General features: G+C 45.8%; 5 protein-coding genes across 5 annotated transcripts in view; 2 read left to right on the forward strand and 3 right to left on the reverse strand.

Annotated features, from left to right (window-relative positions):
* Positions 1 to 17,526, forward strand: part of LOC8030275 (transcription elongation factor B polypeptide 3) — a 23,154-nt gene extending 5,628 nt beyond the window's left edge. Inside the window, exons 4-13 of the mRNA XM_029979948.3 lie at positions 1 to 130; positions 2,649 to 3,056; positions 6,268 to 6,388; positions 9,168 to 9,257; positions 9,924 to 9,977; positions 10,075 to 10,172; positions 11,028 to 11,129; positions 11,954 to 12,032; positions 12,438 to 12,662; positions 16,219 to 17,526. The exon at positions 1 to 130 is cut by the window's left edge and continues 152 nt beyond it. Of these exons, the coding sequence (XP_029835808.2) occupies positions 1 to 130; positions 2,649 to 3,056; positions 6,268 to 6,388; positions 9,168 to 9,257; positions 9,924 to 9,977; positions 10,075 to 10,172; positions 11,028 to 11,129; positions 11,954 to 12,032; positions 12,438 to 12,662; positions 16,219 to 16,283 (1,372 nt within the window). The 3' untranslated portion in view covers positions 16,284 to 17,526. The remainder of the gene's footprint in view (positions 131 to 2,648; positions 3,057 to 6,267; positions 6,389 to 9,167; positions 9,258 to 9,923; positions 9,978 to 10,074; positions 10,173 to 11,027; positions 11,130 to 11,953; positions 12,033 to 12,437; positions 12,663 to 16,218) is intronic.
* Positions 17,527 to 23,450: 5,924 nt separating this feature from the next.
* LOC8030265 (TAF5-like RNA polymerase II p300/CBP-associated factor-associated factor 65 kDa subunit 5L) lies at positions 23,451 to 53,385 on the reverse strand. The gene is made up of 14 exons (XM_029979946.3): positions 53,154 to 53,385; positions 49,766 to 49,923; positions 48,904 to 49,022; positions 42,844 to 42,973; positions 41,994 to 42,057; positions 39,846 to 39,900; positions 37,366 to 37,588; positions 35,258 to 35,461; positions 34,016 to 34,113; positions 31,303 to 31,384; positions 29,936 to 30,047; positions 28,889 to 29,057; positions 27,690 to 27,873; positions 23,451 to 23,715 (listed from the first exon to the last, which is right to left on the reverse strand). Exons 1-14 carry the CDS (start codon positions 53,220 to 53,222, stop codon positions 23,553 to 23,555), a joined length of 1,830 nt encoding a protein of 609 aa, XP_029835806.2. The 5' UTR covers positions 53,223 to 53,385; the 3' UTR covers positions 23,451 to 23,552.
* A 1,218-nt stretch (positions 53,386 to 54,603) lies between these two features.
* On the reverse strand, positions 54,604 to 56,638 carry LOC115319910. The gene has a single exon (XM_029979945.3). The coding sequence runs from the start codon at positions 56,562 to 56,564 to the stop codon at positions 55,017 to 55,019; it is 1,548 nt and encodes a 515-aa protein (XP_029835805.2). The 5' UTR covers positions 56,565 to 56,638; the 3' UTR covers positions 54,604 to 55,016.
* A 100-nt stretch (positions 56,639 to 56,738) lies between these two features.
* Positions 56,739 to 61,663, forward strand: LOC8030267 (1,2-dihydroxy-3-keto-5-methylthiopentene dioxygenase). The gene is made up of 4 exons (XM_002399563.5): positions 56,739 to 57,088; positions 57,461 to 57,580; positions 58,734 to 58,913; positions 60,723 to 61,663. The coding sequence occupies exons 1-4, from the start codon at positions 56,795 to 56,797 to the stop codon at positions 60,846 to 60,848; spliced, it is 720 nt and encodes a 239-aa protein (XP_002399605.4). The 5' UTR covers positions 56,739 to 56,794; the 3' UTR covers positions 60,849 to 61,663.
* Positions 61,664 to 61,671: 8 nt separating this feature from the next.
* On the reverse strand, positions 61,672 to 76,021 carry LOC8030274 (extensin). The gene is made up of 6 exons (XM_029979944.3): positions 75,573 to 76,021; positions 72,606 to 72,700; positions 67,316 to 67,668; positions 65,503 to 66,121; positions 64,553 to 64,692; positions 61,672 to 64,068 (listed from the first exon to the last, which is right to left on the reverse strand). The coding sequence occupies exons 2-6, from the start codon at positions 72,619 to 72,621 to the stop codon at positions 63,958 to 63,960; spliced, it is 1,239 nt and encodes a 412-aa protein (XP_029835804.2). The 5' UTR covers positions 72,622 to 72,700; positions 75,573 to 76,021; the 3' UTR covers positions 61,672 to 63,957.
* Positions 76,022 to 144,179: the final 68,158 nt, after the last annotated feature.

Below are 144,179 nucleotides of genomic sequence, written 5' to 3' on the forward strand. Positions count from 1 at the left end.
GGGCTCTTCACCCAGTCCCACGCGCCGGGAACACAACGGAGACAAGCACGGCAGGCATCGGCCGCACCACGAACATCACGAGCATCGTCACCGAAATCATACTAGAGAGGAAGAGCCACAGAGCTCTAAGGTCAGTGGCAAAGTCAGTTGGGAGCTGCGTTCGGGAGTGTCGTGGTCTATACACGTTTGCAAGTCCGGCTTCAGGGCGCTGCCATCTTGCCTGACTGGGGTGCGCTTGGACCAGTCATAATCCGATTACGAAGCCTTGCTAAGGCGTCGCAATCGGATTATGGCCGCTCCCGAGAGCGCATCCCACTGAGGAAGATGGCGGCGCCCTGAGACCCGACTTGCAAACGTGTATAGAAGAGCCCTGGGCTAGGGAAATTTTCCCTAGCCCAGAGAAAATTTTTTTTGAAATGCGCTCGGTTGGAAGATTTGAGGTTCGCCATCCCAATGTTTATGAAGGGGTTGCAAATAGCAAGTGGCCTTAAGTTGGTGGTATTTCTGGACGATCCGCTTACGAGCCTAGCTCGTCGATGCAGACCAACAGGAGTAGGCCGCGGCATCATTTTCGTGATTCATGGACCAGGTACTTCTTTCCTCAGAGTCGGTTGTGGCATCCTACTCGTCGGACAGCGAGCTAGAGGTTTTTTTATCGACCGGTCGGAGTTTCCTATCTGTTTTCGCCAAATTCGGTGTCTTTTCTGCGCTACAGCTCAAGTGAGTCTCAGCAAACGAATCTCCTCAGGCTCCTCATAAGAGCAACTGACGCTTCCTGGCTATTCTGTCCTTCCCGCACGTTAGTTTTCCTAGTTTCCCCTAAGCCGACGGTGCTGTGGAGGCTACATGCTCGCGGAACTGACCCACCGCCTCTCTCTTATCACCCGACCCCGCTCTCTGTGCATGGGTAAGGGTGGGAGCGTCACGATGACATGGCAAAAGATGGGTCCGTCATATTGCGGGCACCTTGGCCGGGATTCGAACTCGCCACCTGGGGATCCGTAGGCCGGCGCATTGCCTCGGAGCCACCAAGGCAGCCCCAGAGTGGGGAAGATCCAAATGCTGAAAGCATGCTTGTGTTTCTTTTTTTACGGTTCGCAGTACGCATGCACCGACTGCTCTTCCAGGGCACCAGCAGCGCATTGTTCGTTCTCGTTGCCGGCAGCACTGCCGTCGTGCAGTCGCTTCCCCCCATTAAGCATGCACACACGGTGCCTACACAACACACGCCCTCACAGGCATAAGCCTTCTGTATAAACGAGCACGTGCACACGCAATATGGGAGAAGCGAATCCGCTTTCCCCAAAACAGTCATCTCGGGAAGGCGGCGGCATTCTTTTGTCCATTTTTTTTGGTGTGCACGGTGGAAGTACCTAGGCAATCTAGAACTTTTTTTGCTTTTTGTTTGAACCTTCTGCGACGCTTTCCTTCCTTCTCAACTTCCGCAAAGGGTTTTACAGCGAAGCTGTTTATGGCTAGGGTTCCGTGGATTTTTCGTGTGTGTCAACAAAAACTCGGGTCCCGAATTTGATGCAAAAACGCTTCATTCTATGCAAAAGCTTCTACGTCTTATAACTTGGATATCCATTTTTAGTAGATTAGTTATCAATAGGCACCATTTTTAAGATCAGTAGACTCTCAGGTAAATTATAAAGGTTTCTCAAAGATTTGCCGCTGTGCGACCTGTGTCGGCCATGTCCACGCTCATAACGCCCTCCTTTTGTCGTCGGTCCAAGCGCTTGCGTGCCTAGTTTCCTTCGTTTTCCCAGGGTGGCTGTCCCGTCGCGCGTGTCTAGTTTCCTTCGGCTCCTCGGGGCGGGTCTGTGTCGTCTGCTAAACAGCTTCACTGGTCAACCACCTCCACAGAGTGGAATGGCTCACGACTTTTGTTCACTGTTGCTTGCCATTTTTATTTTTCCGTCCTTTTCAATATGCGTGTCTGGTCGAAAGAAAAGACGACGGGGTTGGCCTTTCTCTTCTAATGCGCTGCCTAAACATGCAAAATGGATAAACAAAATGGACAAAATGGTTTGAGTTAAATTTAGGCATTGAAATTAAGCCGATTTTGGCTGAAATTCAGAGTATGTCTGGGGATTCATTGTTTCCAAAAGTATTAATCTGGAATCAGTCACATTATGCGAGAAGAACAAATGTAAAGGTGGCCGCAGTACAGGGCTCAAAGCTAGTCCGATAAGCATACATTCCTTATCTCAGTTTCGTTTCACATGGATTTGGCTCATTTTGATATGAAACTCCTCAAATAATTCTTAGTGCATTGACTATTGCATATTTAGTCAACTTGTGTAGCATTGGCAAATGAGCTTGGCACTCAGGGCAACTTGCGAGCTCAGCTCGACACCGGGCGAAAATGGGGTGGTCCTCGGCGGGCCCGCGAAAATTAGTCTCATACCGGGCCGGGCCAGGCCGGCCATCAGAAATAGATGGCGGGCCACCGGTGGGACAAGGCCCATTAGATGGCGGGCCGAGCTGGTCTGGACTCTTAAATATCGACCCGTGCAGACCCCTAATTATCGATCCAATGAGCACGTAGCTTGCACCACACTGTCGGCTTAAGGGTGAACTGAGCATAAAAATACCTTCTGCTTTTGTGCTTTGTTTGGACCGGCCACTCTTTGTGCCTTGTCCAGGTGGAATCCTCACCCCAGAAGAGCCCCGAAAAAAAGGTGGTCGACAAGAAGCAGATGAAGAAGCTGCTCAAGAAGGCCGGACACAGCGAGGGTGGACTGGACGGCTCCATCGCCTCCTTCGAGGCCTGCTTGGGCCTCAACGACACCGTGCCCCAACCGAAGGCCAAGAAGAAGCCCGCAGCCGTCGCGAGCCCCATCAAGAAGTCGGTAGCTAAGCCGGTCAAAGAGCCAGCCAAGGAACCGGCCAGAGAGTCGTCCAGGGAACCTACACACCACGAGTCCAAAGAACGCCACAGGACGTCACACCAGGGGGTGTCCAAACCAACCCACTCGCGGAACGGGGATGCAAGCTTGACGAAGCACTCCAGCAGCAAGAAGATTCAGAAGATGCCGGAAGCACTGCGAAAGGTGAGGGCTCATGGAGCGACTGGCCAGTGTGCTGCGGGTTTAAAGGACACTGACACCCCCCGAAATATTTTTTTAATTTTTTGCCAGGAGATTTAATATGGGTCAGAACACTCACTACTCAATCAGTATTTTGCTACAGCGTCACATATATTTTTATAAAGTAAAAAAATGCAACTGCTCGAGACTGAAACTGGACAGGGGACCAAAAAGAGATCTAAAGAAGGAGAGAGTTTCCAGAAGTCACATGGCTCCACCCGACCATGCTTTCTTTATTTTTTTTTTCCTTCGTTTTTTCCGGCTGTGCGAATCAGATGAACGCTTTGCATGTCGCTTGTCGCACAAAAATGTAAAAGTCAAGCACTTCATACTTGTTGCGCGTTTTTCAAGCTCTTACCAATTCGGGTTCGTATGACGAACAATGTCTTCAGCCAGAAGAAGGGGCGATGACTCGGCAACATCTTTGTGCGAATCGCCACGGTGGTCGGGCGTGTCTCACAGAATAAATCATAATTGTTTTGATCGTTAAACGATTTCTTTTTTGAAGCTGGACCGATCCGCCCATACCGCGATCAGCAGTTATAAAGTAAAGGTCCCAACACCCATCTTCTGCCGCCATTGCATAGTATGCTTCATTCAGCCGTCCAGCCTGTGATTCCCACGACAAAACGCTGGTTGACGCCATGTTGAGAATTATGCAGAGAATGCACAGAATGCTTCCGGTTATCTGCTTAACTTTTCTTTTTCACTCAATGTATTTGCATCTTTTTTAAAGCCACAAAAAATGGGTATCATATGTTTTTCTATCTTTAATATTGAGTCTGTTCCTTCGATGACCTAAGACTTTGACTACATTTGATGTTTGTCTAAACCATAGAAAATGGCACATGACCAAGAAGAAGAGAGTGAGCGTGACTCAAACGGGTCATTTCTCGGTCGGCGGTTTTCGGGCGGAAGGGAAACAAATTTTGAGCCGCAAATAGTGTTCTGGGTAGTTGGGCTCTCGTATGTCATGTACAAATGAAAACCTTGGCAAACATAAATACCCTGTCAGTGTCCCTTTAAGACTCGTTCATACTCTGACAACACTTTGGCCAAAATCAAACCCTCTACAGTCTGGCGTCCTGACGTAACCGACGCAACTGGCGGTGTTCGGCGCAGTCCGACTGCTCAGGCACAGAGATAGGACGTGTTCTATCTCTGAGCTGGCCACGTCGGGCCATCTGACCAGGATGCATCATGCACCTGCATTCCGTACCGGCATGAAGCCCACCAAATTGTGCGAGCACTTCTTCTAGAAGTGGACGACAGATGGCACACTTGTCGTAAAATATTCCGCGCGTGCTCCTCGGACAGCGCGCGGCACCGAACGAAGTTTGACCCCCAGAGGAGTTTGATTTCCAACCATCGTGGTATTGCCAACGTGGCGTATTTGACGGCAACCACCGTGCACCGACGCAGCAGAAATGTTGGGACTATAAATGAGCCTTTACATGTGCGGCAGGCGCTTCAAAATTGCAGCAATCATATCGGCGAGCTACAGGGCAAAAGGGAACGGGAAGAACGGTCGAGTAGAGTGAGAGGGGGCAAGAAACCCCGCGACGGATGTGATTGTGAGGGGCAACACTTTCGTCGTAGTATTTGCGTTGCTTGATTCTTGTTTTAGTTGCGTTTCTACTTGTACGCGACACCACGGGGCCAGCGAAGCAGTAGTAACAGGCACTTGTCACCACATCATGCCTTTGTGTGACTGCGGTATGGCTACTCATCCGAAAGTATACTACTGTCAAGACTATTTATAACGAAGTCAACGGGAATCAGAAATCACTTTGCTGTATCTGCTTCTTTGCTATATCTGAACTCATAAAAGTAACACACACAAAAGAAAAGATAACACAAGCCATCACAGGCACATGTTTATTATGCCGGCAGAAAACTGTTGAGTCTTCCCTGCAAGCGTCTCTGCTAGATCGAAGCCGCTTCTCGCCAACTGCGAGAAGTTTCGATCGAGAAAAGATAGTGCAAGCTACGTACAAACCGTGTTGACAGCTCTGAAGGCCGCCGCGAAAGATGCGGTGGCGGTGGAAGGCATTGTTTACGTTTATACGCACTTCGGTGAGGATGGCACGCTTTTGTTTCAAGGAGACTGCTTTCGTCTTCCCCGACGAGGTGCTAGCGGTGCCGGTACTCTCCATCGTTCAGTGCAATGATTTGCCGAATCGGTGCTTGAGCAAAAGTAGACTTTTGCGCAAGAGCAACCACACTGACCAACGACGCCGACACGGAACACGAAGCAAACAAAGAAGCGTGCACGGCATAGAGTTCACACTCGAGCTCGTTTTTTGTAAGGGGGGGGGGGGGGGGGGGGGGGCACTGCTTGATCGGGGTCACGTGGTTTGTGAGTTGCGTTAGCAAAACGAGAGCTGCAGAATGCAAGGAGTCAAAACTCAAATGCATTCACCTCCTGCAAACGTCTGCCTCTCCGCTCGGTTTCCTCGCCACACTGCCCACGCGACAACCAAATACAGGCATACTTGCACCAATCTGCCCAGAAGGCGCCTGCCATTAAATTGCAAATGCTCTCAATGGTTAGAGTTTCTCCGTCTCTTAAATCTAGGCTCTCTCCGTCATTTTCGCCGGTACGTCTTTGCTAACGCTCGGAACGCCCCTATCGGAATGCCACGATGGCTTCTTCGCGTGCGACGCGGGAAAGCCGCTTCCCAGGTAAGGAGAGGGAAGCAGATGACGATGCAGAGGCTGCCGTCGCCGGCATTTGCAGCATCGTCTGCGGCCCGTTCTGGGTGGCTGCTCAACCGCGGCAGCCAAGTGGGGCGGTCTGAGACTTAGTTAACTTTCCGAATTTTAATGTAGTTTTTAAACTTGTTTTTGCTATATTCACGGGAGTTGGTGAATTTCATTCGCTAAAAACGGATGCAAATGCATTGAAAAAAGTGCAAAGGAGAATGGGAAATCGTGATCACTTCGCCGTAGCCGCTATCTCGTTATAACTCACTTTGTTATAACTGGTCTCGACAGTAATTCATGATCATCATTCGTGGCTTGTGCCTTGGTTTATGAGCGGAGTGGGCCATAAAAAATGCTGCCTGGACAAAAAACGTGCCAAGTCCCGTCACGTCGTTAGTGCCTGTATTCGACCCTGGCGTCTAGTGGCTGCTCGACTCGCTTTCTAAATGATGGGCCCTACCTTTCGCAGCCTGACCTGGCGCCGCTGGATCGAGATGAAGTGCTGTCGACGCTGCCCGAGATTCAGCCGGTGTACAAGCCCCTGCCGCACCGGCCCTTTGACGAAGGGCCCATGAAGCCGACCAAGAAGAGTTAAGTCCGTCACCCTTGGGTCGCTCGCGAGTTTCTTCATTTGGGCGTTGCCCGAAAGCGTCCATGGCTGCATTCGCTTTCTAGTAGAATCGAGTATGGCTTGCCGTTTTCATCCCAAATGTTACCCGTGCTTCCTTGTTTGCCGGTGTCCTTCTGCGAACTGTTACGATTGGCTGCGAGCTAAGTGCGGGGAAATCAGTATGTTTTTTTTTTTGCAGGTCATTACTGGATGCTTCAGTTTGACTCCATTACCTAGTGCTGCATGCTTTCGTGCACATTGTGGGCGGGGTCAATGTTCTCCACGTTCTATCTGGGCTGGTTTCGCCATCATACAATTGCAGACGATACGAAAAAGCCCAGGCAGGCATCTGGCATTGCAGACCCTCGGTACTAATATTTAATGGAACGAAAGCTGAGGTATTGTCGAGGCCATTGTGTGCACCATCGGCATTTTGGTGACTGCGCAATTTCTGTTGTTACTTCCCACTTCATTGGCAAGCAATTGCCGAGTCGAGACAAATTTCGGCGCTGTCTTTGGATCACGCAGGCGTGCTCAGTAAAATTAAATAAAAACTGCTTATCATCCCTTATTCCGCAGACTTATTATCGGACGCCCGAAAACTGGTCGCTCAGCTTGCGACCCGGTGGTTTTAACCATGCACCGTTTCGCCTTTTGTCGCGAAATGCCTCCAGAACAGGCGCTGATATCAGCATTAACTCGGCAACAGCCGATCGAGCAGAGAGTGACGACAGAAACTGAACAGCCACTGAAGCCTTGATAACAGTCGAGAGTTCTTCTGACAGATAGTGTTCCAGGCCTTCTGAGCCACACAGTCGCCTGGACCTTTTCGTAACGTCCACGACTATACACCATGTTGCACCCAGTGTGCAGCGTTAGCAAAGGCACTGGCTGGAGAGTGTTACACTAAAACATGGATTCCCAAGCTGGATTCCCAGGAATTCATTCCGGATCCCCAAATTCCCTTCATTGTCCCCGCTCCTTAGTAAAGCTCTTCTTCAGTTTAAGCACTTTTTTTAGCAAACCCGAGTTACCCATTGATGCAGAACTACAGGCCAAACACTCTAGAGTTAAAAATTTGAACACCAACCAAGCCCTTCTGTAAGGACTTAACGTTTCAAGGCCAATTCGGCCTCTTCTTCAGAGGCGACTACGGCTATGGCCGTTGAGGAGCAGTGTCTTTTTCTTTTTCTTCTACGGCGTGTGTCTGGTCTTCTTCTTCTACGGCTGTGCCTTTTTCAATAAAGGGACGAAGCCTGTTCACATAGGCGGATGGTAAAGCTCCGAGAGATCTATTGATGTTCTGTGGCGTTGTTTGAATATGCCATGATTTGAGGAACAGTCTTTTTCGAGGATTTGTCTTAACGTCAACGATGCATGCGTTGTCGAAGTCAATGCGATGGTCCTTGACGTCGCAGTGCTCAGCGACTGCGCTACGCTCGTGATCGAACTTGCGCACATCGTTTTTATGTTATTTATTAGAATTTTTTAATATTATTTTTTGTGTTAATTACTCCCAACCAGACAGATCTCTGTCAAATGTTTACTTTTAAAACTCTATAGAGTGTGTGCATCAGTGTTTGCATTGCCTGCAGGCTTCTGCACTACACGTGGGGCTTCTTTGAGAGCAAAAAGTTTGAGAACTTCCGCTCCAAAGAATGTTTTCTTTACACGAGTGCTCGCACGGGAGAGGCAGTTTTCAAAGCCTCGAGCTTGCACTGTACTGAATTCTCTAAAGCAAAATGCAACCTAAATATTTAAAAAAAAAAAAAAGAAAAATTTAAATTCAGTGGCATACTGAGTTTTTAGCTAGCATAGGAAGGTTGCATCTATACACCAACACGCAGCCCTGATGTCGCGCCGCTGCCGTGGCACTGCTGTAGGCACGGCACGTGCGCAGACGAGTTGGGTTTGTTTCTGCGCACGTGCAGTGCCCTCACCTGGTGTGGGAAAATGCCGACTTGTTTGTAAACGGTGTGTTCGTCTATATGTAAATATTGGAATTTCCTCGGTGTCGATCGGATGCGAGGGAAAGAAGGTGCCATCTAGTACTTCTATACTGGTACTTCTATACACTTGGGAATAGAAGCTATTTCGCACGTGCATCTTGGCGCCGAGATAATGTAAAGCCGGCACTGCACGACTTGGCACTACTAAGTTTGCACTGCTGCGTAGGGTGAACAGACCTCATCCTAGGTAGCATGCCAGAGAAACGCCCAACTTGGCACAAGCTTGGCAATCCTACGGGGCCAACTGGGACCTAATACGGTTTTGCTCTGGGGCATTAGTTAGTGCCAGAGGAGTCTTCTTTGGCGTTTCTCCGGTTTTTCTCTGGCCTGCCAATGCAATTACTAAAGTGCCAGACTCTTATCGAAGATGCCACATACTAATCGAAGAACCGGTGGTGAAGCCTAAATCTGGCGCTTGTTTGGCAATTTAGGCCCAAAGATGCCAGACTACAGCTTAACTACCAGCAGCAAAGCCAGACTTTGGCACTTGTTTGGCGAATTAGGGCCAAGATACCCCGACTCTGCCTAAAGAAGGTCAAGTTTGGCTCTACTTTGGCTTCTTCGGGCATTTTAAGGCCCCATCTTTCCGGGCGAAAATGAAATTTTGGTTAAAAAAACTGCGCTACGTGGGTAACTCTTAATGCGTCCGCTCGCATTTCTCACGTGTCTCGCATGTCTGTCATGCCTCAGGCATACCCGGGGTTCCCGCGGTTAAAATTTCTCACTGTGATCTTTTTTTTTCTCGCAAAGACATGACCAACGAGGAGGCCATCAGCTTCTTGTCTTCTCGCAAGGACCGGACGGCGGTGTATTCCGGCAGGAAAAACTGTTTTCTTCCCGGTGAGTCCGCATTATTTTTCATCGCGATGTAACTCTTTGCTTCCCCCAAGCCTTTGCGACATACCCCTACTGCGGGAAGATGGCGTGACGGGTGCGAGCAAAACTTTGCGCAGTCTTTCGGTGCGACAGTTTGGACGAGAATCATCTCTCTTCCAGATGTTGTGTTCCTTGCCCCTTAAAGTGGCAAATCGGTACTTTACAATTTTTAAAAGTAGCTTAAAACGTCCCCAGTCCCCATAAAAATTTGCATTCTCTGACCGCTGCTTTGGCCCGTCTCACCGCAAACAAAGCACACATAGCGAATTTCGTCTTCGGCCGCCTTTATTTTTTGATTGAGGGTGGACTGGTCTATGGACCTCGTGTGTCTGTTATAATTATCTCAGGCGATATATTTGCGCAATGATCGAGTTCTCATCATTTCTTTTCAACCAACAAAATTTTAAGAAATTAAAGTTGCCGTGAAACATACAAGTCGTCGTGGCATTCGTTCACATTCAATCTTTTCCAGGCTCGAGACCAGCATCTATGTATACCCATTTCCTTTCCAACCACCCACTTCTACCTAAACCTCACCCACGCTTTGCGACACATAAATTTCGTCGTAGCTCCCACCCACCACCGCCTCGCACGCCGGCACGACGACCGTCTTTTTTTTCGTTTCCACAGAGGTTCCCAGTCTGCACGAGGCTTGCGTCAAGGTCCTCATCGAAAACATTGACAGTGAGTACGGTTTTTGGCGTCGGTCCCTAAATCGATAAGCGAGTCGGGCTCAATGCCCGCTTCGGAGGCTGACACGGTCGTCGTCCGTACGACGCAGGCATGGCCTACACGGGGGGCGTTCCCTACGACATCCTCAAGCCGATCCTCGAAAAGTGCACTGCCCGGCAGCTCTATTCGCTCGAGGACTACAACCCCGTGAGTAGCGCTCGGTACGCTCGTAAGTGCTCAGGACGAGATGCCACGGTTACGCCGTCTGTCCGGTGGCCCCGTTAACAACACTTTGGGTCTGCGTATATTTCCTCATTTTTTTTAACGTCATTCCTTCGCCATTCTCTAAAAATAATTCCGACAATGTTTCAGGCGATAGTCTTTGTGTGGACGGTGCGTAGATTCAATCTTGGAAGTAGTGCAAATCTCTTTAGTTGATACACGGGTCGGAAGCGTTTTCGAGGCTGCCGACAGACAGCGCTGCTGACACATTTTCACGTCGTGAGCCGTCGGAATGCAATCTGCAAGTGGGGCTAGTTGGTCCTCGTTTATGCCGAAGCTTCGCGCCGAGAAATGCGGAAACAAAAAGCAAAAGGTGATGCGGGACGAGGCGTTGGGTCTCGTACCGCGTCGCCTCACTTTTTGTTTTCGTGTTTTATGCCGTAAAACCTCGATGCGACTCAAATGTTAGTATGTGAAGTGAGGTGTCGATGCTCTCAAGGTACACAATTACGAGCTTTTACATTTAAACCTGTGCCACATTAACTGCATAACCTATACCTCGTCGTTGCTTGGGAGTCGACGACACCAAAAAGAAAGCGCAGACTTTCTGCGACTTTCTCGCAAGCCGGGTTTGGCGGATCGCGACATCCAACTCCGAAAAAGCATGATAGAACTTTGCAGAGGCCAAGTTTTCTGCAAGGTGGCTTTGGTATGCCGGTTTACACCACACGAAATGTGCAAATTAGCGAAAGATTGGGGAGTGGTCTTCGCGTTTCAAGGACGCGAACTTTGCTTTTATGGAGAGGACGAAACGATGGGACCTGGTTTTCTTTCGAACAGTACCTCCTGGAAGAGTCTGATGAACTGTGGCAGGCCCACTGCATCAAAGACTTCAAGGGCTCGGTTCCCGAAGAAGGGGAGACCTGGCGGGAGGTGTACCTGGTGAGTATCGGAGGGCCCACCGAAACCTGAGGCTCTGCTCCATTAGAGGCCCATAAACGTGAGCGTAAACAACAAAGGGCATTGACTAGGCCGGAGAAGATGTCGGACCTGTGCCCGGCGTCTACTATTTTGTGCTACATCGTCAAGGCTACAATAGCTTCCATAGTGCTCCAATGCCGTCAAATCTACTCATGCAAGAAAAAGTCATGTGCGTGTGCTCTTGCAGCAGTGAGGGGCTGCAGCAGTGTGGAAGCTACGCTAACCTTGGCAATGTAGCTCGAAATAGTCTACACAGAGTATAGTCTCTGAGGAGTTAGGCTGCCCTTGGCCGATCGGGCGTAGGTGTTGGTGTAAGCATTTGAAACTCTATCGCAGACTTTTCGCGAGTTAGTGCTGCGAGTCTCCTTCAAGCATCTTGCAATAGAAAGCTAAATTTTTTATTTTTTTTTTTGTACTTTTGAGTGAATTGTGAGCAGACCGTTTGCTTAAATTTCGAGTGTGTTGTCTTTTCCGCATCGCGGCCGTGCAAGGTGGTGAAGCCAACGTGGCAGATGCTAGTTTTAGGGTTCTATGTTGTGGGGGTTCGTTTCCAGGGAAGTTCGGTTTTCAGAAAGATGAAAATCTGAAATGAGAAACTGCAATTAGTTTCTAAACGGCGTTTGCGAGGCGCCCTCGAGCGTTTCTACGGGGGCCTAAATGGATTCCACACGCCTGGAGTAAAGAGCCAGTGGTTTCAGATCAGGTGTTCTCTGCTTGGAACCTGGACCAGTTTGCATCTGAGTCGTTGTTAGAAAATGTGACTGACATCACCGTCTCCCCCACAGAAAAAGTATGACGAGCGGGAAGAGAAGTTCAAGTCTTTGACGGCCACCATTTCCGCCTCCATGGCCAAAGCAACCCCTGGTAAGCCATTAGATGGTTGTCCGCCTCGTCCTTCAAAATACTTGGTTCCTAGAAAACGCCGACCATATATTCTTTTTTTTTTTAAGACCCGCGTTGCCCCTTAAATAAACACGCACAAAGTTACACGAGCCCGATTCAAGTGACATCTGATTTTGCTAACATCATTTTGTGGTAGTGGGCATCGAAACGAAATCAGTCTCCAAAGCTGGCTGCATTTAGTGGGCCCTCTCCTGTTGCTTCAGCTCCGGTTGTAAAATCCTCCCAACAGATGGGGTCAAGTTACTTGAGTTATTGTGTCGCCGGAAGAATTCCGGACGTTTTCTCTTTGACCGAAACGCAAACCGAAGGTCGAAGAACGACCGTGGTGCAACGAGACGCTCACGCAACCACCTGGAATGCGCGCAGTGCGGCAGACGAAGCTGGCGTACGTGGACACGGTGGCGAAGCCTCCACGCAGCGTGGCTCGGCAGCAAGCCAAGCACGGCACCGGGTTACCCGTGGCTTTCCCCATCAAGCCTGGAGAGCGGGCAGCGGTCAGGCCGGTACCGACCATGAGTGGCGCCAGTGCCACCAGCTCCAGCTCTAGCAGCAGCAGCGTTAGACCCTCGTCTACAGCGGCGTCGCTCAAAAGTGAGTGGAGAAAAGAGGAAATTCTCCGGCGACTGCTACAGCAGGATCTCTTCTGTGTAAAGTCCCTTTTAAAGCGATAGCTGTTATAGGAACTTCCCAGCTGCATTTGCGGCGGAGGCCATGTGGTGCGCTGCCCCGTGGCGATAGGCAGTGTGCACACTTGGCTCTGGTCAGGTGGCTTTGTTTCTTACGGTTCGCGGGAGGCGCCGCCTCACATTTCTCGCCGTAGAACTCAACTTAGACGCACTATCGGGTGTAAAGCGACCCACCGCTCGTAACGATGCCCGTCTCGATTTAGTTTTAGGCAGGGAAGTTGACTCGTGCATGCAGTGTATTCCATTTCCTACACCCCTGGCCCGACGGGGCATACCGTAGAATACCGCGCATCCGCCCATACCACACTAAGCGCCCATACCCAAATTTGTAAAATCTGAAAAAATACGCACAGTACATTGATATGTGAAATTGATGATCGGACAAGTGCCCATCTTCCATTTTTTTGCGATTATCCCTAAATTTTGAGTGGGCGCTTACCCAATATTTTACGGTAGGTCTTGATAGTAATGAAGACTCGTTCACCACGACCCTTTCCTACACACCTCAGTGGCCACAAGGCAACTGAGTAAATAAAGAGCAGATAGGCGTAAAAGTGGGCTCTACTACATACAAGAGCAGCTGTCGCCTCTTCGTACACTGTGGTGAAAGGCTGCAAATTGTTTATTGGGGAAAGTGTTCACTGGTCAATAAGATCTCTATGCCGGTACCTGAAATGCCCGTAGCGGTGTACTATGCGGGCATAATTTGACTTTGCCTCACTACGTTCATATCTTCGCGAGGTCCGTCTTTGCTAGAGCCACTAAACAAGCTACGCTCTTAAGTAACGACACTTCAGCCATCAGATTGACGGCTGCTAATGGCCGTACCCCTTGTAACGGGCGGTAGCTTGCGCCACCTAGTCCATCGCAGTGCTTGTAATTGCCAGTTATCTAAAGTCCTATCTGAAATCTCAGGAATTGGTTTTCTGTCCTCCAGAAACGTTAAAACGGAACAACGCAATGTCGCCCGAGCTTTCCGACACTGCTTTTTTATTGTAACGATCGCCATTCGCAAACTTTCTTTTTTTCGGTGACAAGCGTGGGAAACGTTTCTCATACGATTGAACTGTTTTTTTTTCATGGGTATGTTTATTGAAAAATAATTTCTGTCCTACTTCAAGAAACTAATTGTGCTCAGTTCACCATTCAAAGGTGATTTTTATCATAGAGTATAATTTTGCAGTTTTAAGTTTTTGGTTCACACCCGTTCTCACTTAAAAAGACGCAAATTTTGCGCACGTACGCCGCGCAACGTAGTTCTTACAAGATTTCGTTGTCGGAGGAAGAAGCAATGCTTTTGGCATGTGAAGGGTGTAAATCTTGATGAGGTATATATCATATATATATCATATATATAACATATATCTAATCTGAAATGCACCTACATGTATCTTAATTCTCCACACATTGTAGAATGCCGTCCATCTGAAAAAATATGCACAGTGCATATACATATAGACCGACACGCGGGCTTGACGTCACGGAGCTGCGGCGGCGCTGTGATCACGCCGGAGCCGGGCGGTGTGGGCAAAAGGGCGCATGTTTTGCTTGGGCATCATAGCATTTCAGAATGCCTCAAAGCTGTGTAGCCGTTAATTGCTCCGAAAGGTACAGCTAAAGTAGCGGGGCGAGTTTCTACAAGTTCCCGGCTGACTCCGAAAGGCGCAGAAGGTGGATAATATCCGTGGATAGAAAATAATGGTCGCCTCGCACAAACGACCGTTTGTGCGGCAAGCACTTTCTTGAAGGCAAGTGTGGCTTCCATTCTGATCCCCATCCTGAGGCTTGCTTATGTGCAGGAAAACCGTCGTCTGATCGAGACCATTGGGATTTTGTTCCCACGGTGTTCGAGCACAAAGCACCGGCCAAGCGCTCGTCGGTGGCTCGCTACGCCCGCGCTATCAGGCGGAAGAATATCGGCGACAGAACGTCGGTGTTGTAGGCATTACCGGAAAAAAGTAACGAGATACGTTACTCGTTACTTGCAAATAAAAGGAACGTGTTACAGACCTATGTTACCTCAAAATAAAAGCAAAGCGTTACCGTTACTGATAAACGCACGTTACTTTTGCGTTACTTTTTTTTTATTATGGTTTAACTCGTTTTACTGTTTTGACGGTACAGGTATGCATAAAATCATATATCAAGAAACATTTTGTTCATGCAGAAACTGAACATATTTACTTTATCTCTTTTTACGGTATCACCTAAATACTCACGTGAAAAAATGCAAAGAAAATGCAGAAATTCACGTGGCTTGATGCCTAAAAACAGGGAAAAAATTGAAGTGTAATTCCTTTAAGACTTGAGAAAAAAAAAAAAAAAAGAAACAAGTAACGTAACTATGTTACCCGTTACTGTTTTGAAAAAGTAACGAGTATGTTACTACGTTACTGAAAAAAGTAACGCGTTATCGGTAACGCCGTTACTTGTAACGTGTTACCGCCAATATACTGCAGAACGGACAAACCGTTACCGCTTGTCATGCCTTGAGGTCATGAGGGTAGGAAAAATAGCATACCTGGACTCTAAGACGCCGTGTGTATTTAATTAATTAATAAATACACTTCAGCAGACCCCAAGTCTGCTGATCCCGCGGGCAGTGCGGTAACCGGCTCGAAGTAATCGTAGGCCTCGAGAGACTTGTACGCCTGCACCGTGTCGGCCGTCAACTGGCTTGGCGAAAAAACTAAATAAACAACGACGTAAGCCGTCGACATCGGTGGCAGCAACTTCGCATCGGAACTGCACCAGGTCTTGTTTACGACGTACAGATCGTCGAAGGCAGCGCCGTCCATGCACAGTTTGTCTCGATACCACTGCCGTTCAGGCTCGGGTAGTGAGCTCAAATAGTTGGGCATAACGTACGACATAGTTGGCAGAAAACATGACGCACAAATAAAGCTTGAAGCGTCTCTACAACGTCAACAATGAGTGCACCCCATAGAACGCAATGGCAAAAACATGGAGAGCCTGGCCGCTTTTGCCCACATAGCTGCTGCGCATGCGCGGCCTTCTGGCCGTGCTGGTAAACAGAGCCGTGCCGCGTGTCGGTTTATATGTAAAATTGATGACCTCACATGCGCCCATCCCCTTTTTTTTCACGATTATCTTCAAATTTTGATTGGGCGCTTGCTCGGTATTTTACGGTAAAGGAAAAAGATAGTATTTGTGGGGAGCGGGACTCCTTTTACTACGGTTCCCGAGGTGAAAACGAGTATAGATCTGTGTCGTCGTTACGGTCATGGCAGTAGAGTTTGTTGCTAGGTGACAATTTATTTTCTTGCGAATCACCGCGAGCCTCTGAATTTGTGTCCGGCTCTCTGCACTGCTGTATTTTCTTCTCGGCGTTTGTTTTTATCCAGCCGCTGTTTGGGAAGGTAGTAAAGACGGGGGACTAAAGACTTGGCCAGACTCGACTTTCCCCCACGTATACAAGCTTTTGTTCTTCACTCTTGCAGAGCCAAAGCATGCCCCACTCATGCAGAAGACGCTCAAGTTCATGAAACAACGCTTCAAGAGGTAGTCGTCGTCGCTTCCCTGTCAACCAGTCCCTTTCCGGAAGTCACCCGTTCCTTTGCAGCCCCTTCTCCCCCACTGCCCCGCCCTCCCCTGTACAGAAACCATGTTTTGAGTGGTCTTGCAGTCAGCTAAGAAAGACGGCAAATGTCGGGACAGATTTTATTGTCTGTCAAGCTACCATTCTTTCAATGTTCCCCGTTAAACAGAAGGTGAACACCATGTAGAGAGAAAAAAAAAAAAGTATTTAAAGAGGTGTATTTTGCGACATACTTCTGTTCTCGACCTACATCCAAGACCTCGATTTTCTGTTGTGACCTGTAGTGCTTGTTTACCAGCACTGGATACTTGTTTGACGTTGCACTAGGTTTTTTGTTTTTTTTTTGGCCAAAGTTTTGTATTCTTTTTTAATAAATGATTTCTTTGCCTAGCCTATTCTCTAAGATGCTACCTGCAAGTACTACTGCTTTAAGAAAAATGTCCTCAATGCATTGTTATCAAACATTTTTTTTTGTTATAAAATGTACTATTACGCAAAACGTTGAGATGCAATCTTTTGGATCGAGTCGGTATGTACAAAGTGCACTGTTTCAATACAAAGAGTACAACATGAAATTGTGAAAAGAAGCCTTCGTTATGTTAAACCTAGCTTTTGTTTCATGTATGTTGAAATTCTTTTGTTTTTAATTTCTAATGTATTCCACATTAAAGAAAAAGATAAATGCAGTTATCCAATACGTTCTACGGACCGTGAACTTTTCTTGAAAGGTATGCAAATGACCCGACTCTCCTTTCATAGAAAAATGACTACACATATATGACAAAAGAGAATCTTATTGGCTCCAAGGTTGGCATATCCTATCCATCTTGAGCATCATTCGTTTACACACTACCAAATAAACCTACCTGCAACATTGGCACGTTTTGCCGCAACGAAATGAAATCCATTATCTACATAATTTAGGCAGCGTGTTGTCCACAAACTGGAGCTTGCACCACTTCTTTCTTTTGGAACTCTTTCTTAACAGGCCTTCAAAATGTGGTAAAAATGACAAGGTGTATTGCATCTTATTTGCTTTAATCTCTTTTGTGTGTCTGTGTGCATGTGTACGAAAGTGTGAATGTTTAAGTGTTCTGTTGAAATTGCGTGGCACCGAGAAATTTCTTGTTTCATACTCCTAATTTGCCGTCTTTTTTTTTTTTTTCTCGTCTAAGAGCTATGGATGTTCTTGCAAAATAAATGAATCGGGAGAAACAGTCTTTGTCGTTTCTCAGAAGCGCCTCTTTGCCGCCGAAGGGGACCATGAAACAAAAGCTGGTTTTAGGAAGCCGGATAGTCCTCTCCTATTGGCTGCAGTGCTTTTTTTTTTTTTTATATTTTGTGCTATATTTACAAGCCTGCATAGCCTCGTTCCAACAGGCATTCCACTCACCTACAGCGAGCCGGACAACAGATTGCCCGTTGCTACGAGGCGAGGTAATCTCGATTTTGCTGGCCTCAGAGCTGTTTCCAAAAATCAAGCATGTAAGTGTTGCCCATTCCTTGCCTTATGCACGTCAGGAGAGTGTTCAATGGACCTTTCTGGAAAATAGCGCGTGCCCTCGGGCAGTGCGTGAGGCATTATGGGAACTGTGAGGGTCGCTGCTCCGTCGTCTGCTGCTACCACCGTATTGCCTGCGATAACCACGTTGCCTACGTTCGCACTGGGTCCTTGTGTACGGCAGACGGCAATCTTTGCAGCGCCGTGTTGCGCTCCGTTGTCCACATGAGGTGAGAAACCCTCAACCACAGCACGTCTGTCCACTGCCCTTCTTTGGATGGGCTATCGTTCTGGATGGACCACCGATCTTTTTAAAGCCTTTACGGGCGACACATTGCAGAGGTTTCGACCATATCTCGTCTTCGCTGCTACGGAAAAACCCTTCTTTCCGCTCTTGGCGCGAGGCCAGGAAAGTCGGGTTTTCTTGTTGGCCACCCCGGCATTTTGCCAGTAATGACGCGACAAAAGGAGTCTTCCGTTTCGTCTGCTTGAAAGACTTGCTTTCAAACATTACTCGCATGCGAAATCCCACTTTGGAAGTATCCAGTTGCTACGCATAATAGTGGATGGTTTTAGAAACTTTCACCACACTTGCCCTTTTTTATGGATTACCGAGACCTGGTGGCAGTCGTCCGTGGTATCCACGACGGCTTGGAGAATTAGCGTCGCACCTCTGTCCTCAGGTATGCGAGGGCACTATTCCATCCGCATTTGCGCAACCGTACTACACCGATCGCTTTCGTTTCCTTACACCATTGCAAGCAAATAAAATTTTTTTTTTTTAAAGGCGCATTGGCTTTGCGCCAAAAAATCAATGTATTGCTTGCACATGCAGTGTTTTCTAAATTTTGCTATGGGAATCAGTTGAGCTAGTTTATTATTTTCCTTTGCGAAAAAAAAAAAAATGCAGAATCTAGTTTGTTTCAACAGCGTTCCAATACACGTTTGCAACAAAGGCTCCTGTGCGCTGGCATTTTGAGTGATGCTGGTGCTGCGTAACGGGCATAACGTTTTCTCCATGCTGGGGTGCACCAGGGGCACATCACTGGGGTGCATGATGACTAGATGGTGACGTCTGCTGCATCGTCGAAGGGCACATTAGCGACTAGGGATGTCGCGAACCGGTCGAGGTTCGACTTCTTCAAACTTTTTGTGAAAAGTTCGACAAAGGTTCTACCCAGGTTCGACTGCTCTGCGCATGCACGACGGGCTGGCCAGTTGGCTTCGGATTGGATGGTGATGGCTAAGGGATGAATTAAGGGCAGCACTGATTGTTTATTTCAGTTAATACAGTACAAAAAATTAAGTTAATAACTTCTTCAGTGATTAGTTTCTTTTAATTGGAACTGTCCATAAAATAACCCTTCGCATAAAAAATTTTTTTTCCAAACCTAGACATGTTTGTATCAAGGTCTGGCAACACTGTCCACAAAGTCGAACCGGTCAAATCTGGTGAAAAGTTTGAAGGTTGGTCGAACCCACTGATTTACCGGTTTGAACCAGTCGAACCCCGAAAGTTCGACCTAAAAATTCGGTTCGACAAAAGTTTGCGACACCCCTATTAACGACACAGTAGCTGCATTCGATTTATTTATACCTCCTGCACCAGTGCAGAAAAGTGTAGGACAGTCTACTTCCAGTATGTGTATTTAGATACGACTGGAAGTACACAGCCCTACACTTTTCTGCATTGGTGCAGGAAGCGTAAGTAAATCAAATGCGGCTACTGTTTTGGAACGCAGGAGGAGGTATCCACACAGAATTGTAGCATCAAATATTGTAGGACAGGGTGATAGCGTCTGCCACTAGCATGCAAAACCTCAACTAGTAGGCTAGACTCGGCTTGGCTAAAGGGTGCAACACCCTCACAGTTTTCATAATGCTCCGGAGCGCTCACTCGTGGCACTGGCATTTCCAGAAAGGTCCATTCTCGTCTCCGATGGGAGTCCTTCAGAACCCCAGACAGCACGAATGTCGGAAAAGTGATAAAACAGCTTCCTCCACTTCCGGAATGAGTCCACACAAACAGCGCCTCTAGCAGAGAAATGTGTGCTACAATGATGTCTCGTTAATATGAACTCTGTTCTCTCTCTCTCTACCTCCCTCCCTCCCTCCCTCCCTCCCTCCCTCCCTCGCTCAAGGAATTTCCATAGAGTTGTCTATAATAGTGAGAAAAAAAATTACAGGAGTACACTTAAAAAAACCACTGAAAAGAAAGAAAAAAAATTTTTTTTAAATGTCTGGTTGGAAATGTAAAAAAATTAATTTTACGTGAAAGCTTTTTTTTTTTTTTTTTTAGAGCAATATTGACGGCGAGAGACGCAATTCAGTTGGTAGTCACCTCCTGTCCACTCGTTTTCTCTAGGCATTTTGGGTGCATGGAGGAAAAAGAAGTTGCGGCTGTCAGGTTGTGGTCGAGAGTGTGTATGACCATCTCGTCAAGGTGGAAAGAGTGTAAAACCATTCCGTGACGTCATAGACTTTGTGTGCATAATTCAGATGCAACTAAGATATATCTCGCGCCGTCAACATTGCTTCAAAAAGTTTCTTTGCGTGAAATTCATTTTCTGACAAGCGAGTCTTAACTTTTTTTCTTTTCAGTGGCCTTTCAAGAACGCCTACGTGTACGAAGGCGAAAGCATAATAGTCACATGGAAGAAAGGTTTTTGAGTAATGTTTCGACAGAAATTAAAGCTAAGGACGACGTCGGGGACGGTGTCTAGGATGACGCTGACCTCTCAGACAATGTCTAGGACGACCTTAAAGGGACACTGACAGGGTATTTATGCTTGCCAAGGTTTTTATTTGTACATGACATATGAGAGCCCAACTAACCAGAACGCAATTTGCGGCTCGAAATTCCTTCTTTTTCCTTCTGAAAACCGCCAATCGAGAAATGGCCGGTTTGAGTCGCGCTCACTCTTTTCTTTGTGGTCACGTGCTGCTTTCTATGGTTTAGTTATAACCACCAAAAATAATCAAAGTCGTGGGTCATCGAAGGCACACAATCAATATTAAAAATAGAAAATATATACGATACCCATTTTTTGTGGCTTCTAAAAAGCCGCAAATACGTCGATTGAAGAAAGTTGCACAGCCCATGTGACTTTAGCTAACTCTCTCTTCCTCTATATTTCTTCTTCCTCCCCAGTCCAGTTTCGGTTTCAAGCAGTTGCGCTTTTTTACTTTAATACAAATATATGCGACGCCGAAGCAAAATATTGATTGGATGGTTTTCCGACACCGAAATAAATTGCCTGGCAAAAAATAAAACAAATTTTAAAAGTTGGAAGTGTCCCTTTAAAGGGATGGTGAACCGAAATTTGGATTTCAGAAAAAACAATGCAGGAGATGTAGGCCAGGACGCTACAATCCCTACAACACTACTCGTAAGGTGATATCTCGAATAAACGGCCGTATTTTGGGAAAAAGAGGTCGAGAATGAACCATACCGACGAGGCGCGTTACGTGAAGATACCTAGTTTCCTCCTCTCTTCGCTTCGCTCCCTCAAGGCCGCTAGGCAGAGAAGACGCGAGGCCGTTCCCTCTCCTTCTCGAAGAAACTTGACGTGAACATTTCTGTCGAATGCGCCTCCTCTTCTTGAAAAATACGGTCATCCATTCAAGATATCGCTGTACGAGTGATGTTTTGGTGTTTGTAGCATCCCGTTGCACGCTTTTGCCGCGTGCTTTGGGCAATCCAGATTTCAGATCAGCATCCCTTTAAAGGAGTACTCCGGCGTTTTCTTTGTAGCCCCAGATTTGCATGAAAATTTGCTAAGCACATCAACAAACATCGCTGAAAAAGTAACCCAAATATTTTGCCAAAAATATGTTTTTTCGCAAACTTGTTGAATTTACAACTTTGGTCCTCACCATGTTTTTCGAAGTGAAAAGCTCTACTGGCAACAATGAAAAAGTGACGTCAGGGAAAGGCAGGGGCTCAATCTTTGGGCTGTAGAATTTGTTCCCAATTGATTACCAACAGTTTCATGGTGTCAAATGAATGCTTTGGAAGGTCGCTCCAGCTCCTGCGCAGCAGCACTAAACAAATGCTTGGCATAGTTCATTTTTAGACTGCCCGCTTGGACCGCAAGCCTGCCTTCCCATGACGTCACGGCATTGAAAAGCGCGGGTATATTTAAATCTTGGTTTTGGCGTCATTTTCAGTGGCCGATTTTACAATTAACTATTTTGAATTTTGCAATACTAATTAGCTTACCGGAAAGAGTAAAGGACGGTGATTTCGGAAATATAGTTAGTTGGGGTAGCTCTTAAAATCACCGGAGTACCCCTTTAAGGACAACGTCGAGAACGATGCCTAGAGGACAACCTCTAGGACGACGTCAAGAGCGACTTCTAGGACGACATTGAGAAGCACAGCTTTTGCACACAATGCTCCAGCGGCGACATCACGCTGATGACGTATTTGTATGGCCATCTTTCTGGCACAACATCGCCGCCGCTTGTTTTTCATGTAATGTGACAAGCAAGGTCTTCCTAGAAGTCTAGGACGATTTCTAGGACGACCGCAAGGACAACGCCAAATTACTGGGACAAGTAGGGTCGCCCATTGATGTGCCGCTCAATCATATTTTTATCGGCTTATGCGACGCTTTTTCGCTCAATGAGACAAGTAAGGCTTTCGCCTTAATAAATGTATTTTCCAGTTCGTCTCCACAAATGCTGTCTGTGCAGCAGGGTAACTGTATTAATAGGGTTCACATTAATCAGTCCCGAGTGTATAAGAATCTTGTAATAACCTCGTGCAAAGAATGTAACCTGGAACGTCGTTACGATTTATGTATAGAAGTAGTGAAAAATGCTCCTCGTGATAGCCGCCACAATGTTTTCAGTCTTGCAGTGCCCACAGAATCGGTAGATGGCGCCTTTAGGTCTGCTGTGCGTTCTGCCGTCAGGTCTCTGCAGTCTCCCTCGAAAGAATGACAATGTCTTGTTCTATTTGTTTGATAGACATCTTGCGAAATTACCCAGGCATCAACGAGAATGCTGGGAATGTAGGTCCATGCCTCACACGCTCACCTTCCCCGTATAGAAGACTCGAGTAAATATCTAAAGGCGTTGACGAACGCGCGTGCAAGATGCCACTTGTTTTAGGCTTCTGTTTTAGAACGCTTGCTGCTGCAGACGCCAGCACGTGCGGTGCACAGACCTACATTCGCAGCATTCTCGTCAATGCCTGGGTAATTTAGCAATAGGTCTATCGATTCTGTATTACATTTAGAATAAGTGGCTGCTTTTTTGCTTCAAACGGATGGGCAACGTAAAATGTCTCCAAACACAAAAATGACAAAAGAGCCAATTTTGACTAACTTGGAACTATTTTAAAAAATTGGGTTCAATTAAAAAGGCTGTGCTCCAGCACCTTGACTATATTTGCAAATCTGTAGAGAAAAGAAATAAGAAGTATCACTAGGTAACAGGTTTCTTAAAATGCTGAAGCATGCACTCTCAGCAAGGCTCAAAGGTGTGTGTGTGTGTGTATATATATATATATATATTAAAAAAAAACCTTTAATATTTTTTTAAAAAGCTTTTTTTTTTCTTTAATTAAAGTTAAAAATACGTGGTAAATGATGCTTCGGCAAGAAAAACAATGGGGTGGAACCATCTGCACAAAAATCAGCTTTATGAGCACTTTGACCGACAAATGCAACGGCGATAATGAAACGAAGGGGCTCGCTCGAATGACTTTGCTGAAACTGAGAGGATCCTCAGGAAGAGGAGGAGGACGATGACCGGGGGGCAGAGCTTGCAGCTGGCGCAGAGCCAACCAGGGTGAGCAGGTTGTGCGACGCGTACCGCACCATGTGGAGAGCGCTCGTCGCTGTCGGGAAACTTGCCAGGTGCTCTGGAGACGTGTGACTGTCAGTGTCGCTGCAATAAAAAAAGCAAATTAAGCCCACAGCCAGTTCAAACCGCTTGCAGACAAGTGGTTTAAAATAAGATTGGCACGGGCCATACGCAAAAATCCTGCCAGCTATCATCACTGTGCCATTTGGAGCTGCCATGATGAAGGGCTTTTGCCGCCTTCCGCGGCGGACCTCAGTTTTAGAGCGCTGCTCTTAGGCGGCTGTTTCCGGCTTCAGCGGCGATGCCGTCGCCATCGGCGTAACCGCGCATTGCATTATGGGACGCTTCCCATAATGACGTCACACATGACGTCACGAGTGGCGTCGCGAGAGAGGAGGGAGAGGGGGAAGAGAAATGGAGGAGGAGGGGAAGGGGAGGAGGAGAGGGTAAGGAGGAGGAACATACCCTCCTCTCCATACCCTCCCCTCCTCCCCTTCAAGAGATGCGCTCTAATTTGGCATTACAGAAAATTGTAATTGTCTCATTTTTTCATGAATTAGGACAATGTATTTGTACATTTGGTGGGATGCTGTTTAATTTTGGTGCACCAAAAGAAAGACGGCTGCCAGATTGTGGAAAAGGAATTGCCAGCAATAAGGTTGCGAGACTCTTCACCGAAGCGGTGATCTGTCTTTAAGGAAAATGCCGTGCGAAGGGTTTGCACTGGACAGGCAGTATGTGACATACCTCGGCAAACCTCACTCATGAGGGCCCTCACTCACCCTCATCCTCACAGGTGAGGTGAGGGTGAGTGAGTTTCTGAACCAGGAAAATTCATGAGTGTGAGGGTGAGTGAGGGCCGTGAGGGCGGTGATGGCCGTGAGGACGGTGAGGGCCGTGAGGGCCGTGAGGGCGGTGATGGCCGTGAGGGCGGTGAGGGCGGTGAGTGGCGTGAGGGCTATGAGTGCGTGAGGGCCGTGAGGGCGGTGAGGGCCGTGAGGGCGGTGAGGGCAATGAGGGCCATGAGGGCGGGGAGTGCGTGAGGCCCCCTTCAGATCGAGCATCTTTCTCAGCAATTTTGGTGTTAATGGCGGGTTGTTCTCTAGCTTTCTCTAGATCGACACGAATTGCTGAGATCGGGTCCGGCTCGAAATAAGCAAGCAACTCGGAGCAATTCGAATACGTTTGAAGCGGCTCCATCCAATCAGGGACGCAATATTTTCATGTGATACCTCGTGCCGGTGATGATGACACCGAAAGACTTGGTTCTGGTTTGAAATCGATCGTTTTTTGGAAATAAACTGTTTCAGAAAGGTGCATTAGCATTCTTAACGAGGTTTAAATGCATAAAAACATGTTTATAACGCGTAATTGTGTCTAAATAGCGCAAGAAAAATAAAATTTTTATGATGACGATGGCAAATTGCAGCAATTGGTTGCTGCGTGCGACCGCGGGCGGCCCGTGTTGCTGGTGTTGCGACGTAAAGTTTCTGGGCAAAATCGCCCCATCTGAAGCTGGCCTGAGTGGCGTGAGGGTCATGAGTGCGTGAGGGGCATGAGGGGTGTGAGGGCCGCAAGGGCGGTGAGGGGCGTGAGGGCAGTGAGTGGCGTGAGGGCCGCGAGGGCGGTGAGTGGGGTGAGGGCTATGAGTGCGTGAGGGCCGTGAGGGCGGTGAGGGCTGTGAGGGCCGTGAGTGGCGTGAGGGCGGTGAGTGGCGTGAAGGCCATGAGTGAGTGAGTGGCGTGAGGGCCATGAGTGAGTGAGGGGCGTGAGGGCCGTGAGGGCGTGAGGGCCGTGAGGTTCAGTGAGGGTGAGTGAAGGGCTGAAGGTGAGTGTGACTGTGAGGGTGAGGGTGAGTGAGGGGCTGAAGGTGAGTGTAGCTGTGAGGGTGAAGGTGAGTGAGGGGCTTAGGTGAGTGTGGCTGTGAGGGTGAGGGTGAGTGAGGGCGACCTAAAATGCCGACCTCTGGTATGTGATCATATTTCAGATCCACGACTACCACTTTGCCGAGGCCAACATCTCTCAGGCGAAACTATTGGTACGGGAACCCACCAATATGGCAGAAACTTGATAATTGATCATACACACACTAGATGGCACTTTGTTTTGCACATGATCTAATGTCTTATACAAGGCATCAACTATTTCGTGCTACATTGCCAAGGCTGGCATAGCTTCTGCAGTGCTCCAGCACAATCAAAGCCAAGACGAAGCCCATACCCTTGCACCAGGGTGGGGCTGCAGCATTGTGGAAGCTACGCTGGCCTCGACAATGTAGCACTAAATAGTTAGCACCGAGTATACATAATGACGACTGTTTCAGCTCTGCTGAGAGAGAGACTGTAGGAATTGAGTATATGTCACGCTGTGCTCCTGTGTCCCTACACCATTTCGCCTTAAAATGATCCGCAGCAGACGCTTTCAGCTGTCCCAGTCGTTAATCCAGCCCTGTGAAAACGTCACGTGACTGCGCATCGCTGCACCCCTCGTGAAAGTCATGTGACGCCCACGAGGCGTTGGATTGGCCTCAATGGCAGGTAGTGCCCTCTGCGGTTCATCATAATGTGAAACGGAGTATAGCACAGCGAAGTCGGAGGACCAACTCGGAAGTAGTATACTGTCGGAGACTCCAAGAGTTGCTGCGGGTCGCTAGGGTTGTTTTACTCCTTGCAATAACACAATCAAAGTTCCTTCAAATCATGGCATTCTCGGCGTTCCAATTACGTTTTGTGGAATCTGTCACTAACTGATAAAGACATGCCACAGACAGATTATTACTTTTCAAGTATTGGAGGCCTGTCGCAATCCCACGCGACTGAGGGAGGTCCCGAGTGGGGAAGAAAAAAGCAGAATTTTGAGTTGTAAACATTTCTTTTTGATTGTGGACTCCTTAAAGGACATATGCAAAGGGAAAAAATAATTTTTTCAAACAGCCTGGATGGGAAAAGGATGTCATAAAACAAATCTACAACAAGAAAAATTTTTTAGAGCTATATTTATGGTGCGAAACGAATGTGTAGTTGGCGCCCATGGGAGCCGCCACTAGTCATGTGGTTGACCCATGCGCTGCTGTGCTGTGCCGCCGCAAGTTATGCTGGAGCCGTTCAGCGCCGTCGCTGAAGTTCCCAGAAGCCCCACGCCACCGCTGCACGTGCCACCAGCTGAACGAGTTTCTCCACGCCGCCGCCGGAACGCAACATTCTAGCATGCTTGCACACTTTTGGGAGCTTCCTATGGGCTCTAAAAGTTACTTATTAATCTTCGTATTTTTTGTTGCACTTCAAACGAATATTAATAAGTACTTAACTTTTAAAGTCCATAGAAAGCTCCCAAAAAAGTGCAAGCACCACGTGACTACAGTGGCCAGCCACGTAACTATAGCAACTACCTTTCCGTGGGCTCCCGCGGGCGCCGACCACAAATTCGTTTTGCGCCGTAGATATAGCTCTAAAAAAATCTTTTTTTTTTTTTTTTTTCATTGTAAATTTGTTTTACGACATCCTTTTCCATGCAGGCTGTTTAAAAAAAATTTTTTTTTTTTTTTCTTTGCATATGTTTTTTTAAGAGCTGCCCAAACAGGACACAATTTCTGCAGTTCACAGCATTTGCTGTACCGAAAGTGGAAATTTTCTCCATTTCAGGTCTGATTTGGCACATTTTTTTTTTCCGGACGGAAAGCTTTTTTTGCTTCCGTCCTTGGATAGAGGCTTAGGGCGTGCTCATCACGTGGGTCTGAACAGCCCGTCACATGCTCTGCTGGCTGCCATCAAGGCCTCCACTGTTGTTGTCAATCCCTGATCTCCCAAAAACAAGGAGAGGGAGAGACGACAGCTAGGACGCGAGAAGGAAGGCCGCACTGTTTGCGAGGCTGATGTCCTCATTAAAAAGGTATGCGCGCGCCGCCACTTTCATTCTTGGGAAGTACTTGTTTCTCTTCCCGTGCGCGGCATCTGCTGTGTCCCCTTTCGACAGCCCTGTACTGGCCATGCATCTATAAAAATCTAGCTGTGCATCGACACTTTGTCGGAGGTCCTTTCGCGTGGCTTCGGTGCGCTCACCTCGTGGAAGGTGCCGTGGAGCGTCTAAGGTCCCAGAGCCGCACGAGCGGCTCGGCGCCGCCGGAGGCCAGCAGCGACCCGTCGCGGTTGAAGGAGAGGTCGTACACCGCGTCCGTATGCCCACGCAGCTCCTTGAGCAGCGACGAGCTGCCCAGGTCCCACACTTTGATCCTGCGGTCTTCGCCTGCAAGACCGGCCGTATGCCGAACCGTGGCAGGAAGTTTTGAGGACGCACTTTTCAACCCCCTTAAGCGACACTCGTCCCTCTCCTGACCCGTCACACATTTGTGTTTCAGGGGCGAAGCTCTTTAGCCTTGTCCGTCCGGTGAAGCTCCTTAGCCTTGTCCGTACGGCGTCCGTGCTCACATCGATCTTACTGGTGCTCGTGCTCGTGTAAAGCAAAAAAAAAAAAAAAAAGATGAAAAAAAAAACAAGAAATGTTTGCGCAGTCGACAGGATTCGAACCTGTGCGGGGAGACCACAATGGATTTCTAGTCCATCACCTTAACCACTCGGCCACGACTGCGGGACGAGTAGGGGGCTCTGAGATGTGGTAGGAACTCAAGAGCTGGGGATGTCAGGGATGAAACGTTGCATGTAGCCACTCAACGTGTATACAGGAGAGGGTGCTGCGGTCAAATGCGTATATAATCGCGTTAAACTTTGCATGCATTGGCTCAACGTTTATAGACGAGAGGGCGCTACGGTCAAACGCTCCACTGCGTATATAACCACGATCCATACCACACATTCTCTTTATGACATGGATGAAAACGAACGAAAAGCTCGGCATGCTGCGGCTGAGCGTCTATGCAGAGAGCAAGCTGCTCCAGAGACCAGGGCGCGAGAAGCTGCTGCAAAGCGTCAAAAACGCCAAGCGGACCCGGAGTTGACAGCTCGGGAAGCGGCGGCAAAGCAAAATCAGCACCATCAGCACTACCTATGAACAAAATCAGTATCATCAGCACCACCAGAGCTGCACCCCAATCAACATCATTCACCACGTGGAAATGCGGTCATTTTTATTTTTACTCTCGGACCTAACAAGTGCCAATTCCCCGGTTTTTCAAGGTCGTCTGCAAATTTTTCGCTCGGGCGCTCGCTCGGCATTTTACACTGCGCCCTCTGGTTGAAGTGTTGCTAGTGTTTGTCCACTCTGTTTGTTCAGTTTCGTCTGTTTTTTGTGGGAGGGCCCTCACCGGCGGAGGCCAGGAGCTGTCCGTCCGGCGAGAAGGCGAGAGCAAAGATGGTTCCTCGGTGCGAGGGCAGCGTCCGCACCACCCGCCCCTCCTGGACCGACCAGAGGCGTAGGCACCGGTCGCTAGAGCCTGTCGCCAGGTAGTTGCAGTTGGGATGGAACTTGACGCACTGCGCAGCAATGCAGAGGCCAATCAATGCGCAAGTGGCTATTAATGGTAGGAAAAGTGAACACAGAAGTGGTACATGCCCATGTTACTCAAGGGGAAAACAAAGTTGTCGGTTTCTTGCTGCATCCCGCAAACGAGCTGAGGCGATGCATACTCTACTGTACACGATGTACTGCCTTAAAAAATTAATTAATTAATTAATGTGAAGCTGCACACAGAGTACACAAAATGTACTACCTTGATCAAATTAATTATGTGCAGCTGCATATAGACCACACACAATGTACTACCTTGAGGGAATTAATCTGCAGCTTCACAAAAACCACACAGAAGGTACTACACCAAGGAAATTAACTAATGATTTAAGCTGTACATGAACTACACAGAATGTACTAGCTTGAGGGAATTAATTAATGTGCAGCTTCACACAGACCCCACACAATCTAGTACTTTGAGAAAATTAATTCAGCTGCACACAGACTACAAACAATGCACTACCTTGAGGGAATTCATTCATTCATGTGGAGCTACATACAGATTACACACAATGTATCCCACCTTAAATAAATAATGAGTGAGATCATTAATGTGCATCTGCACACAAACACCTTGAGGGTATACCAAAATAAATAAATAAATAAATCCTCCTCCTCCTCCCCCACCATTCAAAATGTGGGTGCAATGTGGGTGCATTGTCACATGGCGTTACAATTCTCCTGCTAAATTTAGCGGGGAAACACCTTACGCGATGTCACAGTATCACGCGACACCGTGATTCTCACTTAATTTAGCGGACTACAACCCTATGCCATATACATCCCCGGATCCACTGCAAAACTTCACCAATCACAGCCATCAAAAAAAAACAAAAAAACTCACGTCAACATCCATGTTGTGCCCGGCCAGTATCCGCAGCGGAAACGTTCGCTCCGGGGTCCAGATCCTGGCAGTGTTGTCTTTGGAGGCTGTCGCAAAGTAGATTCCAAGCGGCCTGCACAAATCCATTCCGGCGTTACCCATTGGCAGAAGTGGCTCTCCTCAAATGTTTCATTCGCTGTCCTTGGAGTGGAAGCAAGCTGAAGCAGTGCTTCTCAAACTTCCCAACGCCAAGATTTTGTCTTTCGGCCGGCTTCGTGTAACTATCATTCTGTTCGATTGGTGCGGTTCATTCATCGGCATATTTTCGATTAGGACATCATGCTGTATACACGAGTGGGTTCTGAAACACTGAACTCTGGATCGGCGAGGGAGGGAGTATTGGATGATTACAACAACCAAAGACAAGGGAAAATGAAGAAAACTAAATGTGTGCATAGAAACTTTTAAGTTCCGAAAAATGGAGAATAATCAACCCTACTCACTCGGTGCACATACTTTGGTTTCTTTAGCTTTACGGGATAACCAGCATCATTAAACGAAAAAGCTTCATTGCTCGGCTCGATTGACGGTTGAAAGCTTTGGAAAGCCAAGGAAAGCCCTTGGGGACCCCAAAGGGTCTGGAAAACCCCGATTTGAGAACCGCTGGTATACATCGAGGAACTTACGTCGCCGTACGTCAAAGCAAGCTGAAACCGCCGATCCGGCTGAAAGCCACATGTCACGCTTAATGCTTTTAACATCTTGCAGACGAGCCCAGACAAAGTGCCTGAGCTCGTTGCAGTGCAAAGCGGAGATAGCAACATGCATCTCGGCACTTTCTCCAAGAAAGGCAGCATTAAAGATTCACTCGCAACTAGAAACCGGAAACGGCACACTGCGACTCGTGAACTCTACAATAGCTGGGAAGGTGTTCTGTCATATGATTTGAACCTTCCTCATTGCCCCAACCATCCCCGGTGGAGCAAACCACGTATCGGCTTAGGCCCCCAGGGTTCGCAGCCCACAGTTACAGAACTGCTGCACTTAGAGTAATAGCCAAACTTGCTTCCGAGATTCAACACACTGGTACACTTCATTAGAATAGATCATGTTGACATTGTTGCAGTAGCTACATTGCACCGTCGGTTGTCAAATTATAGGTTCTTCGGAACCAGGGGCTTTTTCAAATGCCAGAGTCCCTAGGTCGACCCTACCCCCCATGTAAAACGTGTTCCCAATTCAGGCACTCCGGGCCGTGGTCTACCGTGTCGGCATTGGTCAAACTGGCAGTTTGAGACGTGGCTCCTAATTTGAGTCATGCTAGTTTCTTTTGGCAGACTTCTGCGGCAATAGAAACGAACGGGGCTTCTACGGCAAGGATGGCTTACCCGACGTCCAGGGCCCACACAGGATACGAGTGTCCCCGGTAGATGGCCACATTCCTGTGCGTCTTCAGGTCCCAGGCACGAACTGGAGAGCGACGCAGGAGAGGTTGGCGGATTGACCGATCAACTCTGGCTTACTTAAACATTCAAAGACGGCCACGACAGGTTCGGGGATCTGTTGAGGCCGTACTGGTAGTGATAAATTAAGAATTCAAGCAATTATTAGCTTGTCAACTTGAATTGCCATCTTGACCGTGAGAACCCAAGATGGGGAATTGCTGTTTTTAACTAGATTAGCTGAACCAGTACTACTTGTGAAAGGTGTCTTAGCTCAATTTGGCTGGTATCTAGTACACTGAAGCAAACGAGTTACAAAGAATTCCAATTTAATAACATTGAAACAGTTTGATAGTTTGAGCTGAACGCAAGTAACGGCAAGTTTTGAGATAAAGTCTAATACAAAAATCATAGTGCTATGGTCTAAAACATTTGAATTGAGCCAAATAATTTAAAATATTTAATTGAACATTTTTCGAAAATGCAAGAGAACATTAAAAGAATGTGGCACATTCGAAAGCCACTGCCAATATCGTGAATGCTATACCTAGCCAAGGAAGATCCGAAATAAAATGTGTCGCATTCCGCATGTACACAAGTAAAGCTAACTAAAATCTATCCTATTTATGATAAATACAATAGGCATTCCGGTAGTTATTCGCAACTCCAGCGCGCCGCTCGCCCTCCCGCGGACGAACGGAGAACTAGAGGACCGGGGACGGCAGCGGCGGCGGCGGCGCGGAAACGGTGGCAGGGGCTGTCGGCCTTGATGCGCGAAGCCGTTTTAACGAACAAAAGTGAGCGCGTTAAAAAAGGAATTCTTGTGCTCCGCCTTGAAACAGCGTTGCACGAAGGACCGGGATGTCTAATTCCTTTAGGGACTTTTCGTGTATCGCATACGCTGCGGATTTCTGGTCTTGTGCATGGCCACCAGCTCAATCTGTGCTCAACGTGACGGAAGACGCTCCCGCTAATGAAGAAGAACTCTTTAGTACGGTCTACGAAAAGTCTATTGTTTGCCATAAGTAGGAGAAAACTCGTCGCGCAACGGTATGTCGAGCAACACAAATCGGGAATGGGTTCGTGTTTTAAGACCCAAGCACTTTAAAAAGGCAGAATACTCGTACTTGCTTTCAGGTAACTACAAAGCAAATAAAGAAGTGCTCGAAGCATTTTAAGTGCGTCTGTGTTAGCCAGCCATTCGTGACGAGAGCTTAGAACGCTCAGTTTTGGCCAAAGGGACCGCAATGTTGCCAATAACACGGTACAAAAAATGAACAGTATATTAAAATATTTATTGCTGATAGAGAAACAAATAAAACCCCTTACCACGCCGATTATGTTAGTAGGCAGTATTCGCATAGCGTACGACACCCCTAAACTTCAGCTGGACGTACAGCGCACTGACGTTCAACCGGCGCTACCAGCTTTCACGAGCGGCTTGATAGTCGAGTTGCCTGTGCAACTTATTAAAATAGCTTAAGTAAGTGTAAATGACTGCAAAAAAAAAAAGTAATAGTTTTTTTTTTGCCCTACTGCAGAACCTCGGTGTTTCTTTTTGTTGTTGTTGTTTTTTTGTTTTTTTTCTGTACTCTTTGATGCATACTTTAGCTGTTTAATATCTTATATCGCGCCGTCGTCAAGCCTCCCGTAAAAGTTGGGGCCGTCAGTTTGACGTCAGTGGGCTGCACGGCGACCTGAAGTTTTGAGGTGTCGAATATGTGACAAGGGGTGTAAAAACTACAACATTTTTTTCTTTTAGAGCGATGAGCACGGCAACGCTCCTGGAGCGCACTGAAAATAGTGTTTCAAAGGCGCAGCGCGAGCTTGCGGTTGTAATGGTACACCGCACGGTATACCGTGCGGTGTACCATTTTGTTACCACAGGCTATAGCCCTGCGGTAACAAACTTCCTATCAATAACCATAGAGCAGTGTGATTACGTGTTCCAATACACTAAAACCGAGACGGTGAGCAGCGAGTTGTGAGGCTGTGACACGAAAACACCAATACAGTGAACGCTGCTCTTCCGAAGCTTGACGGTCACCGTTCGCGGCTCTCCTTTTAGAGCACTAATGGCCAGGCAAAGCGCAAACATATCTTCATCACCCTCAAAAATATTCTGCCACAAACAGTAACTTGGCCGGTGCCTAAAACACGCTCGCTCACCACAAAGCTTCGCAATTTGAGGTTTCTGCAACTTTTAAATAATAACATGCTCATTTTCCTAACGTGCATTAGCATATCCGTCACCTGTAATATGATCCCTCCTTAACCGCTTCGCATTTGTGGACAAATAAAGCATTTTAAGCACGCTGAACAGCGTCAGCGCGAGCAGGCGCACGGGATATCCTGGAGAATCTATCCCCGTCTCTTCCGCCATCTTGGAACTACCGCCCCGCCACCTATAGGGCGTTGGAGTTGCGAATAAAAATAGATAAAAAAAAGCCTACAATCCACAGAGGAGATGTCATTGTAGTATCCCTATTTAATGCACATTATGACCCTTTATACTTGGGGCACAACAAAGCAGAAAAGTGTGCCCCTACTTGTACTTTCCACAGTACATTAGTCATAACAAAGCTCAGTCTGCTCTCATGCAATTCTGCATTTACAAAAAAACACACAACTGAGGAACGAGTGGGACACGATACATCACCTGTCGTGTCTTCCGAGCAGGAGAGGAGGATCTCCTTCCCAGGAAGGAAGTTGAGTCCATACACGGGTCCCCTGTGACCTCTCAGGACCTTCGTGTCACTGTGAAAAAACCATACAGTTTAAAGAGGCTACAATGTATTAGACTCATTAATTCATCAGGAAGCCACGAATTTTACTTGAATTATCAGAAATTATTATAAATATGATGCACAATAAAATTATGGCTACACATAAAAAGCTGATATTTGATTTCCTCTACACAGGCCTACTGAACTGATAAGGAGGTATGCCACAGATGAAACATTGGTGAAATTTATGAGAAGTTTATTCATTTCCAAAAATGTTGACTATCTGGGACTGTTTAGACAGCACATGATGCCTCAAAAAAAAATTAAGTTTGTTCATCCAGCAAAAAAAGTTGTCTATTGTGGACTACTAGCCCCTTTGAGTGCGCTTCTTACCGAGCACCGGTGCACTGTGGAGAAGCAACATACGCAGAAAAGGGCTCTGCAGATGTTGCTTTGCTGCAGTGCATCGGTGCTCGGTAAGAAGCGCACTCAACGGAACATTGAGAACAAAAAGCATGAATTTCACGAAAACGCCGCTCGAATTAGTGGCTTATAAATATGTTGAAAACATAGTGGGACAACCAAAATTTTAAAATTTGTTTGAATTAATTAAAAGCACGAAATATCAGAGTGACCATTGGAATTCTTCACTAATAAAATTAACAAAACCTAGAGGTGTCCAACGTCTCAAGATGGCCGTCTGGATTGACCCGATTTTGCTAATTTTTCTCAGCAAATGCACAACACTGTAGCAAATTAGACGTTTATGTTTAAACAGTGCAAGGTTTGTCTGCCTTTGAGGTATGGCGACACACGCTTACGCAGTAGATGAGAAACTTAGTCAGCGCTGCACGACCACAAGCCTGGGATCTATAATGTGCACCTCCCAGTATTGTCCCCACACCATACTTTAGCGCTTCACACTACAACCTAAATTCTTTTTTTCGGACCCTTTAAGTGGACACTGCAATTCGAACAAGTCCTTGTTATATACTGGTGTTGGGCAAACTGATTTAGGAAGCACTCTTATAATCTTTGTGCTTGTGGATCGTTGACATCCCAACATGTCATACGTCGACACAGAGTGCGATATGGTCAGTTCACCAGATAAACTGGCCAAGTACCCAGCAGATAGCAGAGTTATTGCCGTTCTCACTCCCATACCAGCAACCCACCTCGTTCGAGCAGCATCGTCGTCTTTGTCGGCGTCAGTGTCGGCGTCAGTGTCGGCGTCACAGTAGAGCCGTATCCGACGCACGTCGATTTCGGCCGGCTGCGAAGCCAGTGGCCGCGGCAGCAAACTCCAGAGCCTCACAGATGAATCTTCAAATCCACACGCCAACAGACTGTCGTCCTCCGCCTCCGCCGCCGAGCACAACCTGACGCAGTCGATGCAAAGGACAGTAAATTCTCGCTGCACAAGCCCATGCGCAATTTGACAAAAGCAAAGTACAAAGGCACAGCACCAGCCAAACAAGCAACGACTGTCATAAGACATGCGAGGCACCTGGTTTTGTACGCTGCAATTACACTGAATGGTCTTAAAAAGTTTCCATTGTCTTCTAACAGATGGCGCCACTTGGCCAAAAATGTTATCAGCCCGTGAAGCAAGTCTTGGGTCCCCATACTCTTCGACACGACTGTAAGGCATGCAAGAATATTCTACCGTAAAATCCTGTATGAATGTTCCCCCCACCGGCACCACACCTGGCAAAATGTGAAACACAATTAAGACGAGAAGCCAAGCCCGAAGATACCGCAGAATGTGTGGCCAAGTTGGCAGTGCAAGCGATTGCCACATGAATGCACAAGGTGTGAACCCTGTTATGGAGTTGCCGACGCTAGCGAGCTTCTAAGTCCAAAGCGACCGAGAACAAGCGTTTGCGCGGAGCCCGTGATCTAAACATCCGTTCCCCCGCTTCGCGCGTAACCTGAGCGCCCCGTACCAGAAACACCTTTCGTTTATTTTGTTTCATATTTAATAAACGAGACGTCAGTCTTCAGCCTGACTCCAACATGAAAGGTTGTCTGTGTGTGCCCTTCGCCAAAGAACGTAAAACGAAACAAACCCTGCCTGCTTATCTTCCTAAGGCTTCGACATCTGCGCTCGTTGCAAGTGTTATTGTGGCTCCAAGAAACTCTTCAAAAACTACCACACTGCCAGCCTGCCGCCTCGCTCCCATTGTTAGCTCCTCAAATAAACACCAAAAAATGACTGCATCTCCATGTGGTGAATGATGTTGATTGGGGCGAAGCTCTGGTGGTGCTCATGATACTGATTTTATTGTTCATAGGTAGTGCTGTGGGTGCTGATTTTTTTTTTTTATTGCTCATAGGTAGTGCTGAGTTCCGGGTTGCATTTCGACTTCATTATTACTGCTTTCTGGTCGGTGAAATGCAGAGCCAGTGGTTCTTCTAGCAAATCAGCTTGGATCCGCTAGAAGCCGTGGGAACGCATCTCCACCGCTTAAGTCAACGGTCCATGTCAGAAAGAGAATGTGTGGTATGGAACGTGGTTATATACGCATTTGAGCATTTGACCGCGGCGCCCTCTCGTCTATAAACGTTGAGCCAATGCATGCAAAGTTTAACGCGATTATATACGCATTTGACCGCAGCGCCCTCTCCTGTGCAGACGTTGAGCGGCTACATGCAACGTTTCATCCATGACAGAAACCCCCGCTCTTGACTTACTACCACACCTCAGAGCCCCCTACTCGTCCCACAGTTGCGGCCGAGTGGTTAAGGCGGTGGACTAGAAATCCATTAGGGTGTTCCCGCACAGGTTCGAACCCTGTCGACTGCGCAAACACTTTTTCTTTTTATGTGAGCACGGACGCCGACCGGACGGACAAGGCTTGACCTTAAGGAGCTTCGCCCCTAATATGTTGCAAAGAGAAAAAAAAATTGTTTTATGCGTTTTTAAATTGAACTTACTCTTTCCAGAAATAAGAGTTTGAGAGTAAACAAACTTGTTACCCTTTCTCTCATTCTGCAAGCAGAAGAGAGGAAAGAAGGCTTATTTGCATACTATACCAACTTCGGGTTAAAAGAGCAAACAGGATATGGCTGACATGTCAGCTGTCAGAGGGATCCAGTTCTGCACCCAAGTGCCCTTGAACCAGTAATCCATTTGCCCGCAGCTTCAAATAGTGCACCCCATATTGTCTCTGACGTGTTACTACTATGTTCCAAGAGACCAGGTCCAGCGCGGGCTAACAAGCAGTTCCAAAATGGCAGCAGAGCCCTTGCAAAGCAGAGAGTGAAGCGGTCAAGTGCTCACCCCGAGGTTCCATGGGCGAGCGTGTAGAGGCAGATGGAAGGGATGCACGGCGGACCCTCGCGAACCTTCTTCATGATCTGGCGCAGAGACGCCAGCGCCTCCTTGTTGTGACCCTGCTCGGCGGGGTGCGTCGTCTGCTTCGCGTCGCTTTTAGCGGACGGCGCTTGGAGCAGGGGCGCCCCCTGGGAGCCGTCTCCGTTAACCTTTTCGTGATGAACGTGCACTGCGGGACAAACTGGGGTCACCGAGTACCTCCCAAGAGCCGTAAATCTTAAACCTGAGCCTGTAAATTTAAGCCGTTACAAAAATTTTCCCTCAAACAAAGGTTTGAGTGAAAGCCAGCTTTCACTCAATGAAACTTTTCCTCGAAGAAAGCAATGGTCTCAGTGTGGCAGCTACATATTTTCAACGTCAACTTGTTTGCGCTATTTTGTCCAGACTTCAATTACAGAATGAGAATGGCAAGGAGTTTCCTTTGGGACATTTTGTCTCCAGCACGCGTTTGTTGCCTTCCAGCCTACTCTGGCTGCGCAGGCACGCTTTCCTCTCTGCCGCACGTGACGACAAAGCGTTCCTGAAGGTAAGAAACTTGCGCCGACGGCAGGACAACCGAAAGAGCTCCCTGCCGTTCCTGTCCTGTAAGTGACCATAGCTTACTGCAACCCTGCACTGCTGCATGAGCACATGACTTCGCCTTGCATCTTATTCGGGCATGCTTGTGCGAGTAGTTTTGATCGTGCTGCAGAAACTATGCCAGGCTTGACAATGTGGCACAAAAAAGTTGCTTCTGAGCATTGGTAATGCTTAGGATAAAACTTCGACATGCACAAATTAGAAAACATACATTAGGCTTGTTTCCAGCGTTGGAACTTAAAGGGGTAGGGAAACGAAATTTCAGCGCTCATTTTCTAGCTTTAATGTGTTGCCTGTTGCACCCTAACCTCAAAAACACAAGTCTTTCGTTGAAAAGCACAAGAAAACTAATTTTAAACCTAAATAAACAATCTTCAATGTGCACCTGGTGGATGCATGCGGAGCCTATTTGGGAGGTAGTCTAGCAACGTTGTGGAATCTGCTACGTAGTCGTGACGTATCAGATTCCTTCGGAGCAGCGCCGCTCTTTGGCATTTCAACGTTTTCCTTCTTAGCTTTCCTCCTGAGCTCACAAATCGCGCATTGTACCAAGCGGTCCAAGAAGACAGAACGGAAGGACTCCCCTCTTTCTCGCACCCTCGTTCGTGCAACCGGAAACAGCCATTCTCCCCCTAGAAGATTAGCCCGTCGCTCAAAACTCGAACGAAAGTTGCTTTCCCCACCTCGTTCAGCACTAAGCTGACAGTGTTGTGGAAGCTACGTGCTCCTTGGGCCAGCCACACGCTCGTCACCCCACGGGTACTTCGAATGGCTCGGTTGTAACGTGCTGACGCTATTGACACCACCGCAACGCTGACAACGCCACCAAGGGCAAAGCTCATAATCACGCCAGCCTTGCTACGTCACGAACGCGGGGTATCTTTTCTTTCTGTTTTTGTTTGCGCCGGATATCCGATGACGCATCACGCTCTCCGTTCGCTTCTCTTCGAGCGCTTGCTCGAGTGCACCGTTTGGAACGAAAAATATAGCCAGTCGTTCAAAATACAAACGTGCGATTATCATTTACGGTTATTATCCGTCATGCTTGACTCGTTTACGAACAAAATCTGAATATTTCAATTTTTGTTTCCGTACCGCTTTAAAGCTCGTAAAAAAATGTAACACTCAACTTGGTTCCTCCCACACTCGTACGCACATCAACTGGCCTAAGCCTTGCCACGTGCAACATTATTTGAATGACGAAATAAGAACTCCTTTGTTCACTTGTCATCCAAGCCAAAAAGAAGCAGTTGCAACCATTGTCAAAACCTGATAGCAGATTATGTGGCCATAAATCATTTGAACTAGAAATTTCTGGGAATGCTCATCGTTCGGTGACATGTCACAAACAACAAAATGGGCACAAAACAGCGGCCTGTTCTTTCCCAATTACATTTAACTCCCGGTAATTCTAAGCTTACGGGAACTGCGGAATACCTTGAACTAAGTGAACTTCAAATTTAAGAATAGCTCATTGAAACCCATTTCTTCTTTTTATTAGTACAGAATGAAAGTGCTTTCTCTGTCACCTCTAATAAAAAAGGCTTCGAGTGTCCATGTGACGCAAGTCCCAAGGTGCATATCATATGCTCATGTCATGACAAAAATGAAGCACCTGGCCCAAGACAACTATAGATATGTGCCTTTTGTTTCACTCTACAAAACACACTTAGAAAAGAAGAATCTGAAACCTTTCACGGTCTCTTTAGAAAGTATATTATACTGGAAAGTGTGAATAATGAGACAGCCTGCTTGTGCAGCCCGAACAACAAGATCCTATTGTCCATGGCTCTAGACAATCTAAAAAATGGCCAAATGCCGTGCTCGAAGGCAGCAGACGCTCTCACCATCGATGTCGACGTGCAAGTTGAAGATTTGGAGCAGTATGAGGTTGTCATTGTCCTGCAAGCACAAACCAAAACAGGCGGTTCACGAAAGTGTGTTTTGCAAGTCATTTCTGCGTGCCAAAAGTTCCCTAACATGCCTATAAGAAGTATATATCGCAGACAATGCAGAACAAGTTCCAACTACATTGAACAGATGATTCAATATTCTTCAATGGATTAAACAGTCGATGAGCCAATGTTTCCCTTCCTCACTTTGGCCAAGGTAAAGTGCCACACCACAAATAAAGACGTTTCGACTGAAGCATGTTTCCGTCCTAGTCAGACAGCATGAGAACTGCAGGAATGTCTTTCAGTTATACCGTCCCCAGTGCAAGCTTCCTACCTCTGACAACACTTTGGCATCTCCAGAGTCGTTCGATTCCCCGCCGGTCATAAAAGCTCGGCCGAAGTTTGCTAGAGAATCGATACCTGCCGCTAGGGGTGCCACTGCCCCGGAAGGGGCATTCTCGATTGGCCACTCCACTCTCAGAGAGTTACCCCAAATTCACGATTACAATTAATCTTTAGTACACCGAAATTTTGTTATGCCTGCATTTCGTGCGAGCACTGGTAATTCCTTATTGATCTATAATAAGATATCTCACAAACAAGCTTTCTTTGGTTGTTTTCAAAGAAAACAATGCTTTTGCAAGTGAAGAGCTTGGCAATTGAGCATATTGGCTCGCACTGCCTCTACTAGATGGCGCAAGATGCAGCGGTGAATTTTTACAGTGAGGGGGTATTGAAAGGTTATTTCGAGAAAACAAAAACTTATCTTATTCAGGAGACTGTTTTAAATACACAAGATTGAGCAACTGATTGAGTGTACAGAGCCGAAGACACTTACAATAAAGAGAAACGCTGTCAGTGCAATGACATGTTATCTCGATTTATAGGTGACTCGTTAAGAGTGGGTTCAAAATTTCAACAGACTTGCGGGTTGCCAGCCTCCTAGCAGTGCAGGCTAGCCTGGCGGCTCTTAGCCCCCTTTTCGACACTAGTGCCGCGCGTGGTAATGTACCAAGCTCTCCCATAGCGCTACAGAGAAGTTTCATGACCATTAGCGTATTGAAGGAAGCGCAGCCAAAGCCCACTGGAAAGCAACGAGCATGCTATGGAGGCCGGACATAGGGAAGGGTAGCCCTGCAATTTTTATTGTCAATGGCCATACTTATAGAGCACCATTTGTGAAAATATTATTAGTCGAAACACTCTATGAAGGTTGGGGCAGTTTGATGAGCCCCTTGAAAAGCAATAGAAAAATTGGCAGCAACCCCTTCCTTCAAAGTTCTATAGTGCATGCATTGCATTAGAGAGAATTGGCGAGGGAATAGGTGCATCACACGACGTATATTTTCCCGCTAAATGTAGCGGGGAAACGGAATGGTTGTATAGGTCACACGACGTCCATTTCACGTGCTAAATTTAGTGCGAAAACTGGATTAGTGTCTAGGTCACATGATGCGAATTTTCCCACAAAAGTTAGCAGAGAAGCTGAGGTGATGGATGGGTCACGTGCCATCAATTCCCCCAAGTTGTATAGGTCACATGATGTCAGGGGACCTATACATTTTCCCCGCTAAATTTAGCGAAAAATGCCCGGACAAAATTACGGGGTTGGGGGTCACGTTAAAAAGCATTTCATGCTTCAAAAGCCATATATTTTAAAAAACTTATGCAGCCTTTGGTGCCTATCCAAGTTCAGTCTGTGCCTCCCAGATGGCCCCCCAATGCCAGGTAAACTGGTGGATACTCTGCTTACATGGACAGCAGACTTCTTGCTGATAGAGAGAATGTGCAACCGGACCTGGATTTACCGTAAAACACCGGGCAAGCGCCCACTCAAAATTTAGAGATAATCGCGAAAAAATGAGGGATGGGTGCTTGTCCGGTCATCAATTTTACATATAAATGTACTGTGCATATTTTTTCATATCTTAAAAATTTGGATATGGGCGCTTATTGTGGAATGGGAGGATGCGCAGTATTCTACGGTATGCACAGTGTTAACAGATTATACTCTATGTCTTTGTGTGCTTTACTGTGAAGGCCTTCAAGCAGTTGCTATGCGCAATAAAAATAAACATTGATCAACTGATTAACACTCACCTTCAGGAAACTGAGCACATACTCCAGGGTGTCGCTCGATAGCTTCACAGAGTATTTGTTTTCTCTGAAAGAAAGCGAGTCGAGGCTAAGGGAACAACTCAAAAGGGAATGTCACAAACACCTCCCTGTACTAAAATTGGAAAAAAAAAAAAAATATATATATAATTCTTTATCAAATGTGCATTAAAATATTTTAGGATTTCGGAATGTCAAATTGCGGTATGAGTACTGCAAGCTTTGCACACCTTTTTTCACATCCAGAGCCGGAAAAGGCTCGCAACGTCAACACCAGTATTCAAACCAATTATAAAATTACTGATCTGGAGTATATTTTAGCAACTTAATTTCACGCAAGAGAGATATTGTGCTGTAAAATAAGCCCTCCCCCCCCAGTGAAGTAAACATTTGTCATAAAACTATAATAACGGGCACCCCAGAGCCCTCGTCCAAAAATCCCTCAGCACAAGAACGCTGTGGAACCAACAGTGCTGTAGCTTACAGCCGGTACAATAGACCCTTTTCAAAAGTTGATCAAGCAACATTGGTGGTCACCATTGCTTGCTCACGAAGTGTGTGATTGGCTCCGAGTCCTCGCCGAACGCTGACGCAGCACTCGTTTCCAATACGAGCTGAACAGAGTTCACGCTGAATGCTGACAGAGCCCTCGTGTCCAATACACGCTCAGAGTAGGTGAGCAAGCAATGGCAGATGGGCATTGGCGCGAACTCTTGAAAACTGTCTATTACGGTGCCTGCAACGAGTCTTCGATTGGCGTGTTTAGCCGACGGGAGCCGACGCGTCATGTTTGGCGCTAACTACTCGCTAACTAACAACAAGGACAGACACTAACTTGAACTCTTTGATTTGGGGATGCGACGGAACGTCCGATGCAGACGAGATGTTGGGAAGCATGTCCACGACGACGCGGAACTGGTCGGACGACTGGAACATCCCTCGATGCCGTCCGTGGAACTTCTGGGCTGTGGAGCAATTGTAAGGGCCAGCAATTGCAATTCGACACCGTCCTCTCGTCGATACTAATTCACGACAGATGGATGCGTGCCACTGAACCCTTTGAATCGGGTGGTGGCTTACGCCACCTATGGTCACCGACAGGACAAGAACAGCAGGGAGGTCTTTCAGCCTACCCTCCTCCTGTGCAAGCTTTCTACCTTCGGTAACATTCCGGCATCTCGAGAACTTCAAGCGTGCACGTGCAGTTAAAGCATGACGGACGGCAATGAGTGCATGCCGGAGGCCAGGCGTCGTAAAAAAATGCCCTGCAATCCTCGTCTTGTCAATGACTATAGCCAAATACCATATAAGCCAATACTGGCAACTCTCACGGAGCGCGGGCGAAAGTTTCCGCTAGCAGACGAATTCTCCACAACGCATTGGTTTTGCCTATCTTCGTGCAAGGTGACCAATAAAAAAAAAATGTTCACCGGTATTCACTACTTTGACTGTTAAAAAATAGGTGCAACCTCATGAGTGAAGGATATTTTCTTCGTGTGGGAAAGATGTTGGAGCTATCAGGGTGCAATTTTAGGGCTCTCCTGAAGAAAACACTGTCACTAATAACTTTCAGCCTTTCCACTCTGGTGAAGAAGGAAGACCAGTGAAGCTGTACCATATATGATGGGAACGAAGTAAAGGCCAGCCGCAAGTTGCAAGCCAGAGTGAAAAGGCTGGAAAGATTGCCGGCGTCGCTTATACATGGCGGTAGCTGTCCAGAGTTCTGTGTCGAGATTTGTTTGTCCATGGACACGATACTGGGGAACCCAGCCCTTAAAAGCTCTACTGTAACAACTTGTGTAAGCCAAGCAAAAGACTAATGTACTTTGTGCTGTTTTTTGAAGAAGGGCAATGTACCAAAATTTCAGAACATAGCTACGTTTCAACTTTACTGTTCTTATCAATCAATTTGTTTTGTTGTTGCAATTCCCATTTCTCATTAACGTCTTGCTTATAACTGTTTTGTCAAATAGGCGAGCTGGCTAATCCCGTTAAGATTGTCTCTAGATGAAGAAGCAAAAGGCAATTTCGAACCATGTACGTTGCTGCGATGTCAGTATGCTCCGGAAGAAGTGGATTGTGCACACGCAAATTTTATGCTATTCCTAAAATTAACAAAAAAGCAAAGCTACAAAAAAATCGAACTTCTCAGGTGAGCAAATGAAAAAAGAGGAGAGCGTCGTAGCACAAAAAAAGGCGATTTCGGTCACGTTAAATACGGTGTACAAATTCCAATTGTTAGCACTGGGAAGACTAGTCTTCCTCTTTCTTTTTATGTTTGAGGCGACGCTACGCAGCTGCGGTCTCTCTTCCTCCTGCTTTTATGCTGCCTTTTTCTCTTTTGTTTACTTGACATTGGAACCGTAGCATATTTTGCTTTGCCTTGTTTTGCAAGCTTTTACTCTCTTTCCTTCGCTTCGATGCCTGCTACCATTGGTTTGTCTGTTACGTTATATCCGGACATTTTGAGGGCCGCCTGCAACTTTGTTGTTGTTTTTGTTCTCTTCCACAGTCGTCTTCGATAACCTCCTATTTTCACCTTCGATTGAGTTTCAAATCCGAAACATTCATATGTGCTTTTTGATATTTAATATATATATATATTAAAAAGTGTAAGCTCATTATACATTTCTATGAGGATTTTATTTATGTACGCTGGCACATCTGCTATGGGTCATTGTTTGTTAATCAACCGGCCGCCTTTGGACATACACAAGCGCATACTTGGATGTGGCAGACATGCCATGTGCTGCCTACCACCGCAAAAACAAGTTTTTGGGATGTAGTGGAAAATCCTTTCGTTTCCCGAAGACCGAACAAACGTGAGTAATTAGGTTACTGCAGCATTCAAATGAAACTAGAAGAGCTATCCAAGTCTGGCTTCAAAATTGCCAATGATGCCTCAACAGACAATTATGACAACTCCACGGAGATTGCGGAGAGCTTCACGGACAACAGACCAGACGAAAAAATGAACACCCAACCCAGTCCTATGTAGCCGGGTGGCCAGCCAATCAAATCTATCATCATGCTTGCCAAGTCCAACTGCAATCAAAAACATGGAACACTTCGAAAAATATTTCGTTGAACAACGAGACATATACTCGCATGCGAAAATGACACCACCTTCCGACTTAGCTCGTAACATCAGCCGTGCCTTTGACACACCAGACAAGAGTTCAGCTGAAGGCGGACTTCAGGCAACTGATCGACGAAGCAAAGGCGCGGTGTGCAAAGCTTGCCTGGACACGTATGTCAACAAGTACTTGAATGTACTTTTGAACTGCTTCGTCAAGCGAGCAAACGAAAAACCTGTCAAGGTCACTGGGAAAAGAAATGCGAAAGCAAAAGGTTGCACACTGCTTGCACGTACCGGATTGCAGCGAGACTCTTATTTACTGGGCAGTGTGAGCTGGACTACGTTTTTCCTTTCCTGTTCGGTTTTTAGTTTTCACCAACAAATAAAGCAAATAAACACGTAACAAGCAGCTAGAAAAAAGTGAAGTTCTTTTCCTTTTCAATTAGTTTCGTCGTGTAGCTTCCGCTTTGTTTGTTGTGGACTCAACACCAATGGCGACCACCAGCTGCGCAACGATCGTCGCCGTTGAAGGAGTTGCTTTGCTGGGTGATTTGTATCTTTATATCAACTGATAACATCTTTGTTTTGTTGGCGACTGCTTTCCATTTATTTTTATTTTTGTCTGGGATGGAGACCCCATCTTTCCTGCAAAGTTCGGAAAGTGTTCGCACGGTAATTTTTCTCGTTAAGTTTCGTTTTTGTTATGCTGCAGCGGCTGGTGTGCCTGCTGTGGTAATCTTATAATGTGCTGTTTGCACACGTTTTAATAATCACCTATTCAGGTAAGAAATTGTAACAACTCATTTTGTAAAGGATCAACAGCAACCTCTTACAACTTAGTTTGAGTAGCTAATTGCCTTTTTTCTGCTTCCCAGACGTGCTTCAAAACGTGTGTTCCCCGAGTGGCGTTTGAGACCGCTAAATAAACTGCTCTATCTTTGTTTATGCGCACATTGTTATTTGATTGTCGTTGCAGTAGCGATCAGTGGATTCTGCTTTGCAAGCGGACTGACCGCAATGAATTGTTTCAGCTGTTGGGGTGACGAAACGGTGCTCGCAAAGCTCAAGGACGTCGCGGAGCCTATACTTTTCCATTGCGTCGTCTGCTTCCGTAGATTCCGAGTCCGCTAGAGGCGCCACAGTTGCGTTCGCTCCCGCTCCCATGGGTTTTCGGAGGAGTTTCCAGTATTGGCGAAGCTATATCGCATTTGCTATAGCCACCGTTTTTATTTCAAATGAGGTGCCGACACCTAGTGGCCAATGCATAAAGTCGAGTAATGGGGATCTCGTGCCCAAACTAGCAGCAACGCGGCTCAGACAGGTGCAGCCTTGTGGAAAAGTGCAAAATGAGTTGTGGACCGAAAAAATGGGAACACAGTTGCATGCTCTGCAATCACAGTAGCACTGCTGGGTAAAGGCTGCGGAAGTGTGGATGCTGGGCAGATAAACGCCCCTGCCACCGCAGTCAGGTGGTTCTATAGACTGTATCAGAATTAACTGCTGGGCTAGTTGGTAATGCATTATAGAAGACAAGAGCGCTTTGTCCCGTCCTGTTCTGTTCTTCTACTTGTCCGTGTCTTTTGTGCTCTTGTCCTCTACAGTGCTATACACCAACTCAACTCTCCTACGTCACGCCGCGGTGGTGGCGCGCCGGACGCACTTCCGGTCTGGGGCGGTGGGCAGAAGTCGCCGTGCCAGACATGCATTCCTGTGTTCCTTTGGAAGAAACGAGACAAAATACCTGCCTTCTCGTCAAAATGCTGCAACGGGGACTGTACCAAGAGAGTCTGTAAAGGTTTGAAGATCAGTTTTTATGTGTTTTTGCACCCTCCGTTCGTCCGAGAACGTGGATAGCAGCCGTGAAAAGGGCAAACCAGACGCTATCGAACTACGATTGCGTGTGTGGGCCACAATTGGTGGTCGCCAGATTTATTTGCTTTGTTCCAACATGAACGAGAGAAAACCCCCAAGTTGTCCGGATCACCCACGGATTCAGCGCGTCTTCAAATTCATACGGCCGCCTGATTGTTCGAACTTTCGTCTGCTCTTTCAAACTTGTCTGCTTTTTGTCGTCTGCTTGTTCAAACAAAAGCGGCCCGTAGACCAAACTTTGACCCGGTGATTGCAATAAGAAGTAATTGCAGGCCTCAAAAGACTTAAGTAGGCTCGGTGTAAACAGTAGATACAAGATGTTAATTATTGGTACCGGTGGCCATCGCCTACTTTTTACGCTTGGTCTGTTCCCGCTTCCGATTTTCAGTATCGACGTCGATCATCGCCGCTACCTTTTACACTTTTGCAGCACGAGCGACGTCGCGACCGAAAATAGCTACAAGAATCTCATCATGGTTTTGGCGTCCATTCTGCAGCGTTCATGCGAATGAATCGCCGCACGTCAAATTATTTACGGAAAGTTTAGCGGCGTAACGAGCCTCGATAATTTCGCTCAGGCGATTGAAGTGGTAAGACATTGCGATGAGGACGTAGAATTGACAACTCCAACGCGAAAAAGAGTATGCAAACTCACACAGACGCCGACAACGTGACATTCGAATGGTTTGTTGACGCGGGACGTGGTGCTTCTTGCCCGCACTCCACTGCACGTGCGTTCGAACTGTCGTCTGCTCTTTCAAACTTGGCTGCTTTTTGTCGTCAGTTCGTTCAATCGACAGCGACCCGTAAACCAAACGTTGACCCGGCAATTGCGATAAGAACTAAGTGCAGGCCTCAAAACACTTTTGAAGGTTGGTTGGGGTAAGTCGGCCAAGTGTAAACAGATACAAGAAGTTGTTGATCATTGTTACCAGTGGCCATCACCGACTTGTAATGCCCGATTCTGCTTGCGGTTTTCAGTATCGATGTCCACCATCTCAGCTACGGTCCACGCTTTTGCAGTCCGAGCGACGTCGCGACTGAAAATAGCGAGCGGAATCTCATCGTGGGAGTCGGGCTTTAGCGCCCATTCTGCGGCGTCCACGTGAAATGAATCGCCGCACGTCACATTATTCACGCAAAGTTTTACCTCGATAGTTTTGCTGAAGCCGCTCAAGTAGTCAGACATTGTTAGGAAGACGTAAAATCAACAATTCCAACGCGAAAAAGAGCACGGGGACTCCCACCGACGCCGACAACAACGCAATTCAATGGTTTGTTTATGGGCGACGGCGGGCTTCTTGCCCACCATCCACCGCGCATGCGCGGCGCCGGTGGCGTCCGCTAGGGGCGCTCCGGTTTGTTTGTAAACATGAGTTGGTGTATAGACCTTTCCAATTGTCTTCTTTGCACTGCCGTCTTTGTCTAGTGGGCGGTGGAAAGCTCTCTTCAATGAAATAGGAGACGCCGCACTTGCGCCCACGGCCCAGTGACTCTGCATTTTTCGTCCGGGTGATGAGCGCTGGAAAGGTCTATAGCCACGGAGAGGATCAGAACAGTCAGGAAGTCCTTCCGTTGTCCTGCATCCGACGCTTCGGCATCTCGAGAGCTTCAAGCAGGAAAATATAGCACAAGAGCACAAGCATGATGGAAGGCAACAAGAGGATGCTAAAGGCCGGGCATCTGAAAGGGATCCCCCGCCATCCTCATCCCATCCATGACCATACTAATAGACTAGGCAGGCATGTTAAGATGTTCTAGCTCATTCCGCCCACAACCGCATCACATATTTCCGAGTGTCGTCTCTCAGAAACATGGGCTGCCCATAATTAAAAGGTGTGTCTGAGCGCAACAGATGCGAAAGAAAGGGGCCAGCTTTCTGGCAGCTTGCTCTCTGTTCTGCCCTCCCTTTCTTACATGCAATTTATTTTAGCGAGGCCAAACCTAAAGACTTCTGCCCATTGCTGACAAGCTCCAGGTAGAGGTGAACGAAGATGGGGAACAGGACAAAGCTGAGCTCCGACTTGAACGGCTCGGAAGCTTCGGAGACAAAGTTCTTGAACCTGCGAGAGGAATGCACTGTAGCAACCATATTTTCGGCGGAACAAGTATATATGGCTAGACCTAGAGACAATAGATTAGCTACGCTTAGAGCAGTGGTTCTCAAACGGGGGTCGGCGAAGGCCTTCTAGGGGTCCGCGAAGCCCTGCTTGATCAGTCAAGCCCGGCGATAAAAGGTGTCTTTTTTTCAGGTCGAGATGAAATGTTTCAGTTTTCGGGTGGGTTTTCTCATGTGTATGTCAATAAGAGAATCTACTTTACACTAGCCCTTAGTTATATTCATTTATAAAATCATTATTATATTTAACCTATACCTTTTCTCTCCTCTCACCCCAAACAAGGTCCCCTCCACCATCTCCGCCGATCCATAAGGGGTCCGCGAAACATCAATGGTTGAGAACCACTGGCTTAGAATAACGGTCTTCCATTCCCTAATCTTGTGGGCGTTGCCATTTTTGTACTCGGCCCAGAGCAGGTGCAATTGGCAATTGTTATGATTTAACGAGGCTTCCTACAGTTTAGATACGGTGTCAAGAAGCATTGGCGATATTGTTTTGCTCTGTTGCAAACTGCTTAAAAACTTCTGGCAGGCAGAAAATTGTTCTCTGCAATTTAAGATAAAGCCAAAGACAACTGGCAACCATGATCCTAAGCACCAAGCAGGTTGAAGAGTCGTTACTGTGAAGCGTAGCTTATATAGTGGCTAGCGCCACCTATTTTCTGGTACAACAAACAGCAAACTTACTTTGTGAACTGTTGATCGATGGAAGAGGCGTCTTTGCTGATTGCGCTGAAGCTGAAGAGGTTCTTGGTGCCCGTCTCGGCGGCCACGACGCCGCTCAGGACTAGGTCGCTGACGCTCTGCTGAAGCTTCAGGTCGGTTTTCTTGAAGGAGTCACAGTCCTGTGAAAGAAAGACAGGGAAAGTTTGCTTTACTTGTCCCAGGTTGCCGGCTAAGTCGAATCTTTAAGGGTGCCAACAAAAAGCAGTTTGTTTGTTGCCAGTTGCTGAAGGGCTAATTGGTTCAGGCTGCGATTGGAGCTTGGACCTTTTGAGCGTTTGCACTGACAAAAATAAAGGACATCACAATACTTTGATACAGACTTAACTAAAGCATGTTTGGGCAGGATGAGAATGGGGTTGGCTTCAGTCTGCATGCATGAAACAGTTCCAGGCACAATTGGACAAAACAATTTTTCTTGTCTGGGGAGAGGACACGGTGAATAAAGAAACATAAACCGAGACTGTCGTTTAGCTGAACTACCAGCCATAAGCTTAAACTTGGGTTTGGGCTAGTTGGTTGTACAAAATGCCATTGACGTGCGGAAACCCATACATAATGCAGACGGGGAGGTGCTTAAATGACAGACTCAGAGAACATAAATATGCATGCGGGCAATCGCAAGCACCTGGCAACTTAGCAGCGCATTGCGCAAGACGCAGCTGCGAACCGCTATTTGGAAATACATCAGTCATGGACAGATCGAAAAATAGGAACAAGCGCGAAATCATAGAAGCCTTCCACAAGCAAGGCAGGTGTGTCAGTGATCCATCCATTGCACTGAACGAAAAGGAAATTGAACTGCTGAGACACTACACAGCATAACGAAGGGGACACCAGCTTCAAGGTCCCCTCTCACACTACAAAAACCGAACATTTATCAGAAAAGGAAAAAAACGCCATAAAAATCGAAAGTCCACACATCTTTATTAAGACATTTATCACTATTTCATAGCTTTCGTTCTTTTCCAAACTCACGCATGGGGAAACTTATGCGTTGAAAAGGAGAAAAAAGAAAAGAATAAAAAGTTGTTAGTCTGCGTCCATTCGTGTTCGTTGTGTTTCTCCTCATCTCAATGTAACTCATCCTTTTCCTTTCAATTTTTGGTCCCGCGTTTGTTCTGTAGAATTCGCAGCGCAGCACGTCTATCAATACCAGCCATACATGCATGTTATCCAAAATAAACCTGCCACAAAGCCCGCAAAATTACCATACAGGAATTATTTACACCTGGAAAATTCCTGCAGCTAAGCTGATGACAAGATGGCCAGTTGAACCGTTATGCTATGACAAACCGAGAAAAAAGTGCAAACCTTGCGAAGTCGCAAAGAATTAAAAATTTAACATCGAAGGTTGGAAAGTTCTTAGGCCCGCTTCAGATGGGGCAACTTTTCCAGCAATTTTGAGGTTGCTGGCGAGTTGTTCCCTAGCTTTCCCTCGATCGACGCGAATTGCTGAGATCGGGTCCGGCTCGAACAAGCGAGCAACTCGGAGCAATTCGAAGATGGTTGAAGCGGCTGCAGCCAATCGAAGACGCGATATTTTCACATGACACCCCTGTGGTGGTGATGATGACAGCTAAAGACTTAGTTCTGGTTTGAAATGGATCGTTTTCGGAAATAAACAATTTCAGAAAAATTATTTAGTATTCTCAACGCCGTTCAAAGATATAAGAACGCGTTTTTAGCGCGTAGCTGGGCGTCTAAATAGTGAAAGAAAAATCAAATTTAATGATGATGATGGCAAGTCGGAGCAATTCGGTTGCTGCGTGTGAACGCGGGCGGCCCGTGTTGCTGGTGTTGAGACGTCAAGTTGCTGGGTGAAATTGCTCTGTCTGAAGCGGGCCTAAGACTTTAACTCGCACAGTGCTTCTTCGTCAGAAATCCAAGCTTGAGGATGCAGGGGAACGCATTTATTTATTTATTGGATTACATAAGAAGGGGATGGCTAAAGCCGTGGTGTGGGATTAGGGTTTGAGGAGGGCGATAGAAGGTATCTGAGTATTGTGCACACTTGACAATCTCGCTAGGGTGCAGAAGGCATCTTGGTGGTCGTTCTGCTTCTCAATCTTCCTGCCGGTATGAGAATCTGCCGGTCAAGTAGTGGGAGTCACCTCACACTTCTCTCGCAAGGGCACTCTTACTACCCTATTGGGCTAGCATATATTGGCTAGGGGGGGGGGGGATGCTCGGAGGTGTGCAAGTAATGTGTCATGATCGGCATGTGGTATGTCCTTAATATCTGTCCTGCCGGTGGAGAAGCGTGGGCAGTCCCAGATAAGGTGCAGGAGATTAGCTCTGCACTGTGATCCGCAGTGAACTGGTGTGTCCGCGGCTGGGGTTACCATTTCCTGATGATATGCAGTGTGAAGGCTGCATCTGCGAATACTTTGTTTAAGAATACTTCTCGAGTGCGCGAGAGTTTTAATTGCGGATCGGCTCGGGGCGGAGGTGTTATTGTTGTAAGAAGCTGTTTACGTTCCCTGCAGTGTTTGGTTCTGATAAAGGAGAGGTACAGTCTCCGGCAATATGAAAGACCCACTGGGAGCGCGTGGCCGAGGCGGTGACTGGCGGGGGCGCTGCAAGCGCTCCGGGCAATTCAATTCTGCTTCGAGGAAAGGACGCTCACTCGGACTCAGCTAAAGCGAAACACGCTTATCAGATTGTGCTGAGCCCCGAGTGAGCGTCCTCCCCTCGAAGCAGAATGGAATTGCCCGGATCGCTCGCAGCGCCCCGCTAGCCACCGCCTCGGCCAGGCGCTCCCAGTGGGTCTTTCATATTGCCGGAGACTGTACTATCGATGTGCCGTTCTCCATGAGTCTGTGATTTATGCGTAGGGATTAAGTGGTGGGTTGAGAGGCGGGTAAGGGGCGACTGAGTCAATACTCCCTCGGGCTGCCGGGGCTGTGTTATGTGGCACTGCGTTCCCTCCTGCCAATCCGATGTGTGCTGGTGTCGTCCACTGAAGACGTAGGTCGAGGCCCACTTCTTGCAAGTCGTGCAGTCGTTTCCTTATGGCCTGAGCCGTGGCGTCGTCCGTGCTAATGTTCTCGATTTCTTCAAGCGCTTATTTGGCGTCGAACGTATTTAAGGTCATTTGGAAGGTTACAAGGGCTTGTTGAGATGTCTATCTGTGGTCCGGTCAAGTTAGACGGACAGTACCGACAGTCGACTTGAAATAAATGCGTAAATGCGAGATCACGCCAGTAAAGGCGCTTTTATGAAATACACAACAACAGATGTAGAACTCTCACAAAAAGAAACAACGTAGTTTTGAAGGAGTCCGCCAACACTACACCGAACTTTGTCAACAGTACCAAACGCAACTGTGCGGGAGGATGTCACTCCTTACCATGTATTGACGACCTTTCAGGTAGCGACCAACTGCAGCAGCTACCATCTCACTTCTGTTTTTCTTCATCGTTTGAAGGTATCGCCAATATCGCGACAACTATCACATGTTTCACGTCATTTCGCCACCATGCCAGGAAAAGAGAGTGAACACCAAGGAGGTTGAACAGGTTGAACACAAACGCGAACGGCGCGAACTACCGTCTACGCGAACGCCAGAACGCCTTCCTTTCTTCCCCCCTGGAGGTCGGGGGGTGGTCGGGGGTTACGAGCGTTATGAGTGTCAACTCTGGACGGTAAAACAGTCGTCGTTACGTCATAAAATGGACAGTCATGTGATCTTTAATTACAAAAGAAATTACTTTAGAAACATTATATATATATTTTCTCGGACCCTTGTTCGCCTTGTTTGTGTACCCCAACGTTGGTGTACCCCGACACCGTCACTCTTCCCCTAGAAGATTAGCCCGTCGCTCAAAACTAGAACAAAAGTTGCTTCTCCCACCCCGTTCACCTCAGTGCCAGTCAGTGCTGTGCAAGCTACGTGCTCGTTGGGCCAGACACGCTTTTTCCACGTGATCACGCTCCATTGAGCATGAAGAACGAGGTCAGTTGATGAAAAGGAGGCGGCTGATTGGCCTGGCAAGCGCATAGGTTCCACCGCACTGTCAGCTTAGGGGTGAAGGGAATAAGTGAGGTTCGGCGTCGTGTGACGTGCGTTTGGGTGATTTTGGCCGGGTGACGCGCTTTGGGTACCGCGGGTGTATCGCAGTGAAGGCAGAGAACTTTCGAAGGGAAGGATCGCCCGCTGTTTTCAAATTTTCGTACCGGGCTTTTGACTTTTTACCTTCTTTCTTTTGGCCCACTAAATGATATGCTATTAGTAAAATCCCAATCTAAAACAAGCTTCCTGGCACTGACCAAGAAACTCATTTGTTGTTTGGTAACATCCAGGACAGAAGCGAACGTTTTCTTTCAATCTCTCCTTCGCAAAACTTGACGTAATTGGGGGATCGCAGTATCCCCCAGTGACGATTTTTGAATGCAGCTCATAGATTATATCAGAGCATTGCATGAGTACTCAATTTGGGTTCTTGGTAATCAATATCTCCACGAACATTCGGGTAGTGGTCCGTGTCCACTCTCTGCAATGACGACAATAGCCGAACCCTAACAATGTCTGGAACTCGGTGCGTGTACTGTGCTTTGCCAATCCCAGCACGCGGCTAGGGTTAACATTGGCGGCATATAATTATCTCAAGATCACGTGGCCACTTGTTCCGGCTACGAGTTGAGAGGGTGAAAGCTGCTCGTTTTTCTTTATTTTTTCTGCAACTTCTATTGCAAATGGTGAAAAACAAATGCATGTTTCACATGTCTTTAACGTCAGGGATTGGTTCCAAGGGTATTTGCATAAAGTACAAAAATCATTGCATTGCCCCAACATGAAATCAATCAGATGATTAAGGATGTCATTGCTTTATTGGAGTTCAAAAATTCGAGGACGCTTACCCGGTACAAAAATGCAGTAGCCTTGCTGCAAAAATGAACACAGACACGTCAAGACAAGAAGATAATGATCCAGAAACGCACAAAATCTGTCGGACCAGTGGCATGTCAGCATTCACTCACTACATATGACTTTGTGAGAAAGTAATGCATAATTACACACGACATTGCATGGCTGAGCATCAAACCGGCACACCCATTAACAGTAAACTTTTACAAGTCATCAAACACCATAGCAACTCCTCCAGCCACTAAAACTTTTCACTTTTCCTCTGCTGCATAAACGGTTGAGCACAACATGACTTAAATATGCACTGAGCTACTACAAATTTTCCAAAACTATGGCTGAACTCTTTCAGCCAGTCAGATTCTTCCATAGCCTTCTCTGCAGAATAAACTCCCGTGCAAACTTTTTTGCATCGTCGCCTTCGCCGAGATGCATGAGAATGTACTCCTCAATCTCTTTCTCAGAGTCAACGTCTCTGAGGAGTTCCAAAAATGTTGGAGCATGGACGTAAGATGGCAGAGTTTTTAAAGCTTCAAAGGTCCAGCGTGTGAATTCCCTGTCAGCTGCGCAACGCCGCTCCCAAGGAAGTGACGGCCCTGGCAGGATTTCCCCCCGTGAAAGGTCTCTGGACGTTGAAGCATTCACAGACGCACCTCTGGAGGTGGCAGGAAACTCTGGTTCATTCCAGGATGTGCGAGTACTCGAGGGATTTCGATGGCCCCAAGCTGTTGTCCCCCTTGAATTGTGTGGGCGCATAGAGCTGGCAGTGTCGACGCAGGACGACAATGCAAGTGGACGCGCTTCTGGTTGTTGTTGAACCATGGCGTAGCCTCCACAAGCTCCTTCGAGAGGCTCCCTATTACTACCAAGCACAGCCGCTTTTTGAGAATCATCGTGAATGTTTGCTGACAAGTTGCACACACTTAGTGATGCTGGTTGAATGGGCTGAAAAGCTGACACCATCAAAGTTGGGTTGGACATTGACGACACCCGTCGATCTTCAAGGTCAGGCCTCATGTCCGGTGATTTAGTATTTTCATGTTCAAATGAGGTATGCGGTGGCTGGTCCTTCGAGCCCACTTCATGAACGTCTTCTCTTGCTGAAGAAGGTTGTTGCGTAGGGCTGCACGACGTTCCGCTTGCGGACCATAAATCTCGTTGGAGCAAGGGCACCGGTAGCATGGGTGGCAGGAAGGGACCATCACCAAGGTGTGATCCGTCGCTCTGGAAAGGGACCCGGCCCCAAGCCTTCATGACTTGGCCAAGCGTCTGAAACTCGGCGTCACAGGTCCGCTTGATTGGCAACGAGACCATGAGGTTCCCCGCCACGAACCAGGCAGCCATCCTACTTCCTGAGAAGGGACCGTGGACCCTTCCCTGGCTGTCCTGGTACATCCATTGGTCAGTCTGCTCGGCAACGTCACTCTGAGAAGGTGCGGCCGCTACCGTGGTCGTCTGGTGTTCGTCTTTCGGTGGAACATCGACACTTTTGTTTGTTCCCGACAGCGGAGATGTTGCTGGGCCCTGATGAACAGTCACTTTTTCTATTTCTTCGGTGATCTCTCGAATTCGAACCTCGTGGTCCCCGGATTCGTTTTTTTGCTCGGCTACATCCTCCGTTGCGGGCGTCGCCAGAATGCTTTGCCGCTGCCGTTCCATTGGTTCCATCCTAGCACGGGGTGCACGACGCAGGAAGCTTGTCAGAGCACGCGACTGAGCTGAGAAGGCTGGGTATCTCGACGGCCTGCCGTATTCCCCGTAATAGTCTGGGCCGTATGGGTCGCAGAAAACGTATACGGGCCAGAAAGGTGGCACATTTCGAGAATAGTAGATTGGAGGTGGTATCGGTGGTATTAGCGGTACTCTGAAATCCCTGAAGTACCGACGCTGGTTCATAATTTACCGCAACATTTGACAACCAGCGAACGCAGACCACATGAGCGAGCGAGTCGTGCACAGTGTTTGCAACCACTTTGCAACTTGCCAAGCGAGTGTTCTTAATACACAAGAAGAGCACGAAACAAAAACTCGATGCGAAATGTTACGAAGTAAATATATATGTATGTTAAGGTTCGCAAAATTTTGTCCGGACAAAACAAATAAGGTTTATATTAAATACGAAACTCATGGAACTTTGGCCTTGCGTCAGTGGCTCTTGTTTACTCTTCGTGGAGCAAGCTCAGCTGATCAGCAGGTGGAGGGGAAACGCTAGATTGGCCAGGTGCTGCCTTCGAGTCACGCGCACTAAAAAGTTTGCTGACCAACAGCGAGTTTCCCTTCGCGAAAAAAACAAAATGGTGCAAGCCTGGTACATGGACAGCGACACAACGACCGACCAACGCGAAGAGCATCAGCTGGACCCTCCCTTGCCGGTCTCGATAGACGAAGTTCGCGACAAGTCGGGAGTGCTCTACTGGAAGGCGAGTTCTTTCAGTTGTCTTACCACCGGCGCGTGAACTTCGAGCCTGCACGCGTGGCAGATGCACGGCGGAAGGCAACAAGCGCGTGAAACCGAGAAACTTCGCCCGGCGGCACGCTCGCGTTGCGCGCGACGCAACAGCTACTGAGCTGATGCCACGCGCAGGGCGACAGCCGCCGGGCGAAATTCGTCGATTTTTCGCAGCCTACTCGCCCCACGGAGTCCAATTAAAAGCGGTATTTAAAAGCATCTTCATAGTATATTTGCCGGTTTTTTTTTTTTTGTTTTACCAGCTCCAACACCGGGATCATTGCACAAGAACAGCTTTCAGTAACTCGTACCAAGCTGTAATGTATGTTTCGCTTTGTTGCAGCTGAACGCCGACACTTACGAGCAGGATGGGGAACTTGAAAAGATACGCAAGGACAGGGGCTACTCGTACACGGACGTGATCGAGATCTCGAGGGACAAGTTGCCAAACTATGAGGACAAGGTATACCAATTGAGCCATCTTTCTAATACAGAAAGGCGCAAACGCAAAACAACCTTTGACAAGCCAGTGGTAGGCTAGGTGGTGCTACTTAAAGTCACTGGATATCGAGAAAGTTCTCGTCATTGCCTTCCCTGCCTGCTAGCAGGTCACAAATGAACACCAGACCACCAAAATCCCGCAAGGCGATTAACTGGTCAGTCTCTGTTGCCATGGCAATCACCCCTTAGGTCCTTTCAAAGCATCGAAAGGGTGCAAGATCACTATGGAGCACCGTCGTACTGAAAGCGTTCCTTGCCAATGTGTCTTTGGCACTTGTATGCAATCAACTTACCCATGATGGTTATCTCCACTGACCTCTTCCAATGATATTGCTCCCTTTACGCCTTTCAAAACAGGAAAATGTTTTGTTAATGCCTCCAATCACTGAGCTGCATGTGGCGGTGGTTTGAAGGTGTATCCTTGTTTCACCAGTGTGGGGTAGCAAAACATCAGTATAGACAAGAAACATCTTTACAAAGCTGCCCATCACCAGCGAATTTAGATTGGTTCACCAAGAGTGGAAAGGTCAAGGACAAACCACTCATACCATGAACCAATAAGGCGATCATACAGGGCTCTCCAGGGATCCAGTGACCTCAGTGCAAGCTACTGCCCCATACAAAGGGTATATTGGTACCATCTATCCAATCATTCCGTAACCAGACATTTGTAACAAGGCACAGGAACACCAAACAAGGGCGACATAATTGCGTTGAACACTTGCGGAGACCTTTCTGTGGCTACGCAGTCCAAGGTACGGAGCGCATGCTCGAGCATCGACGAGAGCTGTGCACACGCAGTCATCTCATCTGAAATGCCGCAGAAATTTGTCCCCGAGCTTAGAAGCCGTTTTCATATTGTTTGTGCTCGTCTTTTGCTCGTCCACACCCAAGTTTTGGGTGTCGAAATGCTTCGAATCCCACTGCTTGTAGCAAGCCATACATTGTTTGGGCATTGAATTTGTTCCTTTCAGCTCTCCCCTTTGTATGGGGTGGTTGATGAATGGCTGATATTGGCTGTACCCTTTTTATCGGGCGGTAGGTTGCGCCACCTAGCCTAGAGACATTTACATCTCCGATCACAGAACTTTCGACAATGCTGCTTGCGATCGCAGATTAAGACATTCTTCCAAGAACACCTACACTCGGATGAAGAGATCCGGTTCATCTTGGCTGGGAGCGGCTACTTTGACGTGCGCGATTGCGAAGACAAGTGGATCCGGATTCAGGTGACCAGGGGAGACTTGCTCGTCTTGCCAGCCGGAATCTACCACCGGTTCACGCTGGACAAGCAGGTACTCATTTTCTTCATCTAAAGAGGCGGGTCTCGTTGACATGTCGAAGCTGCCACACAAATTACTACAGTTAACAACAATAATAAGGACTCATTATTACAATTGCTTCTTCAGTTACTACGATACCGAGGCACGTATAAGGCGATACGTAAAACGGGAGCCTGCAACCTCACCGATCCGTTTAGTCTTGAAGGCACTATGAAACAAATTGTAATCGTTGGCCAAATGCTGTGGTGCCACTTGTGTTTTGCAGTGGTTCCTCGCAAATGGCACATTGAAAGAAAAGCAACAAAAAAATTTCTAACCCCGGAAAAAATTATTAAAGTTATTTAAAATGGGGGTTCTGGAAACCCTCTCGTCCCCGATCACTAATTGACCTTTTCTGCAAGTGCGCTGCCATCTTGAATTGACGTCACTTCCGGTATGGGCGAAAACATTGTTTTGCCTTTGCCACGCCAATAAAAGGCATTTAGGAGATAAGCGTAACCGTCACACTTTCTCGTTTTGCCTTCCCTTTATTTTTTGCTATTTGAAGGTTGAAACGTTAGATTATTTTTTCGTCGCCCATACCGGATACGCCTATTAAGTGGCTGGGGACGAGAGTACACAGAAAAGGTCTATAGACCACTTCCATAAAGCCCTGCATGCAACACGGCGCGCATTGCAGTCTGGGAACTAGTTGGCCAGGGAGGAGAGTGGCATGGTTTCGGTTTCGATCGACACGTCGACAAGAGATTATACACAGAGCGTGGACTATTAATGGCTGTTATCTCATGTTTTCTGGTCCCGAGAGCGTCATTTGTGGTCTCTTAACTAACCTAAATGGCCAGACCTCGAAGCTTTAGCACAAGCCCGAGACGTATAGCGTGTCTTAACACATGCTTGTTGTATTTTTGTACTAGAGCCTTTCTGTTAGCGTTTTGAGGTATGGTGGACGAGCCAATGCTGGGAATGTCGACGAATCAACAAGCTGTATAGCAACCAACAAGTATGCATACATCGAGCTTGCGCCTTTGCATTAGTGTTGTTGATCAGGAAGTTTGTTTGTTTCGTGCGTCCATAGACTAAATATTACTTTCAACATTGTAAAACCCGAGACGTAGGACAAAAGGAGAAGAAGTTTGAGACCTGTGTCTGTGTTGTCCCCTTTTTCTTCTCCTTTTGTCCTACGTCTCGGGTTTTACAATGTTGAAAGTTCACCAGCTCGCTTGCATCTTCTCTGTAATTTAAATATTACTTTTTGCAATTAGTTTTCTTAATACGCCTGAGTACGCGAGGTGAAACTCGGAGGCGCCATTGAAAAGCCCAATTTTAACACCCTTCTTATCTCTTATCTGTACTGACCCGCAGCACTGCACGAAGCGAAGTCCCCACCCACTTGCATTTTACTAATATTCAACATCGCGTATGCGCATAACGTTATCCTGCAATCAGGCACATTTGCACATACAAACCGTTTTAAGAAAGCAAAAGTGTCAGCGTTGCCTCCATTGACCTGTTAGACAAAGAGATAGCGTTTTTGCGAGCGACGGTGAGGCCTGGGATTGGCCGAGGTGAAGCGGTGCGAGTGTATATATACAGTTGAAGTAGCGCTCCGTGTTGTCTGTCTTCCTTTTGTCCTCGTCTTAAGCGCCATCATGACGTCAAATTCCCAGTACCAACTAGTCCAACAATCTGCATTGATTATTTGGGGGAAAGGAGGCTTCTAGCCAGAAACCGTTACGTTTCAACGTGTCCCGTACACACTGCACGAGACACACTTGAAAATAAAACCGCATCGTTTCATGGTCCCCTCAATGAATGTTGCAGAACTACATCAAGGCAATGCGGCTTTTTGTTGGCGAGCCGGTGTGGACGCCCATCAACCGCCCGGCCGACGAACATCCTGCAAGGTTCCAGTATATCGAGAGCCTTCGCCAGGGCATCACGGCTTGAGGATTTTGAACGGGTGCCACTCGCAGCCATTCACGCGCAACCAGGCACACGGTCAAACCTCCGCCGCTACGTCGACCCATTCGTACGTATGTAAGCGCTCTGCCCAGAGCCCACGGAGCCGTAGACTTCCATTTCTCGTGCAAGAAATTTTTGGCAGGACCGAAGGACTTACGGGGCATTAGTGGAGAAACGGTGTGCTTAACCGTGAGAATGGCTGCACGTGTCTGAACTCGAGGCTACTTTGTGATTAAGAGGTGGTGGTAGCGGTACTCCTTTTTCCGACCTTTCTCCACACTGTTGTGTTTTGGCAGCCAGGTCTGTTGTTCCATTTCTGGCATGGTTGTGAACAGACGGTCGTGCCCATTCTTGCAGCATCGTGCTTTCACACGGAGCTGTCAGAACATGAATGCACGGTCGTTTATTTGTCGCTGCGTAAAAAGCCCACAGTGCCTGGTGACGAAATTTAAGGCGGTGGAGGCAGGTCAGAAAAAAATTTGGATGGAGGTACCGTTATGTAATCAAGAGAATTATGCAATGTTTGTTTTGCTTGTGCCGGTTTTTCTGCCAATTTACCGCAACAGTCTTCAATGCCCTTGAGGGCTCATTGTCGGCCAGGAATTGTTTATTTTTTTTTCTCTAGATATCGACTTGTTGAAAGACCTGTATTTTATCTCTATTATAGATGATCTATGTACGACTTTAAATTTTATATTGTTGTTTGAAAGGGTTTCCACCCTTTTTTATATACAATTCATGCTACTTAAAAGTTTGTTATTTTTGTGAAAAAGGAATTTCAATAAAAAATATTACTATCACCTCGTAGTTGTGGGTGAATCAAAACACACACCTTTATTCCATCATAAAATTTCTTTTTAAGTATTGAATCACTCGCAGGGAAAGACCCAGCAAGCTTGTTTTCCAGCAGAAAGAAAATATAACTTCGAAAATAAATAATTTGCATCTCTCGCCACGACTAGAAACAAAACAAGGTATTTATGTAAGGCAAAATGCACGTGGCTTGTCCGGGTCGTGGCAGATCTCGTCGGAGAGGACCCAACTCATAAATGCAATTGGACCGCACATCGGCCCGGTAAAACGTAAGGGGGAAGCAAAGCGTAGAGATTTCCAACAAAACATATTCACGTTGCATTCAGTTCTCCGGATCTGATTGAGAAATTACTTTCACACAAAAGCCTCGCCAAGTTTTGCAGCTGGAGAGGGGAAGAGACAAAGATGACCAGCCCTGCTGAGAATGCTTTGTGCTAGGGCCACTAAATAAGACGTGCATCAGAGTACCGACAATCCATTCCAAGATTGTCTCGCGGCCATCACCATCTTGTTGCCTTGTGTAGAGCGGGCGCAATTGCTGATAGTTACAATTAGAGAATGCGCCTTTCCGAGCTTTAAATAAATACAGTGCCCAGAAGCTCGAGCGATGACTTTTTTTGTTCTGTCGCGGATTGTTTTAATGTTCCTGGAGGACAGATAAGCGTTTCCTGCAATTTTCGGCAAAGCTCTAGATAACTGGCAACCATTATTTGAACAACATGATGGCCGAAGTGTCGTCTCCAAGGCGTAGCTTGTTTAGTGGTATTAGTATGCACGTTGATCCTTTATAAAAAAACAAAATGAATCGAAACTCCTTAGAGGTGCACTGCACAATCAAATTACTGCAATACTGATTTCACCGGGCTTTTCGCTGCTGCCTGACATCGCATTGTCCTCGTCCCTTGTCAGGCGGTTTAGTTGTTCTCGGGATAGTTTAATAACAATGCAGCTGAAGCATAGGCGTGTTCTTGGAAATCTTGGAAACATTTGTTCGGTTGCATCATCTCTTCCAGAGATTCAAGGAATAGTAGTCGCCATAGGGTAAACTGATTTTTCTCCAGGGGTTCATAAAGTGATTACTCTTACCCTTCTCCACCCTTGTGGGGATGAAGCAAAGCGGTAGGTGAAATCGGCATATCTCCCAAGACAACTTTCAAGCATTCGAGCCACTAAAGGACGTTCACAACCTCGTGCCAACACACATGTACACACCCAACATAAAACACAAAAGCGCCATTTCGGACGACGGTGCAATGTTTGTAAATCTAAACTTCAAAAAGGTGCGAAAAAAAGAGAAGCATCTGTCCCCAGCCGAGCCCATTTTTTACCACCGGACGAAGGACAAAAACCTCTGTGCATCTGAGTTACCGTGGTTCGACCCGTACTCGAACACCGGTGGTGGCAACAATGTGTGGACTGTACAAAGCCGTGCGGTGAACAAACGTACCGAAATATATATTAAAAGTGGCAAGATCAGGCAGTACAACTAACCTTGCGTTGTTTCTTCAGCTCCTCATACCTGTTCCTGCAGAAACAGATCTATTTTATAAACAAATTAAAAACGTGACACCGAATGTCCTCAGTGTGAGCCGTCGACAAACAATGCCATTGCGTGCTTCGGAAATAAAAACGTACCGACGACAATGCGGCAACATTGTCTGATCGCTTGGTCTGGCGTTTCTGGGCTCCATTACCTCGTTACGACGATCGGACAAAACTCTACCGTTCCTCGTCTCACGATGGGGTTACATCTATTGGTTTACCACTTCCAGAGCAGAGAGGTACCTGAAAAACGAGGTTGATTGCTCAAAGAGTTTCGTTGCATACATCTAGTGTTTGTAGTCCTTGCGATAATTGTACATTTTTCCGTATATAAACTACATCTGCACTGACTGGGCAGTTTGATATATACTAGACATGGAGTGCCACGCGTAATGGTTGTTTCGTCGCACAGTTTCAAAAGTATTGTATTCTAATCAGCTTCAAGCATAATTTTGACGAAGACTGTAGTCTAGCGTTTCGTTCGATGAAGGTCGGAGAACTTGGCCCCGCTTTAACCGCGGAGAAATTTGAGCATCGGCTTGCCGCGACCGAACAAAGTAATTGTTTCGCCCAGAAAAACCAGACCAACCGGCCGGAATAGTCAAACACAACTGTTCAAAAGTCTGCACTCCCATGACGAGTCACTCCATGAATTCGAGGTGCACGTCGGAGCATCGCGTTCGTCGCGGCCCGTGAAGCTTGTCGTATAACTGTACCCTCCGTAGCCCGTAATGGTCCCTCAGACGTTGGTGTTTTTGGTTGCGTCGGCCCAGTAGTTCTGTATGGTCACTGCTTCGAGGCTGTTGAGGAATGAATCGTTGTCCAGGGAAGTCATCTCTTCGGAGTTTTCCTGCAAGCGGTGTTTCAAGAATGAGTCGGCGCTACGACAGCCACCAAAAACCACAGTGCCAGGAAAGTGCCTTCGACCGGCGCGTTTGGCGTCCCGTACACCGCCCGCGCGTCGAAGGCGGTCTAGAAGCGGCAGCAAATAACGCCACGGAAGCCAACGCGTCGTGCCGTCGGACATCGCAATCCCGGCGGTTGGTCGTTCCGGCGAAAAAGAGGATGGAACGCGAGCGTTGCCAGCGTTGCGGCATCCCGACTCATTTCCCAGACGTCCCCACAGACCGTCAAGCCGGGAGCGAGCCGCGGCAGAAGAGACGCCTGCCGCATCTACCTCCGCCGCCGTCCCACCGCTGGGATTGAGGCAGGCAACGGCGCCAGGCTTCCGTGACGTCGTCAGGCAGACGTCGAAGGACCGCAAACGAGGATACAGTAGACGCGTGGGTCAGAGAGGCGGTTTGGGCACCGGGACGGAAACAAACGGCAGGCACCTTGGGCAGCTCGATGTGGGCGTTCATGTAGCCGCTGCGAACCGAGTCGTCGATGTAGGCCACGTTCTCGCTGGACGACTTGTCCCGCCCCCCGAGGAGCCTCAGGGACGGGTGCCGCAGGAATGCATATGTCGCCGCACCTGCAGCGGAAGAAGCGTCTCGACACACGCGAGTGTCTCCGACGTCCCGCCTTAGTTGCTCGCGGGACGAGTGTGGCAGGGGCGTCCTTTAGTCGTCCCACCTCCAGCAGGCACGACCTTCCCGTCTTCGATAATGTTTCGGCATCTAAACGTCAAGCACGGCAACCCTGGGAGCACATGCAAGTGTATCGCCCAACTCTGCAGTTATACCCTTGCCCAACTTCATAGCTACGACCATTAGGGCTCGTTATTAAAGACAGCTTTGTGCGTCGTACCCTGAAATTCGAAAGGTAAAGTGTGCCGATTGAATGTCGATATAGTCTGTATTTAACCTGCCTCAAAACGACTATGGGCTCGTTTGTTTATTAAAAGGATAGGGCAATAGCAATTGCACAAAGACATATCGGTACGACGCGTGTTCACACCAAAGCCGACGGGCTGCAACCTACCATACTCCATTCTACAGAAAAAATGCATTCATTAAAAGGAATAAAAAGACCAAAGTTGCAATCGAACGTGTGCCTTGCACAGGGGTTGCATTGACGTCGGAATGCTGATCTCTGATTGGCTTTAATGGAGGGAAAGTGGGTAGACCTCAATACTAGCTGCCTTGAGGTCTACTCGCTATCCTTCCAATCGAAACCAATCGGAGCTCGACGTTGCCGCAAACCCTGTGCAAGAAGCAGACAAACCTGTGCTCCGCATAACGTTCAATATGCGCCACAGGCTTTTGCACAACTTGCTGCCGAGCTGCAAAAAGTCCAAACACTTAAAAAAAAAAAAAGTCAAAGTGGGACGATGACAACATACCTGCCAAAAGCGCCAGCAGCGAGACAGCTCCAATCACAATCCCGGTGACAGCGCCACCCGACAACACGTAACCGGGCGACTCGATGCCGGGCATCTCGGTCCTCGTCACCTTCGGCGTCGCAGTCTCGTTGGGCGTCGCCGTCACCCCTTCCCCCACTGTCGCGCCCACCGTCGCGTCTCCGTGTCGCGAGTTGCGCTGTTCCAACACGTCGTCTGGCACTCTCAGCGGACTGGAGCTGTTTGGTGCCGCACCGTGCGTCGTCGCTGCCGGCGACACCGCATAGTGGTCCGCGGGCGTTGTGGGGTCGAACGAAACTGTCGGATCCGTGGTTCCACGAATCTGAGTCGGTTCCGTGCTCGGAAATGGGCCGGGCGTCTGCAGACGGACGTCATTCCGGTTGGTGTCGGAAGGCGCTTTCTGGGCAGGCGTTGCATCCGCGAGGTGGCGCGTCGCTCCGTCGGTGGCGGGGGGGATCGCGTTTGGGGGCGGGTACGGAGCGGGATCTCCGCCCCTCCACCTTGCGCGTGCGAAGGCTCCGACGGAGTTTGGTGGAACGTTCTGCTGCGGGGCCGGTGGGTAGGCGGGCCGACTTGCCGGAAATACAAACGTCGAGGGGCCCTGCAGAAGATCAGAGATAACCAGTGAAAAATTCGGCTAACAAAAAATGGTCTTACTCTCGGAGGAGCACCAAATTGCGACTTTTAGGGAGGGATCGACTAAATGAACCCAGATTCAGACGACTATTTCCTTTGCATATGTGTAGCTTAGAGAGGATTGACTTAGAGCTTAGCAACCCAAACGCTGCATTTGGATTTATATTGTGCATTCTTTTCACACCCTATCTAAGCGAGCATCTCTGAGGCACATGAGTCTTACACTAAAGTGTGCCAGCCAATTGTGCGACGAGTCACATTTGGCTCACAAGCTATTCTTTATACAAGGTGTCCCAGATAACTTGTACCAAACTTTACCAAAAAACGGAGCACTTTGCGAGAGTGAAACCAACAGTATGTTGTTAGAAAGCGTTTTAGAAAAATTCACAATATTTTTAAGTGCTGTTCTTTTGTGCAAAAAAAGTACACTGGGACAGGTGGAAGATGGACCCAGCACCGTCTTCCACCAATCCCCATGTACTTTTCTTTTTGGGGGCGGGGGGGGGCTGTTGTTTTTGTTTAATCTGGTGAATCGTGCAGCGGCTTGCGCTGGACCCGAGCAACTGCTACTCGCTGCAAAGGATGTCCACGCTGCACCCTCCCGCCTCATCGCGCATCGCTGCGCCGCCCCCTTTCCCCGCCTCGGCCAACCTTTTAACAATTTCTCCGACAATCCACCTTTCTTCAGAGCTAACTGGTGCCTTTATAAAGCAATTAAATGCAAAGGTGCAAGCGAGCTGGACAAAAGTGACGAAAATAATCCCTGGAGAAGGGTGCCACCCGGCAGAACATGAGGTCTGGGAGGTTCTGGTACGGAAATCGGGGAACATGTGTTCGAGAGAGCGCGGGCACTCCCTCAATTGTGGAAGCAAGATCTGGCTGGTTCTGTTGAGCTGCAGTGACCTAGATTAGGCTCCCCCAAATTCTCTTTTGTCCGCATTGTGGTTATTGCCCACCGAGTTCGCTCCAGGACCTACCTTCCTTCCCTCTACTTCCTAATCCATGCATTTTTTCGCGCATTTTCGTACCGGTGCCTCCCAAACCGGCTAGTGTCTTCCATTCCCCCCGACTCTTCCGGACGCCTCAAAATTCCCCGACGATTACAAGTTTTCCGGGTTGGAAGGGTTGCCGCAGCGGTAAGGAGAAGGGGGGTACTCACGACGCTCGTGGGAGGAGGGTACCGGGGCGGGTGGGGCTGCGAAAGCCAGCTGCCTCCTCCGGGGAGCATGGGCACCCATCCCGTGCCCTGGGGCTCGCTCAGGGGCACGGGCTGGGCCCGCACAAACACGGGGGGTGGCCTCTCGCGCTCCTCCTCCTCCTCCTCATAGGCGTGGTGCGGCGTGGGAAGGCCCACGGTGCTCGGGGCCCCACCGCGCGTGGGCTCCCAGACCCGCACGATGGGGCCCGTGACCACCACCACCGGCGCCCCCTCCCCGCCGGGCTGGTCCGGCTGCTGTGCGACCGTGCCGGGGCGGCCCACGGATACCAGGAGGATGGCCCAGGCTGTGAGCACTGCGCACGGACGTCGACGCCGGTCTCGTGACGCTTACGTGTACCATAATGTCCCAAGAGATGGCCCACCCTACATTGAAAGCAAGTCGGGTGAATCTAAGAAGTGGACCGACTTTCGGCGCGCGCGATGAAAACTAAAAAGTTGAGGAACCTGCGAAAGTTGTGATTGCAGGGAGGGTCTGTGTACTAAAGACGACTGTCCTTCCCAGTCAGCAATGTTTGTGCATCTCCCGCCGTGGCTGATTGACGCCATTTCCGCCGAGGTCACCATTGACCGGGGCCCAGCAATTACTAGATGTGGGCTATCCTTTGGCGTTTTTGAAAGAATTGCGAATCCTATCAAAAATAGGGGGCGGGTTCTCTTTTGGGGGTGGGCCATCTCTCGGGATATCACGGTATACTCATTTTAACCTCGAGAATTGTAGTAAAAAGGGGTCCAGTCCCTTGCGGAGCATTGCTAATTTCCCCCTTTATGCAGAGAATTAAGATACACGTGGGTGCATTTTAGGTTAGATACATGTTACCTTTTCAAGATGTACACGCTTCAAATGTCAAAAGCATAGCTTCTTCCTCCGACAACCAAATCTTGTAAGAACTACTTAGCGTGGCGTATGAACAATGTGCAAAACTTGCTTTTTTTCTTAAGGTGACAAGTATAGGCAGGCTGCAGGCTTTCTGGTTTTAACCAAAAAAATTTAAATCTGGGGGTTTCATGGTGCCAAACCCACTGATCTCCACTATAGGGGGCTGGATGGCGCTTAGCTGCTCTACAAGCCTGGCACAAGTGAAGCCACTGGAAGTTTGGTGCTTGTCCCGGAAGTTGGGCATGCGCTGGGCTTCTTAATGCATTCAGTCAATATTTTGGGCCATGCTTTTTTGTGTCTTTGATTGTTTGATTGGGTTATACTACTCCCGTTCTGGATTAAATCTCGAGAATGAGGCGTTTGAACTTGGGACATATTCACACTCAATCAACTAGAATCTCAAAATGTTTACATTGAATGGCTTCCCATGATACTTCGCAGATGGCTATTAAGATGACCGGAACGTCGGGGCTCAAGGTGTGATGCTTAAAAGGGCCCACTGTACTAGAAATGAAACTTATTAACACAGAGGTTCGGGCGAGTTGGTTTCTCATGATGTACAGGGGGAACAGCGCACCCGGGAAACAGTCTCTTCGACTCTTTAGGTTACCCCACCATTTACGCTGGTCCCATGAGCCTAGGGGAAAAAAAACGCTTTTACCATTCAACTCGGCCCATTTAAAACTTGTTAAAAGGAGCATTGTGCGGTTATGCCTCAAAAACTCACTCACGAAATCCTGCTCGTATTCCATTCCAACGAGCTTTGACGAACAAGTCTCAAGATTAAAGCACGCAGGATACCCAATCCCGTTAACATCAGTGGCCAAAAAGCTCATCAATGAAAACAGGCAAGACATATGCACTCAACAAAAGCAAAGAGGGAAAACAAAGAAACCCATCACTGTGCCATATATTCATAATTTTTCTCACGGACTGAAGAAAATAGCTAACAGAGTAAACTTGGAAGTCGTCATCTCAGCTCGTAACAAACTTTGCAGCTTATGCAAGAAAGTAAATACCCCACCAATTACAACTGTCGGCTGGAAAAAGAAGCATAAGAACAGCTTTGTCCCTTGTACAGAGAAGGTGGTGTACTCCTTTCCCCTTCCTTGTGGAAACATAGGTCAAACCAGAAGGTGTCATTCACCAACAAAAACTCCAGACATTTAGGCATTCACTGTCAAGACTGTAGCTGCTCAGTGCTGCTGAGTAACTGCGTCGTGCTTGGCAAGCACCACAACCAGCTCACAAGAGAAATTATGGAGGCAGAGAACATTGCAAAACATAACGGCAGATGTGTTAGTACTCCGTCTTTAACCTTGTCACAAGAAGAATTAGACTACCTAGCTTTACATTAATTTCAATTTAGTTGGCTTTTTTAAATTTAGCTTCATATTGAAAGAAAAAAGACCAGTTATTCTCCCTGGCCCTAGCTTATAATACAAATAGAAGAAGAGCAGAAAGTCTAAATATACTCGAGAGTTGTCAGTCAGGGCTGCGTAAGTGTCTCTTTCTTTTGTGTGTATGTTGATTCGAGTTACTGTTTCCCAGGGGCACTGTTCCCCCTGTACATCATGAGCGACCAACTCACCCGAACCCCTGTGTTAACAAGCACCAACAAACGTCTGCTGATTTCTCTTATAAATAAACACTGGAAAATCTACACACCCTACATACGCCGTGTTATAAATCGCTGTAAAATGAGCCGGAAAGATTGGCACTTACACATAACGAGCTCAAACTTTCAGCAAAGGTGTATCTTAGTAGTGGATTCTATCTTTTGAAATTTCGAGGCTATGCGGAGACCAAGTCGTCTGCTTCTTGCGCTGGAGTTGCGGTGACGTCAGAATGTCATCAAGCTCTGACTGGCTCTGATTGAAGGATAGTGGGCAGACCTCAAGGCAGATGGCTTTGAGGTCTACCCACTATTCTTCAATCAGAGCCAATCAGAACTTGGCGTGGTGCCATCCCTCAATAACGGCTCCAGACACATCTCATCTCCATTGGCACTCGTCGTTCAATTTATCCAAGATGCAGTTTCCACTTTTCATAAGGAAGCTACGCACTGGAACTTCAGAGGAAACATTGCACCTCTTGATATACACTCTGTATGAAAATTTTGGAGCTCTACAGGTGGGTGCTAATTTTATTTTACTGATTTTATAGCCACCCACCATACAGGTAGTTTTTTAGTCGGTACAGAATTAAAAAAGAGAACTTGGACTAGACATTTTTTTAGTCCTGAGGCTAAAAAAAATGCTGCCACTTGAAAAGAGGTAAATTATTTAATTAATTAATTAAAAAAAATTCCAGTAACCTTCAAAATTTTCATATTGTGGGCATAATGTATTTGGAGAATCAATACTCGACCTCAATATGGTTTAACTGAGTCACGAAGTTCTTACAAAAAATTTTGTAATGGGCGCCAGAGGTTGAGATAGCACCATTGTATGCGGCTTCATAACTGAAACTAAGCGAGCAAAGAGTATTAGTAATGTCTATCCCTCTATTGGCTCCACAAGCAAAGCTGGCTGCACCCACTACAAATTTTTTAGTCAAAATTTCATGACACGACTAAACCGTATTGAGGTTCATTTAGAATATGGCCCCAAAACGAAAAAGTCTGTTAATAATTTTCAGATAGATAGCCCACTAATTAATCCATTTTGCCACTTTTGTATGGATTCATAGGCATCATTTTAATAGGCATCTTTCATTAATTAAAGTGCACAGGGAAGCAGACCGAGTCCGGTGAGCTAGCATGGCGGTGGCGACACTCTAGCATTCTGCGCAGTGCACCGCATCAATGGTGGTGACCTATAGTATCGTACATTAGAATAATTTTGACAAACCTTGTAAAAAAATAGTGTCCTGGTAATATTGTCTCTAAAATGTGATTGGGTAGCTTGTTCCATTCATTCTTAATGCATATTAAAAGAACAAGAACATTTTTAGGACACATTTTTTGTGTACTACCTTTCTAATACCAGTATATTTGTAACAAATTACAACAACCTTTTTTTTAAATACACTATTGTTTATATTTGAGATGATTCTACTATATGAAGATTATATTTAAGTCAAAAACCGTACCTTCCTATACCTTTTCTTTTCTTTTTTTTTTCCTGACCATATAATTTATTTTTGTAGAGGTTCCAAGTTGCACAATCACAATCCACAAACGAAATATAAATTATGGTCATTAAAAAAAGAAATGTATGCGACAAGAGCAGGGGGGAAAGGAGAACAAAAATATCCCGGAAAAGGATACTAGCAACTGAGAAGCAATGGAGACTTGGCGTGGCACAAAATGGCTCACTTTCAAATAACCTAAGAAAGACCTCAGAGTTCACAAAACTGAACAGAAAACATTAACTATAGGTTCTATATTCCATTGCAGGTTAAGAAAAGCGGGACAAGCTCCCCATATAAAAGCCCTCCACTTTTTCCAGTTTAGCAGAGCAAACGCCGGAGAGGAGGTGAGCGGAAAGAAGGAAACCACCAATCGTGGCAAGGAGAGAGTTTTGCAAGATGGGCTTGTCCTGCTTTTCTTAAGCCTGCAACAAAATACAGCAAGAATGTATATATATAAAGAACAAAGCAAAGCGAGAAGTCTTTCCCAGCACATGTTTCTGGGGCCATATGGGGGGTGCCGTCTTCTGTTCTGTGCCCAAGATTACGAACTTCCGCAAGAGGCTTCCCCACCCCGACAGCTTGTCAGCGCACCACCTTCTGTCATTTCCTGTGAGGTGAATTATGCTTTAGCTCCCTTCTAAACTACAATCCTCCCGAACGCGGCTCACGGAATGGTGCGACAACTTGGACGTCCCAAATGGACGGTTCAAAAGAGCGTTTAGACGGCCTCGGAAAAGCAGTTGGGGGATAGCGAGCCGACCTGCCATTTCACGCCTCAATTCATATTGACCGAGAAGACAAAATGAAAGGAACCACGTTGCAGTTTACACAAAGTTACACTACAATTGGAGGCTCCAACAGCTACAACAGGGGGAGGGTAACCATCCCCCTGGAAGTGATATGGCAACAAAGAAACTATTTTGTTGTTGCCCTCATTTCTGGTCATGTTGCAACCCATCTCTGGTCTATGCTCTGCCCCTTCTTCCCGCATTGGCAGAACAGGATAAAGTGAGTCTGGTCATAGACAGCTTAAGAAATGTAAGGCACTTATTATTAATTATGTTCAGGCTCCTCTTAGTGACTCGTTTTTCAAGCTCTTTATCAGTGAATGCCACCATCTTATAAGTTGAGGAACGACAATGTGATCACCGGAACTTGGCACGCCCCCCATTTCTAAAACCGCCAGTGATCACAGTCGACTGTTGCCGATCGGCGCACCATTTGTAGGACCCATTGACGTCGTCAGCTAAGCCGGCCACATGATGTGTCCCCTGCATGGTTGCTCAGGCTGCCACCACATGTGCCCTGCCCAGCTGAAAGAAAGCAAAACAACACCCAGTAGATTAATAAAAAAAAAAAAAAAATTCAGGTAAGAACTTTGATACATACTGTAATCTGGAATGTACCAAAACAGGCATACTTATTTTATGCAACTTTAGAAGAAAAAAATTTCGCGGAGGTCAGTCAAGCTATAGTCGCTGTTTCAAGTGAAAATATTGAAGGGAGACACAAAAGACTTGCATGTTTGTGTCACGTAAAAAAATCACAGAGAAAATGCAGGAGGAAGTTGTTTTGTCTTGTCTTCGTCCTATATGTCACTCTTCTTTTTATCCCAGAAACACACAAATGCCTCCATCTCGTGTTTTTCTTGCCTACGCTTTTTCCGGTACTTCTTTCTGTAGAGAGGTAAGATCAATACTGACATTTTGACCAGCCATACATTGCTGCCGACGCTTGCATACCTTGGCTAGTGTTAAAAAAAATAAGCAAGAACAAAAGAAAAGGCTTATTCATTGTGATTTATAATGATGTTCACTGCCTGATGCAATGGTAAGAGCATGGGTGAGTTGATCAAAGTTTATAACCTGCTATGATGTTTTTCCTGAGACTGAGGAAGAGTATGATGATATTTCTTTCCTCAAACGAGTGTCATTTCTTTTATAACGAGCATTAACAAATCCACATTAATGGCTGTACTGTACTGATCACTGTTTGTTTGGCTGGTACTGCGCACTGACAGCAGTTTGCTGTCTCTGTGCAGACACAAACCGTCTACAAAAGTCTGTCAGATAGTTAAATGACGTAAGCAAATAGTTTCTGTAAGCCACACATGATGCGACAACCAGCATGCACTACATGGCAGACCAGGAGCATATAACGTCACAATCAATGCAAACTTCAGGGTGAACAAAACCATACCCAGGCAATGCAACTTCCAGAAAAGGGCCACAACGGTAAAAAAAAGAAAAGGTGCCTAGAAACCGTAACGGGAAAATGAAACGGCCACTAAACCGTAACAAACTATTCCCTCATACAGAATAGATCCCTGCAAAAGCAACCTAGAAAAAGTTAAACAAATGCAAAACAAAGTGCATACAAAACTACCTCTAGTCTCCCAAAGTGGCTTTAGAGACAAAAGTGCTATTTTGCATGTCCCCCCCCCCCTCCTCCTTTCCTTTTAAGAGAGTCAGAAAGAGGAAACCGTTTTCTAAACGGATATGTTTCCGTCCTCCACTGCCCTGTTGAGACCGAAATACCACGGCACGGTAACTTCCTTTGACTTCGGTTTCGCCCTAGCTGGTCTGATTGTGATGTAAATACGTCGGGTCACAGAGCGTGCTCTCCTTTGAGACGCTTCTGTGGGTTTCGCCTTTTCCCACACGGCTTTTGCCTCACATTTTCCTCATGCAGGCCGCAACTTGTCGACATTTATCTAACTGACGGGTGGCCTGCGGGAGGATCCATTGTGTCATTGTGTCTCTGAACCAATTAGTGCCAGCGTTGCCGCTGTACCTATTGTAGTGCCACCTTTTGGCTTGTGGAAGAGCTGCAAACGTCTTTTGCTCAAGCTTCTGTGAGACTCACCATGCAACAGTGGTATATTGTGTCATAAGAGTGCTTTTTAAAATCCTTTGTCAAAAGCTGCATTGGATTCAGCACACCCAGTCTATAGCTGGTTTTTAGGTCGACAACATAGCAATTGTATTGAATAACAGCTGGTTGTGGGGATTAACTGGAACAGTGCAGGCTGCCTCTCAAAGCTGTTTTATAACTTTCAACATTGCTGTAAGCGAACACAGCTGGCCGTCTATACTGCAAGAGATGGGTCGGTTGAAGCTGCATATCTCCATGCCTGACCGTTGTCGGGCATCGAGAACGGTTCCGATTTTATATTGCAGTAACTACCGGAAACTAAACGTAAAAGGGCCAGATATGGTGACACCGAATGACATCAAGCCGAGTGTCCAGTCACGGGAGCTGGAGACCAAGCAAAGCCATTCGTCATTTATGCTATAAATATTCAACTGAAAGTCACTACTATATTTTAGAAATTTTTACGATATGGCTGGTGCTAAAGGAAAACAGGGGGGCTATGTTCGACAAATGTTTCGTTTCTCCGAAAAAGAAACGGAAGTGACAATATCGCATCTGATTGGCTAGAGGCTCAAATGACGAAAGAGGTAACTTTCGTCATTTGAGCCTCGAACCAATCAGACGCGATATTGTCACTTCCGTTTCTTTTTAGGAGAAACGAAACATTGGCCGAACATAGCTCCCCAGGTGTCTGTTTACACCGATAAGAGAGTCGGTTTGCTCTCTAGCTGAAGGGAGTAAGTTATGAGAACCGCACGATTTGGGTAACGAACACTCATTCTATCGTAACATCGGCCGTCAAAACGAATTCCACGGTTTACATCATATATCTGTCAAACAAACTGCCACAGGAAACGAAAAAGCAGTTCCTTAGAAAAGAAACGCTGACAGCGTCTAAATCCATCCGGTGAATGCATAAAAAAAAAAAATAGTCAAGAAAACTTTTGTTAGTGTTTCGCGCATTTACCAAAAAGAAAAAAGAAGAAACGATTGCAGCAATGGCATAATTTCTGTCGTGCTGCAATTTTCGGCACACCGGATACTCCAAGGTCGCCGAAAGTACCCCAGTGCGCGCGCTTCGCGCCCATGACGCAAGCCAGGTGCTGTACTCGTTGAGCGTTTTAGTTTGGCTTCGACAGAGCAAATGCGAAATCGGACCGAAGAAAAAATAAATAACGAACACCCGCGCTAACCGTTACCTTGTCCGACTTCGCGACAACCAGCTCGACTCGGAAAAGAAATAGGAACAAGAAAGCCTTATCTCCGATCAGAGTCGCGCGGAGGAAATAGGGGAAACACAGCTCATCTCACCCAGCCTTTTTTTGTGTTACGCTCGTATTCCGAGGTTGCGATCGGTGGCTTCGGAGACGGGCTGGGCAGATCTCGCCGAAACCGTCGTCACCGGTTGTCGCTCAAACTGGACGGTATCCTCGGAGACCGCAGCATTTCCGATCGTTCTCCTGGACTGACGCATACAACGCCGCACACTGTCGCCGACGGTTTTTGTTTTTGGTGTGGACGTTTCGATCTGGCACGAGCCGTATCCGTTCGCTGGCACTTCGCTTCATATAACTTGGATTGCTACGGAACGGAGAGACTGAACATTGCAGCTCGTGAGTTCGTGACGCTTGCCGTCGATTTCCACTGGTTTCAAAGACGTCGCAAAAAAAAATCCCGCACGCATATCCTCTCCGTCCCGCTCCGATCACACGCTCGCAGCAAACTGGAGCAAGCAAGAAAGAGAGCGTACCTGGCGGCGCGTTCGAAACTCGCTCTACCGTCTAACGCTCAACGTTGGATCTGTGGTACGTGACGTCACAGCCGTAGGAATACGTGGGGGTCAGCGTGACGTAGCCGGGAAGCGTGCGTTGACGATCGCCCGAAAAATCGAACGCTTTGTGGAAAGGGCGTGCACGCGTGAGCTGGGTATACAAAGATGGCAGATATTTTGGTTTCGGTTCTTTTTTTCTTTGTTGTTGCGGTGCATTCGGGTTTCGCTTCTCCGCCGTTCTTTCTTTCCGTAATGATCTCGCTTTCTTGCGGTATCGCGGGGGAAAAAAAAAAAAAAAAAAAAAAAAGAAAGAAAAGGATATGGAAAGAAACAAAAAAAAAAAAAAAAAGAGGGACCGGGGAACGAGGTAATATCCTCGTCGACGTTACTGTGTATATTTCTGCATGTTTGGTGTAGCGTAACCGTCGCTAGCTGAGCGTGACGACTTAATGAAAGGGTTTTTAGCTTTCCCAACAGCTCATTCCAGCAGCTGTCACAGTACTGCTGCTCCGCAAATATTTGCCAAGTGAATATTACTTAGCTCATTGTTTACGCATTCCGTGAAAGGTTACTAATATTCCCCGAAGAAGAGATCTACGTATGCACTCCGTCTTGCCGCAACGTGGCTATCAGTTCATCGAACGACGTTTCATCGACAGATCGTTTCATCGACAGATTATTTTATCAACGAATCGTTTCAGCGACAACTCAGATTAGCTTTTCTCTTTAATAAGCTACATGAGGCTGTCGCCCCTAAACGGCGTGTGCGGGTCGGCCAGGTGGGTTAACATTTTTGTGATGAGACGCCGCAGGCTGTCCAGGCGCAGCAGCGTGAACGCAGGCTAAAGGGGGGTTAACGCGGACCCCAGTGATACGCGTGACGAAATGTCCCTACAGCTTGCAATTCGCAAAACAAGTGTCGATGAAACGTTCGCGTCGACGAAACGTGTGTACATGAAACGTTACTAGACGCCTCTTTTTTATTTAGTGCGTGTAAAATCAGCAGAGGCTGAGGACCGCCAATTCCACTAGTAGCTATAAAGCCCTCGACCCTTTCCACTTTAGCAAAGCGAATGCTGGAATTAGGAGGCCGGTGGGAAGGAGAAGACCACCAACCATGGCGAGCAGACAGTTTTTCAGGATGAACTTGATTCCAAAAGTTCTACTACATATTTGAATGTAAATTCATACTTCAACACGCACACGCAAAAAAAAAAAAAAAAAAAAAAAAAAAAAACACTTTAGTATATACTTTTTGACATTTGCATTACCCGCGAAAAACCATACGCAGACGATCTTTCAGAAGGACACACCGCAGAAAGGATTGATCTGATTATGGACGTCTCCTTCACACCCATGAGACATTGGGATGTCAGCGGGAAAATACGTTTATGTCGCACGGTACGCATAATCGGATGTCTCGAATCGTTTTCTGGTGTGGTCTCGGTTATATCTGGGGCAAGGTAACAAAGCCTGGGGATATTAAAGTCGACCTCGATGTTATCTGTTGGTGCTTCTTGGAATTCTTCAAACAATGCGCCATCTAACGGCAAACAGGATGCGTCTTTGAAGCCATCGTCCTTGTTTCAAAGCAAGCGGTTACGAAACTATGGCCTCGAAGACCCCATTGTTTACTTAACTGCCGCCAAAGGGTGCCGAAGAATGGACGACCAGATGTCACCGCCAGTGACGATGAAGCGTTTTGCACCTAATTAGGGAGTATTTATTCATTCTACTCCCTCACCCCCCACCCTCTCAACCTCCTCCTATTAAACGCCTTGGTCTAATTGCGCATCTAATTGTGCCTCTAAGATTTTTCTGATATATTCCCGTTTTCTTTTTATCGGCTTTGTGCCCTGTTTTCGCTAGTTGAGTTTGCTGTACGATTACCTGTTGATAAGATCTAGTAGTTCTTGGGTCAACGCAATCCAAAACAGAGCAACGTCGTAAAAACAAACAACAAAAAAAACATGTTTTTTCGTTTACAAATTTCAGTCAGAAGGTTACAAAAATCGTCGTACAACATCGTTTAGCCAAACATCCTTCTTATGTAGCCGTAATAGAGAATTCCATCGTTGAGGCTTTATATGGAAGGACTGGCGGTTTGCCTGTGTACCCATGACCTGACATTGAGCTGGATTTCGTCACGCTCATTCCGATGTGGTTAGAGATCCGTGTGGGTAGGCCGGGGAAACAAAAAAACAACATTGATGCAATTAGTTTTCCTGCACGCCGCCGCTCACAACAGGAACATAGGCGACAAGCGCAACAGCCAAGGTTGAGCGCTACTTATAACGCCCTTTTTTTCTTTTTTTTTTTTTTCTCCCCTTGGCTCGACTAAGGAAATATCCAGGTTAACTTGGCGTACAGGCGTCGTTCCAATGAAGGTCACAGCGACTCCGTACGCGAAATAGCCGCCAGCAAGGACAGTCGAGGGGCGCGGGGATTAAAAATGCTCGTCGATCCTCATTCAAAAGAAAACACAAGCAGACAAACATAAAGATAAGAAATTCCGAATGTCATCCTCGCAGTTACAAGCTATTCGTGCTAGACAATTGACACCCGCTCCCCAAGCACCGAAGCAGACGATAGAAAAAGCGCGGGAAAGTGGCTCGCACACAGCGTTGCGAGCTTTGTCTTTCGCACTGGCCTAATTACGGCGTGGGGTTACGGGTTCCACGGTCACGAAGCGGCAGTCCTGCTGCCTCACCGCACAATGGAAGTGTCTTTGTGCGTGAATATACGCTCGAGCTGATCGTCCCGCAAAGCTTTGCGTGGCGTGGCATCGTTCCATTGTTGTTCTTTCTTTGACGAGTTTTTTTTTTTTTTCTTTTTTGTCTCTTGCTTGAGAACTATTTCGTGTGAACTTTGCGTGTGGCGTAATCGTGATGGTTACCCTGGCTATTTCGTTGAATGCGAGGTGAAATATCCAGTCTGCACGCAAACCACAGACCAGCGGGCGACCGCGAATCTTCAACCGCACAGGATAGCAAATCTCTCCACAACCTCGATTTATTTTCTCGATTCCCTCTCTATCTCTCTCGCTAACAAACGGGGGGTCGCACTTTTTGGAGGCGGAATGGGGGACAGAGGGCGCTTATGGTCAAGAGGTCCAACGAGTCAAAAGGTCCAACGAGTCAAGAGGTCCAATAGCCACGTGACAGCCGAGTCAAGAGGTCCAACGAGTCAAAAGGTCCAATTCGAGTCAAGAGGTCCAACGCGTCAAGAGGTCCAACGAGTCAAAAGGTCCAATTTGTGTCTAAAGGTCCAACGCGTCAAGAGGTACAACGAGTCAAGAGGTCCAACGCGTCAAGAGGTTCATCGAGCCTTATTTTTATCTTCTCTGTTTATAATGATATTGCTATTAATTGGGGGGGGGGGGGGGGGGGCTGCTTGTGACGGTTTCTGACCGTTCGACCTATTTGAATTATTTTGGACAATACAAGTACTACATAGCCATTGGAGACGAGTAGACAGATACTATTTGCCACAAGGTATATGTATTCGAGTGTTAAATAATGGATAGTGCCTGGTGACATATTTCGGACTTGTAGAACTTAATATCTGTGTTCCAGTCTCCCTGTTCTAGGACTCAGTTATGCCATCTCTACGGAAGTCTCTCTTAAATTCCCGAGATATAAACTACAAATGTACCTCAGCCCCATCTCGCGTTTAGCCTTCCCTTTCATGTATCTCAGTATTTGTAATCGCAAACACTTCCTTGGGTAACTTTGTCCAGTCCCGGGCTCTCGTATGTTCTATTAAAAATATGATGCACTACTATTTTATGCTTTAGTTTTTATTCACTGAGTTTACCGAATCACTAAAGAGGTAAATAACACAACATAGAAAGAAGCTCAAATATCATTGGAGGGCGTCTTTAAACGAGCCCAGATTATGCCACTTGGCGTCCAATAGAGTGTTGCAAATGAATGCGAGCATTGGTCTGCTTGAAACGTTGTGACCGGTGCAAGCTATAGCGGGTTAATTTGGGCCGTTGGCTTACTCAAAAGCACGGAGCAGCCACAAATATTTATGCTAGCTATATGTAACTCCTTTACTGCTCTTTATTTTTGAGAATGCGGTGAAATAAATCATGAAACTGAACGTTTCATGATTAAGCATTCTTGACACGAATTACCGAACACTTGTCTGTCAATATCATTTATTTCTAGTTAAAATTACGCGATGTGTTAGTCGGCTGGAATTGTAAGATGGTGGGTTAGTTGCTCACTGATTTTTAGAAAATTGGATTATAAAGACTGAAGTCGATTGAACAATTGTTCGTGTCGGAAAGCACGTCGACCTTTGAAGCCAATAGATCTAGTGTGTCCAGTGCTATAGCTAAAATAGGCCACGGCGAACGGAAAAAATGAGTAACTTTACACGCCATCTGCGCCAGGCCAAACTGTCTCTCCAAGCTCCTCGAAGACCAAGGACTTCAAAATATCAATGAAGCTATTTTGACGGGACGTAAACAAATTATATTAATTACTACAACTTTTAAAAATGATGGCACAGAAATTAAGAGAAAAAAAAAAAAAAACTATGTTCATTTATCCTGACGTCAAACGCCGTAATAGTGCTTTAATGTGATGGTAGACGTCGAAATAGCAAATAACTATGGACATATATTTCGTATATGACGGAAGACGTGTTCAAAATGGTTTTACAATTATTTCGAACCCGGATGTCGAAGTATACTTCGTTTCAGCTTTGGTCCGAGCGCGGCCGATGTTATGAGCCGAAGGGCCAATCGAACGGCGAAAGAGGCACAACGTCATGGCGTGCACTCTGCAGTTGATAACACCAGTCGGTATTCGCCGTTTCTCTGTGCGTGCTAGTCCGCCGGCTAGTCCTATCAAGCATAGAGAGCTCGTCATGTAGCTACGCTTTTTGCGCTGTTTGATTGGCCCTTCGGCTCATAACATCGGCCGCGCTCGGACCGAAGCTGAAACAAAGTATATCTTCACTTCTTAAAAAAAAAAAAAAAAAAAGTTTTTTAAATTGTGAATTGCTAAGACCTTTCCGGTTGCGTTTCGATATTCGAGGGGGAGAGCAACACGGGAGATGCAGATCCCCCCCCCCCCCCCCCCCCCCCCCGGGCCCGCTCACTCCTTGCTCACGCAGTCGGTTTTGCACGAAGCACGGAGCAACGGGGGAGCGCGGACCATCTCCAACTTATGAAAATTCGGAAAAATTATTTGTGGGGTAGAAAATGCTCACATTAATAAAATATGCAATATTGCTTAATTCATGTTTATTCCATGGGATGCAGAACTTGATCTCAGATATAAAGAGAACGGCATTTCGAAACACGAAACGAAACAAAACAGGATGGCAATTTCAAAGCAAAGTATAACAAACTATTTTCACTGAAATACACAGTTCAATCAAACCAAAGCGAACATAATAATAATAATAATAATAATAATAATAATAATAATAATAATAATAATAATAATAATAATAATAATAATATTTATTTGCATACAAAAATCTGATCCTGAGTGGCGTGGACGGCTGTGCAGAAAGGTTAAAACCCGTACGCGAGTGCGCCCGCCAGCCCGCCACCGAACAAGGACACACGGTACATCGTTTCACCTGAAACGATGTACCGTGTGTTCGTTTTATACCTCGTTTCAGCTGAACTCCAGACGCAGCTGATGCTACAAGCGCAAGCTCCGGCCTTTCAGTGTCCCCGCCAAGCACGCCCGCTCTCGTGCAGTGCAAGCACTGTAGCATCGGCTGCTTCCGGACTTTAGCTGAAACGAAGTATAGACCGAGCAGTTCGAAGTGGACGCTCTCAGGTACGTTTTCAACCGTCGTAGTGAAGAGAACGAGCGCTCAGCTTTCGCTAGGATTTTGAGGAAACGATGAACGTTTGGGAATAGGGCCTCCGGACAGAGGGCGACCGCCTCTTCTCCCTCTTGCATTGGACGCCTAAAATTTCCCTATTTTTGGCCAAGTTTCCCTCACTTCGCGAAAATCGTCGCTCACGGAAGCGACGAAGTCCGTCTTGCTTTCTGCTTTGTATGTCGAGGTGGCGACCGATACAATTCCTTATTTGATGAATCTTTTCGTTGCATCAGAAACTCTGAAGAGAGAAGCCTTTATATTCTTACTACGCATAGCTGCGCAAGGGTAGTCAAGTTCCTTTCCACGTTCGGCGTGTAGTTTCTTTGTGGTGCGTCATGTCATTTCTCCGAGTGACGGAACGACGAGTTCGGACTGATGACTTCTGCTTACCCCGAGGATATGCCGCTGCTGCCTTTGGACCACGCTGCCAGATAAAGTGGCCTAGCAAAGATAAAACTCTCTTTCCTTCGGCATCTGGTTTTGTAGCACGAATTTGTTAAACTTTTAATAGATCATAGATTTTGGTATTGTGATTGCTCAGAATTACCTTCGCCTTAAATATGAGCTCCTAGTGTTTGCGCGTGGTCGGTAGCTCCAACTTTTCAGCGTCAAGATTTTTGTTTGTTTGTTTATTTATAGATTTTTTTTTTTTTGGTGAAAGTATAGCTATCTTTGTGTTTTGCCTGGCCTTCACGCGTTGGTAATGCAGTGCTACCTCAAAAAAGCGGTGGGAGTTGTGTGCTGTGAGGAAGCTTTTAAAGTTGGTGGGCCGCAAGTACGACGACGGTAGAACAGTGAGCCACCACGCCCGTATTCCTGTAAATGAAGCCTGCTCCATTTTTAAAAATGACAATGCAGCTATCCCGTTTTTTCTTAACAGCGCCTCCCTAACTGTTGCCTGGGCGTCCGAGTCGGGGTGCTCACCTTCCGTCATTGAGGGGTGGAAGGGGGGGCGGGGGGGGGGGGGGGGGAGGAGTGCAAGAGGTCCAACGAGTCAAGAGGTCCAATATTGGACCTCTTGAGCCGTTGGACCTCCTGACGCGTTGGACCTCTTGACTCGCCGTAGATCTCTTGACTCGTTGAACCTCTTGACGCGTTAGACCTCTTGACCCATATTGGATCTCTTGACTCGTGCCTCGATGTGTCAAGAGGTCCAACGCGTCAAGAGGTCCAATATTGGATAGCTTGACTCGTTTCATCTCTTGGTGTGAAATATGTACAGGCAGAAGGTGTGAAATAAGTACAAAAAAAAAAAAAAAAAACTACGGGGGCACTTAAGCTTTTTTTTATGATGTGAGAATGCGTGAGCACTATATATTTGGGCTCGTTTAAAGACGCCCTCCAACGATATTTGAGCTTCTTCCCATGTTGTGTTATTTACCTCTTTAGTGATTCTGTGAACTCAGTGAATAAAAACTAAAGCATAAAACAGTAGCGCATCATATTTTTAATAGAACATACGAGAACCCGGGACTGGACAAAGTTACCCAAGGAAGTATTTGCGATCACAAATACTGAGATGCATGAAAGGGAAGGCTAAACGCGAGATTCTGAGGTACATTTGTATTTTATATCTCGAAACTTTGAGAGACACTTCCGTAGAAATGGCATAAATGTGTCCTAGAACACAGAGACTGGAAAACAGATACTAAGTTCTATACAAATCCAAAATATGTCGCCAGGCACTATTCATTATTTAAAAGGGGGGGGGGGGGGGGTGGTGCAACGATTTTAAGATTAAAAGAATTAGCATCTCGTCATTTTTACGTTGTTTATCGTTTCCCAGAGGATAGAGAAAACATCTCCTTTATTAAGAAATGTCGCGATTTCGCTGCATAATCGCAAAGCAAAAGTCGAGCTTTTTCCCCCACCTGCAGCCGCAAGTGGCAACCGAAGGAACTACGGCGAGAAGCTTACGTGACCTCGCTCGGCTCTAAGCTGCAGCATAACGCCCGCTAATGTACGCAGGGAGAGGGAGAGGAAGCGTCCTCCGACCGAGCACACGGGAAGCTACACGGCACCCCGAGTTACGTCAGAGGGGGACCAGGTGTGACCCTGAAGGCTGGGAGTGAGTTGAGGGGTGCCAAAAATGCCAATCTTTTTTTTTTTTTTTTTTACAACATTTAGGACACGCAGGCGAAATCGGTTTTGTGTTCTTTACTTCAGAAGTGTCAGAGGGCAACTTCCCCAAATTTTTGACCGAAGTCCGGAAATCAATGCCCCCCCCCCCCCCCCCCCCCTTTTAACACTCAAATACATATACATTGTGGCAAACAGTATCTGTCTACTTTTCGAAAATAGCTATGTAGTAGTTGTATTGTCCAAAATCATTCAGATAGGTCAAACAGTAAGTAACCGTCATAAGCAGGCATTAATAGCAAGATAATTATAAACAGAGAAGATAAAAATAAGGCTCAATGGACCTCTTGACTCGTTGGACCTCTTGACTCGTTGGACCTCTTGACGCGTTGAACCTCTTGACACAAATTGGACCTTTTGCCACGTTGGACATCTTGACTCGAATTGGACCTTTTGACTCGTTGGACCTCTTGACTCGCCTGTCACGTGGCTGTTGGACCTCTTGACTCGTTGAACCTTTTGACTCGTTGGACCTCTTGATCATAAGCGGGGAAAGGGAGGGGGGGATGCCGTTGAACCCCTCCCGAAATAAAATCCTGGCTACGCCAGTAAGTGGTCTATGTAATAAATACGCTCATAATTGAGAAATCAATTTTTGATTTCTTTAATATACAATGTTCAGAGAGAGTGATGCTGTTTCTGAAAAATAGAACACTGTGGTACGATACGTTCACTTAAAAAAAAAAAAAAAGTAATGAATTTGCAGTACGTGTATGATAATGATTTTCATTCCGAATATCATTTTGAAGCTCGATTGTGCTAATTTGAAAACAGGTTCTGACGGTAGAAAGATATTGATCAGACACGTGGAATATATAGGTAGAAATCAAGATATTTTAAGAAATAGAGCTAGAAATAGATAAAGGGATTCAAAATTTGTTTAAAATTATTATCATGAAAATGTTGATATTATCCTTGAACGTGTTTCAAATTAAAAGTACCAAACCATTTTGTCCTATTAAGAGCGCTCAGAGTATTGATAAATGCACCTGGGACCATTTTGTCCGGGTTGGCACTTGGGATCATTTTGTCCGGGACCATTTTCTCCGGGACCATTTTGACCGCGCTTATGGTCAAGAGGTCCAACAAGTCAAAAGATCCAACGAGTCAAGAGGTCCAATAGCCACGTGACAGCCGAGTCAAGAGGTCCAACGAGTCAAAAGGTCCAATTCGAGTCAAGAGGTCCAACGCGTCAAGAGGTCCAACGCGTCAAAAGGTCCAATTTGTGTCAAGAGGTCCAACGCGTCAAAAGGTCCAACGAGTCAAGAGGTCCAACGAGTCGAGAGGTCCAACGCGTCAAGTGGTCTATCGAGCCTTATTTTTATCTTCTCTGTTTATAATGATATTGCTATTAATGGACTGCTTGTGACGGTTTATGAATTATTTCTTGACAATACAAGTACTACATAGCCATTGGAGACGAGTAGACAGATACTATTTGCCACAAGGTATATGTATTCGAGTGTTAAATAATGGATAGTGCCTGGTGACATATTTCGGACTTGTAGAACTTAATATCTGTGTTCCAGTCTCTCTGTTCTAGGACTCAGTTATGCCATCTCTACGGAAGTCTCTCTTAAATTCCCGAGATATAAACTACAAATGTACCTCAGCCCCATCTCGCGTTTAGCCTTCCCTTTCATGTATCTCAGTATTTGTAATCGCAAACACTTCCTTGGGTAACTTTGTCCAGTCCCGGGCTCTCGTATGTTCTATTAAAAATATGATGCACTACTATTTTATGCTTTAGTTTTTATTCACTGAGTTTACCGAATCACTAAAGAGGTAAATAACACAACATAGAAAGAAGCTCAAATATCATTGGAGGGCGTCTTTAAACGAGCCCAGATTATGCCACTTGTCGTCCAATAAAGTGTTGCAAATGAATGCGAGCATTGGTCTGCTTGAAACGTTGTGACCGGTGCAAGCTATAGCGGGTTAATTTGGGCCGTTGGCTTACTCAAAAGCACGGAGCAGCCACAAATATTTATGCTAGCTATATGTAACTCCTTTACTGCTCTTTATTTTTGAGAATGCGGTGAAATAAATCATGAAACTGAACGTTTCATGATTAAGCATTCTTGACACGAATTACCGAACACTTGTCTGTCAATATCATTTATTTTTAGTTAAAATTACGGGATGTGTTAGTCGGTTGAAATTGTAAGATGGTGGGTTAGTTGCTCAATAATATTTAGAAAATTGGATTATAAAGACTGAAGTCGATTGAAGAATTGTTCGTGTCGGAAAGCACGTCGATCTTTGAAGCCGATAGATCTAGTGTGTCCAGCGCTATTAGCCCCGAGAAGTTCGCGTGGCGCCCCCTTACGGCGAACCGGGGTGACGTCACGGCGAGGAGAGAATTTTTCCCCGACTCGCCCCGCTCGCCCTGTGGAGGCTGTGACGACGCTAGCGGTCGGCGCGCTTCTTTCTATTTAATTTTTTTTGGCATGTTTTTCGTAGGAATTGTAAATTTTTATTTGTGCCTTTATTGAGGCATGGCATGTAGCTACAGGCGAAACTTCAACCAACATTTTAAGCATGGTTGACAGGGCAGGCAGCGCATGAATCGCAGCTGGTATATGAAAATAAAGAAGTATGGCCACAATTGCAGGAGCATCATGCACTATAGATTTACATCTCGCACAATAAATTCTGCTGATAGTCTGAATGAATTGGCAGGTAATGTGTACTATTTTTTTTTGTATCTCTGCTTTTTTACACGATTGCCGAAGCAGAAAAGCTGCATGCTGCTCGAGCAACATGCTAAATACAGTCTGGACCATGGGGAGAGAATCACAACTAAGACAGCCCAAGTGCAGGAGCAAAGTAAAAAAACAAGGAACATTTATTATATACATTGCTCGCATTTGACCTTTGCTGGATTCGGATAATATTTCAATGGACTACACGACTGGTATGTGTGGACTTGTTCATATCAACCCTCAACTAATGTATAACAAACGTAAGCGAAGGTGTTTACCTCGTTATTAGTCCCTTAAGCCCTAAAATTTATATTTTAATTAAATCGAATTGTCCTGAAGCTAAAATACAAGAAGCTTTTCTCACGCAGACTGTCGCCCTTCACAGGTTCCACATTTTCTGCTACTAGTGCTGCATCTACCACTGGACAAACGTTCGAATGCTTGCTTTTAGTCCAGTTTTCCTCTGTTGTCAGAGAGTCCAGCTGTAGGGAGTTTGGAGGCTAAGGAAGCTTTTGGAGACCTGCAGCAGTGCCTCTTTTAATTGGAAATGACAATTCAGACTAAACGGTGTATTTTCCGAATACCCAAGACTGAAATAAAGAATATTGTCACGAAAAAAGCAAACACTCCGAATTAGGGCACTATTGCTGTGCATATTTTGGGCAGTTCAATACATATCATACAGGCAACTGGGGGCAATTCGGCCGTTTTTGCTGCTACGATACAAACTAATTTCCAGTAATTGTGCATCTTCTAAGAAATATGCCTGCATACGTGTATAAACTATATAATTAATTCACGAAGAAACTACATTTATGTAAAACAACCCTGTTCCACGAGCACTTCAAAGATAATCAGAAACAGGGCCTTTAAAATATCTGCGAACCAGCGCATGCAGAGTGGCAGCGCAGAGTCGGGGTCGCGAGCTAAATTGCCGACCACCCAAAGGCCGATGATATAAATGCCACTTCAAATGCCTTGAAAGCGGGATGTAATATCGTCCTAAATCATGAACATGCAAGGAACAGAATTCCAGCGTCTGAAACACTTGCGTCACCACTTCACCGACCCCTCGCAAGATTGCCTTGTGTCGTGTGGACGGGCGGGAAGGTTCATCGGCGGAATTGCCTCCGCCGATTGCTTTCGGGATTTGTAACCCAATTTTAAAAATAAAAGGGACAAGCAAACTTATAAAATGTACGGAAGCACGTCAATATCGGCCTAACTCAACGTCTTATACACCGGGTGAACGAATTCCAGCTCCTCGAAGAGCTTGCGGCACACAACGCCAAACCAGGAAACCGGTGCTGGGAAGCGAGCCGATGCAAGATCGCGGAGCGGAGTCCTCCCTCTGACGTCACGGTACACCTCACCCAATCAGGGCGCGGCGACCGCAGCGACGCTTGTGTTCGCTCTCGGGGCTAATAGTTAAAATAGGCCACAGCGAACGGAAAAAAATTAGTAACTTTACACGCCATCTGCGCCAGGCCAAACTGTCTCCTCGAAGACCAAGGACTTCAAAATATCAATGAAGCTATTTTGACGGGACGTGAACAAATTATATTAATTACTACAAATTTCAAAAATAATGATACAGAAATTAAGAAAAAAAAATGTTTATTTATCCTTACGTCAAACGCCGTAATAGTGCTTTAATGTGATGGTAGACGTCGAAATAGCAAATAACTATGGACATATTTTTCGTATGTGACGGAAGATGTGTACAAAATGGTTTTACAATTACTTCGAACCCGGATGTCGAAGTAGTCACTTCTTTAAAAAAAAGGCTTCTCAAATCGTGAAATATTAAGACCTTTCCGGTTGCGTGTTCAATATTCGAGGGGGAGAGCAACACGGGAGATGCAGATTTACGACTTTGTGGTCAGGGGTAGAAGAGCGAAGTCGCACAGGTCCCCGACAAACGAATGTTGCTATAAGCTTGACAGTTTATAACAACAATGATTTCTGGTGTTTACAAATCCAGTGCCCAGCATGCGATCCCCACAGCCCAGCGCGCGCGTATCTGTCGCTTTAGAAACCAAGCAAATCACGGGTTATACGCACGAGCACTGATTACATCACCGGCCAGAAACGATTCATCAAAGCCGTGTTCGTGACATCCCCCCTGCCGTGTGGAAGTCTTCACAGCTCAACTTTTTGCTCTTTTTCCGACATTTTTCTTCTCCGCCTTTATTGTCAGCATCTCTGTTGTCTGCTTTTTTAATGCGTGAGCATTACCTGGCTCAGTCAGCGAAAAAGCCGTCGGCAAAATCCGTCGTCCAAATCCGTGACTTGTCCAACACAATCCAACATCAAAAAAACTCTGGTTGCGTGATATCTTTGGTCACGTGATCTCCCTGGTCACGTGATTTCTCTGATCACGTGACCTATTTGGTCATGTGACCAAATAAAAACAGAAATCTGTAATTACTTTAACCAAAAAAAAAAAAACTCGGGTCACGTGACCTCCCTGGTTACGTGAGTACGAAACCATTCCTTGCCTGCTTTCAAACCTAGGCCCTCTTGATCGCGCAACTAGCGCGCTATCCGTTGCGGCAGCACAACTCGGGAAAACCTAGTGCTCGCGCATTCTCACATGTAAGAGAAAGCTTAGGTGCCCTCAAAATTTTTGTTTCTCATCTTTTGCCTGTACTTATTTCACACCCCTTGCCTGTACATATCTTACACCAAGAGACGCAACGATCGTCAAGCTATCCGATATTGGACCTCTTGACGCGTTGGACTTCTTGACACATCGAGGCACGAGTCAAGAGATCCAATATGGGTCAAGAGGTCCAACCCGTCAGGAGGTCCAACGAGTCAAGAGATCCACGGCGAGTCAAGAGGTCCAACGCGTCAGGAGGTCCAACGCGTCAAGAGGTCCAATATTGGACCTCTTGACTCGTTGGACCTCTTGGAGCGTTAGACAATACTCACGGTGGGAGAGGGTGTGCCTCCGGCACACCCTCTCCCACCGTGAGTATTTTGTTGGGAGTGGGTGTTCCTTCGTTGGCAGTAGTGCAGCCAGCCTCGCCTTCCGTTCTTGTCTTGCGAGTGCCTTTTGTTACATCGGGGTCCTCGGTGGGTATTGTGGCAGAGGAGTCCAGGAGGCCTTGGCGGAGCCGGTTGGTTGTAGCGTGCTCCGCGCGGCCTCATGGGCTTCTTCGTTTCCCGGGATATCTTGGCGTCCCGGGGTCCATGACATTTTAAAGGGGCCCTGCAACAACTTTTTGACTGGTTTTTAACTTGCAACGATCCTGAGCGCACTGAACGGAGTAACTTAATGAGACTTTTCTTTTCTCAAATTTCGCTATATTTTAAAAGTTATAGGCAAATTAGAATTACAAAAACAAGCAAAAAATAACCTCCTTCACGACGTCGTAGGTCCTGCCTTGAGTGGCCATGAACTAGAGGAGGGGTAGTGAGCTCATCGAGCGCTCACGGCTTCCGCACTCCGTGTCGACGGCTCGAGAGGGCGCCACTAAGGCACGTGTTGGATAAGCTGTATGAAGCGGGCGGCCAGGGCGGCTCGCATTGCATTTGCTGCACGATTAAAGACTAATTCGGCATAACACTTCATTGGCCACAAACGACAGCAAACACGGGGTAAATATCAGTTCAGAACGGGAGCCACTTCGCGCTGCCATACCACGAAATGGCAAAATCGCCAGCCGAGTCCGCGCCGAAAGTCTTCGGAACGCTCGGAACCGGTCGGATCCTCGAGCCGGTATACGACCGCAGCGCCGCCGCGGTCGTATACTTTTCTACGCTCGCCGTTCGTCGGCGCCCCATCCCACTAGCCCTTTCTAGTATGCGGCGTTTTTTCCGCCGCTTGGTGGCGGTTATGTCGACGGGTCATTTCTTGTTTCCGTACTTTATAAACTGCATTTGTTTCTTTTCTGATCTAAGATAGCGCGCTGCGGCTTCGATATCATTCACAGTCTTGTTACTGCTGCTGGCTTTCCTGCATTCTCCAATAGCTTCTTGGGAGTCAGTGTAAATAAAGATTTCTGTCGGGCATGGGCGTACCAACCGGAGGTGGCAAGGGCGTTTGCCCCCCCCCCCCCCCCCCCCCAGTTCTTAGACTGGAGGGGCAAGGAATGTTCCCCCCCCCCCCCCCCCCCCCCCTCTGAAACAGCCACCACTGGGCAGGGCAAACACTGGCCGGCGGCGCCCAAGGGATACCAAGGGCACTGCCCCCCGGCACTGGGGGGGGGGGGGGGGTCTGGTTTGCCCCCCCCCCTTCCCCCTCACTCAGAAACAGGTTGGTACGCCACTGCTGTCGGGTGCTGACCCTCTTGGGCGTTTTTTAGTGTCCAAAAGGTTGCTTGGAGTTTAGCGGCTTTGGCACTGAGCGTTTGTTTCGCCGGTGCGGAAGGAGTACCAAGCAATGGCTACCCTGCCGTCCTCGTTCCGCGATGCGTCTGTGTAAATGACTTTATTGTTCAGGAGATGTTCTATTTCTTTCATGTTTTTTTTAGCAAACTTTATTCTTCTCTAACAGTGCTCTTTGCTTTGATCTTGTTGTACAGGCTTGATCTCTGTTATGCACTCGTCTTCCCACGGAGGAGGAGAAGTGGATGTATAGCTGGAACTTCGAGGTCTGTTACTCCGAGGTCCAGGTGAAGTTCTTTTGAGGCGGTTTCTCCGACTGTTTTGTACTTCTCTTGCTAGTTCTTTGATTGTGTTTATTTGAGCCGCTCTCTTCAGATCGGAAATGCGGGTTATCTTGGGTAAACCCGTGATAACTCTCATGGCTGCCTTGTTAAGGGTTTCAACTTGATCTTGGTGGGTCTTGTAGTTATACCCGTAAACGGCTTTCGAGACAAGCAGTGATCGAACCATTAATCCTAAACACCCCCCCCCCCCCCCCCCTAATGCTTTGGCTGTACTCTTGATAAGGTTAAGGCCGCGTCTCCGTTGAATCTTAATTTGGTCCAGCCAGCTCCGTGTTCCCCTATCCTCGTCAAACGTGAGACCGAGGATCTTTACAGTTGATTGTCTTTGAATTTTGGTGCCGTCAACGTACATATTAATGGTGTCTCCGATGTTTTTCTTTCTAGCCCTCCTTGAGGCGACGACTGTGTAGGTGGTCTTTTCGACTGAGATTATCATATTTGTTTCCTGCATAAAGTTCTTAGTGACATCCAGTTCTTCTTGAAGTTGCCTTTCTTGAATGTTAGGTGTGCCTTTGTTGACCCATAAGGTGACGCGTCGTCAGCGTATATAGTGTAACGTACGTCTCGTACTGCCTCCAGGCGGAATGCTAGGTGAGCCATGGCCATGTTAAATAATGCTGGGGAGATGACCGCTCCTTGGGGAACTCCCACCGTGTTTCTTGTGACTCGTGGTGCCTCCAATGTGAACTTGGAAGTGCCGTCGGTGAAGGAAGGATTTAATGAAGTTTAGTATTCGTCCACGTAGGCCTCGATTTTCTGCTGCTCGAATGACTGTTTCATGTGGGATGGAGTCGAACGCTTTTTTTTTTTTAATGTCGATCGCCACTATTGTACGAGGCTGTACGGTAGGTTGAAATTTGGTGATGCCATCGTGAATCACGGCTAGACTGTCTTGTGTGGACAGGTGCGGACGGAATTCAGTTTGCATGGATCCGTCTGTTGTGTGACTCTAGGATCCAGGTTATTCCGGCCAGGACCATACGTTCCATTACTTTACATAGGTTAGAGGTTAGGGAGATGGGTCTGAGGTTCTGAACGTCATTGTTGGGTTTGCCTGATTTCGGAATGGGTATTACGGTGGATATCTTTCAGTCATCGGGGAGTCGAACGGATTCCCATATCTCGTTGTACTTGTTTAGGAGCTGACGCATTTCTTCGTCCGGAAGGTTTCGGAGTGCTGTGATGGTAATGCGGTCCGGGCCTGGAGCTGTGTTGCTTTTTGCTTTTGCTTCCAAGAACCCCCCCATGGTAAAGGGGGTGTCTTCTGGCAGCAACGCGTTGACAGGTTCAGGCGCACAGCAGGTATCCGGTGGTTCCTTGGCGGGTTGAGGGAAGAAGCTGTCTCCCGCCGCTTTTGCTAGCTCTTCTGTTATCCTTAGCCGCAATGTGAGGTTGGAACCGGTGTTTTAGGGGCGAAGCTCCTTATGGCCTTGTCACACTGCGGAAGCAGTCGGAGAACTTTGTCCTTCAACACGAGGAAAACATGTTTTCGGGGACTTTGTCACATCGCGGAAACAGCAACAGTCCGGAAACATGTTGCTGTCGTTCGAAAACCATGTATCCCAACTTGTTCTCCGACACTCGGGGAACATCCTGTCACACCGGGAAAGCGTGTCGGAAGAACACAAATTGCCTCCTCTCCTGCGCGCTGCCTCTCTCTCGCCCCTTGAATCGTTGCCATTTTGGATCGCCGTCTCATCGCCGTCGCTCTACCGTAGTCGATTCATCAGCCGCGCGAACCATCTCGTGTTGTCTGGATTTGGCGGTTGCGTTCTGCTACAGGGCTAGGCTCTTGCAGGAGCAGCAGCTTCTGCTTTGGCCGGTGCTTCTTTGTGCCATCGATTCAGATGATTCTGACGATCAGCTGCCGCCGCGCAAGAAGCCGCGTTCAAAATGGACCAGCGAGTGGCTCGCAAGAGTGCATCAACAAGGTGCCTATGAGAATTTGATGCGGGAGCTGGCTCTGGAAGATTCCGAGGCCTACCTGCGTTGGATTCGGATGGACACCGGCTGCTTAGAAATGGGGAGTTGTCAATTATTGAAGTATTCTCGTGCGACTATCTGTACTGAAAAATATAGATGTTGCCGTGTTGCTGGAAAAAAATTCGCTCGGCCACCGAAATGGGCAACACGTGTCGTCCGACACAAGTTCCGAGGTTTCCGTTGCCGAAAGCTGTCACACCGAGACAAAATTGTCCCTGTCGTCCATGTTGTGTTGCTGTTTCCTCAATGTGACAGGGCTGTCGGGCAACATAGCCGACAGCCGACATGTTTCCCGACTGTTGAGAAACATGTTTTGTTGATGTTTCCGCCGTGTTTCCTCAACGTGACAGGGCCTTTAAGGCCCTGTCACATTGAGGAAACACAGCGGAAACATGAACAAAACATGTTTCTCAACAGTCGGGAAACATGTCGGCTGTCGGCTCTGTTGCCCGACAACCCTGTCACATTGAGGAAACAGCAACACAACATGGACGACAGCGACAATGTTGTCTCGGTGTGACAGCTTTTGGCAACGGAAACCTCGACAACTTGTGTCGGACGACGTTGCCCATTTCGGTGGCTGTGCGAATTTTTTTTCCAGCAACACGGCAACATCTATATTTTTCTGTACAGATAGTCGCACGAGAATACTTCAATAATAACGTCAAGCGTGAAGGGCAATTTCGAACGCGGCTTCTTGCGCGGCGGCAGCTGATCGTCAAAATCATCTGAATCGATGGCACAAAGAAGCACCCTGTCACACTGCGGAAACAGTCGGAGAACTTTGTCCTTCAACACGAGGAAAACATGTTTTCGGGGACCCTGTCACATTGCGGAAACAGCAACAGTCCGGAAACATGTTGCTGTAGTCCGAAAACCATGTTTCCCAACTTGTTCTCCGACACTCGGGGAACATCCTGTCACACCGAGAAAGCGTGTTGGAAGAACACAAATTGCCTCCTCTCCTGCGCTCTGCCTCCCTCTCTCTCTCGCCCTCGTCTGCCCGGCCGGCTCGGCTAAGCTACAAGCGCGAGCTCCGGGCTTTCAGCATCCCTGCCAAGCACGCGCGCTCGTGCAGTGCAAGCACTGTTCTGGGCCAGATGCTCGCGCGGCCGCGTCTGGACCGAAGCTGAAACGAAGTATAGACCTTTCCAGAAAAGGGCTGCTGGCCGGTTTCATATTCAGTGTTCGTGCGTATCGCGCGTGATTTGCTCGCTTTCCGAAGCGACGCACACGCGCGTGCTGAGCTGTGGAGATCGCACGCTCAGCTGTGGATTTGTAAACATTGGAAAGGTCTATAGGCGGCCAGGCTCAGATCCGCTGGCTCCGCTCGCCCCTTGAATCGTTGCCATTTTGGATCGCCGTCTCATCGCCGTCGCTCTACCGTAGTCAATTCATCAGCCGCGCGAACCATCTCGTGTTCTCTGGATTTGGCGGTTGCGTTCTGCTACAGGGCTAGACCCTTGCAGGATGGCATACGCGCCGGCCACAGCAGCAGCTTCTGCTTTGGTGCTTCTTTGTGCCATCGATTCAGATGATTCTGACGATCAGCTGCCGCCGCGCAAGAAGCCGCGTTCAAAATGGCCCTTCACGCTTGACGTCAATTATTGAAGTATTCTCGTGCGACTATCTGTACAGAAAAATATAGATGTTGCCGTGTTGCTGGAAAAAAATTCGCTCAGCCACCGAAATGGGCAACACGTGTCGTCCGACACAAGTTGTCGAGGTTTCCGTTGCCAAAAGCTGTCACACCGAGACAACATTGTCGCTGTCGTCCATAATGTGTTGCTGTTTCCTCAATGTGACAGGGTTGTCGGGCAACAGAGCCGACAGCCGACATGTTCCCCGACTGTTGAGAAACATGTTTTGTTCATGTTTCCGCCGTGTTTCCTCAATATGAAAGGGCCTCAAAGCAGAAGCTGCTGCTGTGGCCGGCGCGTATGCCATCGTGCAAGGGTCTAGCCCTGTAGCAGAACGCAACCGCCAAATCCAGAGAACACGAGATGTATCGCGCGGCTGATGAACCGACTACGGTAGAGCGACGTCGATGAGACGGCGATCCAAAATGGCAAAGATTCAAGGGGCGAGCGGAGCCAGCGGATCTGAGCCTAGCCGCCTATACTTCGTTTCAGCTTCGGTCCAGACGCAGCCGATGCTACAAGCGCGAGCATCTGGCCCAGAACAGTGCTTGCACTGCACGGGCGCGCGTGCTTGGCAGGGATGCTGAAAGCCCGGAGCTCGCGCTTGTAGCTTAGCCGAGCCGGCCGGGCAGACGAGGGCGAGAGAGAGAGGGATGCAGCGCGCAGGAGAGGAGGCAATTTGTGTTCTTCCAACACGCTTTCTCGGTGTGACAGGATGTTCCCCGAGTGTCGGAGAACAAGTTGGGAAACATGGTTTTCGGACGACAGCAACATGTTTCCGGACTGTTGCTGTTTCCGCAATGTGACAAGGTCCCCGAAAACATGTTTTCCTCGTGTTGAAGGACAAAGTTCTCCGACTGTTTCCGCAGTGTGACAGGGCCTTTAGGGGCTAGCCATGTCCGTATGTCCGTCCGCCGTTGGGTGCACGTGCCCCTGCTCGTGAGCTCACGCGCTCACGTGCTCCCGTGCTCGTGTAGGGCAAAAAAAAAAAAAACACAAAAAAACCCGCATCTCCACGTGGTGAATGATGTTGATTGGGGCGAAGCTCTGGTGGTGCTTGTCTGCGTAGACGGTGAGCCGCAGCATGCCGAGCCTTTCGTTCGTTTTCATCCATCTCAGAAAGAGAATGTGTGGTATGGAACGTGGTTATATACGCATTTGAGCATTTGACCGCAGCGTGACATGGATTAAAACGAACGAAGGGCTCGGCATGCTGCGGCTCACCGTCTACGCAGACAAGCACCGCCAGAGCTTCGCCCCAATCAACATCATTCACTAGGTGAAGATACGTTTTCTTTTTTTGCTTTTGGTATTGCCGCTTATTCTTCGGTGTGTGCTATATACCTTCTTTAGTCCAGTCTTGTCGCCAATGGAGCTGCAGTGTGCCCACCATCTGTTTCGTCTAAGTTCGATAGTGTATCTTTTGGCCCACGCCGTGGCTAAGTTAAGTTTGGTCTGAAGTGCTCGATTTCATTTATTTCTCCGATATCTCTGGAGCGCTTGTAGGCGACTAGCCTAGAGATTGAGGAGATGAAGGTCAGGTGTAGGAAAATCTTCGTTAATCTGGTAAATTGTCTTTGCAACCTCGAGGGCCTGTTGGACACGGACGGCAAGGTTTTCTTCCTTGCTTGCGGCTATGACGGTGCGGAAGACATCCCATTTAACGAATTTCGCCTGTTGTTTGGCTTGAGTAGTTGTTTTGAGTCGAATTACTATGGATAGATTATCACTGCCCATGGGATCCGGCAAGGTATGCCAGGAGGCTTTGATGTTCTTCGTGGCCCAGGTGAAGTCCGGGGTCGTGTCGTTTTGCCTGCGGCTTGTTGCGATCCTCGTAGGGGTGTCGGGCTCGTTAAGGAGGAAGCTTCAGTTGCTTGCATTTGCTGGTTATGTTCCGTCCTCGTTTGTTAGCTTTTTTATATCCCCACTGTGGGTGTTGAGTGTTCACATCCCCAGCGATGAGCGTGGGTGTTGTGCCTTGCATTGTGGTATCGAACCAGTCTGCGAAGCGGTGCACCGCCGCCGGCACAAGGCCCGCTGTCGCCATTGCACCTCCGAAAAGTCAATTTCACGAATGGGCCAGAAATTGGCATTCTTCGTGACGCCATCTTTGAGACAGCACAGGACATTTCGAATCCCGGGCAAAAGCTCACCGGACAAAAGCTCACCCATTTTTTCACAGACCCGGACAAAAGCTCACCAGGAGAAAATTTCATGTTGGTCTGAAGACGAGTGCGGGCAATTTAGGTGCATGCCTGCGACACTAAAATGGAACGATAAATTTTATCTGACAGGCGCATGCTTTGTTGATTAAAGTAGAAACAAGTTTATCATTAATTAGAAGCAAATGCATTCCCCTACTAGCTCCAGCAGTCTAGATAAATTTCTGTGTACCTGGAACTCTTCGCAAATATTTCAGATCGATTCTGCAGGCGCAGAGTGGTTGTTCGCACCCGCTTCACTAGAGGCTCACCTCTCCGGGCTTGTGTCAATGCCGTGGAAACAAGCGCCTGATTTGGCTGTAGGCCTTCAATCAGCCTCCAGACGCTTGGATGTGCGTGGCCGACGAGCTTTGGAACCCGGAATTCCACATCCTTCACAGGTGTTGTTCGTCCGGTCTCTATCTTGAAAAGTTGCGTCGGGGGAAACTCGGTCGTCATCGGCGCACAGTCAGGCAAAGGGAAGAATTCGCTTTGGTTGCCGCCGCATAAGGAGCACAACCATAACGGAAGGGGCCGTTGACATGCGTGCCATCAAAGTAGTCCAGCAGGCCGCCGATGTCACCGATGGACTTTCCCTGATGTAGGTTAGTCCTTCGGGCATAAGCTGTGGTGGAAGGAACGCCAGCCTATCCAGAACTCTGCACAGCTTTCTAAATTGGTCATCTATATTGTACTTGTCCAAAAGACCCAACTCCCGTTCCTTCCAAATATTTTTAAAAATTCGCAACTCGATGGTTTGTATATTACAGTTTTGCTTCAGTTTCCCTTTCACATCCCCCTGAGATAATCCGTAATTTTAAATACCTTTACGACGCACAATGACGGAAAGAATTTAAATTTCTTAGCCATTCACTTCAAATATTACCCTGAACCCCAAGAAAACCCATGATGAGTAATGAAGAGACATTGTGCCTAACCTTTATGTGCGCGTTTAGCGTAACATTAGCATAATGAAGAAGAGAGTGCACCGAAGGGACGTGACTTCGCTTCTTCGGTCACTCTTCGGGTTCAAAAACTTCGGTTCACGAAGTTTCTTGGGCATGGCACAAGGGTGTTCAGCATACCTTGAGTCAAGCAAACCTTGATCCTATCAGCTCCACTCAGTTTCGGTGACCTAAATTTTGGTCCCAAATCGTTGCTTCTCTGCCTGTTATGGCTTTTGTGTCGACATCTTGCACCTAAAAATGGTGCAATGTCTATCGCGTCCGCGCGTTATCCCAGCCCGTGTATTGCCCAAATAGCAAAAAAAAAAAAAAATAATAATGGGGGCGGGGAGAAACGAGGTGAGCTTTTTTCCGGGTCTGCGAAAAAACAGGTGAGCTTTTGTCCGGTTACCGGACGTTTCAGCCACTTATTAAATATGTTATATATTTTCTGTTTTTTTCTTTTCACGTTAACTGTAAGATTGTAATCTGACTGCACATATACGGATACGCCGAGAGTATCCGTTGAAGTGAGTCTGTATCTTCCTTGTGCTCGAGTGACTGTAATCATAATGGATTTGTTTGCCAACTTTTATAAATCAGGCGTACGGAGAACATCTTAATTACAAAAGCGCAAAGGACAAGGACAGGACACAGAATGAACAGGACAAGCGCTTTTGTAAAAGCGCTTGTCCTGTTCATTCTGTGTCCTGTCGTTGTCCTTTGCGCTTTTGTAATTAAGATGTTTAACCAACTAGCCCAACAGTTAATTTTAATACGGAGAATTTCGTGATGGCCAGCAGCGAGCGTCTACTACTTGCATCCCTTATTCTCAAATTAATTCGAGATAAAAAAAAAAATCTACGGTTGACACCTATTTTATGTTCTCCGAACAAGATCTATCGTCTTTACAATTGACATCTGAACCGATGTTCATTGATCACGAATCGTTGCCTGTCGGCACCTCATGAATACAGTCGCCCTTTCTGTAAACTGTAATGCGAACGATGTCCAAACTGCAGGGTCGCCGGTCGTGGGACATGTGCCACGTCGGCACGCAACGAGCCTCTGCAACTCGAAGACGTTTTCTGATTATCGAGTTGCAGAGCTATGCAAGTTTTGTTGCAATTGCCTTTATTGAGGATATGTTATCTACTAGACATAATTAAAATAGCGCAAAATTTGACAAGGACAAAATGAAGGCACACGTAAAACAGGACTGGCGGTCCTGTTCTATGTGTGCCTTCATTTTGTCCTTGTCAAATTTTGCGCTATTTTAATCATGTCTAGTAAGAACCAACTAGCCCAAACAAAAGTCGTTTTACAACATGTTCTCTACTGCTTGTTCTCCAAGCAGGAATCACCACGGAAAGCAAAACAGCACGAAGGACGAACTGGGACAAAGTCCAGTAGAATAAGTAGACCAATGCTCCAAGGTCCATAATAGGTGTCTCTCGAGGAGGAACCTCCTGGTTAGCAGACGTTCCGGGGCGGCGCTTCTGTGCTATCAGCCGACCTTGCGTAGTGGTAGCGTTCCAGATCGAAAACCCACGAGCTGAGCAAACTGCGGAACTGAGTACGGCCTTCTTCGCCGCCACCCTACTTGTCGCGGCAGTCTTGGCGAACAAAGTCCGATTTACGCGCAAAGAAGTCCACTGACCGGAACCGGCCCGCCCGGAGGCCGCAGGGGCTCTTCTCTCGCGCCCCTCGGCATTGTCCATTGTCCGCGAGAGTGCTTCACGCCGGGACGCTTGGAAGATAGCTCTCTTGAATCACGTCACGGCATCTGAGAACCAGCGTCACTTTATTATTTATGTTGACAGGGCAGAGCGGAACCAGGACCTGGTTAGAAGAGCGAGGGTATGCGCCAAAGAAGAGGGGTAGAAAATGGGCGGACGGAACGAGAGACAGAAGTGTTCGTACACGAGAAGGGCAGATAGCCGCGGAAGATAGATACACACACTTGCGCGTCGCCATCATCGGTCGTTTGGGGTGCACGACCTACGCAGCGCGCCGTGGAAGCGTTTCTTTGTACGCTTTCTCTTGCAGGTAACGCAGGGATACCGGGAAATGAGGTGAAATAAAAAAAAGAAATTAGAATAATGTCCGAGAAGGAAAGCACAAAAGGGGGAGACCCGGAAACTGATGCAGAGATTAAACGACACTGATATGTTGGCGAAATGTTCTTCCTCTTTATTTTTTTTTTGTTTTGTTTTGTTTGCTGTTTCCCTTAGTTTTTTTTTTTTTTGTAAAGTTTTAGAATAATAGAGGCTGAACAGGCAAGTCCATCCGGTTCACCAACGTGCAAAACGGCTACAAAAGGAAAAAAAAAGTGAGATTCCGGGAAAACAATTTGTTTGTAACACTTTCCCACCGGCCTTCTTTGTTCTGCACTTGCTTCTCTTCGCTGCGTGTAAAAACACTTTCTCAGTTTTTATTTCCTTTAGATGGCGACCATGTAAATGGGAATTTTGGCGTTTATAACTTTAAGCTTCGTTCCGTCGGTATATCGTTTTTTGTTTTCTTTTCTATGCTCGCTGTGATTACCACAAGAAAAAAAAAGTTTTGAGCATTGTTCATACGCTGCGCAAAGTAGTTCTTACAAGATTGAGTGGAGTGTTGGGCATTTATGAGAACATGCTATACTTCATTATGGCTATAGTCAGTTAACAACAGTTTTCGAGGGAAAGGAAGGCTAGGGAGGGGGAAGCAGACAGAACGCTGGAGAGAGAAGGGCAATTCCTCCTCTCCTCTCCAGCCTTCTGTTTGCTTCTTCCTCCCCAGCCCTCCTTTCCATTGAACTTTGTGCTGTAGCACTGAAAGCGGGCGCAGAAGAAAATGGTCCCGGAACAACTGATCCCAAGTGCAAGGTAGTAAAAAAGATCCCACGATCGCAGTGAAAATAATGTACTCTTGGTGCGAACTTTTCGGTGCGGACTTCTCGGTGCGGACTTTTCGGTGCACGGACTTTTCGGTGTACGGACTTCTCGGGATACGGTCCATTCGTCACATGCAGACTCGTCACAGGAAGATTGGTCACAGGACGATTCGTCACACTGGAACATTCGTCATAGGATGACTCGTCACGCGGCCAACCGGTTCACATGCGCACTCGTCTCAGGACGATTGGTCACAGGACGATTCGTCACATAGGAAGATTCGTCACAGGATGACTCGTCACGCGGGCAACTGGTCACCTCGATCGGGCAGGGGACAATAGTAACTCGCAAATTTCAACAACTGCCCACATTCACTGGAAATTTATTTTTCGCATTTTATGATTTTCTAGACTTGGTCATTAATTTACGGCCACTAACTGATATACGACCTAATTGACTTTGTTAGGCGTAGTACCATCCTGCGTGAGGATTGGAGACGTTGGACGTTATGGTTCGTTGGTCGGTGTCTTTTTTCCAACGTACGGACTAGTCGCATCACATGTCTGTGGTAATTTTCAGCAATTTCAAGCTTCTTGCTGTTAGACCCTTTCCTACACAGATTACCAATAATAATGCTCACACCTTTACAGAAGGCGCCGAGAACGCCTGTGTCGACCCAAAGCGTAAACACGTTGTGAGGCGTCTAGTGTGTACGTTGGAAAAAGACACACCGGCAAACGAAAGTGCGAAAAAAATCATTTCTAGCTAAAATAGTGCGTATTTTTATTACTTAAAGAAAAACACACAAACACGATTTTGAATGACCGTGCACCGAAATGTCTGCGCACCGAAAAGTCCGTGCACCGAAACGTCCGTGCACCGAAAAGTCGGTGCACCGAAAAGACCGCAGCGAAACGCCCTTCACCGAAACGTCCTACACCGAAATGTCCGGATCCCGGCTTGGGTCGCCTTGTCGACTTGAATGCAAGGCCATTAGAAAGAGGGAGGCACTTTGAAATACTTCCACACTGCCTGTTCGCGAATCGGCATGCACTTCAGTCGTAAAAAGCGGAAAGTTTTAGGACGCGTGTGGATATAGTCGGGTTATCCCGCGACAAAGATGCCTCCTGTTAGTCCGACGTCAGTCTGAAAGCAATAGACCACCCGGCAAACACGGCTCTTAGTCGAACGCAAGCTCGGAAACTGGCTCGCAGACACATCTGGAGTGTCGCTCGCCTCAAACTTTGGCAACAAATAAAAAAAAAAATGATCTGTCTTGAAAAGGCCGTTTTTCTTTTTTCTCGCTAGGAAGGGGGAGTAGCACATTGAAGTTGCACAAAGCGGGGGCGTCTGCGATTGGGCAGAACTAAAAGGGAGTCCTCTTGGTGCGTGACAAGCCGCCTCTGGATTCGCTGAGATTTTGAAGGGGTGTAGGCCCGTTTGTCATGTGCGCATTCGTCATAGGCCAGCTGGTAATAGGCCCGTTCGTCATAGCGGAACATTCGTCACAGGGAATGTCGTCACTAGGAAAGTTTGTCACTGTGCGAACCGGATATTCAAATTTGCCCAACTTATATTCACTTGGCTTTGCATGCAATAAAGATCAGTACGTTATATCTCATTTTTACTGAAGAGAGGGAACGTCCAAACAAGTCATCATTGTACTTAGGAAATAACAGGTATATTGAGCGAAATAAACACAAATTAAAAAGCGATAATCCGAGCTGCCGCCCTCAAGGTTTCAAGACGATTGCGACCATCGTGGTGGCTCACAATGATCTGAAGACGCCGGTTACAGTCGGCGTGCTTCTTCGACACCCTCGCGCCCTCTGCTTGAGCCAGCTTCATCTCTGTCAAGGACTGCTCACTCTTGATGCAGCCCAGGAACGCCCAGATATTGGGAGAACTGCAGCCCACGTTGCTCTGGCATAATAAGAAAAAAAGAACACACACACTCGTGGAGGAAGCTTTTTGAGTGGGCACCGTACTGAAATTTTGAGCCACAAATGCAAACATGTGCAACAGAAAACTTCCAAGTTCTCACAGGATTAGGTCAGTTCTCATTTGCAGTCCCCGGTGCCACGCTTCGATGGTGTTGTTCGTCGTTGGCATTTCTGCTAATGTTGATTCTCTGACTGACCCAACCAGAGGAGGGAAGGTGGCCGACGACAAGCCGTTTCGACGGGGTCTCTTGATATACACGTTCTCGATGTAGTTCACCACGAGTGAGGCATCGGCGGGGAAAACCTCGAGAAGGTCCTGGAAGGCCTCCAGAATGTCGGCGATTGGCAAGAAGGCCAATGCTGGAAAGCATTCTCATCTGAAATTCACAAGAAATAAAGTAACGAATTGGCTTAACTGAAGAACGATAAGACATATAAATATGTCACAAACTCTGGCGCCGGCCGACTCTCCCGCAATCTTTTTTCTTTTTGATTTTGTGCTGCTCGCTGTGCCCCTTCGCCAATTTGCCTTTTCAGTGGGCCGCCCCGCGTAGCGGTGACCGCAAACGGGAAGACAAAACCCGGTTTTGTTTTTTAGAGCGCAGCTCTTAGGGGCCCGTTCCCGGCTTGAGCGGCGTCGGCGTCGCCGTCGCCATCGCCGTCGGCGTAACCAAGGTCACCCCAAGGTCACGCGACCCCCAAGGTCACGTGACCCCCGAGGTCACGTGACCCCCGAGGTCGCGTGACCCCCCAAAGTCACGTGACCTCCCCGATGACGTCATCGTCACCGATGACGTCACCGGCATCCGCATCGTCATCGTCATCATCACTGGTGACGTCATCAGTGACGTCACTGATTACCTCACCGGCATCCGCATCCTCATCGTCATCATAGCTGATGACGTCATCAGTGACGTCACTGATGACGTCACCGGCATCCGCATCTTCTTCATCATCATCACGGATGACGTCATCAGTGACGTCACTGATGACGTCACCGACATCCGCATCGTCATCGTCATTATCACTGATGACGTCATCAGTGACGTCACTGATGACGTCACCGGCATCCGCATCGTCATCATCACGGATGACGTCATCAGTGACGTCACTGATGACGTCACCGACATCCGCATCGTCATCGTCATCATCGCTGATGACGTCATCGGAGTCCGCATCGTCATCGTCACTGATGATGTCATCAGTGACGTCACTGATGACATCATCGGCATCGTCACGTGGCCCCCAAGGTCACGTGACCCCCCCAGGTCACTTCACCCCCCCAGTACCCTTCCCTCCTCCTCCTCCTCAAGAGCTGCGCTCTAATTCGGTGTTACAGGGAGTTGTAAACGGCTTTCACTTTTTAGAGCGCAGCTCTTAGGCGCCCGTTTCCGGCTTGAGCGGCGTCGCCGTCGGCGTAACCAAGGTCACCCCAAGGTCACGTGATCCCCCAAGGTCACCCCAAGGTCATGTGACCCCTCCCAACGTCACCACAAGGTCACGGGACACCCAGGTCACGTGACCCCGAGGTCACGTGACCACTCCAAGGTCATCTCAAGGTCACGTGACCCCTACATGACCCCCAAGATCACGAGCTCCCCAGGTCATGTAGCCCTCAAGGTCACGGGACTACCCGAGGTCACGTGACCCCCAAGGTGGTCCCCACGTGACCCCCATGGTCACTCCAAGGTCACGTGACCCCCCTCCCCCAAGTCACGTGACACCCCCCCCCCTCGAGGTCACGTGACCCCCTCCCCCGAGGTCGGGTGACCCCTCGGAGCATATTAAAGAATGAGGGGAGGAGGAGGGGTCTACCCTCCCCTCAGTACCCTTCCCTCCTCCTCAAGAGCTGCGCTCCAATGCGGCGTTACAGGGAGTTGTAAACGGCTTTCACTTTTTTGTTCTTTTCTTTCCCCCGGGGGTGCCTTCGTTTCCGACAAAGGCGGGAAATACGCCACCGTGGAGAGGGACGGTCGGTACGGTTTTCGTGGGGAGCCGCGGTAGTTTTTTTCGGGGAGACCTTTTTGGATCGTCAAGGGGACAAGACATTCGTGGTCGCGGGGTGAAGTCGGCGGGAATGGTGGCCCGGCAACGCGATATCTTCTCAGTCTGCTTGATCGACACCGCCGAGAGCCCGACGATGCCCCTTCGACACCAAATTTGAGTGAGACCCGTCCGTACACTTCGGACGTTATTTTCGCGGACGTTTTATTTTGACTTGCTCTCCGTCTGTGGTTTTGTTGCTTGACTCTGGGTCCGGATATTTCGTCGAACGCCGTTTCATCGAACGTCGTTTCATCGAAGCCGTTTCATCGAACACCGTTTCATCGAACGCCGTTTAATCGAACACCGTTTCATCGAAGCCGTTTCATCGAACGCCTTTTCATCGAACGCCGTCACAGCCTGCAATATTTTTGTAATTTATTTTACTTTTTATACACAACGTCATCTAATTCTCCCTTTTTTTAAATCACAGTATGCAGTGACGAGATAAGTTCCATCGTGAACATATCCTGCTTTGAGAAGAAAGCCTCCATGAAACAATGACCCCTCTCCACGTCACATGAAACAATTAAAAATGAGACAAAAAAAAAAAAACAACAGAAAGCACGACGTGCTTTCTGGGGAGCGGGTAGTGTTTTATTGTCTGACAGCGTGTACCTGTAACCGTGGGTTATGTGAGGATCCGAAAGGGTTCTGTCTTCTTGGGTGGCAGAGTACACCCAGGGCTCTGGTGCGGGTTGGCCTTCCTAAGAAAGCGTCCTGAAGATGATTCATAGGCAAAAGGGTCGGTGATAAAGTTGACAGTGAAGGTGAGGTGGTTCCAGTCCAGGTGTAGCCCGAAACCATGTTGGCTGACAATTTGTGTAGCTTTTGCCTCTGTAGCGTTTGAAAACTAAAAAAAAAAAAAAGAGCAGAAACGTTCAATCTGAGCATAAAGCTGATAATCAGAGTATCGTTATATTTTATTTCGTGTGCTCCCCTGGCAGAGTATCGTTTTATTATAAGCGTGCTGCCCTAGCAATTAAATGTTTTTCGTGAATAAACCTTCGACTAAGCGTAAGTGTGCAAACGAGCTGGTGTGAATTGCACATTACCGAAACCCCCAGACAGCCAGTAAAAAAAAAAAAAGAAAAATCGACACAGACATTTAAGAGTGTTTTAAGTGTCGGACCTTTACCTCCAGTGTCATGTTTTCTGACATGTACATGAGTAAAACTTTTCAGTAAGTCGCATACCCATTTGTTTTTATACCAATGGTTTTTATTTCTAGTAATTTGGCTCCACCCTAAAAACAGTTTCACAAGCGACTACCTTAGTCTTAAGAAATGTAAGGTAAAACATCTATAAAGCACTGTTATGCCCCAAAACTTTATACAGAGAAATTCGATGAAACGGCCCTTAGCGATTCGATGAAACGGCGTTCGATGAAATGGCGTTCGATGAAATGTACATTCATTCGATGAAACGGCGTTCGATGAAACGGCGTTCGATGAAATGTCCGCTACCCGCAGCGAATCCCGGACAAAAGCTCACCGGACAAAAGCTCACCGGACAGAAGCTCACCGGACAAAAGCTCACCGGACAAAAGCTCACCCATTCTTTCACAGACCCGGACAAAAGCTCACCCATATCTTCACAGACCCGGACAAAAGCTCACCACGAGAAAAATTTCATGTTGGTCTTAACACGAGTGCGGACAACTTAGGTGCATGCGCGCGACACAAAAAGGCAACGATAAATTAAATCTGACAGGCGCATGGTTTGTTGATTTTAATAGAAACAAGTTTATTTATCGATTGGTTAGAAGCGAATGCAGTCCCCCACTAGCTCCAGCAGTCTTGGTAGATCTCGATGTACATGCAAGCCCTCGCAAATATTTCTACGATTCTGCAGGTGCAGAGTAATTTTTCGCACCCGCTTTACTGTAGGCTCACCTCTCCGGGCTTTTGTCAATGCCGTGGCAACGAGCGCCTGATTTTGCTGTAGGTATTCAATCAGCCTCCAGACGCTTGGATGGGCGTGGCCGACGAGGTTCTGGAACCTGGTACTCTATCTTTCGCAGGTGTTCATCCTGTCTTTATCTTGAAGAGTGGTGTCGTACATATTCCGCCGTACCGGGGGAAGCTCCGGTCGCCGTCGGCGCAGAGTCAGGCGAAGGGAAGAATTCGCTCTGGGTGCCGCCGCAGATGGAACAGAAGCATAAAGAAAGCGGCCGTTGACATACGTGCAATCAAAGTAGTCCAGCAGGTAGCCGATGTCACCGGTAAACTTTTCTCTGGTGGTTAGTTCTTGTGGAACAAGCTGTGGTGGAAGGAACCCGAGCCTACCTAAAATCCCGCACAATTTTCTAAATTGGTCATCTGTCTTGTACTTTTCCAAAAGGCCGAAACCCCGTTCTTTCAAAGTATTTTTTAAAAAAAAATTCGTAACTCAATGGTGGATGAGGTACAAGTTCTCCTAAAAATGGTCCCATGTCCATTGCGTCCGCCCTTTATTTCAGCCCGTGTTTCGACCGGGTATGAAAAAAAAAAAAAAAGAAATCGAGGTGAGCTTTTGCCCGGGTCTGTCAAAAAACGGGTGAGCTTTTGTCCGGGTCTGTCAAAAAACGGGTGAGCTTTTGTCCGGTGAGCTTTTGTCCGGTGAGCTTCTGTCCGGTCAGCTTTTGTCCGGTGAGCTTTTGTCCGGTTACCGTTCTCCCGCAGCAGACCGTATTTGTGAACCCCGGCATGTGGGGGTAGGCACCGGACGTGGTCGTTTTTTTTTAGTTCTTTTTGTTTTTAAGAGCCGGTAGGACATTTTGTTTTATTCAAGTCCTACCTAAGCCTTAAGAAGGGGGGAGTGTGGGAACCATTGGGTTCCCTCTATCCCTATCTAGGCCTAGCTTCAAGCAGGCCGTGGGAGTCGCCGTCACCAATGGCGTCGGCCTCCCGGATACAAGGAACCACGAGGCCGAATTCCCCGAAGGGGCCGGTTCTCCCTTGCCCTTTTGGGTGAACGCGCCATCGGCACACCCTTGGGAGTGATTATGGACGCGTCCCGTTTTCGAGTGACCTTCTACCGGCCTCCCCGGGCGCGTCTATTTCCCGCAGGCTACATAAGCCGGCCACCCACCTGTGGCCGGGGCGGGGAGGAAGCGGCCGAGTGGTCTAACGCGTCTCAGCTCGGAGCGTGGAGCGAAAGCTTGCGCTGGGAACCTCCTGGGTTCGATCCCCGCCGCCCCCGCCCGTTTCGATCTGGATGAGTTTCGTACCGGCACGCGTTCGTGTGATCACTACTGCGTGATGCACGTTTAAAACCCCAGGTTAGCGGTTGTACTGCACTGGCCAAATTTCTCATCTACAGCTAAGAGACCGATTACCCGTTGAGGCGCATCTCCATCAAGGCTGTATAAACATAAAGAGCAAGCCAATTTTTTTTTTTTTTTTGTGGCCGGGCTTTTTGGTTGGGGGTGCTACGCTCGACGGAGCATTCATCGTTATTTTTCTGCTCCCCCTTCTCCTGGATCCTGTCAATTAAGGCAGCGCCAACCCCATTTCTCTTTTGTTCCGCCTACGGGCGCAAAGCGTGTGGCGTAAGGCCAATAAACACGTTTCTACGGTATCCCTGTGTTTGGTGTGGTCTCCCGTCCACCGGAGCCTAGCGGCAGTCAACGGACGGACCCGGCCGTAGCCGCCATAGCAGCGGACTACGGAGTGGGTTTTGCCTCACAGCGATCAGCAAGGTAAGTCGAAACCCACCTTTTGCAACCGACGAGTTACGGAGTGGGTATTTGCCTCACTGAGGACTTTTGGGGTAAACTAGAATCCCACAACCTCAACACAGGGCTTCGAAGCAGTGCGGCGGTGGAGCGCGTTTTTAGCGTAGGAGGAACAATTGCTACAAAACTGCGATCGAAGATGTCGGATGAACATTTCGAAGAAGTCCTGATTCTGAGGTCAAATCGAGCACTCAAGTGAAACAGACAAGGTCTTCGAATGCTCTGGTGAGAGCGTTTTGCCTTATTTCTCCCATTGAGACCAATAAAGCACGTTTATCAAACTTGTTTTGTGTACATCCCGGTATACAAAGGATTTACTTCCAATATTAATGTGACAAATTTGAGAAAAACACTTGAAGTGAAAATAAATTACCTTTGAAGGAACTGTACCTGTACCTAGGTACATTTTTAAGCGAGTAGCTAGATACGCACCTAGGTACATTTTCGCATGAGTAACCGTACCTTAGGTACATTTTTGAAGTAACTTTTACAACCCTGCTTTGCACCGTCACCGAAATGTGCAACACCCAGCATTCGTGAACCGGTGATTCAGCAGACGCTATCGTCTTCGGCCGAATCACCTAAAATTAAGCCGTCGGTGCCGAGCTTTTTCCAATCCCTGAAGCCTATCATCCGAATGACCGCGGGATCTACGCCGCCAAGTCGGTACATGGGACTATTTTAGGATCGAAACCCTTCCGTTGCCCAAACTTGTATTAGATTACAATTTATCATTATTTTAGGGTGTTTTAAATGTTTTCTCGACCTTTCATCTGGGTATTTAGGTCGATTCTTTTACTATTTTCAAATACTTACATTACGAAAAGTTTTTTTTTTCAAGAATATTTAAAGTATTTTTGCCTCTAGGTATCCGAGTTTTCATGTCATACACGATGGCGAGGCGCGGCCTTGCGGCAATAGAGTACCGGGCGGACAGGTGGTTCGCTCTGATAGCTCGCATTGGGTCGCAAGCCGTTGTTTTTGTCGTCTGCGAAGTAACGTGGAACGGAGGATACGGTAAACAAATTGGTTTTCATAAAAACCTACGTTCGCCGATTTTGCGATTTGAAGATAATGACGAAAAATCTGTCCCGGGAATAATTCACCCCGCGGTAACGACTACACCACGGATCATGCACATTTTTGTCGGCGAAATAATTCCGAAACTGGTTGATTTCCGAGTTGCACGTGCAGCACGTCGAATGCACCTATATAGATAATAAAATTAGTAATGCTCCACGAGGAGCCGGGCTGGTTTACTACGGTCCTTCAGGGGAAAACGAGTGTAATACCCCGAAAGATGTAACAAATTACAACAAACGAAATTAAAAATACACTGTCGTTTATATCTGTGATGCTTCTACTATGTAGTGACGATTATATTTCAGCCAGAAATCATATCTTCCCATAACTTTCTTTTTTTTTTTTTTTAAACCTGACCATATAATTTATTTTAAAGAGGTTCCAAGTCGCACAATCACAATCCGGGACAGGCCACACAATCCATAAACGAAATATAAATTACTGTCATTAAAAGGAGCAAGCGGGCGTGGTGAAGAAAATATTTCGAAAAAGGATACTAGCGACTGAGATAATGGCTCACTTTCAAATCACCCAAGAAAGACCTGCACAGTTCACAAAACTGAACAGAAAACATTAACTATAGGTTCTATATTCTACTGCAGGTTAAGAGAAGCGGGACAAGTTCATCCCATAAAGCCCTCCACTCTCCACTTTAGCAGAGCAAACGCCAGAGAGGAGGTGAGTGGAAAGGAGGAAACCACCAATCGTGGCAAGCAGAGAGTTTTGCGAGAGAAGCTTGTGCTTTTCTTAAACCTGCAACATAATACGGCAAGAATCTCTATATATATAGAACAAGGCAAAGTAAGAAGTCTTTCCCAGCACCCATTTCTGGGGCCATACGGGGCCGTCTTCTGTTCTGTGCCCAAGATTACGAACTTCCGCAATAGGTTTCTGCACCCCCTGACAGCGTGTCAGCGCACCGCCTTCTGTCATTTCCTGCGAGGTGAATTATGCTTGAGCTCCCTTCTAAACTGCAATCCTCTCGAACGCATTTCCCGAACGTGGCCCACAGAAAACGGCTGCCCGAGCGAGAATGGTGCGACGGCTTGGACGTCCCAAATGAGCAGTTTGAAGAGCAGTTAGACGGCCTCGGACAAGCAGTCTAGAGGATAGCCGGCCGACCCACCATTTTACGCCTCGGTTCGTATCGGCTGAGAGGACAGAATGAAAGGGAGCATGCCGCAGTTTACACAAAGTTACACAACGATTGGAGGCTCCAACAGCTACGACGGGGGAAAGGGGGAAAGGGGGGGGGGGGGGGCGTAACCAATTTCCTTGGAAGTGATATGGCAATAAAAATATATTTTGTTGCTGTTGTTGTTGCCCTCATTTCTTGCAGTTTTGCGACCTATTCCTGGTCTATGTCTATGCCGGTCTATCGCGAGGCAAAAATTAGAATATTTCCCGATCTCCAGCCGTGAGCGGCGGCCATGAGAACCACGCGGCGTGACGTCAAAGGGGTGCTTGTAAAAATTAGCAAGTTGTGCGACTACCTGTTCGATAAAAATTTTTTTCTATAAATCTTGTCGTTCCAACATAAATATTAATGCGTCAAAAACCTGGTATCATCGACAAAAAATTTATTATACAGCTTTCATGGCGCCATCTCAACAAAACTGTCAGCTCTGTCTGCTACCGCTAGGAGCCGCCAGAAGCCTGACGGGGACAGAGCCGTATATGTAGAGAGTTTGGTCATTAAGTGGTAAGGATGGGACGAAAATAAGGGCACGTCATTGGCCGAACTTGTTTCAATGACCTAGGGCACGATGATCGACAGCTCTTTCGACCAACCACTAGCCGCAAATATTTCCCTACCGGAGGATATGAGCTTAACAAATACCTTCCGATCACAATTTATAGGTAAGGATGTATTCAAGTATTTGATTTCAGCACGCTAGAGCTGAAACTTGCGACTCTTTGTAACTGAAAGGACGTCATAGTGACACACCAGAATGCACTCTACCTCTCTTCTGATTGCAGCCGGACAGAAAATTTTATTTACATATGTACATATTTACACATTGGTGTTGTGGCACGTAGGCCACACCAAGAGGCTCTCTACATTTCCATTATCTAAAATAGGTTGCGGGACGCAAGAAGAGCCTAGTGTCATTCACAATAATGAATCAGGAGTGCCACCTTAGGAGAAACTCCTGTTCGCCCAGCGTCCAGAGTTCATTTTCAAGGTGGTCCGCAGCTCGCAATGTTCTAAGCATTGGAAAAAGGGCCATGTGATGGCGGTGTTGCACAACTGCTATATTTCGGTACTCCCATAGCACTTGCCGGACTAAAGCTACCAAAATTTTTGTAAAGCGGGAAAACGCACGCTGAAATCTCACGACACTAAAACCCAAAAGCTACACGCGACAACACGAGAGACAAGAACACGATCATTTGTTTCAGGAGATACACAATCGGGGCAGATGTTGTTTGCGACTGCTCCTCAACGTGCAAACCTGTCGGGAGCAACACGATGCGCCTCACCTATCCGCGACGCAGGAGCCTCGTGCACACTTACGTCGGGCAGTTCTTGTGTTACCTGTCTCTGCATCGCGACCACCGAAGCGTGGCATTGGACTCTCCGCTGCAGGACACAAGTTAGTAAGCCCACGGGGCACAAGAATGCGGCCACACTCTAAAAAAAAAGCGTGCCAACTAGCACCTTTTAGGGTTCTTTCGCTTGTCCAATGGGCGGCACCCTTAAAGGTGCAGAAAAGAACCCACAAAAAGGGTTCTTTCTAATGAACCCTATTTCGGGGTTCTTTTCGGATCGTTTATTGGTTCTTCTTAATGAACCCTATTTTTGGTTCTTTTCAGAACGCTTCTGGGTTCTATTTAACGAACCCTATTTAGGGGTTCTTCTAGGATCCTTTTTTGGTTCTTCCTAATCAACCCTATTTCGGGTTCTTTCCCGAACCCTTTTTGGTGCTCTTGATGAACCCCATTTCGGGTTCTTTCTAGAACCCTTTCTGGTGCTCTTAATGAACCCTATTTCAGGTTCTTTCTAGAACCGTTTCTGGTGCTCTAAATAAACCATATTTCAGGGTTCTTTTCGTATCCTTTATTGGTTCTTCTTAATGAACCCCATTTGGGATCTTTCCAGAACCCTTTTTCGTGCTCTTAATGAACCTTATTTCGAGGTTCTTTACGGATCCTTCTTTGGTTTTTCTTTATGAACCCTATTTTATGTTTTATTTGGAACCCTCCTTGGTTCTTTCAATAAATCCCGAGTTCTTTAGATTATGTTGGCGTTATTTTAGTAAACCATATTTTGTACTTCTAACCCTCTTTTACGACAAATGAGTTTTTTTTACATTCCTAGTTAGTTTTTAGTAAATCGTATTTTGTATTTCTTGCTCCACAAGGTGCATTTTTTTCTACCAACCAAAGTGTCTTTGGATTGTTCATTAATCGCTAGCACTGGGCCTTTTCGACAGGTTGACAAACATCAGTCTTGCCAGAGTCAACACACTTCATTCCTGTACGTAATTAACTAGGTGACAGGCAGAACAGTAAACATCATGTCCAATCATATACTTTATTGGAGTAGCAAAAATTGATTCTTCTGTTCGTAAAAAAGCTAACAAAATTCGAAACAGTTTCAAGACGAGACGGGTATCACTGCCAGCAATGTGCACACAGCTTCTACTGTCGTTCTGATGTCGCTCACTGTCAGGACACCGTCCAAAAAGATGTCAAATTCATTTTCCTGGAGATGGATGAGTGGCATCAGTGTCCGGACTTCCTACAACAAGAAAGCAAGAATATGAACACATGTATTTTCCTCTGTATTATTATGCTGCGAGTTGCTCATTCGCCGCGCTTTCAGATCAATTATAATTGTATAGGTTTCACTAAGCATTTTATTTCTCGTTTAGCCTTACGCTCTAAAACATACCCGCAGATATGATTTCCTTCAAAACATTTAGTGGGTCAATCAGTGCGATCTAGAGAGCGCGACCAGCGGATGACGAAGCGTCCCCTTCGAAGCCCCCTTCGCTACAACAATGTGTAAAAGCGAAAAATGGTACGCAGCATCAAGCGTTCCCTTTCCATCTAAGAAGTAGTAAAGGAAGAAGATCGGAAGTCAATGAATTACAATATATGTGCAGTACACACGTAAAACAATGCCCAACGTGCCACCGAATTTTCTCTGCTTTTAAAAATGCCCGTGCGTCCACTCGAGGGGCCGATCAATGCAATCTACGAAGAAAACTCGGCCAATGGAGAAGCTGAAAATATGTTTGACTTAAAAATGAAGTCTGTAACGTGACACTGAGCATGAAGTCAGTACGTGAACCGCCATGCTCAGTGACATCTCTCGCTTCATTCATATGTCTAAAACATGCTTTGGCCTTTTTATTCGCCGAGCTCTCTTCGTGGATTGGTGTGATTGGCTTCTCGAGTGTTCTGCGGGAAGTAGACGCACAGGAATTTTAAGCATGTTTCAAGAAACGTTGGTTCTACCCATATTTAATCCTTCTTTCCCTACAGTCAGTAACAGATTAAGAAAAAATCTACGAGCTGGAGAGGAGGAAGCGGACAGAAGCTTGTAGGGGAGAGGAGAAACCTTCTCTCCATTTCAAGCGTCCATCGGCTTTCTTCTTTTAGATTTTTCTTAACCTGTCATTGACTTTAGTCGCTTATATTTCCTCTATATTATTTTTAGAAAATAAAGCAAGGACATGTTTTATATTACTAGCTCGTATATTGAAGATATAACCCTGACAAGTTTGCATTACCATCTGTGACAATGCACTATACTCGGGGGTGACTTGGGCAACTTTTTTTGGCAATGTAGTCGAAGTTAAAAACGCCCGCGCATCTTAAGCGCCAATCAAGGCTATGCACACGCACTCTTCACTTCAGAAACGCCACAGAAAGTTGTTTCTGAGTATAAGTTAACCCTGTCTTAAACGAATGGCCCCGATAAGCGGTCATCAGTTCGTAATGAGGTAGTAAGTTAACCCAGCATATTTATGGTGGACGAAGGTAAACCTCTGCGTCGTCGCAGTCTGAAACTTGTGATAGATTACAAAAACAACAACTAAAGTATACCTTCAAGCAGCTCTTCGAGGTTCAGAGTGACGTTCTTTTCCTTTGAGGAGCACCTGTGTAGAAGCTGTAAATGCCTCAATCTTGGCTCCCATGTCCTCCGGATGTCTTTGCCGAACGGCAGTTTAACGTCTTGTAGTAACTGAAAAATAAACAACGAATGGACAGTGTTGCTGGTTTACAAAAGTACATTTATGCGCTATGAATTTGTACACACGGATTGTTTACACACACACACACACACACACACACAAACACACACACACATATATATATATATATATTAACTAAATGACCACTTACTGTCACTATAGTGGAGTAGGGCTTGGCGTCAATTAAAATAATTTCGATTTACGTTTTCTTTTATATTGACTAGTTAATCAATTTATAGGTCGCGCTGATCTCGAGGAAAGATATTGTGTCCAGAAAAGGCCTATAGAACAACCGATTTTTTCTTTGACAAGTTTTTACTACGTCTTATAAGGCTTAGTACATAACAACTTGTCATTGTGCCTCATACAGAAGTAAGGCATGGCTAACATTTAAAATAAAATATATGTACATATTTGTACAATAACAAGTTCAAATATCAACTTGCCGTTGTGCTCATACACAAGAAAAGCATGGAAAACATTTAAAATAAAATATTTGTACGTTATTTTGTACAAAACCACTCTAGATAATAATCATATAAAACACTTAAGTAGCCATGAGAGACAATTGTGTTATAAACACAAAAAAAGAATTAAATGAATATTCTTTTTACTTTTTTGTTTATAAGACTTTTCGTAACTCTAAATCCAACCAATATGCCTGTTAAATTCACTTGATTCAGAGTAAAACAATAGTTAATTAGTCGGAATGTTAACTAATTGATTGCCTTAGCCTTATTACGAGGTAAAATTATTTAATTTAGCACGTATCAAAAGCCCTTATCTCATTCACAGGCGATAAAACGGGTAGTAAGAAACTTTTGAAGTCCTGATGACCTGTAAAAATCTCGAAACTTTAAGACTAAATATAAAGAAGATAATATTGAGTTACCATTCCGGGAATCGTCATTGCCGGAAATTCCTCAAGGACTGTGAGGGCTCCAGCATCGCTGAGGATCCATTCTTGGCAAGACTGAAACGTCCGCATCATGCGGCCTTGTATCAAGTCGACGTTCAGGGGCGCTTTAGTTATCTCTTCGTTCATGAGCAAAACATGACGGCGAGCACTCACGGCGTCTTCACATTTGTGAGTATCAACGAATCCCTAAAAAAAAACAATTTGTTACGTTGATGCGCCGTTTACGCATGTAAGCTATTTACATAATAGTTGCAGCACTGAATATAGGACCAACTATAGCAGTTATTTTTATCAAACATACATCCACATTTGTGCAAACACAAAATGCACAAAAAGTTCGCGCCTGTCGATTTCCGCACAACACTCCGAGAGCCAATCGTTGCAACCTGCGAAGTCCTCTCAGCGAAAGACGACGCGGAACATACGTTTAGACCAAGAAATGCAATCTGCGCTGTTACATTAAGCAAAGCAAGCGGGACGTTTTGCATTCCCTGATGTCGCAGACAGCATCTTTGGGTCTAACCAAATGTTCGGCATCCTCATTAGTTGAGCGGTGCCGTAAATTGCAGTGATTGGCTCTCAGAGTGCCATGTCCCTGGCCGGTCAAAAAACAAAAACGTTTACAGCACCTATTCGCTCACGTTTATTGGGGCCATAAATACGGATACATTAGCTAATTAAAGCCCGGTAACATACGTTTTTACATTTACGAAGAGATATCATTGCTCATTTCATTCGCGCTGTAAATTCGAAGTTCTGTTCTTGAGATCTTTCTGGCGGAAAGCTTGAACTCAGCATTTTGTCATATTATATATAGTCAGTATTGTAGTAATGAAATCAGTGTTCGCTTCAAAAACGTTTTTTCTTGTGTAGTTCAACATACAAGACTGTAAAATAATGATTTTTTTTTTTTTGCAACGTGCTTGTTTGGACAACTCCAAGTTAAAATAGCATAAAAACAAATTTCAAACGACAAGTAGCTTAATTAATAAGAAGCCGCCCCCTGTCCTACTTATTCTGCCTATGCATCAAACAATTTCCGGCCATTTTGAGCACTACTGTACTTATAACAATTTTCAAGATAAATTATAAATATTGCCTGATTAGAAGAAGTTTTACCTTGAAATGATGAACAGGCCGATTGCAGTTCGTTTTCAAAAAGCCACCAGCAGACGTCTCCAATCGTCCATGTGCTCACGTCCGCTGACATGTTGCAAGTGATGGCTAAGAGGAAAGGGAGGAAGGTACTTCCTTCTAGAGCTTCAAACCCAAAGGGAGAGGAGGTCAAACATTGTTCCGATCCGCCACTCGTACGAACGAGTGTGGCACTCCTTCGAGCAACGAAACTAGATCCTGTTGGCTCTAGTGACCTTCAGCAACCCATTCCTGTTCACCGCTAAGCTGACAGCGCGGTGGAAGCTACGTGCTTGCCGGACCAATTAGTCGCCTGGTTTTTATCACCTGAAACCTTTCTCTGCGGTTGTGATCACATGGTGCAAGGCAGAAGGTTCACTGGTCAAACGAGCATGACGTTCCCAACGAACTGTCAGCCTAGTGGTGAGCAGATTAGCCCCCGAAACGTCGCTTTTGAACACATTACGGCTTATCTTCTGGGGTGCCGTTGAGCTGCCTGAACCATGGTTCGCTGGCGAAGATAATATGCAGATGTCATCGCTTTTCCGTCCTTGTCTGCCAGGAAACACGGCGATCACGTCACCAAGCATGTCCGTCAGCCGCCGGTAAAATTGTTGGCAGTTCACTCTCTTGCCAAAAATAAACACAAAATAAACAAGAGCGAAATTCTCGATTCGACGTGACACCTTCCGCCAACGGAAACAATCAACACACTGTGTTGAGCAACGCGTGTTGGCCTATTTGGTGGCTGAGCGACTTTTGTGCCGGCAGCACGACAACGCACCTAGATTCGATGATTCAGTGTCTGGTCAGTGACGTGTTTTTTATAGGAATTTATCAAAATAGAGGGCCTGGAAACAAGATTGAATGATAATCGAGCCTATTTTGGAACTCGAAGGAGAAGTGATAATAAATCAATCAGAGAGAGCGAATTAATGTCGCTGACAAAGAATTTTTCTTCCAATCGGAGCGACGCCCCTAGACGGGCGAAGAAGGCCAGCGGCAACGCCCCCAAGCGGGTGAATTAGGCCCGGTCAGCGAAAGCTCTGCAGGCATTCAATAAAGTTTTTAGCAACCAACCAACCATCTCCGAACCGTCGATTGCCATTTCTGAACAAATATTAGCTCAGTTAAGCGCCACGTCACGCAAATGCTGGGCGTGCAGGCGGCGCTTATCCCTTTTACACTAGAAATGGGAATCGAAAACATAGAACCAGCCCAAAAACCGGAAAAATGGCCCCGGACAAAATTGTTCGAATAGAAAACTCGGACAAAATGGTTCAAATAATGTTTTTTCGTATTTTTTCTTGCTCCTTATTTTTATTAGCTTTAATTGGTACAATCCCAACATATAAAAAGATAAATATTCGTATAATGCAATACATTTTTTTTGTGAAATAAACATTTCATTACACAAAGAAACTAGTTGTAAATGTGTGCTACGTTTGGCTTCACTCAAAACGTCTTCTTGTAGCTCTTTTCAACAGAGCTAGGAGAGGGAACTCCTTTAAAGTAAAACATTAAGTTCACAAAATCTAACTGTACGGCCTCAATTTAAAGCTTCGAGCGGGAGATCGGAAAGAGTTGTATCAAGCAGTAAAATAGATTGTTGGGTTAGTTGGTTGATCGGCATAATGAAAAAGAATGCAAAATAAACGGTACAAATTCGAAGAAAAACACACACGAGACAGGTGCCTGCCCTGTGTGTGTGTTTCTCCAACATTGTCGCGTCTATATTGAGCTTCTTTTTTCTTTTATAGTCTCTACAAAAGTTGCATTATAAGAGCATTGAATGTACTTAACAGAACTTCAGAGTGGCACCTTATTAAAAGATAAGTGTCTAAAAATCACTTGGGACCATTTTGTCCGGGGCCGTTTCGTCCAGGGCCATTTCGTCCGAGGCCATTTGTTCTGCATCCTATCATGCCATATTGCTCGCAAAAACTACGAGAACAGCAACGACCACGTTTCTGTGTTGTTTTTTTTCCCTCATGCCATCCCATTCTCCTAACTCTTGGTGGGCGACCTCAAAGTAGCGAGCGGGGTTCAACGGCGGACGGAGCACTCATTTCTTACACTGCACATAAATTAGAACGCACAGCATATCGAAGTTTAGTTTTGCTTCACTCAAAACGCACTTATAGAATATGCCTATGGGATTATTTCGGGGTATCCTTCTAGACATAACTGCTCCTTGAAATCGAAAAACCACCATTTACAGACTGATTTATTTTTGAAGATAAAGATGACTGCAACACATCAATTGAACCTTCCGCGCAGCAGGATTTTTGATGCCCCTCGCGGATGGGTCCCAACTCTATTTTTGCGGCTCGACGCGTGCCGCGAAACAATCCGAGGTGCCGTATTGGGAGACGGGTGGTGTCATGACTCATGACCACAAGCTAGGACAACTGCATTCTATACTAAAACAAAAAAAACAAAAAACGTTCCTCTGTTTTATTTTTTTTTTCATTCATACGCGCAGTTATACGTATATTCTTTAAACACGAAAGCAAGTTAAAAAATAGCTTTTGTTACTAAAAAAACACGACGCCGCTTAATCACCGTATCACTCATTCATCGCAACATGCACTTTTTTGTGTGTGTTGCTCATTCATCGAAGTTTTGCACCTTTGAAAATTTGTATGCATTTTTGGGGGGTTGGGGGGAAATAAACTACACAATCGTTTTCCGGAGGTACAGATTTCTTCAAATAAACTTTAATTCAATGACCCGTTTGGTTTATGCAAATGAGTACCTAAGAGTAGCTTTATACTGACATTTCTTACTAAATAAAACACGGCGAGCAGTTACGCTTGCAAACGAACGCCAGTGTTCAAACCGCTGAAGCAGGTGGCCCGGGAGTCAAAGGCATCGAAGCCTGTTTCATCTGCGGTCCGAGGCGAAGATTATCTCGGTTTGGTAAATAACACAACGCGACTTGGTAAATAACTACAACATTCCACCTCTCTAAGCTTTCAAGGACTTGACAGCTCGCACGGGCAGCTTTGTTTCCACAGAATGGCGCACCCAATTTCTCGCGTGCAAAGCCTTTCGAGCCTGGTCATTGTGTCCCTCTATCCGGTAGAAGACTTAAGTGACCTCCTTTTTCCAAAGATCGCTTCATCTCGTTCCTGGCTGCAACAAGAACCCTTTTCGCTCTCTCCAGGCCGGAAACTAGCTCTGCATTTCTTTTTTTACTTTGCGAGGGGTGCTTTTGGTTGAGAAAGCACGCTTCTAAAGGATCTTCCCCGAAATCGGTTCTTGTTTAGCGAAAAGAACCCTTTTTTGCTCATTTGGCTCCTTTTTTTCTGAGAGTGCAGGTGGCTTAACCAGAAGAGGTAAGATGGCACCCTACATGATCTACATCATTCAAGAGGCCCAAAACACATTTTAGTGCGAGGAGCTGCGTAAAAGTGGCCAGACACGGTAGGCTCTAACCACTGCAAGACCGCGGTAGGCGCAGGGCCGGTCTGGTAACTAGTTCTGTCTTGTCATCCGAAAGAAAAACTTGAATAACAGCAAGGTTACCTTACGCACCGTTGCTGGGGACGGAAGCGCAACCCTTGAAGCCTAGTACAACTTTGCGCATATAACAAATTTGAGAATGTTTTATTCCTAAAACAAAGATCAAAATCTGACGCGAGTTTCAACTTGATTTTCCGCTTCCTGGAAAATTTCTTTTCATGCAAGGGGCGCTACACCACCTTGAAAGAAAGGTATACCCAGCACAGGTAACGCCGAAACAGAAGGGACGGCGTTTAGCGAGGCCGCTGGAAACCAGCCGAACCGCAGAGCGTGACTCTTCGAACGGTTCAGTTGGGCCCCAGAAAGAGCGGAATAGCCCGCAAAAATATTCTCGACGGCTGAAGAACTGTCCGGATTGCGCAGAAATAACTATACGTCATGTGCGTTCATGGAGACCGACACTGGGGTGAGTCCCGGCAAAAGAAATGCGCGTACTCGTTCGCACTTGTAAATTCTGCGGAACAATGGATATTGTTCCGCTTAAAACAAACAACATGGGCGATAAGGAGCAACATTGTTGTAGTCCCCGTGTGACGGGAAAAGGTGCAGTGAGGCAACCGTTAACTAAGAGTTGACTTGACAAGCCTCTATGCAGTTGTCCAAGAAGTTCCACAAAGGAGGGAGATAATCCGCCTAAAACTCAATGAATGTATGTCTGCTTAATCTGATCAAAGGCCTGATCAAGTGACACAAAAACACAATCTATCTGCCGTGACGTAGCATACTCGAAAAGGTCTCGCGTCAGCGACAGGGAAGAAAAAATTGTTCGCCCTGGGACATGGGCGCACCAACCAGGGGGATGGTGCGCCCATGTCCCACAGTGGTGAGTCCCATCTATCTGCCCTGTCTCCCTAGAATAAAATCAAACACGATGACTCGGCCTTCAAGTTCGAAAGTACCAAAACTGCCAGATAGCAGGCACCGACGGAAAATGATAGCGCCACACCCGCGTCCCCGCGGTCGATGGCAGAGGTGCCGTCGCAGTGCTTGGGCTAGTTGCTGTCCCATTTGAAAAAAAAATAAATAAATAAATAAACCGAGAAAAAGAGAAGAGGGATGGACGCGAACTACCAGTTTCGCAAAACTGTCGATTGTAAACCGTCGACAGTACTATCGATAGGTTTACAATAGTCTACTCTCGATAGTTTTCCCATCGCCGATTAAAATAATTTTCCGATAGTCGACTATCAATAGTACTATCCATAGCTTTTCGATAATCGACTACCGATGGTACTATTGATAGTTCTTCGATAGTCGACTATCGATCGATAGTTGTTTGATAATCGACTATTGAAAGTTTTTCGGTAGTCGACTATCAATAGTACTATCGATAGTTTTTCGATAGTCGACTATCAATAGTACTATCGATAGTTTTTTTACTATCGATAGTTTAAGATCTGGCGACTATCGATACTATCGATAGTACTATCGATAGTATAATTTCTGGTGACTATCGATACTATCGATTGTACTATCGATAGTTTTGCCCTTTTATGGTGAGTGCTTGGGCTAGTTGGTGTTTCATTTGGAAAAAATAAAACGAGAAAAAGAGAATAGGGATCGACGCAAACTACTAGTTTCGCAAAACTATCGATAGAAAACCGTCGACAGTATTATCGATAGGTTTACAATAGTCTACTCTCGATAGTTTTCCCATCGCCGATTAAAATAATTTTCCGATAGTCGACTATCAATAGTACTATCCATAGCTTTTCGATAATCGACTACCGATGGTACTATTGATAGTTCTTCGATAGTCGGCTATCGATCGATAGTTGTTTGATAATCGACTATTGAAAGTTTTTCGGTAGTCGACTATCAATAGTACTATCGATAGTTTTTCGATAGTCGACTATCAATAGTACTATCGATAGTTTTTTTACTATCGATAGTTTAAGATCTGGCGACTATCGATACTATCGATAGTTCTATCGATAGTATCATTTCTGGTGACTATCGATACTATCGATAGTACTATCGATAGTTTTGCCCCTTTATGGTGAGTGCTTGGGCTAGTTGGTGTTTCATTTGGAAAAAATAAAACGAGAAAAAGAGAAAAGGGATCGACGCAAACTACTAGTTTCGCAAAACTATCGATAGAAAACCGCCGACAGTATTATCGATAGGTTTACAATAGTCTACTATCGATAGTTTTCCCATCGCCGATTAACAATAATTTTCCGATAGTCGACTATCAATAATACTATCCATAGCTTTTCGATAATCGACTACCGATGGTACTATTGATAGTTTTTCGATAGTCGACTATCGATCGATAGTGGTTCGATAATCGACTATCGATAGTTTTTCGATAGTCGACTATCAATAGTACTATCGATAGTTTTTAGATAGTCGACTATCAATAGTACTATTGATAGTTTTTAGATAGTCGACTATCAATAGTACTATCGATAGTTTTTCGATAGTCGACTATCGATAATACCGTCGAGTGTCGACCATCGATAGTACTATCGATAGTTTTTTTACTATCGATAATCTAAGATCTGGTGACTATCGATACTATCGATAGTATAATTTCTGGCAACTATCGATAGTTTTGCACCGTTATGGTAAGTGCTTGGACTAGTTGGTGTCCAATTTGAAAAAATAAAGCGAGAAAAAGAGAAGAGGGATAGACGCAAACTACTAGTTTAGCAAAACTATCGATAGTAAACCGTCGACAGTACTATCGATAGGTTTACAATAGTTTACTATCGACAGTTTTCCCATTGCAGATTAACAATAATTTTCCGATATTAGACTATCAATAGTACTATCCATAGCTTTTCGATAATCGACTACCGATGGTACTATTGACAGTTTTTCAATAGTCGACTATCGATCGATAGTTGTTCGATAATCGACTATCGATAGTTTTTCGATAGTCGACTATCAATAGTATTATCGATAGTTTTTCGATAGTCGACTATCGATAATACCATTGAGTGTCGACCATCGATAGTACTATCGATAGTTTTTTTACTATCGATAATCTAAGATCTGGTGACTATCGATACTATCGATAGTATAATTTCTGGCAACTATCGATAGCTTTGCACCGTTATGGTAAGTGCTTGGACTAGTTGGTGTCCAATTTGGAAAAAAATAAAGCGAGAAAATGAGAAGAGGTATCGACACAAACTACTAGTTTCGCAAAACTATCGATAGCAAACCGTCGACAGTACTATCGATAGGTTTACAATAGTTTACTATCGATAGTTTTCCCATTGCAGATTAACAATAATTTTCCGATAGTAGACTATCAATACTACTATCCATAGCTTTTCGATAATCGACTACCGATGGTACTATTGACAGTTTTTCAATAGTCGACTATCGATCGATAGTTGTTCGATAATCGACTATCGATAGTTTTTCGATAGTCGACTATCAATAGTACTATCGATAGTTTTTCGATAGTCGACTATCGATAATACCATCGAGTGTCGACCATCGATAGTACTATCGATAGTTTTTTTACTATCGATAATCTAAGATCTGGTGACTATCGATACTATCGATAGTATAATTTCTGGCAACTATCGATAGTTTTGCACCGTTATGGTAAGTGCTTGGACTAGTTGGTGTCCAATTTGGAAAAAAATAAAGCGAGAAAATGAGAAGAGGTATCGACGCAAACTACTAGTTTCGCAAAACTATCGATAGTAAACCGTCGACAGAAATATCGATAGGTTTACAATAGTCTACTATCGATAGTTTTCCCATTGCTGATTAACAATAATTTTCCGATAGTCGACTATCAATAGTACTATCCATAGCGTTTCGATAATCGACTAGCGATGGTACTATTGACAGTTTTTCGATAGTCGACTATCGATCGACAGTTTTTCGATAATGGACTATCCAGAGTTTTTCGATAGTCGACTATCAATAGTGCTATCGATAGTTTTTCGATAGTCGACTATCAATAGTACAATCAATAGTTTTTCGATAGTCGGCTATCGATAATACCGTCGATAGTCGACTATCGATACTACTATCGATAGTTTTTTTCTACTATCGATAGTCTAAGATCTGGCGACTGTCGATACTATCGATAGTACTATCGATAGTTTTGCACTTTTATGGTAAGTGCTTGGGCTAGTTGGTGTCCCATTTGGAAGAAATAAAGCGAGAAAAAGAGAAGAGGGATCGACGCAAACTACTAGTTTCGCAAAACTATCGATAGTAAACCGTCGACAGAAATATCGATAGGTTTACAATAGTCTACTATCGATAGTTTTCCCATTGCTGATTAACAATAATTTTCCGATAGTCGACTATCAATAGTATTATCGATAGTTTTTCGATAGTCGACTATCGATAATACCATTGAGTGTCGACCATCGATAGTACTATCGATAGTTTTTTTACTATCGATAATCTAAGATCTGGTGACTATCGATACTATCGATAGTATAATTTCTGGCAACTATCGATAGCTTTGCACCGTTATGGTAAGTGCTTGGACTAGTTGGTGTCCAATTTGGAAAAAAATAAAGCGAGAAAATGAGAAGAGGTATCGACGCAAACTACTAGTTTCGCAAAACTATCGATAGCAAACCGTCGACAGTACTATCGATAGGTTTACAATAGTTTACTATCGATAGTTTTCCCATTGCAGATTAACAATAATTTTCCGATAGTAGACTATCAATAGTACTATCCATAGCTTTTCGATAATCGACTACCGATGGTACTATTGACAGTTTTTCAATAGTCGACTATCGATCGATAGTTGTTCGATAATCGACTATCGATAGTTTTTCGATAGTCGACTATCAATAGTACTATCGATAGTTTTTCGATAGTCGACTATCGATAATACCATCAAGTGTCGACCATCGATAGTACTATCGATAGTTTTTTTACTATCGATAATCTAAGATCTGGTGACTATCGATACTATCGATAGTATAATTTCTGGCAACTATCGATAGTTTTGCACCGTTATGGTAAGTGCTTGGACTAGTTGGTGTCCAATTCGGAAAAAAATAAAGCGAGAAAATGAGAAGAGGTATCGACGCAAACTACTAGTTTCGCAAAACTATCGATAGTAAACCGTCGACAGAAATATCGATAGGTTTACAATAGTCTACTATCGATAGTTTTCCCATTGCTGATTAACAATAATTTTCCGATAGTCGACTATCAATAGTACTATCCATAGCGTTTCGATAATCGACTAGCGATGGTACTATTGACAGTTTTTCGATAGTCGACTATCGATCGACAGTTTTTCGATAATGGACTATCCAGAGTTTTTCGATAGTCGACTATCAATAGTGCTATCGATAGTTTTTCGATAGTCGACTATCAATAGAACAATCAATAGTTTTTCGATAGTCGGCTATCGATAATACCGTCGATAGTCGACTATCGATACTACTATCGATAGTTTTTTTCTACTATCGATAGTCTAAGATCTGGCGACTATCGATACTATCGATAGTACTATCGATAGTTTTGCACTTTTATGGTAAGTGCTTGGGCTAGTTGGTGTCCCATTTGGAAGAAATAAAGCGAGAAAAAGAGAAGAGGGATCGACGCAAACTACTAGTTTCGCAAAACTATCGATAGTAAACCGTCGACAGAAATATCGATAGGTTTACAATAGTCTACTATCGATAGTTTTCCCATTGCTGATTAACAATAATTTTCCGATAGTCGACTATCAATAGTACTATCCATAGCGTTTCGATAATCGACTAGCGATGGTACTATTGACAGTTTTTCGATAGTCGACTATCGGTCGACAGTTTTTCGATAATGGACTATCCAGAGTTTTTCGATAGTCGACTATCAATAGTGCTATCGATAGTTTTTCGATAGTCGACTATCAATAGTACAATCAATAGTTTTTCGATAGTCAGCTATCGATAATACCGTCGATAGTCGACTATCGATACTACTATCGATAGTTTTTTTCTACTATCGATAGTCTAAGATCTGGCGACTATAGATACTATCGATAGTACTATCGATAGTTTTGCACTTTTATGGTAAGTGCTTGGGCTAGTTGGTGTCCCATTTGGAAGAAATAAAGCGAGAAAAAGAGAAGAGGGATCGACGCAAACTACTAGTTTCGCAAAACTATCGATAGTAAACCGTCGAAAGTATTATCGATAGGTTTATAGTCTACTATCGATAGTTTTCCCATCGCCGATTAACAATAATTTTCCGATAGTCGACTATCAATAGTGATGTCCATAGCTTTTCGATAATCGACTACCGATGGTACTATTGACAGTTTTTCAATAGTCGACTATCGATCGATAGTTTTTCGACAATGGACTATCGAGAGTTTTTCGATAGTCGACTATCAATAATGCTATTGATAGTTTTTCGATAGTCGACTATCAATCGATAGTTTTTCGATAGTCGACTATTAATAGTACTATCGATAGTTTTTCAATAGTCGACTATCGATAGTTTTTTACTATCAATAGTCTAAGATCTGGCGACTATCGATACTATCGATAATATATTTTCTGGCGAATATCGATAGTACTATCGATAGTTTTGCATCACTATGGTTAGTGCTTGGGCTAGTTGGTGTCCCATTTGGAAAAAAAAAAAAGCGAGAAAATGAGAAGAGGTATCGACGCAAACTACTAGTTTCGCAAAACTATCGATAGTAAACCGTCGACAGTACTATCGATAGGTTTACAATAGTCGACTATCGATAGTTTTCCCGCAGCCGATTAACGATAATTTTTCGATAGTCGACTATCGATAGTACTATCAATAGTTTTGCACCTTTATGGTAGGTGCTTGGGCTAGTTGGTGTCCCATTTGGAAAAAATAGAGCGAGAAAAAGAGAAGAGGGATGGACGCAAACTACTAGTTTCGCAAAACTATCGATAGTAAACCGTCGACAGTACTATCGATAGGTTTACAATAGTTTACTATCGATAGTTTTCCCATTGCAGATTAACAATAATTTTCCGATAGTAGACTATCAATAGTACTATCCATAGCTTTTCGATAATCGACTACCGATGGTACTATTGACAGTTTTTCAATAGTCGACTATCGATCGATAGTTGTTCGATAATCGACTATCGATAGTTTTTCGATAGTCGACTATCAATAGTACTATCGATAGTTTTTCGATAGTCGACTATCAATAGTACTATCGATAGTTTTTGGATAGTCGACTATCGATTATACCTTCGAGTGTCGACCATCGATAGTACTATCGATAGTTTTTTTACTATCGATAATCTAAGATCTGGTGACTATCGTTATGGTAAGTGCTTGGACTAGTTGGTGTCCAATTTGGAAAAAATAAAGCGAGAAAAAGAGAAGAGGGATGGACGCAAACTACTAGTTTCGCAAAACTATCGATAGTAAACCGTCGAAAGTACTATCCATAGGTTTATAGTCTACTATCGATGGTTTTCCCATCGCCGATTAACAATAATTTTTCGATAGTCGGCTATCGGTAGTACTATCCATAGCTTTTCGATAATCGACTACCGATAGTACTATCGATAGTTTTTCGATAGTGGACTATCGATCGATAGTTCTTCGATAATCGACTACCGATAGTACTATCGATAGTTTTTCGATAGTCGATTATAAATTGTACTATCGACAGTCCGATAATACCATCGATAGTACTATCGATAGTTTTTTTTACTATCGATAGTCTAAGATCTGGCGACTATCGATACTATCGATAATATAATTTCTGGCGAATATCGATAGTACTATCGATAGTTTTGCATCACTATGGTTAGTGCTTGGGCTAGTTGGTGTCCCATTTGGAAAAAAATAAAGCGAGAAAATGAGAAGAGGTATCGACGCAAACTACTAGTTTCGCAAAACTATCGATAGTAAACCGTCGAAAGTACTATCGATAGGTTTACAACAGTCTACTATCTATATTTTTCCCGTAGCCGATTAACGATAATTTTTTGATAGTCGACTATCGATAGTACTATCCATAGCTTTTCGATAATCGACTACCGATAGTACTATCGACAGTTTTTCGATAGTGGACTATCGATCGATAGTTCTTTGATAATCGACTACCGATAGTACTATCGATAGTTTTTCGGTAGTCGATTATCAATAGTACTATCGACAGTCCGATAATACCATCGATAGTACTATCGATAGTTTTTTTACTATCGATAGTCTAAGATCTGGCGACTATTGATACTATCGATAATATAATTTCTGGCGAATATCGATAGTACTATCGATAGTTTTGCATTACTATAGTTAGTGCTTGGGCTAGTTGGTGTCCCATTTGGAAAAAAATAAAGCGAGAAAATGAGAAGAGGTATCGACGCAAACTACTAGTTTCGCAAAACTATCGATAGTAAACCGTCGAAAGTACTATCGATAGGTTTACAATAGTCTACTATCTATATTTTTCCCGTAGCCGATTAACGATAATTTTTCGATAGTCGACTATCGATAGTACTATCGATAGTTTTGCACCTTTATGGTAGGTGCTTGGGCTAGTTGGTGTCCCATTTGGAAAAAATAAAGCGAGAAAAAGAGAAGAGGGATGGACACAAACTACTAGTTTCGCAAAACTATCGATAGTAAACCGTCGAAAGTACTATCGATAGGTTTACAATAGTCTACTATCTATATTTTTCCCGTAGCCGATTAACGATAATTTTTCGATAGTCGACTATCGATAGTACTATCCATAGCTTTTCGATAATCGACTACCGATATTACTATCGATAGTTTTTCGATAGTGGACTATCGATCGATAGTTCTTCGATAATCGACTACCGATAGTACTATCGTTAGTTTTTCGATAGTCGATTATCAATAGTACTATCGATAGTCCGATAATACCATCGATAGTACTATCGACTGTTTTTTTACTATCGATAGTCTAAGATCTGGCGACTATCGATACTATCGATAATATAATTTTTGGCGAATATCGATAGTACTATCGATAGTTTTGCATCACTATGGTTAGTGCTTGGGCTAGTTGGTGTCCCATTTGGAAAAAAATAAAGCGAGAAAATGAGAAGAGGGATCGACGCAAACTACTAGTTTCGCAAAACTATCGATAGTAAGCCGTCGACAGTATTATCGATAGGTTTATAGTCTACTATCGATAGTTTTCCCATCGCCGATTAACAATAATTTTTCGATAGTCGGCTATCGGTAGTACTATCCATAGCTTTTCGATAATCGACTACCGATAGTACTATCGATAGTTTTTCGATAGTGGACTATCGATCGATAGTTCTTCGATAATCGACTACCGATAGTACTATCGATAGTTTTTCGATAGTCGATTATAAATTGTACTATCGACAGTCCGATAATACCATCGATAGTACTATCGATAGTTCTTTTACTATCGATAGTCTAAGATCTGGCGACTATCGATACTATCGATAATATAATTTCTGGCGAATATCGATAGTACTATCGATAGTTTTGCATCACTATGGTTAGTGCTTGGGCTAGTTGGTGTCCCATTTGGAAAAAAATAAAGCGAGAAAATGAGAAGAGGTATCGACGCAAACTACTAGTTTCGCAAAACTATCGATAGTAAACCGTCGAAAGTACTATCGATAGGTTTACAACAGTCTACTATCTATATTTTTCCCGTAGCCGATTAACGATAATTTTTCGATAGTCGACTATCGATAGTACTATCCATAGCTTTTCGATAATCGACTACCGATAGTACTCTCGACAGTTTTTCGATAGTGGACTATCGATCGATAGTTCTTTGATAATCGACTACCGATAGTACTATCGATAGTTTTTCGGTAGTCGATTATCAATAGTACTATCGACAGTCCGATAATACCATTGATAGTACTATCGATAGTTTTTTTACTATCGATAGTCTAAGATCTGGCGACTATCGATACTATCGATAATATAATTTCTGGCGAATATCGATAGTACTATCGATAGTTTTGCATTACTATAGTTAGTGCTTGGGCTAGTTGGTGTCCCATTTGGAAAAAAATAAAGCGAGAAAATGAGAAGAGGTATCGACGCAAACTACTAGTTTCGCAAAACTATCGATAGTAAACCGTCGACAGTACTATCGATGGGTTTACAATAGTCGACTATCGATAGTTTTCCCGTAGCCGATTAACGATCATTTTTCGATAGTCGACTATCGATAGTACTATCGATAGTTTTGCACCTTTATGGTAGGTGCTTGGGCTAGTTGGTGTCCCATTTGGAAAAAATAAAGCGAGAAAAAGAGAAGAGGCATGGACGCAAACTACTAGTTTCGCAAAACTATCGATAGTAAACCGTCGACAGTACTATCGATGGGTTTACAATAGTCGACTATCGATAGTTTTCCCGTAGCCGATTAACGATCATTTTTCGATAGTCGACTATCGATAGTACTATCGATAGTTTTGCACCTTTATGGTAGGTGCTTGGGCTAGTTGGTGTCCCATTTGGAAAAAATAAAGCGAGAAAAAGAGAAGAGGCATGGACGCAAACTACTAGTTTCGCAAAACTATCGATAGTAAACCGTCGACAGTACTATCGATGGGTTTACAATAGTCGACTATCGATAGTTTTCCCGTAGCCGATTAACGATCATTTTTCGATAGTCGACTATCGATAGTACTATCGATAGTTTTGCACCTTTATGGTAGGTGCTTGGGCTAGTTGGTGTCCCATTTGGAAAAAATAAAGCGAGAAAAAGAGAAGAGGCATGGACGCAAACTACTAGTTTCGCAAAACTATCGATAGTAAACCGTCGAAAGTACTATCGATAGGCTTACAATAGTCTACTATCTATATTTTTCCCGTAGCCGATTAACGATAATTTTTCGATAGTCGACTATCGATAGTACTATCGATAGTTTTGCAGCTTTATGGTAGGTGCTTGGGCTAGTTGGTGTCCCATTTGGAAAAAATAAAGCGAGAAAAAGAGAAGAGGGATGGACGCAAACTACTAGTTTCGCAAAACTATCGATAGTAAACCGTCGAAAGTACTATCGATAGGTTTACAATAGTCTACTATCTATATTTTTCCCGTAGCCGATTAACGATAATTTTTCGATAGTCGACTATCGATAGTACTATCGATAGTTTTGCACCTTTATGGTAGGTGCTTGGGCTAGTTGGTGTCCCATTTGGAAAAAATAAAGCGAGAAAAAGAGAAGAGGGATGGACGCAAACTACTAGTTTCGCAAAACTATCGATAGTAAACCGTCGAAAGTACTATCGATATGTTTACAATAGTCTACTATCTATATTTTTCCCGTAGCCGATTAACGATAATTTTTCGATAGTCGACTATCGATAGTACTATCGATAGTTTTGCACCTTTATGGTAGGTGCTTGGGCTGGTTGGTGTCCCATTTGGAAAAAATAAAGCGAGAAAAAGAGAAGAGGGATGGACGCAAACTACTAGTTTCGCAAAACTATCGATAGTAAACCGTCGAAAGTACTATCGATAGGTTTACAATAGTCTACTATCTATATTTTTCCCGTAGCCGATTAACGATAATTTTTCGATAGTCGACTATCGATAGTACTATCCATAGCTTTTCGATAATCGACTACCGATAGTACTATCGATAGTTTTAGAGCGCAGCTCTTAGGCGCCCGTTCTCGGCTTGAGTGGCGTCGCCGTTGCCGTCGGCGTCGCCGTTGGCGTCGCCGTCGGCGTCGGCGTAACCGCAACCCTCGTAACCCTCGTGAGGGTTACGAGGGCTAATCTTATGAGGGTTACCCTTATGAGGATCACGAGGGTCACGAGGGTTACTTACCCTCGTAACCCTCACGAGGGTTACGAGGGTTAGTTACCCTCAAAAAGGTTACCTTCACAAGGGTTACCCTCACGAGGGTTACTTACCCTCGTAACCCTCACGAGGGTTACGAGGGTTAGTTACCCTCAAAAGGGTTACCTTCACGAGGGTTACCCTCACGAGGGTTACGAGGGTTAGTTACCCTCAAAAAGGTTACCTTCACAAGGGTTACCCTCACGAGGGTTACTTACCCTCGTAACCCTCACGAGGGTTACGAGGGTTAGTTACCCTCAAAAGGGTTACCTTCACGAGGGTTACCCTCACGAGGGTTACCCTCACGAGGGTTACTTACTCTCGCGAGGGTTACGAGGGTTAGTTACCCTCAAAAGGGTTACCTTCACGAGGGTTACCCTCACGAGGGTCACGAGGGTTATGAGAGTTACCCCACGAGGGTCACGAGAGATACCCTCACGAGGGTCACGAGAGCTACCCTCACGAGGGTCACGAGAGTTGCCCTCACAAGGGTTACTAGGGTTACCCTCACGAGGGTCACGATGGTTACCCAGGTCACGTGACCCCCCCCCGGGGTCACGTGACCTGGGGATACCCCCCCGAGGTCACGTGACCCCCCGTTGACGTCATCGCCACTGATGACGTCATCAGTGACGTCACTGATGACGTCACCGGCATCCCCATCGTCATCGTCATCACTGATGACGTCATCAATGACGTCACTGATTACGTCACCGGCATCCGCATCGTCATCATCATCATCACTGATGGCGTCATCAGTGACGTCACTGATGGCGTCATCGGCATCGTCACGTGGCCCCAGGTCACGTGACCCCCTTGACGTCACGTGACGCCCCAAGGTCACGTGACTCCCACAAGGTCACGTGACCCCCAAGGTCACGTGACCCCCCTGCCGTCTGAGGTCACTTGACCCACCCCCCAGTACCCTTCCCTCCTCCTCCTCAAGAGCTGCACTCTAATTCGGCGTTACAGGGAGTTGTAAACGGCTTTCATTTTTTTTTCGATAGTGGACTATCGATCGATAGTTCTTCGATAATCGACTACCGATAGTACTATCGATAGTTTTTCGATAGTCGATTATCAATAGTACTATCGATAGTCCGATAATACCATCGATAGTACTATCGATAGTTTTTTTACTATCGATAGTCTAAGATCTGGCGACTATCGATACTATCGATAATATAATTTCTGGCGAATATCGATAGTACTATCGATAGTTTTGCATCACTATGGTTAGTGCTTGGGCTAGTTGGTGTCCCATTTGGAAAAAAATAAAGCGAGAAAATGAGAAGAGGTGTCGACGCAAACTACTAGTTTCGCAAAACTATCGATAGTAAACCGTCGAAAGTACTATCGATAGGTTTACAATAGTCTACTATCTATATTTTTCCCGTAGCCGATTAACGATAATTTTTCGATAGTCGACTATCGATAGTACTATCCATAGCTTTTCGATAATCGACTACCGATAGTACTATCGATAGTTTTTCGATAGTGGACTATCGATCGATAGTTCTTCGATAATCGACTACCGATAGTACTATCGTTAGTTTTTCGATAGTCGATTATCAATAGTACTATCGATAGTCCGATAATACCATCGATAGTACTATCGATTGATTTTTTACTATCGATAGTTTAAGATCTGGCGACTATCGATACTATCGATAATATAATTTCTGGCGAATATCGATAGTACTATCGATAGTTTTGCATTACTATAGTTAGTGCTTGGGCTAGTTGGTGTCCCATTTGGAAAAAAATAAAGCGAGAAAATGAGAAGAGGTATCGACGCAAACTACTAGTTTCGCAAAACTATCGATAGTAAACCGTCGACAGTACTATCGATAGGTTTACAATAGTCGACTATCGATAGTTTTCCCATAGCCGACAAACGATAATTTTCCGATAGTCGACTATCGATAGTACTATCCATAGCTTTCCGATAGTAGACTATCAATAGTACTATCCATAGCTTTTCGATAATCGACTACCGATGGTACTATTGACAGTTTTTCAATAGTCGACTATCGATCGATAGTTGTTCGATAATCGACTATCGATAGTTTTTCGATAGTCGACTATCAATAGTACTATCGATAGTTTTTCGATAGTCGACTATCAATAGTACTATCGATAGTTTTTGGATAGTCGACTATCGATTATACCTTCGAGTGTCGACCATCGATAGTACTATCGATAGTTTTTTTACTATCGATAATCTAAGATCTGGTGACTATCGTTATGGTAAGTGCTTGGACTAGTTGGTGTCCAATTTGGAAAAAATAAAGCGAGAAAAAGAGAAGAGGGATGGACGCAAACTACTAGTTTCGCAAAACTATCGATAGTAAACCGTCGAAAGTACTATCCATAGGTTTATAGTCTACTATCGATGGTTTTCCCATCGCCGATTAACAATAATTTTTCGATAGTCGGCTATCGGTAGTACTATCCATAGCTTTTCGATAATCGACTACCGATAGTACTATCGATAGTTTTTCGATAGTGGACTATCGATCGATAGTTCTTCGATAATCGACTACCGATAGTACTATCGATAGTTTTTCGATAGTCGATTATAAATTGTACTATCGACAGTCCGATAATACCATCGATAGTACTATCGATAGTTTTTTTTACTATCGATAGTCTAAGATCTGGCGACTATCGATACTATCGATAATATAATTTCTGGCGAATATCGATAGTACTATCGATAGTTTTGCATCACTATGGTTAGTGCTTGGGCTAGTTGGTGTCCCATTTGGAAAAAAATAAAGCGAGAAAATGAGAAGAGGTATCGACGCAAACTACTAGTTTCGCAAAACTATCGATAGTAAACCGTCGAAAGTACTATCGATAGGTTTACAACAGTCTACTATCTATATTTTTCCCGTAGCCGATTAACGATAATTTTTTGATAGTCGACTATCGATAGTACTATCCATAGCTTTTCGATAATCGACTACCGATAGTACTATCGACAGTTTTTCGATAGTGGACTATCGATCGATAGTTCTTTGATAATCGACTACCGATAGTACTATCGATAGTTTTTCGGTAGTCGATTATCAATAGTACTATCGACAGTCCGATAATACCATCGATAGTACTATCGATAGTTTTTTTACTATCGATAGTCTAAGATCTGGCGACTATTGATACTATCGATAATATAATTTCTGGCGAATATCGATAGTACTATCGATAGTTTTGCATTACTATAGTTAGTGCTTGGGCTAGTTGGTGTCCCATTTGGAAAAAAATAAAGCGAGAAAATGAGAAGAGGTATCGACGCAAACTACTAGTTTCGCAAAACTATCGATAGTAAACCGTCGAAAGTACTATCGATAGGTTTACAATAGTCTACTATCTATATTTTTCCCGTAGCCGATTAACGATAATTTTTCGATAGTCGACTATCGATAGTACTATCGATAGTTTTGCACCTTTATGGTAGGTGCTTGGGCTAGTTGGTGTCCCATTTGGAAAAAATAAAGCGAGAAAAAGAGAAGAGGGATGGACACAAACTACTAGTTTCGCAAAACTATCGATAGTAAACCGTCGAAAGTACTATCGATAGGTTTACAATAGTCTACTATCTATATTTTTCCCGTAGCCGATTAACGATAATTTTTCGATAGTCGACTATCGATAGTACTATCCATAGCTTTTCGATAATCGACTACCGATATTACTATCGATAGTTTTTCGATAGTGGACTATCGATCGATAGTTCTTCGATAATCGACTACCGATAGTACTATCGTTAGTTTTTCGATAGTCGATTATCAATAGTACTATCGATAGTCCGATAATACCATCGATAGTACTATCGACTGTTTTTTTACTATCGATAGTCTAAGATCTGGCGACTATCGATACTATCGATAATATAATTTTTGGCGAATATCGATAGTACTATCGATAGTTTTGCATCACTATGGTTAGTGCTTGGGCTAGTTGGTGTCCCATTTGGAAAAAAATAAAGCGAGAAAATGAGAAGAGGGATCGACGCAAACTACTAGTTTCGCAAAACTATCGATAGTAAGCCGTCGACAGTATTATCGATAGGTTTATAGTCTACTATCGATAGTTTTCCCATCGCCGATTAACAATAATTTTTCGATAGTCGGCTATCGGTAGTACTATCCATAGCTTTTCGATAATCGACTACCGATAGTACTATCGATAGTTTTTCGATAGTGGACTATCGATCGATAGTTCTTCGATAATCGACTACCGATAGTACTATCGATAGTTTTTCGATAGTCGATTATAAATTGTACTATCGACAGTCCGATAATACCATCGATAGTACTATCGATAGTTCTTTTACTATCGATAGTCTAAGATCTGGCGACTATCGATACTATCGATAATATAATTTCTGGCGAATATCGATAGTACTATCGATAGTTTTGCATCACTATGGTTAGTGCTTGGGCTAGTTGGTGTCCCATTTGGAAAAAAATAAAGCGAGAAAATGAGAAGAGGTATCGACGCAAACTACTAGTTTCGCAAAACTATCGATAGTAAACCGTCGAAAGTACTATCGATAGGTTTACAACAGTCTACTATCTATATTTTTCCCGTAGCCGATTAACGATAATTTTTCGATAGTCGACTATCGATAGTACTATCCATAGCTTTTCGATAATCGACTACCGATAGTACTCTCGACAGTTTTTCGATAGTGGACTATCGATCGATAGTTCTTTGATAATCGACTACCGATAGTACTATCGATAGTTTTTCGGTAGTCGATTATCAATAGTACTATCGACAGTCCGATAATACCATTGATAGTACTATCGATAGTTTTTTTACTATCGATAGTCTAAGATCTGGCGACTATCGATACTATCGATAATATAATTTCTGGCGAATATCGATAGTACTATCGATAGTTTTGCATTACTATAGTTAGTGCTTGGGCTAGTTGGTGTCCCATTTGGAAAAAAATAAAGCGAGAAAATGAGAAGAGGTATCGACGCAAACTACTAGTTTCGCAAAACTATCGATAGTAAACCGTCGACAGTACTATCGATGGGTTTACAATAGTCGACTATCGATAGTTTTCCCGTAGCCGATTAACGATCATTTTTCGATAGTCGACTATCGATAGTACTATCGATAGTTTTGCACCTTTATGGTAGGTGCTTGGGCTAGTTGGTGTCCCATTTGGAAAAAATAAAGCGAGAAAAAGAGAAGAGGCATGGACGCAAACTACTAGTTTCGCAAAACTATCGATAGTAAACCGTCGACAGTACTATCGATGGGTTTACAATAGTCGACTATCGATAGTTTTCCCGTAGCCGATTAACGATCATTTTTCGATAGTCGACTATCGATAGTACTATCGATAGTTTTGCACCTTTATGGTAGGTGCTTGGGCTAGTTGGTGTCCCATTTGGAAAAAATAAAGCGAGAAAAAGAGAAGAGGCATGGACGCAAACTACTAGTTTCGCAAAACTATCGATAGTAAACCGTCGACAGTACTATCGATGGGTTTACAATAGTCGACTATCGATAGTTTTCCCGTAGCCGATTAACGATCATTTTTCGATAGTCGACTATCGATAGTACTATCGATAGTTTTGCACCTTTATGGTAGGTGCTTGGGCTAGTTGGTGTCCCATTTGGAAAAAATAAAGCGAGAAAAAGAGAAGAGGCATGGACGCAAACTACTAGTTTCGCAAAACTATCGATAGTAAACCGTCGAAAGTACTATCGATAGGTTTACAATAGTCTACTATCTATATTTTTCCCGTAGCCGATTAACGATAATTTTTCGATAGTCGACTATCGATAGTACTATCGATAGTTTTGCAGCTTTATGGTAGGTGCTTGGGCTAGTTGGTGTCCCATTTGGAAAAAATAAAGCGAGAAAAAGAGAAGAGGGATGGACGCAAACTACTAGTTTCGCAAAACTATCGATAGTAAACCGTCGAAAGTACTATCGATAGGTTTACAATAGTCTACTATCTATATTTTTCCCGTAGCCGATTAACGATAATTTTTCGATAGTCGACTATCGATAGTACTATCGATAGTTTTGCACCTTTATGGTAGGTGCTTGGGCTAGTTGGTGTCCCATTTGGAAAAAATAAAGCGAGAAAAAGAGAAGAGGGATGGACGCAAACTACTAGTTTCGCAAAACTATCGATAGTAAACCGTCGAAAGTACTATCGATATGTTTACAATAGTCTACTATCTATATTTTTCCCGTAGCCGATTAACGATAATTTTTCGATAGTCGACTATCGATAGTACTATCGATAGTTTTGCACCTTTATGGTAGGTGCTTGGGCTGGTTGGTGTCCCATTTGGAAAAAATAAAGCGAGAAAAAGAGAAGAGGGATGGACGCAAACTACTAGTTTCGCAAAACTATCGATAGTAAACCGTCGAAAGTACTATCGATAGGTTTACAATAGTCTACTATCTATATTTTTCCCGTAGCCGATTAACGATAATTTTTCGATAGTCGACTATCGATAGTACTATCCATAGCTTTTCGATAATCGACTACCGATAGTACTATCGATAGTTTTAGAGCGCAGCTCTTAGGCGCCCGTTCTCGGCTTGAGTGGCGTCGCCGTTGCCGTCGGCGTCGCCGTTGGCGTCGCCGTCGGCGTCGGCGTAACCGCAACCCTCGTAACCCTCGTGAGGGTTACGAGGGCTAATCTTATGAGGGTTACCCTTATGAGGATCACGAGGGTCACGAGGGTTACTTACCCTCGTAACCCTCACGAGGGTTACGAGGGTTAGTTACCCTCAAAAAGGTTACCTTCACAAGGGTTACCCTCACGAGGGTTACTTACCCTCGTAACCCTCACGAGGGTTACGAGGGTTAGTTACCCTCAAAAGGGTTACCTTCACGAGGGTTACCCTCACGAGGGTTACGAGGGTTAGTTACCCTCAAAAAGGTTACCTTCACAAGGGTTACCCTCACGAGGGTTACTTACCCTCGTAACCCTCACGAGGGTTACGAGGGTTAGTTACCCTCAAAAGGGTTACCTTCACGAGGGTTACCCTCACGAGGGTTACCCTCACGAGGGTTACTTACTCTCGCGAGGGTTACGAGGGTTAGTTACCCTCAAAAGGGTTACCTTCACGAGGGTTACCCTCACGAGGGTCACGAGGGTTATGAGAGTTACCCCACGAGGGTCACGAGAGATACCCTCACGAGGGTCACGAGAGCTACCCTCACGAGGGTCACGAGAGTTGCCCTCACAAGGGTTACTAGGGTTACCCTCACGAGGGTCACGATGGTTACCCAGGTCACGTGACCCCCCCCCGGGGTCACGTGACCTGGGGATACCCCCCCGAGGTCACGTGACCCCCCGTTGACGTCATCGCCACTGATGACGTCATCAGTGACGTCACTGATGACGTCACCGGCATCCCCATCGTCATCGTCATCACTGATGACGTCATCAATGACGTCACTGATTACGTCACCGGCATCCGCATCGTCATCATCATCATCACTGATGGCGTCATCAGTGACGTCACTGATGGCGTCATCGGCATCGTCACGTGGCCCCAGGTCACGTGACCCCCTTGACGTCACGTGACGCCCCAAGGTCACGTGACTCCCACAAGGTCACGTGACCCCCAAGGTCACGTGACCCCCCTGCCGTCTGAGGTCACTTGACCCACCCCCCAGTACCCTTCCCTCCTCCTCCTCAAGAGCTGCACTCTAATTCGGCGTTACAGGGAGTTGTAAACGGCTTTCATTTTTTTTTCGATAGTGGACTATCGATCGATAGTTCTTCGATAATCGACTACCGATAGTACTATCGATAGTTTTTCGATAGTCGATTATCAATAGTACTATCGATAGTCCGATAATACCATCGATAGTACTATCGATAGTTTTTTTACTATCGATAGTCTAAGATCTGGCGACTATCGATACTATCGATAATATAATTTCTGGCGAATATCGATAGTACTATCGATAGTTTTGCATCACTATGGTTAGTGCTTGGGCTAGTTGGTGTCCCATTTGGAAAAAAATAAAGCGAGAAAATGAGAAGAGGTGTCGACGCAAACTACTAGTTTCGCAAAACTATCGATAGTAAACCGTCGAAAGTACTATCGATAGGTTTACAATAGTCTACTATCTATATTTTTCCCGTAGCCGATTAACGATAATTTTTCGATAGTCGACTATCGATAGTACTATCCATAGCTTTTCGATAATCGACTACCGATAGTACTATCGATAGTTTTTCGATAGTGGACTATCGATCGATAGTTCTTCGATAATCGACTACCGATAGTACTATCGTTAGTTTTTCGATAGTCGATTATCAATAGTACTATCGATAGTCCGATAATACCATCGATAGTACTATCGATTGATTTTTTACTATCGATAGTTTAAGATCTGGCGACTATCGATACTATCGATAATATAATTTCTGGCGAATATCGATAGTACTATCGATAGTTTTGCATTACTATAGTTAGTGCTTGGGCTAGTTGGTGTCCCATTTGGAAAAAAATAAAGCGAGAAAATGAGAAGAGGTATCGACGCAAACTACTAGTTTCGCAAAACTATCGATAGTAAACCGTCGACAGTACTATCGATAGGTTTACAATAGTCGACTATCGATAGTTTTCCCATAGCCGACAAACGATAATTTTCCGATAGTCGACTATCGATAGTACTATCCATAGCTTTTCGATAGTCGACTATCGATAGTACTATCGATAGATTTTCGATAGTCGACTATCGATAGTACTATCAATAGTTTTTCGGTAGTCGACTATCAAGGGTACTATCAATAGTCTTTTTACTATCGATAGTAAAATTTCTGGCGACTGTCGATACTATTGATAGTACTATGGATAGCTTTGCACCACTGGTACTACGTCGCTGTCGCCGTCAGACGTCGACACATGTCCATGCTGTCCGCGACGACTGCGAAGACCTCGAGGGGAATTCGTCGTACCACACCGAGGTCGCTGCTCGATGACGTCTTTTTGCTGGCGGCCGTCGACTTTTCTGGAGACTCGCTCGGCACAGCTTCGTCGATGACCAGCGAACAGGTAGACCAAGACCTCTTAGAAGACAAGGCCGCAGTGCTCTTCTCGTGACGTCGCAAAGGAAGGCCATCGGGGCTGCGTGTCGAAGCGAAGGCAACGCGCGTGGATCGACCGTGGTAACGCCGCTTTTAGTCACATACGCGTGTCTTATTAGCTAAAATGAAAGCTGCACATAGCAACGGCTCTAGGAAACATTTTATTACACAGGCAAAATATACACCGCTAAATAATTGTTACGAAATTGCACGAGGTATACGTATAAGACGTCTATAGAAAAAGGTGATTGTTTTAAGTCGAAAACATTGAGTCACGCAATTATTGCTGTAGGAATGCATATTTTATACTGAAATACTTCAACAAAATGGCGAGACGCGCAGTGATTGGGCACAGCAAAACAGATCACAGTTAAAAATCAGGTAAACGTAGTCAACGCTTGCGAAGCTCGTATCACTCGATCGCGAGCTGATTAAATTCCCTATCATATTGAAAATATATTAACTTTTCCGTGTGGCAGGGGTGCTAATCTTACTACTTACAGTCCACTAATTTACTTCTCCCTATGGGCTCGAGCTGCCCTAGAACAAAATATAACTTACTTTGTATACAATAATACCATTACTTTAGTACAGTTAAGATTCTAGTATAAACCTGGTAAAGGCAATGAAATAACAATAGTATCAATAAACACATAACCACAAACAACGCACTTTCAATAATCCCGTTAACTTGTTATTCACCTTCCAGTGAAAACTAAAATACTACCACGCATACTTACAAATGTCGACGCAACTGCACACGGATAGCGACGAAGATCAAAATTCCATTCTACCACGATTAAAAAAAATGAAACGACTGGAGTACTTTAATCGCGTCCTACATGAACAAGAAAGCCCGCAAATAAGTTTTTTCTCACCTGTCCGTCGTATCCCTACGTCTCGCAATGTCCGCCATGAAAACATTTGAACACAAACTCTAAGAAGTCCCTCTCTATCTCTCTCGAAAGAGAGAGAGAGTGCTTAGAGTTCGTGTTCCGGAGAGAGAGAGAGAGGTCTATCGATAATCAACCAGTATTATCGTTGGCTAGTTGCCACACGCCGCTCAAACCGTAGCACGACTTGTTTCGCGAATCCACGTACCGTATTTTCCGGGCTATAGTCAGCGGACTATACATGTTTAAAAGTTGAAATTTCTGGCTGTGCGGACTATCTACGCGTGCGGACTATACAGGAACTATGTTTTGCAATATCGTTGATTATGACGAAACGGGACGGATTTTGTGAATAAAAGAGTATGTTTTTGATAATTTATGTATATTATAGGCTTTTTTTGTGAGCTAAGAAAACATACATATGTCAAGGTGTGCCGCGTATGAGAAGAATTTCGTGTCGACTAAGCACCAGGTGCGGACTATGCACTGGGTGCGGACTATGCAGCGGGTGCGGACTATCTAAGCAAAAACTTTCATTTTTGACTCCAAATTTGCCTCTGCGGACTATACACCGGATGCGGACTATAGTCCGGAAAATACGGCGAACACAAAAAAACTACCCGAGACTCCGGTGACAACCGAAAACGACGGAAAGAAAAAAAGAACTGTAAAAAAAAAAAAAAAAACCACTCACACACGACAGCAGCGGCTGCAGTGTGGCTTAACGTGGTCGACCCATCTCGCTCGTGTGCGCTCCCCTGCGGCGATGACTGGATTTTTTCGGTTCCCTTCAATTCTGAAATGTCTCAGCGTTCCTTTTCAGACAGTCAGCGGCTCACAGACAACGTAAATTTACCAGAATCGGAGACCGTATGAGGCAAGAAAATGTCGCACCGGAGCTGGCTCATTCGAAAAGTGTGGGGAGGTGCGGGACTGCACGTAGTCCCGCGGTTACGGGGATAATCCTAAATATAAATTTGGTACTTTCAACCTTGGTAGCGCGTTGTATATTACGTTTATTTATATATATATATGGGTTGTTTCATCTCAAATCGTGCAGGCAAAAAGGGTCGAATTTTTAATTTCGATGAAAAAAATATATGTTATGGCGCCGTTTCTAAAACCGCAGGCGACACAAACCGCAAGTTCGTCGAATTTTTTGTTCTCGACTCATGAATTTTTAAAGAGGCCGCGGCGAAAAGCAGTGTTTTTCACACCCGTCGTGGGTCGGATGTTTCGCTTGATCTCTCGCCATGGATTTTCAGTCCACATTATAATAACTTTTTTCAAGCACTCTGTGGACACATTTAAAAAGCTCCAATACCATGAAATAATTTTAGGCCTTTTGCTTTTTTTCTGTAAAAATGTCAAAAACGCCTCCTCGGTCAATTGTTGACGAACTTTGACAATTAATTACTGGCGATCTACTTGGGTTACACCGATATTTTTTATGTCCACGGAGAGCCCAAAACACGCTCTTTATATTTATTGTAAAATTCCTTGGCTGTATAAAATATCATTTGCGGTACGTTTACGTTAATATTATGCAAACACCAAAAAGTACCATATTTGAAATTGATTTTCTCAAAAAACCCATTTTTTATTTTTTTTATTTTTTGTTCAAATGTAGATAAGATAGTTGTCTACACGAAAATCAAGCCTAGAAGGTGTATATTTTGTTTGCATGTTTTATATTTAGGCCTCAATATCGGAAAAACGTCTTTGTTTTGCAAGACCTAAGTCAGACATAGCGACCCATGCGTCTCTATGAATTGTGAAAAAGTTTTCTTGAATT

This window comes from Ixodes scapularis, unplaced genomic scaffold, assembly GCF_016920785.2.
Source record: "Ixodes scapularis isolate PalLabHiFi unplaced genomic scaffold, ASM1692078v2 PGA_scaffold49__6_contigs__length_1374808, whole genome shotgun sequence".
Taxonomy (NCBI): domain Eukaryota; kingdom Metazoa; phylum Arthropoda; class Arachnida; order Ixodida; family Ixodidae; genus Ixodes; species Ixodes scapularis.

Bases quoted from the DNA above. Each gene is read 5' to 3' on its own strand.
- LOC8030265 (XM_029979946.3), bottom strand. From the start codon at position 53,222: ATGAAGAAAAACAGAAGTGAGATGGTAGCTGCTGCAGTTGGTCGCTAC. The intron at 49,023-49,765 runs GTAAGTTTGCTG...TTCCTCTCGCAG, and splicing joins ATCGATCAACAGTTCACAAA to GTTCAAGAACTTTGTCTCCG. The intron at 39,901-41,993 runs GTGAGTGTTAAT...TTGTGCTTGCAG, and splicing joins ATGTGCTCAGTTTCCTGAAG to GACAATGACAACCTCATACT.
- LOC8030267 (XM_002399563.5), top strand. From the start codon at position 56,795: ATGGAACTTTGGCCTTGCGTCAGTGGCTCTTGTTTACTCTTCGTGGAG. The intron at 57,581-58,733 runs GTATACCAATTG...TTGCGATCGCAG, and splicing joins TGCCAAACTATGAGGACAAG to ATTAAGACATTCTTCCAAGA. The intron at 58,914-60,722 runs GTACTCATTTTC...TGAATGTTGCAG, and splicing joins GGTTCACGCTGGACAAGCAG to AACTACATCAAGGCAATGCG.
- LOC8030274 (XM_029979944.3), bottom strand. The intron at 66,122-67,315 runs GTGAGTACCCCC...GATCTTCTGCAG, and splicing joins ACCCTCCTCCCACGAGCGTC to GGCCCCTCGACGTTTGTATT. The intron at 64,693-65,502 runs GTATGTTGTCAT...CTTCCGCTGCAG, and splicing joins GCTGCTGGCGCTTTTGGCAG to GTGCGGCGACATATGCATTC.
- LOC115319910 (XM_029979945.3), bottom strand. From the start codon at position 56,564: ATGAACCAGCGTCGGTACTTCAGGGATTTCAGAGTACCGCTAATACCA.